The following is a 144,179-nucleotide window of genomic DNA, read 5'->3' as shown; positions in this document are numbered from 1 at the left end:
GATCAATGGAACAGAATAGAGAACCCAGAAATGGACCCACAAACATATGGTCAACTAATCTTTGACAAAGCAGGAAAGAATATCCAATGGAATAAAGACAGTCTCTTCAGCAAGTGGTGCTGGGAAAACTGGACAGCGACATGCAGAAGAATGAACCTGGACTACTTTCTTACACCATACACAAAAATAAACTCAAAATGGATGAAAGACCTCAATGCAAGACAGCAAGCCATCAAAATCCTTGAGGAGAAAGAAGGCAAAAACCTCTTTGATCTTGGCCACAGCAACTTCTTACTCAACACGTCTCCGGAGGCAAGAGAAACAAAAGCAAAAATGGACTACTGGGACCTCATCAAAATAAAAAGCTTCTGCACAGAAGGAAACAGTCCGCAAAACTAAAAGGCAACGACAGAATGGGAGAAGATATTTGCAAATGACATATCAGATAAAGGGTTGGTATCCAAAATCTATAAAGAACCGATCAAACTCAACAGCCAAAAAACAAATAATCCAGTGAAGAAATGGGCAAAAGATATGAATAGACACTTATCCAAAGAAGACATCCAGATGGCCAACCGACACATGAAAAGATGCTCAACATCACTAATCATCAGGGAAATACAAATCAAAACCACAATGAGATACCACCTCACACCTGTCAGAATGGCCAACATTAACAGCAACAGATGTTGATGAGGATGCTGAGAAAGAGGATCTCTTTTGCATTGTTGGTGGGAATGCAAGCTGGTGCAGCCACTCTGGAAAATGGTATGGAGGTTCCCCAGAAAACTAAAAATAGAACTACCCTATGACCCAGAAATTGCACTACTAGGCATTTATCCAAGGGATACATGTGTGCTGGTTCGAAGGGACACATGCACCCCTGTGTTTATAGCAGCACTCTCAACAACAGGCAAAGTATGGAAAGAGCCCAAATGTCCAGCGATGGATGAATGGATAAAGAAGATGTGGTATATATATATACAATGGAGTTTTACTTGGCAATGAAAACGAATGAAATCTTGCCATTTTCAACTACGTGGATGGAACTGGAGGGTATTATGTTAAGTGAAATTAGTCAGTCAGAGAAAGACAAAAATCATATGACTTCCCTCATATGAGGACTTTAAGAGAAAAACAGATGAACATAGGGAAGGGAAACAAAAATAATATAAAAACAGGGAGGGGGACAAAACAGAAGAGACCCATAAATATGGAGAACAAACTGAGGGTTACTGAAGGGGGTGTGGAAGGGGGATGTTCTAAATGGGTAAGGGGCACTAAGGAATCTATTCCTGAAATCATTGTTGCACTATATACTAACTAATTTGGATGTAAATTTAAAAAAAGAAAAAAAGAAAATTAAAAAAAAGAAAATAATCCCATTTACAATTGCACCGAAAATAATACAATTCTTCAGAATAAATTTAACAAAGAAGGTGAAAGACCTGTATACTGAAAACTATGACAATGATGAAAGAAACTGAACAAGACAAAAATAAACGGAAAGGTATTCCATGATAACTGATTAGAAGAATTAATATTGTCAAAACGTCTGTATTACCCAAACCAAACTACAGGTTCAATACAATATCACAATTCCAATGTCATTTTTTACAGAAATAGAACAAACTGAAAAGTTGCATAAAACCATGAGAGATACTGAATAGCCAAAGCAGTCTTAAAAAAGAACAAAGCTGGAGGCATCATGCTTCCTGGTTTTAAACTACATTACTATGTCTGGGTGGCTCAGTCAGTTAAGTGTCCAACTTCGGCTCAGGTCATGATCCCACGGTTCATGGGTTCGAGCCTGTGTCAGGCCCTGAGATGTCCACACAGAGGCTGGAGCCTACTTCAGATTTTGTATCTCCCTCTCTCTCTGCCCTTGTCTGCTTGCAATCTCTCTCTCTCAAAAATAAATAAACATTAAAAAAAATTAACTATGTTACAAAGCTATAGTAATAAAAGTAGTATCATACTGTATAAAAACAAACACATAGATCAGTGGAACAGAACAGAAAGCCCAGAAAAATTCCTACACATATATGGTATTAATTTATGACAAAGGAATAAAGACTATAAAATGGCAAAAGGACAGTGTCTTCAATGAATGCTAATAGAAAAACTGAACAGCCACATACAAAAGAATGCAACTGGAACATTATCTGACACCATACACAAAAATTACTTAAAGGGGATTAAGTGCTTGAATGTATTACCTAAAACCATAAAACTCATGGAAGAAAACATAGGTGGACATCAATCAATCTTTGTGATGATTGTTTGGATATTGGAACATTATCTGACACCATAGTCAGATGGAGCATTATCTGACACCAAGTGCTTGAATTAATACCTAAAACCATAAAACTCATAGAAGAAAACATAGATGAACATCAATCTTTGTGATGATTGTTTGGATACTGGAACATTATCTGACACCATACACAAAAATTACTTAAAGGGGATTAAGTGCTTGAATGTAATACCTAAAACCATAAAACTCATGGAAGAAAACATAGATTGACATCAATCTTTGTGATGACTGTTTGGATATCACTCCAAAGGCAAAGGCGATAAAAACAAAAATAAATAAATGGAACTACACCAAACTAAAAAGCTTCTTCATAGTAAAGGAAACCATGGACAAAATAAAAGACAAAAAAGAAGGTATTTGAAAATCATATATACATTTAGGGGTTAATATCTAAAACATAAAGAACTCCCACAACTCTTTATCAAAGGAAAAAAAGGAAACAATCCAATATAAAAATGGCAGAAGATTGGAATAGATATTTTTCTAAAGAAGACATACAGATGACCAACAGGCACATGAAAAGATGCTCAACATCACAAATACTCAAGAAAATGTAAATCAAAACCATAATGTGATATATCACCCTCACACCCATCAGAATGGTTATCATCAAAAATACAAGAAATAGCCATCTGTGAAAAGAATGTGGAGAAAAATGAACCCTCATGCACTATTGGTTGAAATCTAAATTGATGTAGCCATTACAGATAGCAGTATGGAGTTTCCTCAAAAAATTAAAGGTAGAAATACCATGTAATCCAGAAATCCCACTTTCAGGTATTCATCCAAAGAAAACAAAAACACTAATTTAAAAATAATTATGAACCCTATGTTCACCACAGCAGTGTTTATAATAAATAAGATATGGAGGCAACCATAAATGGATAATAAATTAAGTCCATAAATGGATGAATAAAGAAGATGTAGTATACATTCAGCCATAAAAAGAATGAAATCTGCTATTTGGGACAACATGGATGGACCTTAAAAGTATGATGTAAAGCGAAATAAATCAGAGAGAGAAAGACAAATACCATATATTCACTTATACATAGAATCTAAAAAAGAAAATAAGCCAACAAAACCAAATCTGTAGAAACAGAGAGAAGACTGGTGATTGCCAGAGGGGAAGGTGATGGGAGGTAGGCAAAATGGGTGGGAGGAGGGGAATCAAGAGGTACAAACTTCCAATTGTAAAATGAATGGGTCATGGAAATGCTAATTTCAGCATGGTGACTAAAATCAATAAAATTGTATTGCGTGTTTTTTTAAAGTCATGAATACATATTTTTAAAACTAGCTTGATAACTGACGTGAAGAAACACTCAAGCACACATTATTAAGTCATGCAAATATGAATGATGAAAACTAAGAAGAGTTACAAGAGAAACTCATTCTCTTACATTACCCATGGCAATGAAAATTTGAAAAATCCATAAAACAATTTGTCAATGTGTTATAAGTACCATAAAACTAAATCCCTTTAACCAAATATGGAAATAATCACAATGCAAAATAATAAATAGGGGAAGGAATACACACAAATGCACATACAAACACGTACACCTTTATAAGTCAAGTGGTTTGCACAGTATTATCCCTAATAGCAGATGATTGGAAACTACCTATGCTTTCAGGTAGAAAAGAATCTGACAAATTTTAGAACATTCACATGAAATTATATTATACCACCAATAAAATATGTTTAAATAATTAGTAACAGCATGGAAAATACTTATAATAATAGTTAAGAATCCAGGAAACAAAAATTAAATTACTTGGCACTTTCACTAAAAATTAAGTGATATTGGGGCGCCTGGGTGGCGCAGTCGGTTAAGCGTCCGACTTCAGCCAGGTCACGATCTCGCGGTCTGTGAGTTCGAGCCCCGCGTCAGGCTCTGGGCTGATGGCTCAGAGCCTGGAGCCTGTTTCCGATTCTGTGCCTCCCTCTCTCTCTGCCCCTCCCCCGTTCATGCTCTGTCTCTCTCTGTCCCAAAAATAAATAAACGTTGAAAAAAAAAAAAATTAAGTGATATTATACTTGTCTCTTTCTAGACTTTGTGTTCTGTTTTACTGAATTATTTGTCTCTCTTTACGCTGAGAACACTCTTGTCCTAGTTAATATAACTACATATTAAATCTTGAAGTGTATTAGTGTTGTGTTTTCCAATTTTATTCTTGGTTAATCTTGCTGTGATAGGCCTTTTGCATTTCCATCATAATTTAGGAGTCATCTTGTCAATTTCTATAAGAAAGATTATTGGGTTTTTATTGTGATAACATTAGATATATAAAACTATTTCAAATTAAAATCATAACAGTATTGAGTGTCCAATCTCTGAATATAGTATAACTTTCCATTTGCTTAGATCTTCTTTAATTTCTCACAGCAATGTTTCATGGTTTCCATCCAGTTTCCACTTTGCAGTAGCTTCCTACATTTTTACCATATATGGTGGTTTTTAAATATGTCCATAAATCCTTTGATATTCCTCACTTCAAGAAGTCAAGATTAAGTCCTCTGCCACTGAGTGTGGGCTGGATTTAGTGTGTTCTTTCTAATTAATAGAATATTACAGAAATGATGTTGTGTAACTTCTAAGACTAGGTAACACAAGGCATTTTACAGTATTCTTCTTGGATCTCTTGAATCCCTTGCTCTAGGGAAAGCCTCTTACTCATCTTAAAGACATTCAACCAATCCTATTAAGAAGTCTCATGGCAAGGAATAAAGGCCTACTGCCAGCAAACAGCAAGGAATTAAGGCGTCTGCCCAACAGCATATGAGGAAGCCATGTTGAAAATGTATCTTACAGTCCTAGTAAAGCCTTTAGATGACCACAGCTCTCTGGCCTATAGATTGTCTGCAACCTTATGAGAGATCCTGAGCCAGAACCAACCAGCTAAGCCACTTCTTAATTCCTGACCCCAGAACTGGGAAATAATAAAAGTCTGTGTTTTAAGCTGCTAACATTTTATGCAATAATGTGTTATATTACAATAATAACAAATACACCACATATAAAAATGTAATTTTAATGTGTGTGAGATATTTAAATATTAACAGGTATTAGTTATCTGGTTGGTGGAAATATGAACAATTTAGATATTATTTTTTATATTTCTATGTTTTAAAAAATGGAAAAATAAACTATGACACAGAGTCCAAGAATTCTATCATCATTAATCAAGGAAGTGATTGTGCAAGGAGAATAATTATAAACCACTTACTAGTCTGCAATCACTATGTTAGTGCTGTTAGTGCTGCTGAAACATTATCATTACATCAAATTTGCAACAACAAAACAACAGAATAGCTGTTTGATTTAAATTTCAATTGTCCTTACTGAACAATCTTACTTTTCTCAGCAAAAAAAGTTATAGCAAGTTTTACATTATACAGATTTTTCTTAATTTAGAGAGCAGGAAATTTTGTCTTTACTGATGCCCTAAAATCCATGATGGTATAATAAGCAAGATATGATATATACACATTCTATCTGATGTGTGAAGGTGATGCAGTGTGTAAAAATAACATGCAGTCATCTGCCTTGTGACTCTATATACTATATTCTATCTTAAGGACATACACACTTAAGTAAAACTAAAAATTGACTTTTCATATCTTATTGTATACATGTGAAAAAAAACTATTATTTTAAATCCATCCAAGCTTTGTAACACAGTAGGCATCAAAAGAAGGTAGGAAAAAGAACTGAATGAATTAGATCGAATTGTCACTATTTGTAAATAGGATGACTATATCATTTATCATCTATACCAAGACATTTTTGAGAGTGAAAGGGGATGATAGTAATAATTAAGCTAAAACAACAGGCATAAACTGGGGTTATACTAGGCAAACCAGGATGTATTTTACCCTATCTTTTATTATTTTTAAAATGTTTTTTTAATGTTTTTGGGGGAGCAGAGAAAGGGAGACACAGAACCTGAGGCAGGGTCCAGGCTCTGAGCTGTAAGAGCCAAGAGCCTGATGTGGGCTCGAACTCACCAAGCTATGAGATCATGACCTAAGGCAAAGTCTGATGCTTAACCAACTGAGCCATCCAGATAAGGGGTGCCCCCTTATCTTTGAATCTTGAGCAATATTTACCCAGAAAAGTAGGAAAATTTCATTTTTATCACCTCTCCTCTTAAAACTCCAGGTAACACATATCTAAGACCATTTCTACAAATTTGATGATAGAATTTAGCCTATCACATTTAGATTTGCCAATTGTAATATACTTTTAATGAAATTGATCTTTTTAGTGTGGTTATGAACAAGATAACTGTCATCAAAATTAAGTACAGCCCATCTTTACAAATGAAATGTCTATGATCTTTTCAGCATTTTTGAAAGCTAATATCCCTGTCAGTGAATGTAATACTTAAGATTGGTACAGCACTTGAAAAGTATAATTATAGTTGTTAAATGCCATGAAATCTGAGCTACGGAAGTGAGTAATCTTGTGAATGCAGATGCTGTAAATGTGATAGAACTCAAATGAAAAGTTAGAAAAAATGGATGGTACATCAGAAGAAAGCCAAATACGAAGGCATGAGATTCTAATAAACTCACACACACACACACACACACACACGCACACACACACACTCACATGCACACACTCACATACACATTTATCACTCAGTTTCTCATGGGAAATATTATTTAAAATGCCATCTGGTGTGGATAAAGTACAATTTCATTTCCACTATGTGAGACACTTTTTCTTCTAACACAGAAGAACTATTTAAACTGTTTAATCTAGGGGCGCCTGGGTGGCGCAGTCGGTTAAGCATCCGACTTCAGCCAGATCACGATCTTGCGGTCCGTGAGTTTGAGCCCCGCGTCAGGCTCTGGGCTGATGGCTCAGAGCCTGGAGCCTGTTTCCGATTCTGTGTCTCCCTCTCTCTCTCTGCCCCTCCCCCGTTCATGCTCTGTCTCTCTCTGTCCCAAAAATAAATAAACGTTGAAAAAATAAAAAAAATAAAAAAAAATAAACTGTTTAATCTAGTGTCTAAAGTTCAGAATGAGTTTTATCTAGTTTAATTCTATTATGAAGAGTCATGATTCTTTTCTATATTTAGAAACTTAAAACATTTTGAAATTATTTAAAAACTATTCTTAGAGGGTTGCAATAGTTTTCAACTGGCAATTGCAGTGAAATGCCTTTCAGGTATCATTCAGATTACTATTTTAGGTACCTGTCAGTCTTGAGAGGGGCAGTGCAATTTGGAAATGCAGATTAAATCTGAAAATATGATCGTGGCACAGGTAATCTTCTTTTCAGAAAAACAACTACCATCTCCTTCATCAGTGGGAGACTGATCAGGGTTAAAATGGTGACTACTGTAGGCAGGTTAGATTGTGTTCAAGGTTTTTACTTTTCTTCTTATTTCATCCAGAGTCATGCTAGCCACACAGGGTTCAATCTCAGAAAGGATCTACTTCATATTTCCTTCAAATATAAAATTCATTAAGTGACATTCCAGCCACTTAAAGTGGGTTAGTGAAGTTGTTAAAGAAATGCTCACCCTTTCTGATAGAAATGAAATAGGAAGCAGAGAGTGGGCAAGTTTCCAGAGTAGAGCTTTCCAAAGTATTTTCCACCATACTGATTGCTTAAGATGCTTTATGAAACAGTGGATGTGTACATTTTAGAAATATGTATATCTCAACTTTCTCTAAGAGATTTACATTGCAGATTTGCAGGGCATGTACCTCCAAAATTCTGCATCAAGGAAACCTTTTCCATTTTCTCTAGTTCTATGTTTAGCAAACTTATTTTACTAAGCAGGGCTGACTGTAGGTTCTATGGAGCCTAAAGTTTTTACAATTTGGGAGCCATCTTTATGAAAATAATACAAAATAAAATATAAAGTTAATGACATAGTATATATTTATTTAAACATCACTTTAAATTTCTTAGAGATTTATACCTTTTTTCTTCTGAGCTCTCTATAGGCAATATGCCAGAAATGCTCCCTTAGAAATGTTCCTGGTGGTAACCTTTCTTCTCCTTCCAGCTCGAATACCGTAACTCTCAGCAACTTCCTATATTCTCACTGGTCTTTAGAAGGGGCCTGAAGCGTAAGCTTCAATACTCTAATGGTAAATTTAACTCTGTGACAAGGTAATAGAAAACTAGGTTCCCGAACCCAATTCCAACATGTGTGTTGCGAGTGTGTTGGCAACACCAAGCATTTCCTAGACCCTAGCAGAATGTCTGAGGATTCAACTCAATTCTGACACTATCTACCAGGACACAGCATCAGATTCCACGGGTTGAATGCTCAGTCCTACAAGACACCCTCCCCCAAGTCCCCACTCCAGATGCCAATTACAAGCCCAGGCTGTTGCTTTTGACCTGTGCTTTTGACCAAGTGGATACAGACTGGAGGTTCCAATGACCCCCACCAATTCAGGATGCTAGTCTCAATCAAGTCCAAGTTGTTACCTCCACTCCAGATCAACTGGCTATAAATCAGAGGTTCCCATGACCCTTCCCTGGGGTCCATTAATTTGTTAGAGCAGCTGGCAGAACTCAGAATCTGTTAACTTACCAGATTGCTGGTTTATTATAAAAAGATAGAGGGCAAGGCAAGGAGAAAGGGGCCTAGAGCATCCGTGGTCCAAGTGTGGCACTCTCCCAGCACCTCCGTATGTTCAACAACCTGGAACTCTCTGAACCCTGTCCTTTGGGGTTTTACAGAGGATTCACTACATAGGCCTGATTGATTCAATCATTGGCACCACCGTTATTGATTCAACCTCCAGCCCCTCTACCTTCCCCTGAGGTTGTGGGGGGAGGGGGTGGACGTGAGTGGTGTTACTTAAAGTTCCAACCCTCCAATCATAAAATTGCTTCCCCTAACCTACAACCCCCAACCTTAGTTTACCTAAGGGCTTTTCCAAAGTCACCTCACTAACATAACAAAAGACACCTTTATAGTTCTTATCACAGGAAATTCCAAGGGTTTTGGAGCTCTCTGCCAGGAACAGGTCAAAGAAAGATTTTTTTATTATAAATCATATCACAATAACCCTTTTAAATCTGGCTGAAATAATGGTTTGGGGGCATGCTCTAGAAAATGCCAATATAGAGTTTGATCTAGGCTTATGCCTTAAAAGAGTTGAAACGAAACAATATTTATAATATATGAGATGGTTATAGTGCTATGAAGAAAATTAATTTAGGGAAGGGGATAGAGTGCTAAGGAGACAGCAATTTAAAAGAAAGGTGGTCAGAAAATGCCTTACTGAGAAAGTGAATTGGAACAGAAATCTGAAGAACATCAGGGAACCCTCGGGACAGTAGATGGAGCAGCATGTAGGGAGAAGAGAGCCTTTATTTAGGTATAAAAATGTGGGGAGCAAAATGGAGTCTCTCAGGTCAAGCAGGAGCCCGTGTCAAGTAGGGAACCTGTGTCAAGCAATGACGTAAACAGTTAAGGGTAGTGCAGCACGAAATATCACCAAGGCCAGCATTAGCTGATAATAAGCTGAAACAGAGGAAGTCTGTAGGGGCCCAAGACTGACTGAATCCCTTTAAAAAGGGAGGATTTTTGTAAATCGTCAGATTCTTCAGCCATGACCCCTCTATGGCCACTTAAAAAAGGCATCTGTCGCCGACGGCTCTGCCCAATTGATCTCTGAAGACAACTGAGATCCTTCACTGCTTAAACATAATAAGCAGTATATGGAGAGAGCTGACTGGACCAAGGCCTTATCTCAACTGTGCGCCCACAGACTGACTTTGGGTTTGTTTCCTTAACTTCCTACACCCTTCTGTTATCTTGTTTGTTGTGTGGTTTGTCCGAAGTCCTGCCCCGTGTGCTGTGTGAGAAGCTAAGTTTAATTCACATGGTGAAATGTCTGTCGTTGAGTTCGGAATCCTGAACGTGCATTATAATTGTGATTAACTTTGCTTTATGATTGAATAAAGCTGACAGTATGGAAAGACACAACTTATATGTGCACCTCCATAGCATGCTCATGACAAAGAAATTATGCTCATGGGATTGTTCTTGTAGCTGAGAGGACATTTATGATGCAGAAGATAGGGAGAAATTGCTGAATCTCACTGCCACTGCTTCAAAGAAGTTTGAAGGCCCAAAAATCGTCACAGTATTTTGGCTCAGTAAAATTTCTTTCTTATTTTATGTTTATTCAAAAGAATTTGTTTCCCTGTCACAAAAATTAAATAACCACACCACCACCAACAGCAGCAAAGTCTGTAGAGTTACATTCATGGTGAAGAGTTCACTGGGTAATCCCAAAGTCGCAAAGGTCATAAAGGGGAAAAAAGGGAAAAGAAAAAATACTCAAAACAAATCCAAAACCCATAATGAGCTTGAGGAGAAGCACCACATGACAGTTTCTGTCCTCTCTCATTGTCAGCTGCAGATTTATTTCAGCAGGATCAAGTACGATGTAAGTAAATCCTTCGTACCAACTCCAGCCCCTTAAATGTACCCTGTTAGCAACAATCAGCACAGTGGACCTCTTAAAACGAAATGAGAGCTTTTAAAGTGTAGAGAGGGATTTCCTGGAGGGCAGTACCAGAGAATAATGTGCTCTTCACTTCACCCCCATCTGGCAGTGGCCTGCAGGACACACTGGAAGAGCTGGCCTCAGAAGTACAGCACAGGTGGCTCAGAGGGCAGGCAGACAGATACACAGAGATGTAGAGGTAAGGGTTTGTGTTTGTGAGATTAAGAAGAAGGTTTTTCCTATTTCCCAGGAGGCAGACTGCTCTATGGACACATGGCTGGGTGAGTGAACTATGTCTGTGTGAAGAAGATGGAGCCTTTTCCTCTAACAAAACACCACTGGACACGGGAACAGGGCCTGTTGAGCAGAATGTCCATCACCACTCATACCCCCAGGTGGGTATCCTTGTGAATGCACGAGATGTCCAACCATATGCAGCGGTCCTGCCTAACTGGAAATATAAAGCTCCACTCTTTCGTTCCAACAAACATTCTGGAATAGTGCTGAGGTAAGTAGGTAAACAATGCAGGGGAAACCCTTCTGTTTCATTTTGGGGCAAATTCTTCCCATAATTAAATGAAAACAACTCTACTAAGACTGATGAATTTTTTAAAATCAAAGGAAAACAAAATAATGCAAAATTAGCACAAAAGAAAAAAAGCACAAAACAAAAATGAAGAATATACATTTGAAAGTTGAATAAAAGAACATTTGAGACAACAATTCTTTTACATTATCGAGTAAATTAAAGAAAACACACAAAATGCACTGGAAAGACAACATACTGAGAAGCGTACACTGTGACAGAAATAATCTTTAACAGCATTAACAGCACGTAGTAGAAATTACATGCAGAGAACTGAATTCATGATGAGCAGAATTTCTGAAAATTTACCAACATATAATGTATCTTGATAAAATTACTAGCTCTCCAGAAATTCAGAAAGACAACTTGGTAGGGTTACTGAACATTGTGGAGTGTCCATTTAAGGTTTGTGCTTGTGAACATAGGGTGAAAACATTCAGGAGAATTGTGTGAATTTTGTGAAGCAGTGTTTCTCTGATGGGAGCAAACTTGTCCCGTGTGTCCTTAATTTTTTGCAATTTTAATCATAACTTATAAGTCATTTTAAAATTTTGACTGAAGAATTTTCAATTAAAAATAGTATAATTATGAAATAATAGACACAAATAATATGAAAAAGAGAACCAAGAAAGGATATTTGCCCAATAGAGACTGAAGGGGAAAATAAAATATGAGGAATCACAACACCTTTGTACTCATGCATATAGCTCAAAGAAGATAAAACAAATACTAGGAGGGGCGCCTGGGTGGCGCAGTCGGTTAGGCGTCGGACTTCAGCCAGGTCACGATCTCGCGGTCCGTGAGTTCGAGCCCCGGGTCGGGCTCTGGGCTGTTGGCTCAGAGCCTGGAGCCTGTTTCCGATTCTGTGTCTCCCTCTCTCTCTGCCCCTCCCCCGTTCATGCTCTGTCTCTCTCTGTCCCAAAAATAAATAAACGTTGAAAAAAAAATTAAAAAAAAAACAAATACTAGGAAAAAACATTTATGTAGCGGAATTCAGTGATGTTCAGCCAGTGAAAAAAATGTAGTGGTGTTGTGAGAAACGACTAGCCATTTACGAGAAAAGTTGGTTGGAAAACGTCTCATTTGACATCAAAATAAATAACAAGTGAACAAAATAAATGTGAAGAAAAAAAAGCAACTCTATAATAATATGTAGGTGCATATCTTTATAATCCTGAAGTAGAAAGGACTTGCTAGGTATGAACCCAACGTCAAAACACCCTAAGTAAAAATGTTTACGAGAGTTGCCTACTTCAAAGTTTTAAGCAGCATGAACAAGGTTAAAATCAAAACAAAACAATTTTTTAAATATTTGTAATAAATTCTTTAAATCAATTTTCAAAACTTCTTACATATAAATCCTAATTATGAATAAAAGAAATATTACCCTGTATGCAAAGGTAAGAAAAGACTAAACTACAAATAGCAGGTGACAGTTATAAAAAAATTGATAGTAGTGGGTATTGGTAAGGATGAATGGACACAGGAACTATCATATATTGTGGAGTTGAGAGTTTAAGTCAATAAACATTCCTGGAAACCAACCTGGACACAGATTAAAATTTTCAAATACAGATAACTTTAGATGTAGAGTTGCGTTTTTAAAAAATTATTATAAAGAAAAAATAGATAAGTTGCATAAATGTATACAAACTAACATTGTTGTAGCACCGTTTATAATAGTGAATAATTAGAAACAATGCAAAAATCTATGAATGTGGGTATGGGATAACAAAAAATTTATACCACAGAGCAGTTATAAATGATAAGGTATATCATGTTATTTATCACCATAGAAAATGTTTATATTATTAAGGAAAATTTCAGGTTAAAATTTTTACTCCTATGCTGGTGTGTGAAAGCACATGAATACCATTATTTCCCTCAGTAATAAACTGACACTTTTATTTCTTCTTCCATCAACTATAGACACTATCTCTCATAATGATGTGCTGCCTGCCTTTCACCTTTTCCCCACTTTCCATCTCACCCCTTCTGCCACCTATACTTTTACTTTATCAGGGATGACAATATTTATGTCCTGTTTTATAACTACAATCAATTATTTTACATTTTGTGTTTACTGAGGAACAATAGTGTTTGTGTTATTATGTGCTTTGTAATTACAGACTCTGCTGTGAACAATAATTCAAACGCCGAAACTGCAAACACTGTATTATCGTTCTTCCTGGAGTAACTAATACCTTTTTAAATTGCCTTTTCCCCTACTTATCCTTCCTACTTTAGGAAGTAAAGTTAATGATTCCTTGAATTTTTTCTTTGGGTATACTTTTTCATGTATTTTTTCATTCCTTAATGATTTTGAAAGCAATTTTATTGAGAAACTGAATCTACAAATGGACAATGGCCACATCATATATAAAAATAGAACTCTGACCAACAATCTGCAGCAACCAGCCTAGGAAACCAACTTATTATCTACAGTAATCATTCCAAGAAGCCAATCTACGTGTAGGAAGTCAGATCACGATCTCCAACAAACAATAAACCCTGAAAAAATTGGCCCCGAATGGCCAAAACTTGATTAGTAACTGACGGCTTCTCTCATTTTTGTTATCCCTTTCAGTTTAGTACCAACCAGAGAAAGCCAAATATACACTCCCAACCATTTAGCCTACCTACACCTTCCCTATACCAATAGCCTCCAATCAGAGAACACCTAAAGCCTCTCCTTTTTTCCACTATAGAACTTTCCTTTGCCTGCCTTTGAGTTTCTGCCAAGATCAGGTGATAGTGGCTAACTCCCTTCTTATAAAAAGCTCTGTATAAATACTATTTGCATATTCTCATCTGGGTGGTCTTTGTTTTTTTCCACATTGTATACAGACTTCTAGAATCCAATGCTGCTAAGGGGCCTGATGAGAATATGCCTTTAAAAAAATTAGCTTTATTGGGATATAATTTGCACATAACATACAATTCATCCACCTAGAGTGTACAAGTTGATGGCTTTTAGTATAGTCACAGAGCAGTGCAAGCATCTCCATAAAACTGTAGAATATTTTCATATCCTATACCTACTAAACAGTCACTCCTCATTTTCCCCCAACCCCACATCCCTATGCAACCACTAATCTTTCTATCTCTATAGATATGCTTATTCTGGTCACATCTGGTTATATCATTTAAAAGGATTTTTTTTTCTTTTTTATATATAGAGAGAGCACACGAGCAGGAGAGAGGGACAGAGGAGAGAGAGAAAATCTAAAGCAGGCACCATGCAGTGTGGAGCCCGACACAGAGCTTGATCCCATTACTGTGAGATCATGACCTGAGGCAAAATCAAGAGTCGGGACTCTCAATTTACTGAGGCACCTAGTCACCTATTATCTAGGTGCCCCTAAAAGATCAAATATGTGATCTTCTGTGACTGACTTCTTCCACTTAGCATGCTATTGCCAAAGTTCATCCATATTGGGACATGTATCAGTCCTTCATTCCTTTTCATGGCCAGATAATATTTCATTGTATGCATATACTACATTTTATCCATTTATCAGTTGGTTTGTTTCCATTTTGGGGTTATTACGAACAGTATCATTATGAACATTTATACAAAATGTTTTGCGTAGATATTTTTTTTCATTTCTCTTGACTACATACCTAGGAGTGGAAATGTTGGGTCATATATATGATAACTCTGTTTAACCTTTTGAGAAACTATCAGACTGTTTTCTAAAGTGGTATACTATCCCACATTCCCACCAGCAACATATGAGGGTTTCAGGTCATCCATATTCTCACCAACACTTGTTATTATCTGTCTTTTTGATCACAGACATATGCTGAGCATCTTCTCATGTTCTTGTTGGTCATTTGTTTATCTTTTTGGGAGGTTTGCACAAATCCTTTGTCCATTTTTTTATTTGGGTTGTCTTATTGTTGAATTGTAAGGTAACCTTTGTTGTTTTCTTTTCTGAAACTTTAGCATCTTCTTTTTATCTTTGGTATTCTGAATTTCCACAATAACACATCTAAACAATTATCTTTTCTTCATTTTGAGGGGCACATGGAAAATCCTTCCAACATGAAGACACATAATTTGCACAGGTTGCCTCCTTTCTTATTTCTTTGATCATATATTGTCCTCTGTTTTCTCTTTCAGGAACTTCCACTATTTAGGTAGCAAACCTTGGATTGATCCTAATGTCTTTAATTTTTATTCTCATATTTTCCTTTCCTGTTTTCTATTCTTTTTATTCTATTTCCAAGAGATTTACTTGTTTTTTTTTCTTTACCCTATACAGATTTTTTTCATTGGTTACATGACGTTCCTTCTTTCATAGCATAGTGTTATTAAGTTAATAAATGTAACATCCTCTAAAATATCTCTAAAGATACTAGGAAAAAAGACAATTTTAAATTATAGTAGTTATTCTGTTACCTGGAATAACTATTCCCTCTCTGGCCATTGTTGCAAATTATTAATCTGGCTCTTTCTCTTTGACATTCCTCATTTGTCTGGTCCTCCTCAACTGTCTGCCTGAATTTAAGGTTAAGACAACAGAAGATCTAGCTGAGTACCCTGTATTGATGATCAAGTGTGCTAACTTGAAGATTTCATCTCATGTGGAGCCAGTGGCATATCAACCACTATGAATGGCTGAAGTGTTGAAGACTTCACTCTAGGATGCCAATTCCCACAGAAACTATCCTACTTTCACTGGTCTTCTTCATTTCTATAGATAAGACATCTCCTTTCTTTTTTTTACTATAGTAAATATACACACCATAAAATTTACAATTTTAACCATTTCTAACTGTACAGTTCAGCGGTATTAAGTACATTCACACTGTTGTACAACCATCACCACTATCCATCTACAAAACTTTTTCATCATCCCATACCAAAACTCTGTACCCATTAACAATAAGCTCCCATCCTCCCATCTCTCAAGCCCCTGTTAACCACTGTTTCATTTTCTGGGTCCACTTTTATTTAATTTTTACTTTTAGTTTAAAGGTAATTTTTGGCTTTGAGGTTTGTGTCCAAAGGAAAGGAAAATGTGTAAGAAGTATTATCCAGCTATAAGCTTTCCAATACAATTTACCCCCTTCTTTTCAAGGTTACACTCACTTTTGACTACTCTACCTGTAGATTACAAATTGCATACAGCCCCCAGGGTTTGTAAGGTAACCCTCTTTGGGCATTTTCTAAGCTGTGGTTTCATCTACCCTTTTGAACCAGTATCTTTCACCCATTCTCTACTTTTCATTAGATTTGATAAAACTTTCACAAACCATTGACTTTCCCTCCCTATTTCCACATTTTTATTCCTATTACTATGAGTTTTGGAGCAAAGTAGTAGATATCAGCATATATTCAACCTACCATATTAAAACATAATCCTGTACTAAAATTTCTAACCTCTTAAATATACCAGGTATACTTAACAGAAATGTAACAGTTTTATAACTGAAATCAGTACCAAAAGTCAAAGAAGTATTTTAAAAATAAGAGAAAAATTCTAAGAAGTATTAAGAATCAGTATATGAAACATATTTTAATGTAGTTTTTACAAATAAATTTAAATCCTAAATGATTATACAAGTCTTTATAGCACAGATTCAAGTTAGTTTAAAATTATCTATTTTTATGACCACCACATTTAATTCTTTAGTGATTTTTTATTATTAAGGTATCAGCAGAGTAACATCTTGTCATTAAATGGGCATTTGCTATGGATTCATGAAAGATAACGAAAAACTGGATTTCCTTGCTCATGATGATCACATATCCAGTCCAAGACAGTGATCATATAGAGCAGTGACTGGAATACAGTCTATGAAGTTCAGAAGATCCATTTTTAAGTCCAGGTTTGGGCATCTATTAACTTGAATAATTTTCTCAGCATCTCAAGCTCTTCTTCACCTACAAAATGGGTTTAAAATAGTATCTATTCTTAGGACATCTGTGAAGAATAGATGAAGCAAGTATAATTCTGGGCTCATCAGAGATGTTAAATAAAAATTAGCTGTTACTATCCAAAGTTGGACTCCAGTGTCACTCTATATGAGTCAGGATCCTGGGTCTAACACCAACTTCCTAACCTTGGCCATGCTACTCAACCTCTCTGTGCCTTGTTCCCTTATCTCGAAAATGGAGATGATAGTGAGCCTACATTGAAGGGTCACTTTAAGGATTAAATTCAACAATACAGACATAGGGTTTAAAACAGTACTCTTATTATCAGCACCTGCATCATCGTTATATAATTGCTCTCTCTAAAGCAGACTATATTATTGAACCTAATGCCTACAGAGTCACTGTGAGAAGCTGGATATAAACATCATTTTTTTTATTGTGCCACCTTTTCCTACATTCTCTTCCCTAGCTTCTCTTTTCTCCATCCCACCTCAAAATATTTGAAATCACTTTTATCTTTAGTTTTTGAACTAATATTGTATGTAGAATATTCCACACTTGAATCATCACCAATGACACACAGAATCAATAGGTAGACTTGTCATCCTTAAAAACTGCAATCTATAAAAAAAAAAAGTTTCGGGGCGCCTGGGTGGCTCGGTCGGTTAAGCGTCCGACTTCGGCTCAGGTCATGATCTCAGTCTGTGAGTTCGAGCCCCGCGTCGGGCTCTGTGCTGACAGCTCAGAGCCTGGAGCCTGTTTCAGATTCTGTGTCTCCTTCTCTCTCTGCCCCTCCCCTGTTCATGCTCTGTCTCTCTCTGTCTCAAAAGTAAATAAATGTTAAAAAAAAAAAATTAAAAAAAAAAAGTTTCAATTTTAACTTCTACTGCTTCTACATTTTACTGAATTTTAAGCATGGCTTTTCTAAATTGCTGCCATATTATTTTTTTTTTTCCTTCAGTAAGAAGTAAAGTGTTGGCGGGGCGCCTGGGTGGCGCAGTCGGTTAAGCGTCCGACTTCAGCCAGGTCACGATCTCGCGGTCCGGGAGTTCGAGCCCCGCGTCAGGCTCTGGGCTGATGGCTCAGAGCCTGGAGCCTGTTTCCGATTCTGTGTCTCCCTCTCTCTCTGCCCCTCCCCCATTCATGCTCTGTCTCTCTCTGTCCCAAAAATAAATAAAAAAACGTTGAAAAAAAAAATTTAAAAAAAAAAAAAAAGAAGTAAAGTGTTGGGGCGCCTGGGTAGCTCAGTCGGTTAAGCGTCCGACTTCAGCCAGGTCACGATCTCACGGTCCGTGAGTTCGAGCCCCGCGTCAGGCTCTGGGCTGATGGCTCAGAGCCTGGAGCCTGTTTCCGATTCTGTGTCTCCCTCTCTCTCTGCCCCTCCCCTGTTCATGCTCTGTCTCTCTCTGTCTCAAAAATAAATAAACATTAAAAAAAAAAAAAAAAAAAAGAAGTAAAGTGTTAAACTTCACTGCAATTGCCTTTAAGAGCTTTCTAACATTTAATCTTAACAACTTGATCTAAAAAAAATCTTTATTTCCACTATAGGGTTTTCTTACAAGTGGAAACACAGTTCAGTTTAACAGAAATTGAGTTATCTAGTGTAAGTTGCACTGGCTCTCAGCCAAAATGGACAAACAACTCAAATTTGACCAAGCCAGGATTTTTTTTTCAATTCGCTTGTTTGGAAAGTCAATTTTGATTATAATATAAATGCTAGCTATCATACGAGATGATACTCTTACTTTCCTTTTCAAAGTACGTGTCTTTGTACCTGTAGTTCCTTCTTCCTGGGCTGCCTTTCCCACTTCATCTACTTTAAGGCCCCCACTCATTCTCCAGATCCAGTTGCCACCTCTACTGTTTTCTCTTTAATTAACTGAATCCCACTTAGTTACACACTCCTCTTGGCTCCCTCAGAACTTCACTGTTTCCTCACCATAGTCCTTTCCACTATATGTAGCAATGGTTAAAGATTAATCCCATCTACTGGACTGAGCCTAAGATGTGGAAGTCAGCATGGGGTCCCCTCTGTATCTCCAATACTTTATGATTAATAAACATCGGTTGAAAGAAGGACATCAGCTATTTTCTTTTGCTCAGCATCACCTCCTTTGGGGGAACCATTCCCAGACTAACACATATCTTCACATACCCATAGGGTGATACAAACCTTGGTTCCAAAGTTGGATGTACGGCCCAGGAACTGACAAATTGAGCACTCCCTGTATTTCATCCCACTGGTCACTGTGATGAAATCAAGAATAGGAGTGTGACTCAGTCTGGGCCAAGGAAGGTCATCCCTAGGACTTCTTGGATGGAGAATTTAGAGAATTTAGAGAAATGCACTTTCTTTTCTCCTGGACTACAAGATGTAAGAATGATATAAGCTTAGATTTGATGCTAGCCATCTTTGCCACCACATAGGAAATGCTTACCATAATGAAGCTAATCCAGAAAAACAGAAAAAAAAATCAGAGCAAAGTGATGGTTCGAGACAAACTTCTGCTGATACCATTTGAGCCTCAGCTCCAGACATGCCTAGAGTTCATTCTTATCCTTTCCAGTTACCTGAAGTTTTGTTTTCTAGTTGAGTGTTATAATTTATGTCACTGGCTATTGTCTGTATACATATACATATAAAAGTCCTGGGAAAACACAGCTATTTCTTCACAAAAGGGCATGAATGTTTGAAATCATGGAACAAAACAACACTATTATTGACCACATAGGTATACAACTTATATCTTTGAATTAAGTAGCATGGTGTTGTGGATAATAAGCTAATCCACCACCAACTTTTTTACAGGAACAATGAAAAATTTTTTCTTCTTTCTGAAATCCTCCGGCACAGTTCTCCTATTATATTAAAATAATATGAACATATGCAAAAATGAGTATGTTATGGTTTCTCTTACAGTTAAGTTTATGAATTAAACTAAGCAATGGAGAAGACTACATCAAGAAAAGTATTTTTAAAAATGTTTCTAATGTTTATTTTATCATTGAGAAAGAGAGACACAGCATGAGCAGGGGAGGGGCAGAGAGAGAGAGAGGGAGATACAGAATCCAAAGCAGGCTCCAGACTCTGAGCTGTCAGCACAGAGCCCGATGTGGGGCTGGACCCCACGAACTGTGAGATCATGACCTGAGCCAAAATTGGACCCATCACTGACTAAATCACCCAGGCACCCCAAGTAATGTATTTTTATAACACGTATTGGCAAGGATGTGGAGAAAAAGACATGCTGTGTGCTATTTGTAGGAATGCCAGTTGGTATAGCCACTGTGGAAGACAGTATCAAGGTACATTAAAAACAGAATTACCATATGATCCAGTAATTTTATTGCTGGATATTTACCCAAAGTAAACAAAAACACTAATTTAACAAGAAATATGTACCCCTATGTTTATTGCAATATTATTCACAATTGTCAAGATAAGGAAGCAACATAACTGTCCATCAATAGATGAATGGATAAGGAAGATGTGGCATAAACACACAGACACGCACACACACACACACAGTGAAATATTATGCAGCCATAGAAAGGATGAGATCATGCCATTTGCAACAACATGGATTGAGCTTGATGGTATTATGTTAAGTAAAATAAGTCAGAGAAAGACAAATACCATATGATTTCACTCATGTGTGAAATCTAAAAAACAAAACAAATGAATAAACAAAAGGCGGAATCAGACCTATAAATACAGAGAACAAACTGATAATTGCCAGAGGTGCGGGGGAGAGGAAATGGGCAAAATGGGTAAAAGGGAGTAGGAGACACAGGCTTTCAGTTATGGAATGAACAAGTCACAGAAATAAAAGGCACAGCGTTGGGATATAGGCACTGATATTGTAACAGCATTCTATGGTGACAGATGGTAGCTTAGGCTTGTGGTGAGCATAGCATAATGTAAAGAGAATTTGAATCACTATGCTGCAAACCTGAAACTAATGTAACATTGTATGTCAACTGTACCTAAATTTTAATTTTTTTTTAAATGAAAAATTTTTAAAGAAAAAGATTGCTAGAGGATAAGTATTCTTGTCAAAGTTTTGCCCCAGGTATTGCACAAGAAGAGGAGGGTTTGTGTGTGTGTGTGTGTGTGTGTGTGTGTGTGTGTGTGTATGTGTGTGTGTGTGTGTGTGTTTGATATTTGATAGTATGAAAGTAAACCACGTTTATGTACTAAAACCTATCATGAAGATCTACTGAATACATCCTTGAACTTTAATATGCACAGGAATCACGTAAATGTGAGCCACCCAGGCACCCTAGCAATCCAAATTTTAAACAAGTACCACAGGTTAGTCTGAATTAAATGTTGCCTTGATCTCTGAGGTAAAGCAATCATAAAAGATGGTAAGCCTCAGAGCTGACTCCTTCTTTGCAAGGTAAGAAATTAAACTAGCTTTCACAAAAGGAAATATTAAAAAGAGAAAGTGTTAAAATTTAGTGCATTATTTTCTTAGGTTCCATAGAACAAAATATATTGAAGGCCTCTTTTATCCAGAAAAACACAAGGTCTCAGTTCTATTCCTTTCTTATTCCAGAACTAGTTTGTTTCTTTAGTTTTTACTAAGTGGGACATGAGAAATTGCCTAGAAATAATATGGCTTCCTGAACCTTATATCTAAAGCATAAAATCTGGTACATTCTTAAAAACATAAAATGTTAGATTTCAGAGGAACCTTACAGGTCATTTAACCCAACCATTATTAGTTGTTGGACTCTTTTCTGTACTACTCCCTAAAAGTGGTCATTCAATCTCTGCTTGAACACCTCCAATGACCTAGAACTCATTACTTCATGAAAAAGCAATTTTTTTCTCTTGTGGTAAAATTTTGTGTTTACTTGTTGGCTGGCAGCTGATTGACTGGTTTTCCCTTCCACCAAGCTAAAATCTACCTTCTCGTTTAGGATTTTCATTAATCTTAGGTCTGCCTGCTCTGTTGACACACACAAAATATATAGATGTCCTATATGAAGGTTTTATAATTTGAAAAGTTATCAAGACACCGCCTAAATCCTCTTTTCCAGATTAAACAACCAGTTTATTCAGCTATTTCTTTTCTGTCACAGTTTCTAGAGATGTTCTCTACCCAATAACTCTCTGTCCCTTCTTCTCCTACTTGTTCAATCTGGCCCCTGAATTAGAAGATTTAAAGAATGGGGTAAAAAGTTTATTTAATCAATCCATGAGGATTAAAGTTACTCATAAAGAGCGCTCTTAGTACATCATACTCTCAATAGAGAATGAAGCAAGCTCTGTTTAACTGAGAGCAATAAACAAAAGGGAAAATAATAATCCTAGTTGTTCCTCCCCTAAACTTTAGGTTTAAACTCTACTGCTGGGTGTTCTCTCATTTGAGGTGATGATGTGTGTGCTCTTACTAACTCCCCTTGACACACAATTTGTCTCCTCTTGGGCCTGACTTCCAGGAGCTTGCTTAAAAGGCAGAAGCAAGGAGGTGGAGTTGAGTGCTGACACATTCATAGTCCCATAGTCAGGGCCCATTCCTCTCGCATGCATTGTTACCCTTGCCCACCACTGCAATCTGAAGCACATTCCACCTATTCCTCATTGCTGAAGGCTCACCAAGATGATGGCTCCAGAAGTACTTACTTCCCACTAGCTTATTCAATTTCTCATTTCAGGCGGGTCTGTATCAATTCGTATCTTGCCAGGGAATATCATTTTTTTAATAATAGGAAGCGAGCATTTGCGGGATCCACAGTTGCTATCTTGAAACTAGGTTGTTTTTGTTTTGCTTTGTTTAGTACTTGTCATATGAAAGCCTATTTGACATTTTGTTATCCTTTATTCATCCCCCAAGTTACAGAACTTAGAAAGAATCCCCTGACTCAGTTATATTAACAATTCATGCCTTAAATTTGCTTTACAGGCTGCAAAGAACTTCCATGAGCCTTAGAGTAGACCCTCAGGCAAAACTGATAGCATCTAGTATATAAATATAGTTTGGCCTTTACCACCAAAAACATATACAGGATATAAAGTGATAAGTGCTACGAGAAAAATACAAAGAAAGTATTTGGGAAGTAAAAAAAAAAAAAAAAAAAAAGAATAAACTGTTTCAGAATAAAGTAATTAAGGAAATGTTTAAGGTTACAGAGAAGAAAGGGCAGGACACGCCAGGAAAAGGGGACTCAGTGAGAGGAAAATGGGGTAAGGAAACTCAGTTTTGGTGGCTTTATTCATGAATTAACAATAGAGATCAAAAAATAAAGTATCATGGGGCGCCTGGGTGGCGCAGTCGGTTAAGCGTCCGACTTCAGCCAGGTCACGATCTCGATGGTCTGTGAGTTCGAGCCCCGCGTCGGGCTCTGGGCTGATGGCTCAGAGCCTGGAGCCTGTTTCCGATTCTGTGTCTCCCTCTCTCTCTGCCCTTCCCCCGTTCATGCTCTGTCTCTCTCTGTCCCCAAAATAAATAAAAACGTTGAGAAAAAAAAATAAAAAATAAAAAAAAATAAAGTATCAGAGCTAAAATAAAATTAGTCAAGAAACAGTCCACAGATCCTGAATATTCTGTTTTCTAAAACGACTCACTAGCAATACTGTTAAAAGATGTAATTAATTATTTTCATTCTTTGTGATAAAATCAATGAAATAAGTTCATAATGCAAATGAACCTTTTTTTTTCAACTTAAGGGATCTAAAAAGAAAAATACTACTGCACTACTTTTAGGAGCCATATAATGCTACTACTAACTTGATCTTACCAAAACAGTCTGATTTTGAGTAGGCAGATAAAATGCCAAAAAAATATAAAACTACCAAGTACCTATTATATGACTCCAATAAAGTTTGCAAGCACAGGCTTATGACTTAATTACTAATATTTCTCAAATTTTATTTTACGTGAAAAATTCTTGAGAATATTATGTGTATAATCATTATCATCACTTACTACACTGCTGGCTTAGTAACCAAATATATGTCTGCACTTTTATGTACATGTACAGGTGTGAACCCATACGATATATATGTAGAATATTTGACTAACTGATAAGAGCATGATAATGCCTAGTGGAATAATTGCTAACAAACTAGACATTGGTTGTTTAAGATTTACTGGTCTAAAAATAATGATTTACTTTTTCTTACCATACCTCCATTCAAAGTTCCTTGCATTAGTTCCAATAATGGATCGAAAATCACAGACTTGTTTTTTCTTGTGCTTTTCCATCTACTCTTTTCTTTATTGTGGCCATAAAATTCACTGACTTGAAATCTAGGATTTAATATGAAATAAGATTATGGGCCACAGGTAATGGTAAGAGTTAACCTTTATTGAATACTAACTATATGCAAGGCACTGTTCAAGGTAATGTTTTTACTCATTAGTCCTCTTAATAATTTTTTTAATGTCTATTTATTTTTGGGAGACAGAGAGGCAGAGTTGGGGAGGGGCATAGAGAGAGGGAGACACAGAATCTGAAGCAAGCTCCAGGCTATGAGCTGTCAGCACAGAGCACGACGCGGGACTCGAACTCACAAAGCACAGGATCATGACCTGGGTCGAAGTCAGACGCTCAACCGACTGAGCCACCCAGGTGCCCCACTCATTAGTCCTCTTAACAGTCCTTCAAGGTAGGCATTTTTATTATCCCCATTTTGGGGGAAACTGAAATATGGAAAGTCCAGTCAATTTTCACACAGTCATGTAGCTAGTAAGTGTTAAAGAATTAGGCTATATAATAGTAACTATTATATTATGCTGCTATCAATATATGTATGTATAAAGTAATAAAATAGGTTAGGATTAGTAATTCTGATCAGTACTATGTATCTGCCATCAATAAGATCCAGAAACAAAATCATACTAAAGAGAAGACATTTTAGAATGATTTACATTTTTTTTTAAATTTTTTTTTTCAACGTTTATTTATTTTTGGGACAGAGAGAGACAGAGCATGAATGGGGGAGGGGCAGAGAGAGAGGGAGACACAGAATCGGAAACAGGCTCCAGGCTCTGAGCCATCAGCCCAGAGCCCGACGCGGGGCTCGAACTCACGGAGCGCGAGATCGTGACCTGAGCTGAAGTCGGACGCTTAACCGACTGCGCCACCCAGGCGCCCCAGAATGATTTACATTTTTGAGGGACACCACTGTTGAGTTCTTCATTACTTAGGAATTGCAAAAATAATCTTTCATCTTTTTATTGCCAACATTGAGCATAAGCATGGGCACATAGTTAGCACTCATTAAATGCACGCTGAGGGGTGCCTGGGTGACTCCGTTGGCTAAGCTTCCAACTCTTGATTTCAGCTCAGGTCATGATCTCACGGCTTGTGGGCTCCAGCCCCGCATAGGGTTCTGCAACGAGAGTAGGGAGCCTGTTTGGGATCCTCTCTCCCTTTCTGCACTCCACCCTGCTCACATACTCTGTCTGTCTCTTTGTCTCTCAAAGTAAATTTAAAAAAAATACTTTAAATATGTGTTGAATAAATGAAAGATAATGAAATCAGATCCAGAGAATACTCACTTACATTGCTGTTATCTCAAACTGGGAACACCATAGTTTATGTCCTGGCTGGAAGAAGGCCATATAATACAGCAAAAAGAGCATAGGCTATAGAATCAGACTTAAATTTGAAATCCACATACAAATACCTGAGGCAACTCATTTAAACTCTTTAAACAGCTTTATCCTTAATATTGTAATAATGACAACTGTCACAAACATGTTGTTTAGGGCATTAAATTTTGGTAAAGTATCTAGGAGATTCTGGCATACAGGAAGCAGTTTAACAAACAGTGGTTCTCATTCCCCTTGGTCACTGGCTTAACATGAAAATCATCTTAGAATTTTCCTTTTCTAATTCTATACCCTCTATTTAACTAATATCGCTATTTATGTAGCCTATTTCTGCCAGTTTTTCCATTGGTCCCCTTCTTGTCTTTCTCACTGTCACCATTCAGTTTCCTCCCATTCTCTGTTCAAAGACTGTTTGAATTGTTCATTAGACAGTCTCCCTGTCTTCACACTGTATCCTGAAAGACAATTCTTAAAGATTATTAGCCACATCCAGATCAAGTTTGAAGGGTATGAGACCTGTACAATTGCATAGGACATTTTGCTGAGAAGGGCCATATTTTGTTTAATGTTCTGCAGTCACCCTCTTGAAATTCTTAACTTATAAACAAGGAGTTACACACGTTTATTTTTCAGTGAACTCCACAAATTATGTAGACAGTCCTAACCATATGCTCCCTTGTTTGGAAAACGAACAGCACATTTTCATTTTCTATTAATCCAATGATACTCATTCTAGACCAGAATTCAGGGTTTTTTGGCCTCCACATGCTTCTCTAGACATGGCTACCGTGGCACGTTCAATAAATCTTTAAACTTTCATTTCTTCATCCATTCAACAAATCTTGATAAAATATTATGACGGCCTACATAGATATGCAGTATACTTGTATATATATGTAGTATAGTTCTGCCTGCCTCTTTAACTCTCCTAAGTCCCTGCCCTAATTGCTCCAGCCAAACAAGTCAATATTCATTTCCTATAATCTCCCTTAAAACGTTCTGCCTTGTGGCATTTACTCCTCAATTCTTTATACTGAATCACTCTCCCTCCCCTGCCCCACAGCAATTATTTGCATGGCTTGGTTTCTTATCTTATATCAAGTTAATAAATACCACTTTAGCAGAAAAACTTTTTTTTTAACTCCTGTATTTAAAGTTGACAGTCCCTATTATTATTTGTAATACACTTTGTTTACTTATTTCTTAATACTATTTTTTAAATGATCATGAAAGTAATAATGGTAGGACACCAGGTACTTTACATATATTAGCACATATAATCTACACAACAACTCTATAAGATCAGCATTATTCCTTCACAGAGCATGTGGTACAAAGTGCACTCATTTTGTGTGTTTACTCCTTTGGTGTACTTTGTGTGATAGTGAGTTCGGTAAGAGCAGTGACCATGTTATTTTGGTTCACTGTTACATCCATCAATTCTTCTACACGGTAGGGACTAAATAATTCTTTACCGAATGATTGCCTACTCTATGCAAGACACACTGATTTTTTTATGTTGTGCATTTTCCAAGTGATCAAGAAACCTGGATATCCCTCTCTTTCCTGAATACGTTCGTGGTTTACTACTGCTTTTATTTTTCCCTCAGACTGGAATACACTATCTTCTGTTAAAAACCTATCCGTCTATGTCCATCAACTGATGAACACATAAAAAAATTGTGGTTTATATACACAATGGAGTATTATGTGGCAATGAGAAAGAATGAAATATGGCCTTTTGCAGCAACACGGATGGAACTGGAGAGTGTTAGGCTAAGTGAAATATGCCATACAGAGAAAGACAGATACCATATGATTTCACTCTTATGTGGATCCTGAGAAACTTAACAGAAACCCATGGGGGAGGGGAAGAAAAAAAAAGGAGGTTAGAGTGGGAGAGAGCCAAAGCATAAGAGACTCTTAAAAACTGAGAACAAACTGAGGGCTGATAGGGGGTGGGAGGGAGGGGAGGGTGGGTGATGGGTATTGAGGAGGGCACCTTTTGGGATGAGCACTGGGCGTTGTATGGAAACCAATTTGACAATAAACTTCATATATTTAAAAAAAAACCTATCCATCTAAAAAAGCTTATTTCAAAATCTTCTCTACAAAGCCTTTCATAGATATTCTTCTATTCTCCATCCTATCCTTTGGTGACCCTTGCTTATCCCCTCCTTCTTTAATTTCCATAGCATATTATGCTTTTCTTATACTGCTTGTATCTTTTTTCCATTATGATTATTTTTATATTTATCTTTCTTTTAAAAAATGACAAAGATTATATCTTGCTCATCTTTGTACTTAGTATAGCACCTGGTATAATGTTTCACCCATAGGAAGTATTTGATACATACTGATTAATTAGAGCATCTGCAACAATATTTACATTTTGAGGGGATCTGGACAGTCATCTCGAAATCTAAAATAACTCTAAACCAGGGTGGCTCGGTTGGTTAAGCTTCTGACTCTTGACTTTGGCCGAGCTCATTTCACAGCTGTGAGATCAAGCCCTGTGTCCAGCTCTGTGCCGAGCATGGAGCCTGCTTAGGATTGTCTCCCTCCTTCTCTCTCTGCTCCTCCCCCAAGCACGCATGTGCTCTCGTGCTCTCTCTCTCAAAATAAATATTTAAAAAAATAAAAACTAAAAAAATAATTCTAAACCATAGTGATGCACCTATGCATCCAACTATATTCTAACTGTCCTTAATCTACCTGAGGAATTGAAATTTGTGTGAAGGTGATTAAGGGTTTTTGCTTGGCTTTCTCTTTTCCACTTGGAGAAATCTGTGCTGATGCAACATATATTTCTTAAAGGGTTCCCAGAGGCAAATTTAGTTACTAATATAAGAACAGCATAAGAACCTGTGAGGCAGAGTGAATGAGCATGGTATTTAGAATCAGGTACCCCTAAATTTGTAAATATCACCCAGCACTACCAGAGAAAGAAACCTGAGCAAATTATATAACCTATCCATTCCCCAGTTTCCACATCTAATATCTGAGGAAAATATTTCAGAGTTGTTCTGAGGTTTAAAGATAAAAATATAAAACAATATACTAATCGTTAAATATTAATATTAAAATCTTAAAATTTAAGTGTTTAAAAATCTAGATAGAGATTTGGGGTTCAAGATGGATGACTAAATATATATGTTTATTTCTTCTTTCCTCCCCAAAATGATAGTAAATGATTTTTTTTAAGGCTGAAACTCCCAAGAGAAAATAAGATGAGAGGGGAGTTGTCAGTTTTGAGGTTTCTAAATATAGAAAGTAAATGGAAGAAGATTGACAGAATAAGCTGAAAAGAGGAAACTATGGGCTATTTATAACACACAAAGAAGAGGATAAGGGTGGGGAGGAGGGTGGAGCCAGCTTCACCTACAGATCCTTACAGAGGGCTTAGATTCAGAGGAAAGAAATGATGAAGGGTAAAGGGGGCGGGGACAGGGTGAGCAATGGAGAGATTCTGTCCACATTTTGAGGGAGGATGCTTCTGGCTTTCAAATCCCTTTAGCTACTGAATCTATTTAGTGCAACTTAAACTAAAGACATTTTCAAATACACATGACTTCAGAATTCCTTTTGATGAAGTTCTTGAGAATGCCCTCAGGCAAAACAAGGAAGTGAAACATAAGAGGAAAATATGGGATTCAGAAAACAGAGGAGGCAAACTAGATGAGCAGCAAAGGACAGAACCAAAATGACAGCTGGCAGCACCATGGTCCAGACAAGGGCATGAAAGCAAAAGACTCTGGAGGAAGATGTGCAAAAAGGGGAAAACCAAGATTATATGGTATGAATGATAACCTGGAAACTGAAGGATATTTTAAAAGCACGAAATGCTAAGGGAAAACCTCAATTATGAGAAAACCAAACACTGAAATAAAATTACATCTGAAAGAGGCATCTGGGTGGCTCAGTCTGTTAAACATCATGACTCTTGATTTCACTCAGGTTATGATCTCACGGTGAGTTTGAGCACCGCGTCAGGCTCTCTGCTGACAGTTCAGAGCCTGGAGCCTGCTTCTGATTGTGTGTCACCTTCTCTCTCTGCCCCTCCAGAGCTCACTCTCTCTCTCTCTCTCTCAAAAATAAATAAACATTAAAAAAAATTATAAAATTACATTTGAAATATGAAGCAGCAGTTAATCCAAATTCCAAGAAAATCAATGTGTTTCAAGAATAAAATTGCCCTTTTAAGCAAGAGCCAAAATGAGCAAGAAACTGAAGGCATTAAGTTTTGGTGAACAGAACTTACACACCCAAGCCTAGGCTTCCAGGGCAAAAGGGACTGTAAAAGTAGACACAGTCCACATACTGGGTAAACTATAATGTGGAATGGTGCATGGAGTATGGAAAAGGACCCATCTGAACAATCATCTTTAAGTGAAACAGAAGTCACAATACCAGAACCATATAAGAAACAAAAGGAAACCTAGCACACCACTTGGTTTTGCAATGAGGAATATTCTCATAGTCATAATAAGATAAATGTCCGCTACCAGCTTTCAACTTTGAGAAGCAACCAACAACAAAACATGGAAATATTAATTGTGGTTCCAAAACAGCAAATGTTTTCAAACTTGTCAATTTAAAAATAAAACTAGATTGACAGGAGTGGAAAGTGGAAGGAGGAAAACAGGCCAAAGTACAGGTAAAGGCACTAATTTTCTCTTCCAACAAACTGAGGAGTCAATAGTTAATGGAACAAAAGACTGAAGTTAAGTGTATATTATATGTATTATTGATTGCACAGGTAAACAACTGAGGAACTAGCATTACAATATTAAGCAAGGTAGATAAATAAAGTTGGAGGGATTGGAAAATGAACTAAATCTAATGTATTATTATAGGAAGATGACAATGTCTACAGCTGATAAGAAAGAATGGTGTGAGTAAACTACATGGGGAACAGGGGAAATCGAGTCTTTGACTCCTTGGGAGAAGACCTAGATGGGAATGGGTGGAAATGGGTATATTCAGGAATTACTGATGTTCATAACCAACCCTTCTATGTTCTGTTAAAAAGCCTACATGTCTCACTTAGGTGCCTACGTGGCTCATTCGGTTAAGCATCTGACTTTGGCTCAGGTCATGATCTCACAGTTCATGGGTTTGAGCCCCATGTTGGGCTCTGTGCTGACAGCTCAGAGTCTGGAGCCTGCTTGGGATTCTGTGTCTCCCTCTCTCTCTGCCCCTCCCCCCACTCATGCTCTGTCTCTCTCCCTCAAAAATAAATAAACAGGTGCACCTGGGTGGCCTCTGACTTTGGCTCAGATCATGATCTTGCAGCTGGAGAGTTCGAGCCCCACATAGGGCTCTGTGCTGACAGCTCAGAGCCTGGAGCCTGCCTCTCCCCCACTCATGCTGGCATGCATGAGCTCTCTCTCTCTCAAAAATAAACATTAAAAATTTTTAAAAAAATTAAAAAGCACACCATTCATGTGCTTTTTAATTTAGAAAAAAGAATGAACATAAATAATGAAGGCAGTGAAATGTGCTATGTGGAGCCAATGTTTCTTAGGAACAAAAGTAAAATGATTTATAAAATTGTTTACATTGCTGAAAATAGCAACAAACGCACAAGCCAATGTTTTGTGCATTTCCAATTTATTTTTTAAAGCATTCTTCAAGTGTGGCTATTTCTCCCCTGGAAGTTTGGATCTGAATAAAATATAAAATGGATTTAATAGCCATAGTTGAGGTAAAGAGGTTATGTCTCAAGGGGTCCATGGTTTCTTGATTTTTTTTTAAAACTGTTCAGTCTTGGCTTAACATCAGTCTTTTTTCTGATGGGTTGTCACTGGAATAGATTCACAGAATAGCTATGCTTATAAAAGTACCTAAGGGAAGTTACCTGGTTACAAAGAAGAAAGATAACTGTTCCAAACAAGCAATGTACAGAAAAGAATGCACAAAAGTGAGATTAGGGCATTCCAAAGGGAAATTCCTGCTAGGTGTCTGGAATAAGCAAAAGCAAAGATGATTTCTGTTATCAAGCTGAACAGAGAACCACACTTAAGATTGGTTGAGCATTAAAAAAGGAGTCTTAATGCTTCTTACCTCTGATTTTTATTCTTTTTTGGCTCAAGCCACTGAAGCAAGTAGACTTTAGAAGCTTAAAATCTGTTTCACCTTAGTTACTGCACACAGATTTTCTTTAAAACACTGGACTTTCTACAAAAGCCCCTTTTCACTTCTTTCCATATTAAACCATGCTTTAAATAAAGCCATTATACTTTACAATACTCTAGTTTTATGTATATATGTACACAATGTAAGCACTGAAGCAAGTATCCAATAAACTGGCACTAAATGCCAGTATTCACACGAATTTACCTTAGTAATTTAAAAAGAAACATTGGAGGGTTCCAATTTTCAGGATATTTGAATCAATTTTTCATTTTAAATGATATATGCAATTATGCAACTAAAGTCAGAATCACAGTTGAATTTTAAAATCTATAATGATTTTCCCCGTTGGATAAAATTACCTCATTTTATCAGAGATAATTTAGTCATCTCTACAGTTATGGATTTGCTTCCCAGTCTTTCTTAACAGGAATCTCATTATGAATAAGGATCTAGCCATTTAGTTGGTGTAATTAGCAGGTAAGGTTAAGCAGGCTGGAGAAACTACTTCCTTCTACCTATACCAATGTGACCAAATATATTTGTCCTCAGTCAACTGCTCATAAAATCTGCAAACTCTCAGAATGTTCCACAATCCTTATGATTTTTGTTACATATCCTTTCTTTTTAGGATACAGCTTTTACGGTGACTGTGTGTTTATGAGAAATACTAATGCACTGAATAATACAATAATATCAGTTGTTAGAAAAATATCTCCAAATATATGTAATAGAGAAATAAATGAGAATTGACACCTGAGATAATGAACAAAAGTGGACTGGCAGAGTCTGAGCAATTATTTTTGTAAAATGGTGCCAGACTCTTATTCTTGTATGGGAATTTTCATCTCAATATTTTATAGATATCACTTTATTCAAAATTATATTATCTTTATCAGCACAGTATGAGATTCCAAATTTTCATTTTAAGCATTTTTTCATTATCGTATAGTATAGTAACCAGTTGGAAGATAATCTCCATCTCATTTTGAAGTTGTCTATTCTTTTAACTTAGTAATGGAAGCATACTTAGCTTAAATTACATACCTTTGTCCTTGGCAGAGATATTGTTAGTTCAACTTGGTTTAGCAAACATCATCCTTAGCTACTGCAAATCAGAGCTATATAAGTGTGGAAGTTTCAAACATGAAGCAAAGAAATGAAAGAAAGTTGAGAAATATTTTTCTCATCCATACTGATGGGAACTTTACATCAAAGTCTTTCAGGAGGACAAATTTGAGGTTATGTATTAAAAACCTTAATACCCTTTGATCCAGCAATTCCACAAGTCTAGCTAAGATAAGCTTGAGTTTAGCTTAATAGGAAGGGCAATGCATGCACAAAATATTCACTATATGGCACATTTTTAATTTCTCCTTTAAATGTACATATCAATATATATATTTTTTTACTTTGTTACTCTTTTCACTTTGGAGTCATACACATACCATGGCCATGAAACAAATTTACTGAGGGACAGTGTGGTTTAGAGAACTATTTGAAAGAGGCCCTCAGAAAATCACTGGGGAGAAATTCTGAAAGTCTCTATAAAGGAAAGGAAAAAGTCATAGAAGAAAAGAAGAAAATATCACTATCATTAGAAAATAAGAACAGAAGTCTTCCCCATATCCTCTACTGACAGATGAACTCTAGGGTTCACAGTATATAAGAACCACACGCATCTGAGGTAGCTATGTCTGAATTGCAACTCACAGGTCACTAAATCACATAAAATATAGCAGCTTCAGGGATTATAGTATAAACATTAAGAAGAAATGCTACTGTTTTCAACAAATCCAAAGGAAAAGGCTCCACATATTCAAGACTAATAATCAAGTTTTAAGTTCACAGCTGGGATCTTTATGTCTACCAAGGAACATTTTATTTTCATATTGAGTATAATGCTATGAAATTTGTAAGAACACCTATCCATCTACTTCAAATATTCTCAAAAGTGTTGGGTAGGGTAAGGAAGGGTAATAGGTAAGAGGAAAAAGGATGGGAATAAGACAACTCCACAAACCAAGTATGTTTGTCAAAACCCACAAAACTGTATACAAAAAGGGTGAATTTTGTAGTTCATAAGTTATACTTCAATAAACCTGACTTACAAAATAAAAGAAATAAACCGTCCAAGAAAAATTTGGTTAAAAAAATCCATCAAATTTCTTAAAATTCCGGTTGTTCAAATGACTAAGATTAAAGTTAAACTCACAGTAAGTGTGATGGAAATATTTTAAACTTTGATTTTAAAAATCCAAATTTCTAACCAAAATATTCTATTTTGGATTATGGGGTATGTTGAGCTAAAGCTCAACTTTAGCTTACATTTAGATTATAAATGTCAATTGTTAAATGTTACGAAGGCAAACTTGATCACTGGAGTCAGTCAACTAATTAAGCACTGCATAATAATTAATTTAAACAAGTACCTAGACTGAAAGGCAAAAGAAGAAGAGTTCTTCCATCCAAGAATAATGTGAAAAAATTGTATCACTAGTATTCAAGAGAAATATTAGACATAACTTTGGTGGTGGTGGTGGTTTGTTAGTTTTTTTACTCTCACAGAAGCAACATGCACTCCCCCATTCACTTTTCTTTCTTCCTCATGCAAGAGACATTAGAAGCCCATCTGGTGGGATAGAACTGAAATAGACAATACCTTTATAAACTAAAGAAGAAGTGACTGAAAGAACAATTCCTTAGCTGAAAATCCCAGTGCCATAATTGAGAGATAAGAAAATATCAGCTGCTTTGACACTTTGTGAATCTTGGTAGTCTAGGCACAAAAAATTTACAAAAGAAAATTCTATTGAATATAGTATTAAAATAGACTTCTAAAGGAGAAGTTAAAAATTTGTAAGAATAATACCTAATATTATTCTAGAGTTTATTCTAGAGTTTTATCTAGAGTTGTTTCCCTTTAAAAACGTCCATAAAGTACCAATTCCTTGAAAGACAAAATTGTTAAAACTCAAGATGAAATACATAATACAAATAGTCATATATCTATTAAAAAATTAAATATGTAGTTAAAAATCTTACATCAAATAAAACTCTAGGCTAAGATGGCTTCACTGGTGAATTCTACCACATATTTAAGGAAGAAATGGCTTCAATTCTACATTCTTTTCCGAAAACTACAAGTGGATGTAAGATTCATTTTCTGAGGTCAATATTACTCTAATACCAAAACCAGACACATTATAAGAAAAGAAAAATATAGACTACTATCCCTCAAGAGAAAAAAACATGTATCATGAACATATTCCAGAATCATTAAACATTCTTCAAAAGTTCAGTTTTAGTAACTGCATAATAATCTATTATATTAGGTATACCTTAATCCTTTTTCCCACTATTGGAGGAAACTATTGACGTCTTGTCCTAAAGATGTCACTCATTTCCTCTTCTTTTCCATTCAGAAGTCTATGTACTCCTTGTGTAGTAAGGCAGATCCCAATTTGATCCTCTCTCCAGGGAATTTGTAACTGAGAGACTAAGAAAAATAAATTACTTACCTTGGTTGCTAGGCCTTTCAGGAGCCTAGGGAGCAGCCATTTTAGAGCTCCATGTGCTGATAAGCAAAGGTGCAGAGAGAACCTGGAGAATGGATCAAAAAAGGTCTTAAGTTTTTAATGATATTACTTTGAATACACATACAGGTTTGTGGAGCAGAGTAGTAAAATTATCATTTCCTTTACAACAAATAACCTTGTGATTCTTTGTGCCTCAATTTCTTACAGCAATGCAATAGAAGCTAGACATTATCCAACACAAACATGAGGTATATATCATAGGCAAGAAAGCCAAAAAAAAATGAGTCCAAGTGTTAAAACACACTATCCCTTTCCCTTCAGTAGAAAAAAAAGACTTGCTTCTTGGGAAGGATCCTGGGTTCCCATTCTAAGGTTCTGGAATGCAAATACATTTATTTAGAGGAAAGATAAAAACCATTGTCCTCAGCTTTACAATCTAAGGATGTCTCCACATTCCAGATCTCACCTCATGCCCTGAAATCCAAATGCATATCTCTGAGGTAGGTAAATCTCTCTGAAGTTCTCACAGTTTTAAATTACCTTCTACTTTTGTAGCCAGGTCCCAGGTTACCGTCCACTTTTTTAGACAGGTCCCAGCTTTCAGTAAAATTTGTTCAGAAAAATCCTTAATTGTAGAAACACAAAAAATATTTTCGCTACAGCCCCACAAAAACCAAGCATAGACAAGAGATCATGAAGCATCAAAGACCAAAATAAAGAACATAGCTGTCCTGGATACTGATGGCTTTTTTTTTTTTTTTTTTAGTTTTCTGTTTGGGCTTTCATGGAAGCAGTTGCACTTCCTACTCTTAGGTCCATAAAATATCTGTGAATGCCTGTTCAAATCACGTTTCCCCATTTCTTCAGCTAGCTGCAGTGGGTTTAAGATGCGTGAAGCAAAATGACCCAAAATGAGAAGAGATATTTAGGTTGTTTCTAATTTTTCATTCACCTAAAAATATATGTAATATGTGTGTGTGTGTGTGTGTGTGTGTGTGTGTGTGTGTGTGTATGAGGATGGACTATACATTAAGCGTATATATTCTTTAAAGTTCTTGATATCTATTAATGAATGGATTTCCAGGAAGGTTAAAAAAATTATAACCATATATAACGTAGAAGTGCTCATTTTACCACATCATCTCTTAACATCAGTTATAAAAGTCATGCCTCATTGTATGAGTTTGTAGTTCTACAACTAAAAGTAGCTAGATATTATCGCACAGTGATTTTTTACATATGCTAGAATCTGTTCCTTGCCTATTGTGAGCCTTAAATCTGTTGATTTTTGTGCCTACACACATCATTTCTTACTGTAGTTTTATAACATACTTTCCTATATAATACTGCATCCTGCTCATTACTTTTTTCTAGCTTCAAAAAACATACTAATGAAGCTCAGAGTGTAATTACATTAAACATACAAATTAAATTGGTAGTAATTCAGTTGTGTTTTAGAACCAGCTCTTATCAACTTGGGAAAAGCCAATTATTTAATAATTTAAGAATTTTTCCAGGTGGTTTTAAACTCTTGATATCTTGAAATCAGCCATGGTGGGGTTTTTTACACCATGGAAATCAGCAAATGCTACAAATCATGGCTCCCACACTCTGACTTCACAGAAAGTCAATTTGCCAGTGTACCACTGGAATAATTTATGATATTTAGTCATGCCATCCAATATTATGTATTTTATATCTTCCTTTTTAAAAATACCAGCAGAGTTGTGTAGCTGAATTTATTTTGACCTTATATATTATTCTTAGGTAGTTTATGATTTATTAGCTTTTGGGATAGCTTTTTTCCTTCCATTAAAATTGCCAAATAACAAATTGAACTTTTTGAGTTTTTTCCTATCTGGGTAATGTATTCATCTTTCTTATTACTTCTAACAGGTTTTCCAATAATTCTCTTGGGTTTCCTAGATAGATTATTTAATCATATGAAAATTATGACAATTAAATGTTTCTTTTCCAAAAGATATACTTCTTTGTGTAATGGTTTCATTTCTTATTCAATTGCCTAGAATTTATGGAAGTGTGTAAAATAATATGAGTAGAGGCATTACTTGCCCTTCTTTTGGTGTTTCATTGCTTACCAAAATGTTCACTTTTAGGTTGAAAGAGATCCTCTTAAATATGTTAAATTTCTACTCTGAATTTTATGTTGTGGTATGTAGTGGGTGGTGGTGGGATTCATTGGTAATGGTTGTTGTTTTATGGTTTTCATAGTTGTTTTTAATCAGAAATAAGTTCTATGAATCTGTATGCCAGTGGATAAGAGCACAGTTCTAGAGTCGTATCTCCCAGGTTCATGTTCTGGCTTTGCTATTTCTTAGTTGTGCAGTCTTGGGTAAGTTATTTAAAGTATCTATGCCTTGGGGCGCCTGGGTGGCGCAGTCGGTTAAGCCTCCGACTTCAGCCAGGTCACGATCTCGCGGTCCGCGAGTTCGAGCCCCGCGTCGGGCTCTGGGCTGATGGCTCAGAGCCTGGAGCCTGTTTCCGATTCTGTGTCTCCCTCTCTCTCTGCCCCTCCCCCGTTCATGCTCTGTCTCTCTCTGTCCCAAAAATAAATAAACGTTGAAAAAAAAAATTAAAAAAAAAAAAAAAAAGTATCTATGCCTTGATTTTCTTTTTTGTCAAACTGGTAAAATGAGATAACAGTTCTTACTTTTTTGTAGGTTTGAGAATTCAGTGAGGTAAGGTGTACAGAGAACTTGGAACAGTGGCGGCAGTTTAAGCATTCAATATTTAGAAATTATTATAACTTAATAAGGCTAGTAATTATTATTAATATCTTTAAGAAACCTTTTAAAATTATAATTTTTATTTCTTTTAACATATTCAAATATACATTTTTTAGTACTTGCATTCCTGGGACAAAACATACTAAGTTGTGTCCATTTCTTTTAATAGCTAGTTGAAGTTAATTTGCTAGTAAGCTTTTAGTCTTCTTTGCAAACATAGATTATTCTATAGTTGGGGGAAGGTCTATAGGAGATATTAGTATTAGTATTCTTTTGTCTTTATAAAATGTATCTGGATAACTTATAGACTTGTTTATACTCTGAAACCATTTACATGGCATACATCTTTTTCATTCTAATATTCTATAATTTTTTATAATATCATTTAAAATTTTGTCCTTTTTCTTGATCAAACATATTAAAGTTGTATGTTATAGGATTTACTCCAAGTAAAAATATCTTTAAATTATTTATTATTTCTACTATTTTGTATTTCCCAACTTATTAATGTCTATGTTTGTTTTTGTCATCCCTTTTTTTCATCTTTCTATTGGCTTGTGTATTTCTCTATTTCTAATTTCTTTACCTGAGTGTTCAGTTCATTTATTTTCATACTTCCTTATTTAGTAACAAAGGATGATTTATTGCATCTTTAAAATGCATACTAAATGACCTGAGTCATTTTTCATTTATAATTTAAAATATTAAATACACCCAGTGATAGATAGTATATTATGGCAAGTCCTGTCATATCTTCAACTTAGCACCTATAAATGTGAATATTCACTATTAACCTTTCAAAATCAGGATACACCCAAAACTGGAAGCAACCAGGATGGCCTTCAATGGACAAATGAATAAACATACTGTGGCACATTCATACTATGGAATATTGTTACTATGGAATAAATTGTTAATCTACGTGACAACATGAATAAATGTTATATGCTCTTGCTTAAACAGATGCTGTCTAAAAGAAAGCAGGAAGTTTCAGAAAGATATATACTATATGATATCATGTCTATGAAATTCTGACAAAGACAGAAGTATGAAGGCAGAAAACATCAGTGGTTGTCATGGCTTGAGGAGGTGGGAAGTTAAACAGGTGAAGCACGGGGGACTTTTTAGGGCTACAAAACTTTTGTGTATGGTACTATAGTGAGGGATACATGACACTGTTTATCTATCAAACCTAGAACTTTACAGTGCAAAGAATAACTGTGACAAAAGGATCTAGCTGTATTAGCACTTCACTGAGCTCGAAGTTTGACACATGTATCTTTCAAATCAAACAAACATCATTCACAATCCCTATGTTATTGAGTTTCTTTGCTTCCTCTATAAAAGGGAGTGAAAGAAGGCAAAATGCAGAATATTAGAACCCCAGACACCAGAATCAGATAAACCTGCATTTGAAATCTAATTCTACTACATACTTCCTAGTTATTTAACCTCTGGCACATTACTTAAAATATCTAACACCTTTTGCTTCCATATAAAATGAGGGAAAATATTATCTGCCTCACCATTGTTGTAGGATTAAATATTAATGCATATAAAACTCTTAGCCTGGACTATAGTTGTACGATCAAAAAAGCTACATGTTGTTTTCCACAAAAACTGTGTTTTCTATTTCTCCTTTTATATATATATTTTAGACATATGCACCTTTTACTGTGCATATAAATACATGATCATGGCTTTATTATGTATTATGCTCTTCCTAAATATTATATTTTAACTATTTTGTTTGAAATTAATAGTATCACAATTGCTTTTTTGTTTGTTTGTTTGATTTTCTAATATATCTTTGCCTGTCTTTACTTTTAATCTTACAATTTTTTCTTTTTTTACTGTTTTTGAGTTTTACTCTAGGGATCATTCAACTTTTCACCAATAGGTATCCAGAAATAGTAAATAGAATAAAAGGAAAAAATAGGAAAAGGCTAAAGGAAGAGATGATAAAAGAGTTAAAGACCTGCCATCTACAAGTTTTAGACTCAAAAATCTCCAGAGCAATTAATGACCTTATATGACTAGATATGACCATATCTAGTCCTTATAACAATTTTGAACCTCAAAGATAAAGTTCTAAATGTTTTCAAGAAGGAAAAAAAAAGCTGTGACAAAGAAATGGGCATCATTTTAACATAATGTATCTCAGTAAACTGCATCTCAGAAAGCAATGGAAAAATAGTTTTCAAGTTCTGAGAGAAAATATATTGGAACCTAAAATTCAATATGCAGGTATATCCATGAAAATTAAGCGAAAAATAAAAACATCTCAAGTATTTATAAACTCCAGAATGTTAACCTTCTCCTCTAATCCCCATCCTCATCCTTTCTTAGGCAACTACTTGAAGTCTTTAGAAGCCAAGGAAGGAGTAAAGCAAAAAAAACAGTAGAAGTGCAATTCAGGAAAGAGTAAACTCAATGCTGGGAACAGCAAGTAGAAGTTCTGAACGACCAGAAGCCGGGGAACCACACAGACTGAGCATGAGATTAAAAGGCCCTGGTGAGGCGTCTGCAAAAATCAAAAGGGGAATCCTTGCAATTGCCAGTATGACTGAAATGGTTAAAAGAACTAGGGTTTAAATATACTTGAAAGTTGCTGAGTAGACACAGGCATTACCACACACAAACACAAAAGGAGTTAACTATGGGGGCACCTGGGTGGCTCAGTCAGTTAAACATCTCACTATGGACTTTGGCTCAGGTCATGATCTAACAGTTTGTCAGTTTGAGCTTGAGATTCTCTCTCTCTCCTCTCTCTGAGCCCCCACCACTTCAACATGAATCAATAAACTTAAAAAAAAGAATAAACTATGTTAATTATGTGAGGTGACAGATGTATTAATTACCTTGATCTCAGTAATCATTGTACAATATAAACAGGTATCGAAACATCTCACTATACGCTTTAAATATACAAAATTATATTCATCAATTATTACTCAGTAAAGTTTATAAAACAATGAAAAATCTAAATAAATAAAATAAAAGTCTTTGAGAATATAATGAAGGCTCATTTCACCTCCATGCTAGCAATGTTATTCTTCAAGGGTTAGGACATGAGTCACTTTAAGAAAAAAAATAGTTCTCCAGTAAACAATATTTACTGTCTACATACTGTAGTAACTGTTTACTGTTATCAGCTTTTAAAAATAAGTCTATGAGTAAAGTGTAGTAGACTTATTTTCAACATTATCTCTTTTAGATTCCTAGTGGATAGATAAAAGACTGCCTGGATCAGCCACTGTGTGATCTGTTTTGTTTCACTTTTATTGTCGCTGTCTTTTTGCTCTACTTTCTGGGAGAATTCTTCCAACCTCACTGCCCAGCCCTTCAAATGAACTGTTTTCTTTTTTAAGTTTTATTTATTTATTTTGAGAGAGAAAGTGAGAATGTGCACACAAGCAGGGGAGGAGCAGAGAGGGAGAGAGAGAGAATCCCAAGCAGGCCCTGAACTGTTTCTACTCAATTACATTTTTTCAATTCCTAAAAGACAGAGGAGAGCTCATTGACAAAGTAAAAATGTAGCTAACAAGCTGGAAGGTGAAAGTGGAGAGATAAGGTAGAGGGAAGGTTGTGACACTCAGATTCTCATCTCTTCTAAAAGGGTATGGAATATTTGCCTACATATATTGGAACAGAAAATAGAAGTACAGTAAAACCTTGGTTTGTGAGCATAATTTGTTCCAGAAACATGCTTGTAATCCAAAGCACTTGTACATCAAAGTGAATTTCCCCATAAGAAATAATGGAAACTCAGATGATTCATTCTACAACCCCAAAATATTCATATAAAAATGATTACAACACTGTAATGTAATACAAAATAATAAATAAAACACAAAAAAGAAAGAAAAGTAAACAAATGAACCTGAATTCACCTTTGAAAACCTTCATGGCTGGTATGAGGGAAACGAGGAGGGTTGTTGTGTAGATGACTTTCACTATCACTAATGGAATCACTGTGATCTACTAGCTCAATGGAATCTTTTTCTGCATGGGGGCCATTGTATACACTCACACAGATGTTGGCTACAGTACAGTATTAATAAACTCTTGTCATATACTGGATTTAATGTAATTGGCAATACAGCAGCAGAGTAAAGGGTCTATATCTGCAGGCAGCCTGACCTAGAATGAAACAAAGCATTCCTAAGCTTACTCTTGTATGGAAAAGCAAAGGACTGTCCAGAGATGCTTTGAAGTGACAAAAAATACACTAGTACCAGTTGTGGGCACCTTCTAATGTTCTGAAAAATCACTTATTTCTGCCAAACACTGCAGCCTGAGACCGAGTGTGGGAGACGATCACCCATAATCCCACAGCGAGAGACAGAAAAGAGCCATTGGCTCAGTTGTGATCATGTGACATTCAGCATCATGTATTAGTCATATTGCAAGACAGTGCAAAACTCATATTGCAATTACCAAGTTAAAACTTATTAGAAATGTTTGCTTGTCTTATGGAACACTCTCAGAAGAATTACTCACAATCCAAGGTTTTACCGTATAAGCAAATGATTTAAAATTGGGAAGTTAACAATCTGCATCTTTCACAGTATATGATCAATAAATAAAGCCTAAGGTTGATTAATCAATACGTGGACTTCAAGGCACATTATTAAGCTATAGGAAGGCAATGACCTAAGAACCTAAAAGCAAAATAGTTCAAAAACTGCCTTCTGAGCATAGAGCTGCAGGGTACATATGCAGGTTGGAGGACTGTCCCATTTCAGTATAACTTACATTGGATTCAAAATTATTCCTACAATACTCATTATTACTTTGATATAAGAGAATGAAAAATTTTACATTGGATTCAAAATTATTCCTACAATATTCATTATTACTTTGATATAAGAGAATGAAAAATTGAAAACTTTGATTCTTTCACTTACTAATATGAATTTAACATTTGTCCATGTATTCTCATGGCTTGATAGATCATTTCTTTTTAACACTAAATAATATTCCATCACCTAGATGTACCACAGTTTATACATTTGCCCATTGTAGGACAACTTGGTTGCCTCTAATTTTTAGCAATTGTGAATAAAGCTGCTATAAACATCCATGTGCAGGTGTACATTAGTTTTCAACACCTTTGGGTAAATATTAGGGAGTGCAATTGCTGAAATGGTTAATTACTATATGATTCCACTCGTAGCACAGTGAATTTTTAGGACCTGTGAAAAACTCTGCATGCTACTATAATGAGAGTTATGTGTCATTACACATTTGTCCAAAACCATAGAATGTACAACACTAAGAGTGAACCCTAATATAAACTATGGGCTTTGGAAGATTGCAATGTGTCAAAATAGGTTCATCAATTGTGACAAATGTACCACTGTGGCAGAGGATGTTCATTAAAGCCATACTTGTGAGGGCACAGAGAATATATCAGAAATCTTTGTATCTGCTTAATTTTTCTATAACCTAAAACTGCTCTAAAAACATTGTCTTTTTTTTTAATTTGAGTATAGCTGACATACAATGTTACATTAGTTTCAGGTGTACATAAAAATAAATTCTTTAAAAACCTCAGCTACATAAAGTTGTAAAGATTAAATAAAATATGTGTAAAATACCTTATCCTAACAAATGTTTAAATAATAACAACTATTAGTGTACCTTTGTTAAACTCTAAGGAAAATAGAGATGAGTTAGGAAGATTGACACTAACAAGTAATTAAAATGTGGCAATAGTAAGAGCTGTAATATAGGCATATACAACATACATCAGAAACACAAAATTGGGAGCCTTACAGAAAAGGTTATATTTCAAAAGAGTTCCCAAGAGCATGAGAAAGAAACAGCAATCCAGAAGTAGGCATGACAGATACTAAGATAAAATAAAGAGTGTAAAAGTCTTCCTATGCCTTAATGATAATTTAATACCAGCAAAAATTAAGCTATTATATATCTATTTCATAGTAATGCTGAACCTCTATGGTACAGTTAAAATGCATAATTCTATATTTTATGAGACACAGATACACTTACATGTATATCCTCAAAAATAAAAAGCTTTTGACTTCTGGGGAAGATGGCAGAGTAGGAGGATCCTAGGTTCACTGCATCTCATAGATACACCTAGATAACACCCGTATCAGTGTAAAAAAAACTCAGAACATGACACAAAGACTTGCATAAGAGACTCTCCAGAGCTAATAGTACAGAAGAGGCCACATCAAAGAGGGTAGGAAGGGTAGAGACACAGTCGGGAGGCAAATAGACCCCAAGACTGTCATACGAATGAAGGACACTGCAGGTGAGAAGAGGAAGAAAAGCAGACCCCATACCAGTTACCCCAGGCATGGAGGAACCCACACTGGGAAGATGAATCCCTGTAACATTTGGTTTGAAAACCAGAGGGCCTAACTTTGTGAGTTCTTACAATCAGTAGGGCTAAACACCTAGAAATTTAAAAATCAGCTTTGGCTCTGGGAGAACTGAAGGGCAATAGAAAACCGAGTCCCTGCCCCTAAAGAAAAAACCCCAATGAGAAACAGAAGGAGCAGTTTCAAAACCACCTGGAGTGTATGGAAAGATCTATTTACTAATCTCAGTACATGTGCTTGAGGGGCAAGTATCTTTGGGAGACTTCTCCCAGACCAGAAGAGATAAATGGTACCATTTCCCTCCCCTGCCTCCCAACATAGATACATAGACACCTATTGGAACCAGCACAGCACCAACACTCTCCATCTAGCTTGCTACCCATGTGCCCTTCTGCAGAGCTCGCACTCCACCTGATACTCAGCAAGAGTGTTCCACCTCGCTTGTGAACATCTCATACCTCACCCAGGCATTGTCCCACTAAACCCACTACCTCCAACCTGGCCTTCACAGGAGTTAAGCCAAAGTGGCAGTCACAAGTTTGGCAGTGTTCAAGTAGCTCTGACGGAGGTCAGCACCACTCCAAAGCGTCTCTGGCCTCTGGGAAAAGAAAATCACACACACCCATCCAATTGTGGCCCCAGCAGTGGGCTGAGGGCATAAATCTGGTCTGACCGTAGGTCCCATACAACAACGAAAGCTTTTCAGAGGAGAACACAAGGAAAGAACTCTATAAGTTGGTGCTACCACAGCTGTGGCAAATTCCTGGTCTGGCCGAATACAAGCCAAAAGTGGTCCAAGACTAGCTCACCAACAAGACAGGAACCAAAAACTCTGGCCACAGCAGGCAAAGGAGCCATTGCAGATGACAGGACTGAAGGTAAATGTGGCTCAGTGACAACAGCAGGGTGCATGCAACACACATAGGAGACATTCCTGAAGCACCAGGTTTTGATGAACAGGGGACACTGCACTGCAGGTTATTATAGGACCTCTTCTTCATAAGGCCACTACTTTTCAGAGCAGGAGTCATAGCTGACTTTCCTAACACATACAAACAGACACAGATTGGGCGGGGGGGGGGGGGGAAGAGTCTCTTATGTTTGGCCCCCTCCCTGTTTTTATATTATTTTTGCTTCCCTTCCCCTCTTTTCATCTGTTTTGTATCTTAAATTCCACATATGAGTGAAGTCATGATATTTATCTTTCTCTGACTAATTTCACTTAGCATAATTCCCTCTAATTCCATCCATGTTGTTTTGCAAATGGCTACATATTCTTTCCAAGTGCACATGGAAAATTCTCCAGAACAGATCATGTTAGGTCACAAAACAAGTCTCAACTAATTAAAAAAGACTGAAGTCATACCATGCGTCTTTTCCAACTACGATGCTATGAAAGTAGAAATCAAATAAAAAATCTGGAAAGACCACAAATAAATGGAGTTTAAATATATGCTACTAAACAATGAATGAGTCAATGAAGAAATCAAAGACGAAATGAAAAAATACACAGAGACCAATGAAAATGAAAACACAACAAACCAAAATTTTCAGGATGCAGCAAAAACTGTTCTAAGAGGGAAGTTTATAGCAATGCAGGCTTACCTCAAGAAGCAAGAAACATCTTCAAAAACCACCTAAACTTAAACCTAGAGGAGTTGGAAAGAGAACAAATGAAACCCAAAAGCAGTAGAAGGAAGAAAATAATAAAGATAAGAATAGAAATAAATGAAATAGAATCTAAAAGAAACAACAGAACAGATCAATGAAACCAGGAGCTGGTTCTTTGAAAAGATCAACCAAACTGATGACACTTTAGCCAGATCATCAATAAAGAGACAGAGAGAGAGAGAGGGACACATACAGAGAAAAAGAGAAAGAATGAGGACTCAAATAAAATTAGAAATGAAAGAGAATAAATCACAACCACACCACAGAAATATAAAGGATCATAAGGGAATACTATGAAAAATTATATGCCAACAAACTGGACAATGACATTTAATCAATAATCAAAAATTTCCCAAGAAGCAAAAGTCCATGACCAGATGGATTCACAGGTAAATTCTACCAAACATTTAAAGAATTAAGACCTATGCTTATCAAACTATTCCAAAAAATAGAAGAGGAAGGAATACTTCCAAATTTATTCTATAAGTTCAGTAGTTTTAATGTAGTTTAATGATGAAAACTGAGAGCTTTTCCCCAAAGGTCAGGAATAAGACAAGGATTTCCACTCTCACCAATTTCATTCAACATACTACTAGAAGTCCTAACCACAGCTATCAGACAACAAAAAGAAAGAAAGGGCATCCAAATTGGTCAGGAAGAAGTAAAACTCTCACCATTTGTAGTCGACATGATACTATATATAAAAAAACCTAAAGGCTCCACCAAAAAAGTATTAGAACTGATAAATGAATTCAGTAAGGTCGCAGGATACATTTAGGATGTAATCCACTACTGGATACATACATACATACGTACATACATACATACATACGCAAGCTTCACTTTGGCATTATAAGAAAGCCCAAATATCTTCTACCATCTTTCGCAAATCCACTTTCCCTACTGTTGTATGATTCTTATATGTAAACAGCCAAGACACTCACCCGTTTCTTCCAAAATACATCTCATATTTTTCCTACAAATAAAAATTTTCTTCGTCATTCTCCCACACGTTTAGAGACTTCGTTTTATTTTCAATGAAGTCTACATATCCTTTTAATTTTGTTTTAATCTGTTTCCTACAAAATCTCCTCCATCCAAGATCTACATAATCTCAAAAAAAATGTGTTCTTTTTAATTACTCAGTGGATAATCAGAGACTTGATCATTTGAACATATTGCTATTCAAATTGCTACTTTACCTTTGTATTTGTAACTTACTATGCATTTAATAACACGGATTACATTTGTTTTTCATGGCTTCAATAACAAATCATTATAAACTATACAGCTTAAAACAACACAAATTTATTATTTTATAGTCCTATTATTCAGAAGTATTACACAGGTCTCATAAGGCAAAAATCAAAGTGTTACCAGGGATGCATTCTCTTGTGTACAGTATAGAGAAGAACCTATTTCCTCGTTCATTAAGTTGGTTGACAGAATTCATTTCCTCATGGTTGTGGGACTGAAATCCTTGCTATCTTTCAGGTGAAGCCCATTCTCCATTTCTAGAGGCCACCTACATTCCTTGACTCAGCCTCCTTACTCCATCTTCAAACCAGCCATGATGAGTTGAATCTCTCTCATGCTTCAAACTCTCCTTCTATCTCATCTCTCTGATCCAACCACATAAGTTTTCTCCTTTTAAGTACAGATTTAATTAGATTGGGCCCACCCAAATAATTTGGGATAGCTCCCCATCTCAAATTTCATACTCTTAATCACATCTACAAAGTCCCTTTTGCAATGTAAGGTAATATATTCCTACGTTCTAGGAATTAGAGTTTTAATTTACTATAGTGAGGACATGGGTGTTATCATTCTATCACATAAAACATACTATATTTATAGATGAGAGTATACCATAGACTCAAGCCATCCAGTAATCCATGGGTCTCATACTTTGTGCAAAACCTATTACATCATACATTGCATACAGACTATACCGTAGAGTATACTATTCTCTACTATAGACTCTTTGAGGTCCATGTAGTTATTAACACAGAGTCAAAAACGTTGTGAACGTTAACATTTATCTATTATTTAGCATGTTATCATGAAAAAAATTCTTCATCATCTTTTTAGGTCAAATATTCCCCATTGTTTTTCTCATCGTCTCTGGCAAAAATACTATTGACATTAGAGAAAATGTAAATAGTCCTGTAATTGTTACAGCACTTGTCAATCTGATATTGTCACAACTCCTCTAACCCTCTATAGTTTGCCATTTAAAAATCACTTCTTCTTGTTTTCTACTTTTTCTGCTTGGAGCAATATTTGCAGTCTCTTCTTCAGTTTCTTTTTCTAATAAAATTATTATCCTTGTCATTCATCCTCCTCATTACCCTTTAGAACTTATCCTTTATAAGAGATCTCAATTCCTTGTAGAAAAATCATACGGATTGCAAGGAGTTAAAAATGGAGTACCATTTGCTGTATCACTTTCATCAGAAATGCGAGGATAATGTTCCCAGCTGTGGCATCTGGCTCCTTGGCAATTTCATCAGACAGTGCCAGCCATTATTGTAGAGTTCTGGGCTTGTCACAAGGATTAAGCTGCTGTGCAGCTGTTTCTGCTATCTCAGTGCTATATAGTACAAGTTGTCTTTCAATTTTTCCTCTGAGTAATTCCTGTTTTCTCTGTATTCATATTTTGCTTAAATACCTAGGAGATTTGTGTCTAGATAGTCTGCATTCCAATGCATGCCTTCAGAGATGGTATACAAGTACCATATTCACATTCAATAGAATTTCAATATGACTTCAACATAATTTCTTCTGCAGGTAAAAGTAAAATTTAAAATTTTTAGTGCTTTTGTTCTAAGCATTTTTGTTTATGTGCAAGCATAGCTTTTTAATAATAGCAAGGAAATGAAATCTATAATCAGTGCATTCCTCTGTTAAATAACTTTTTTTAAATACACGAGTTACTTCCTTAAGTAACTTTTCTAATCTATTGTTACTGTCAGCACATAAAACAGAAAGTGTTTCTTAATAGAGTGTATTTGGTGAATGTTCTCTTTATCTTTTTCACGAATTCATTTGCTAACTATGGTTGTTAAATTGCTAACTAACCATCAGTGTCAAATGGATTGATCTAGAGTGCTCATTTTCAACTTAATTCTAATGTTCTCTGAGCAGCTTCATTCCTTTTTGACAGTATTATGGCTCAGAATAAGAAATACCATAGAATCACAGATTTTACAATTGTGATGGAACTTAGAAACTACATGGTACTTCCATTCATTTTACAGATGACAAAATGGAAAACCAGTAAAGTTAAAAGATATACCTAAAGTCATATAAATAATTTGTCACAAGACCAAGCCCAGAACTAGGTCCTTGGGTCCCAGCCCAGTGCACCTTCTGAAATCCTACAGTGTTCACCCTAGTACAAGTCTATAGTCCATGATTCTAGCTTCTACTCTTGTGTCTGAAACTGACCTTTTATCTGTGGCCCACTCCCACCTCCAATCCTCTACCTCCCCAAGCCACCTTCTTTACCAAGACTTGCACTTCCTCTATCCTATTTCTGTCTGTTAGCCTTCAGTTCCCCTACCTGACTCTACGAGAACTCTACAGACACACTGGAGAGTGCTCTCCTGTCATTGGGGAGCTGAAACAAGTAACAGATGTCCACCTACTAATAATGAGAAAAAAAGCCCTTATAGGTCCCAGAAAGTTCAGGAATTATGATAAAATTTAGTGTTTTAGACCATTGCATCTTGAGACACAGGCTCTCTTAAAACAAAGAAAGGATGCAATATATATAGAATTTCTCATCCCTTTCTGCATCCCACACAGGAAAAGCTGTATATGAAAAACTTCTCACACTATTCTCCATTCCACCCTGATGATTCAAGTCCAGACTTTACTCTGAATGCCAGCTTGATTCCTCTCTTTGAAACATTATTATCACCAATGCCTACGCAATGAGTTTGACTACATCTATACCTCACTCACTTTCCTACTCAGGATATAGCACCCATAACTTCTATTTCTTCAGCCTTGTTAATTGAAAGTTTTGCATTTGATTGGAAAGGTGATTAAATGTTTCATTAGGTAGCTGCACTCAAAGAAAAAGAACAAAAATATTTCTCTGAAAATTGGTCGTCACTGAAGAAATCAGAACAAACTTCATCAAAGTGTGGCACAGCCCTACAAACGGGATATACACACTGATAAACTTCTTATGTTATGAAATTTCAGGGCAACGGTATTCATATTCTTCAATTCTCTCAGGCACTGAGTTGTAAGGTAAGGACTGTGCACTTCTGAAGGAGAGGAATGGTATTTCTTGAGATGACTGTAAACAAAGCAGCTAACAACCAAAAGGCAACCTGAGAGAGAATTCTGCTGAAGAAAATGAAGCAGTGTCCTTGCTACTGGAGAAAATATTTGTCTTTGCCTAAGAATGAAAAAAGAGAGGGCAAATACTGATAAAATCAGAATTCTCCAAAAATTAAGTGCAAGAAAAAATGTTTTCCTATTGAATCCTACTTGTTTCCTATTATACATAATCTGATATATTAAGGAAATTAAAAAGAAAATAATGTATCTGAGTAAACAAAATTATGTTAATGGGTAAAAATAGTCAACATATATTAAGGTTTAATCACATGGCACTTGACAAAAGTTAACCACACCTTACACCACCCTTGCTTGCAAAGTGTTTATGATCTAAAATAATAGCGCCAAAGGCATAAACTTTAAAAAGTCTGATTTTTGCAAGGGAGATTTTTTTGTAATAGTTTTGTTAGTTTACTATTTGGGAATATTTTCAAGTCACAATACAGTGCTATTGAATGCCCTTAGGGAAAGAGAGTGTAAAGGAGAGGACAATTGGGAATAACAAGTTATACACTGATAAGATTCCAAAAAAAGAAAAGGACAGAAAGTCAATCATGACACTGTATCTTTCTTAGAGTTAAGGCCTAACAATATAAGGCAAATACATCCAAGAATGCAGGCCTTGAGGCCAATTCAAAACTTTCTCCCTCCTGAACCTGTATCATACTCTTAGAACTGAGGCTAAAATGTGAGGCCAGTATAAAATCCCCATGTGTCCCACGAGGCATAAACCAGAAGAGGTCTAACAGCCCAAACTGGTCCATATATTCTCAGACTCCCAAATATCTCACAAATATGGACTCCTTCTGGGCCAGATCTGCTCTCTGTAATTTAAACCAAAATCAGTCTAATTTTCTGGAGGCCAAGGACAGAGCAATTTTTACCTTACAATAAGGTTTCTCTATAAATTTCTACAGAGGGACTTGTTTTATCCATATTTTAGTATCAAGAAAGAATAAAAGACAATGAAATTTTGTAGCCTGAATATAAACATATACTTAATTGCTTTTTATTAAATCAAACTTTACTAGGATTTTAAAAATTATGGTGAACCTCTCGTTCCAGTCAATACATCTGCATCTATCAGGCAGCACTAAACTGTGATGATCAGATAACTGGGCCCTCACCTGTCAGCATACAGGCTGCATTTCATAAAAGTCTACTTTTATATGAAAACAAATAAGAACACAATGTTAGGAAGGCTGACCTAGAAATTGTTAAATAAATGCAAGAAACCTAAAACTGAAAAGAAAATGGAAAAAAATGGAAACTCCTCTACTGAAAAGGACAAAATTTAAGCCAAGATATATCAATGTCCTCTTTTTTCTTCCTGTATAAAGTATTAAAGAAAATAAAATACCACTTTTGCTTTGTTACTTGTGGCTGAAGAATGAACTTTTTTTTATGAAAGACCTTTTAACAAATATACAAGCCACCCTTAGGTTTTTATTTTCTTTCTAGCAAATCCAATCCTTTTTTTTTCCTTTTTACAAATGCAAGGTATTTAAATTGTACATTGTAATGATTTGATACATACATACATGTAAAAGAATTCCCACTATTTGGTTGATTAACATCCTCTACCTCACATATTTTATCTTTTATTTTTGTGAAACAGAATTTAAGTTGTATTCTTTAAGCAAATTTCAATTATACAACACAGTGTTAACTGCATTTTACATTAAATCTTCAGACCTTATTCATTTTAGAGCTGAATATTACCAATATCTTTACCAACCTCTCTCTTACCCACTCACCCCCAGTCTCCAGCAGCCACTTTTCTACTCTGTTTCTACTGAACATTGTTTTTCAGATTCCACATATAATTGATACCATGCAGTATTTGTTTTTCTCTGACTCATTTCACTTAGCATAATGCCCTCCAGGTCCATTCATGTTGTTTAAAATGGCAGGATTTCCTTCTTTGTCATGGCTAAATAATATTCCTGTGTGTGTGTGTGTGTGTGTGTGTGTGTGTGTGTGTGTGTATCACATCTTCTTTATCCATTCATCTACTGATGAACACTTAGGTTGTTTTTATAGTTTGGCTACTATGAATAATGCTACAATGAACATGGGAGTGCAGAATTCCTTCAAAATCCCCTTTTCATTTCCTTTAGATATATCCCCAGAAGTAAGACTGCTGAATAATATAGTAGTTCTAGTTTTAATTTTTTGAGAAACCTCCATACTCTTTTCCATAATGGATGCACCAATTTCTGTTGCCCCTGATGGTACACACAAGGCTTCCCTCTCCATATCCTCGTAACACTTGTTGTCTCTCGTCTTTTTGATGATAGCTGTTCTAACAGGTATGAGGTGATTATCTCATTGTGGTTTTGATTTGCATTTCTCTGATGAGTAGTAATATTGCATATCTTTTCATGTACCAGTTAGCCATTTGTACAACTTCTTTGGAAAAGTGTCTATTCAGATCCTCTGTCCATTTTTTAACTGGATTGTTTCTGTTTGTTTGTTTGTTTGTTTGTTTGTTTGTTTTGGGTGTGTGTGTGTGTTACGGAATTATAGCAGTTCTCTATATATTTTGGATATTAACCCCTTATGAGACAAATGATTTGTAAATATTTTCTGCTATTCAGTTAGGGTGCCTTTTCATTTCATCAGTTGTTTCCTTTGCTGTGCAGAAGGTTTTTAGTTTGATGTAGTCCCATTTGTTTATATTTGTTTTTGTTGCTTTGCTTTTAAGGTCACTCCAAAAAAAATCACCACCAAGATCAATATCAATGAGCTTACTACTCAAGTTTTCTTCTAGGAATTTTAAGGTTTCAGGTCTTATGCTAAAGTCTTTAATCCATTTGGAGTTGTGTTTTGTGCAAGGTGTTAGGTAGTGGTCTGGTTTCATTCTTTTGTGTGTGGTTGTCCAGTTTTCCCAACATTCTTTTTTGAAGAGACTATCCCTTCCCTATTGTATATGTTTGGTTCTTTTGTTATAAATTAATTAGGTTTACTTACGGGCATTCTATTCTCTTCTATTGATCTGTATGTCTGTTTTTATGCAGATACTAGCTGATTTAACTACTATAGCTTTGTAGTAGACTTTGAAATCAGGAAGCATGATGCCTCCAGCTTTGTTTTTTCTTAAGATTGCTTTGGCTACTTGGGGTCTTTTGTGGTTCCATACAAATTTTAGAATTGTTTATTCTATTTCTGTGAAAAATGCTGTTGGAAGTTCTAAAGGGATTGCACTGAATCTGTAAACTTCTTTGGGTAGAATGGACATTTTAACAACGGTAATTCTTCCAATCCATGGGTATGAAATGTTTCCATTTTTTGACTCTTCCATTTCTTTTGACAACGTCTTATAGTTTTAAGTGTAGAGGTCTTCTATCTCTTTGGTTAAATTTATTCCTAAATATTTTATTCTTTTTGATGTAATTATAAATGAGTTTTTATTAATTTCTATTTCTGCTGCTTCATTATTGGTGTATAGAAATTCAACTGACCTTGGTACATTAATTTTGTATCCTGCAACTTTACTGAATTTATTAGTTCTAACAGTGTTTTGGCAGAGTTTGTAGGGTTTTCTATATATAATACCATATCATCTGCAGACAGAACATTTTCACTTCTTTCTTTCCAATTTGGATGTCTTTTATTCTTTTTCTTGCCTAATTGTTCTGGCTAGGACTTCCAGTTCTATGTTGAGTAACAGTGGTGAGAATGGGCATTTGTGTCTTATAAATCCAATCCTTCTTAAACTGAATATCCATCCCACTTTAACTCATCTGATAGGCCTACTCCCTGAATATGAAATACTCTCAGAATATGAAAATACACACAGTATTTGAGTAATGGACAGTCTAGACAGCAACTAACAACAGATCCTCTGAGTAACACAAACAAATGCTTATGAGACCAAAACAGAAATATACCATAACTTCTAGTGGGTCCTAGGGAGTTATGTACATTCTCTACTTAGTGTTTTTCAAGAGTCACAACACTACAAAAATACATCCTTGCAATATGAACTTCATAAAATGAATTATTTTTGGGCGAAGAGTCAAAGCCATTTGCTTAGGTTGAGCAAAACTATTTCATGAGCCAAGAGACAGTTTGTCCAACCATTTTCAGAAGCACATTTAAATGCCCTAATGTCCCTATGGATTTTTTTCCCCTCCAGTGAATTAGATCCAAGTTAATGGGAACCATTAAATCTACTTTAGTCAAATCTCTTAACTGAGTTTCTTCAAGCTGTTTCTTTTTCAGATGTCTTTTGAGATTTTTTTTTGTTCCACCAGAGTCACTTTGAATTAAAACCTTTGCTGCCCTATGAATGTGTGATAAACCAAAAACACTTAACAATATTTAGAGATTAAATGGATATGATCTGTGGGCTGACCATGTACAGCATTGTATGAAAATACAGCTTGATGCAATGTCTAATCTGCTGTGACATTCAAGTTTTAAGTGATGCTCAAGGAGATGGAAGGATTGGCTCTACACATATCCCAATGTACACTGGTCTTCTGTCTGTTAACTTGCTAATGAACCATGATTGAGTAAAGTAATGAAGAGTTTACAGAGAGCCCCAGGAAACCAATTTCCAATTTTGCAACCAGCAGGCTTTAACTTCACTGCAGCCTTTGCTAATTCTGTCTAGAAGTGGACTTGGATACTAAATGCCATCTCTGCCTTGTGATTCAAGCAGACTTTTCTAATCCCCATATACTTGCTTATTAATGATTGTTTCTTCATTAGATTCATTTTATTTCTCTCATTGATTATTATAAATAGGTTGAGTAGTTAAAAATTATTACACTGAAATATGAAATTTTAACCACTTTGAGATTTAGAAACACTGAAAAGAACTGATCTCCTGTCTGGTCTATGTAAGGCAAGAAAACAAATGTAAGAGAATTATCTCAAATTAATTTATGACAAAATTAAGCAAAAACTGTAAAACAATTATGTAGTGTTTGTTTCTATTTTTATTTTTTTTTTTAATTTTTTTTCAACGTTTTTTATTTATTTTTGGGACAGAGAGAGACAGAGCATGAACGGGGGAGGAGCAGAGAGAGAGGGAGACACAGAATCGGAAACAGGCTCCAGGCTCTGAGCCATCAGCCCAGAGCCTGATGCGGGGCTCGAACTCACGGACCGCGAGATCGTGACCTGGCTGAAGTCGGACGCTTAACCGACTGCGCCACCCAGGCACCCCTGTTTCTATTTTTAAAGGAGATTATTTTAAATTTCTTTTAACGTGTACCAATTCACTCATTATAATTTTTTACTTGTAGTAAGCAACAATCTAATATGTTAAAAAAATACACTTTATGAGGTTAGAGTGGGAGAGAGCCAAAGCACAAGAGACTCTTAAAAACTGAGAACAAGCTGAGGGTTGATGGGGGGGTGGGAGCGAGGGAAGGGTAGGTGATGGGCATTGAAGAGGGCATCTTTTGGGATGAGCACTGGGTGTTGTATGGAAACCAATTTGACAATAAATTTCATATATTAAAAAAATACATTTTATATATTCATCAAGTCTTCTGATAAATATGCATGAAAATTTGTACAAATCGGAGCTGCTGACAGGCAAAATTGTGTAACTGATAGTAATGCCTTCACACAGTGACACAGACAGGAGTACCTGGCCATGATTTCAGATAAAGTGGATATGCTTATAGGTCACTGACTAGTATTAATCTATTTAAGAATCATTTGGTTCCATATAAATATTGGTAAATGTGAGCACATCTCTCTTTAATTCCAAGCACACTGTCCCATTTTTTTTCTTTTGGTTATTAGAGAAACACCAAAGTACAATTTATTTCTACACACACTCCTCAAAATCGACTATGCTCTTATTTAAAGTAGAGTGGGAGAAAACCCTTTTAGATCTGACTTTAATGACTCAAAGAAGGAAGTATTCTCAAGATAAAGAAAAAACAGGACACGTTAATGCTGGTGTGGTAAAGATGTAAGTCAGTATTCATCGATAATCACCAGGCAGGTGAATGAGGCAGGTTTCCTTCCGACAAGACTAAAAATCTTTTAACTGGAAGACACAGTAAAGAATAGGAATAATTTCTCCCTTTATTCTCACTTCCATTATCTCCTGCCTTTAAAAGTACCTGTAAATGATCGCTCATCATCAAGAGCTCCTTCTGGTTAAATATATCAGAGAAATTGGAGTCTGTCAATAGCTTTTCAAGATGTGAGCTATGCTACTCAGTTACAAAAAAAAAAAAAAAAAGAAAGAAAGAAAGAAAAAAAAAGAATGAGGCTCTTTTTTCTATTTTAAAGATGTAGAAGGTAAAATGCATCATCCAGATGAAAATGACTCTAGACATTCTAGCTATAACATTGTTATCTCAGAGATCCTTTTCCACTTGTTCCAGCTGAGTGAAGACTGCAGACCTCTTGGGGATAAAAATCTAAATGCTTCAATGACACTAAAAGATCCAGACGTTCATCAGCATTAGCAAAGCTGGACATTTCTTTTGCATTTTCCTTGTTTGGGTACAGATGCCTATTTTAAATTATAATATACAAGAAGGCAAGGAATGTAAATCTAAAACCTATATAGTTTCAATAACCTTTCTCAAATTTTAAATTCTTTTTTGCTTTCACAGTTCCATGCTTGTCCAGAGTCTAGCCTAATAAATGCTGACACTCTTGGCTCAGTTTAATTAACAATGAGCAAGCTTTGTGAAAACACAGTGGGAGCACTGAAGCAGGGCCATGTAGTGCTCCAAGCATGCTACTGCCAATCAAGGATCTGAGTCCAGCTTTCAAAGAAGCCCTGGGTAAAGATATTCTGGCAAAGTCCCTGCTGGCATGACATTTTCATTGAAAGTGCTTTTCATTTGCTCCGTAGTAATACCTGCCTACATATTTTATAATAATTCCAACATTTTAAATTTAGGAGCCTCTCTAGAGTTTACAAATGCTTTCATGAATTATCTCACACAAGTTGCCTATTTTTGACATAAGGAGAAATTGAGGCTCAAGAAAGAAAATGAGATTAATCAAAACTATAAAACCATAAAGTCAAAGCCTAGATTTGAACTCAAGTTTCCTAGCTCCAAGCCTACATCTCCTCCTCATTAACAAGAACTGCCTAGAAAGTTCAAGCACAGGTACACATGATTGTGACCATGTACATGAAGGTGGTAGCCACAGGGCACACTTAAACTTTGGCAGCTCTAGCCATGGTTTTATCATCTTACACAAAACTTAAGCAGCACAAAGAAATGTTATAGTAAGTTTTTACTGAATGAACTAAAGTATATGAATACAGCAAACTGTCTTGATATTATATAACATTCTTTCTCACATCATGCAACATGAAACTACAAATAGATGTCAATGAAAACATTTCTATTCTTAACTGTTCTCTAACTTGCCCACATATAACCATAAATGCATTGTGTACAACTTAGTTTTCCTAAAGGAGGCTGACTGGGTGCTAACAGTCAATATTGCTTATTACAAAACATTATTGCAGTCCAAAAAAAATAAAGGAATGATCTCTAAATGAAAAGTGACCCCAAAATAGAACAATATACTAAGAGTGATGATGTTAATTCAGCGATATTTCCTGCTGAGGACAAATTCAACCCCCAATAAGAATGCCATAGCTTTTTCCATCAATTCCATAAGACTGTATCTCCATCTCTCATTCCACAAAACATGGATAAGTAAGGAAGAGATGTTGATCTAGTTCAGTAATAAAAATGGCAGTAGAATCAGGGGGATTCTTACACTTTTACTAGCAACAACAACATGCACACTGTGTGGCTGGTGCTCTTTTAGAATTTCTTGCATGAAGACAAGCAAAGAGAGTTGAATTCAAAACTTTTTCCTTTTTGCTGCTAAACTTGTAGGAGCAATAATAACTTAAATGTGGTGTTCAAAACACATTTAACAAGCATTGACAAGCACATTCCCTATGCCAGCCAGGAGGGGAGAATGAAGATTCATGAAGAATGACTATAAACACCTGAAGACACTATCTTATATGATTTCCAAAGTTAAGCATAGTTGTATTCATGGCAAAATAGGGAGTGAAAGAAATATACGGTGAATGAAAACATGATCCTTTGTCCTGTCTTTCTGCAACACTGATACAGAAGTTCAGTGTCAGGTTGAAATAGTGGCATCTTGAGTTATAGCCCTCCTCCACATATCCATGGAATGTATATGCTTAGGGCAAGTATTAAAAGTCTTTTCACTTTTACTCAATTAAAGCACCAAAAATACAAGTTCTTGCAAGAGGTCACATGATGATTCAGTCATGGAGAGGGAATACAGCCATGGTTTCTTTCTTAACTCTGAGTGAAGAATTACTTTAAAAAATTATTATGCTAATACAGGATTAGGAAAATCATTTCAATCAATGCTCTCAGATATTTGCATATAAAATATGTTTAACTCATTGGTAAAATTAACAGAAATTACTTTTAAAATGTATCCTATGGTAAGCGAAAGGTCAAGTAACTGAGAGGTACAGTGCATTTCTATGTAAACACAAAATATTATAAGAAAGTGAAGTTTGTAATAGCAAGTTGACACAACCATTTGGCCCACTAAACTTGAACAAAAATACAAATATTCATGATTTTAGGCTTTCATTTTTTTCATATGATGGTTTATTTTTTATGTAATTTTTAAAAGAGCATGTTTTGTACACAAATCCTCTGCTACTAATTGAAAATGTATTTTGAAGGAAATGCATCAGTGAAACACTTTATTCATTTTCAGTAACACATTCAATGACATTTGTAGAAATAGTTCTCCATTATCTACATTGTATTACTTGGTAAATTTAGCAGAAAGAAGGGGACAGAAAAATATGAAAACACGAAATGTGAAAATAATGAAACTTTAATGTAGCACAAAAACTGTGACAGATGTAAAGCCACAAAGAGTCATTAAATTCTTCCCAGTCCATCTCTTTTTATCTCCCTCATCCCTTCACTATCAATTATTCTTAATGTTTTTCCTTTTTGCTGCTAAACTTGTAGGAGCAATAATAACTTAAGCAACTTGCTTGTTATCTCTCCACCTAAACCAATCTCTGGCACTATAAGTATAACCCCAAAATCACATGGCATGGGATTTCTCTAAGTGAAGAAAATTACAGTAATTCTATCAGAGATCTTTTTAGTCATTATAGGAGCTATAGTGTTTATTGTTACATTCATCACAAAAAAGGGCTAATGTATTTTGCTATAGTTAGGTAACTGACTCATCATAAATTTGTCTATTGTTTCTCAGACTCACAACATATTGCAGTAAGAGCTGTATTGGTCTTTTTAGCATGGATCAATGCATATGAAAAGAGCCTTAAGCTATACTCATTTGTCACTGTCAACTATAGATAGCCACCTAAACACACTTAAAATAAAATTATACTAGAATCATCTGATGCTATCAGCTTTATTTAAAGTAATAAGAACTATTGGGTCTTTAGGGCCCAATTTTAAATTGTGATAGCTGACAGAGGTGGTCATTCACCTACAGTAATACTTAAAGCCATTACTTAGTATATAAAGAAGCAAATATCTTCCAGTGGAGGCCTATTTTCTTTGGAAGATTCTCCATGCCAATATCCTGCATTATAAGATCTCAAATATGACTCCTAATCCTACAAAATCACAAGAAAAGTCCAGGCAGGGGCAGTAAAGATGGGTTATTGGTGGGTGCATGCTACTAAATAATAGTAATATCCAAGCATTTTAACCTCTCTTGTGGGCTTGGGCCTGAAAATGAGCAGAGCTAGGTAGAAGATGAACATCTAGAAGGAGTAAGGGATGTAGATAAGGAGTATGATTTTGTTTTGTACATCTCACTAGTTGCAAAATGTACTTCCTGGAAGAGTTAAGCTTGCCACCTCTGAATTTTAGCATCACCTCAGGAAGCAGAACAGCAGAGTAGCTGAGAACATTTGTCTTGGAACTGATCTCAGTTCTGACATACATCTACTATGACTTTAGGAGAATTACTAAATTTTCTCTGATAATACACACAGTGGACGGAGTAAGAGTATAAATCAGAGGCAAAAATTCCTGACTGTAAAAATTACTCTTGGAAATCCCTGGGTAGTTTTCGAATCATGCTTTATAAATTATTCCTCAAAGATGCTGAAGAAGCATTCCTGGCCTAGGAAGTAATCATGTTTTACTTTTTGTCATTGGATAAGAATTCCTAAAATTACACATGCTTTTCATATCTTATGCTGCTGATGATTTTCAATGCTTTAACAAGGTGTATATATTCAGACTTGTACAATTTCATAGGAAAAGAATTCCACCACCATGACCATCACTTTTTTCCCTTACACAAGGCCACAGATTGGAATTACCCCCTTAGTAGAGTAGAGGTTCTTTGGTTGCAAATAACAAAAGCTCACACAAACTACTTCAACAAAGTAAAAATTTTTATAAGGACACAAGAAAATCTTATGAAACTCCTTGATAAGTGGTTCTCATGAGGGTCTGGAACTAGCAACTGAAAAGTATTAGAAAACAAAATTACTCTCTGATTTATAGGGACATCATGAACTTGAGCTTGCTTCTCTCTGCATAATCTGTCCACTGTTTCTCTCTCTCTGAGAAATGTCTCTTTTTAAGGATGTTATAGACCAGTGCTTCCCCAAAATGAAACACTCAGCCAATGAAGACTGCAACTGGCTATTGGCTCAGAAACTCAAATAATTGGAAAGAGAATCTTATTAGCGGAACCTTGATTCAGAGGGTGGGATCATGTGATTAAAAATGGCTGTTAAGTGTTCAATCACATAGAGGAGGAAGATTTTTCAAAGAAAAAATTGTGGGTGAGGCATGTGGCCCCTATAACTATACAATGGTTCTTTCAATATACCATCAATAGCAGATACTTGTATATGGAATACATAGGAATACTTAGAGGAACTTCTCTAGGATTCATTGGCAAAGAGAAGGTAAACCAGATGATCACAAGGGGCACACTGTGAGGTTCTTACAAATTAAGGGATTAAGATTTAGCTTTGAGATTCTTTTAAAAATAATAACCCAAGGGCAATTAAACTTTATATGTAGAATATCAGAGCATCAGAGAAAAAAATACATTTTAAATTACTTAAATGACTTCTTGAGAAACTTCTTCTGAGGTGCTGTTCAAATATGGCTTGATTTTTGTTTTTGCTTATGTAACCTGGTATGCTTCTTTGCTAATGACAATATTGGTTTTAAAACCCAAAGCAGTCAGTCAGAAATAATAGTCTTTTGGAAAACATAATATGAATCTTTAAAATCCCCAAATGTATAATAATAAGTTGCTTATTGTGCCTACAGAAAAATATTTCATTTTGATAAATAGTCACAAAAATGTAAAATTGCATTTTTGGGGGGATTTATGACAACAGTTTTTTACCCTGATGATGGGCTGCTGAATGTCTAGAAATTACATTTTCATATAAATTGCACTTTTCAAAAAAATTACATGATTTCTCCCATTTGAACGAATCAAGGAAATACTAGGATATTCTATTTAATGTATGCATTAGTTCTATTCCCTCTAGTCACTAGCTTTTGCTGAATTTGCCTAAACAGTTAATATTTTCCCAGGAATAAACTATATCTGAATATAAGAAAAGGTCATACAATATGCCATTAACACTTCTCCATCCATGGCTATCATAGTGGGGAGAATACTGAAAATATTTTAATAGGGCGGATAATCTTTCATTGAAGTTTATAATGATGCTTTAGTGGTGAATTTCAAAATAATGTTTTCCCTAAAATTGTCTATCTCTGAGAATCTGTTAGTTTGCAGAACATTCACTATATTTGTAAAATTGGCATAATACTCTACAAAAATTTTTCATTCTTTTGTTTCTGTCTGTGATGAAAACTAAATAAAGATCATAAATAATCTGAAAAGCCTCCTAATAAGAGCAGTTGCTACAACTTTTTATTTATTATGTGCCACTCACTGTACCAGGTCCTTTATATTTATGAGATCATTTCTTCCCCTCAATAATTGTATGACATAAATAGTATTATTACCCCCTTTTTATTTTTTTATTTTTTTAAGAATTTTTTTAATGTTTTATTTTTTTATTTTTTATTTTTTTTAATATATGAAATTTATTGTCAAATTGGTTTCCATACAACACCCAGTGCTCATCCCAAAAGGTGCCCTCTTCAATGCCCATCACCTACCCACCCTCCCTCCCACCCCCCATCAACCCTCAGTTTGTTCTCAGTTTTTAAGAGTCTCTTATGCTTTGGCTTTCTCTCACTCTAACCTCTTTTTTTTTTTCCTTCCCCTCCCCCACGGTTTTCTGTTAAGTTTCTCAGGATCCACATAAGAGTGAAAACATATGGTATCTGTCTTTCTCTGTATGGCTTATTTCACTTAGCATCACACTCTCCAGTTCCATCCACGTTGCTACAAAGGGCCATATTTCATTCTTTCTCATTGCCACGTAGTACTCCATTGTGTATATAAACTGCAATTTCTTTATCCATTCATCAGTTGATGGACATGTAGGCTTTTTCCACAATTTGGCTATTGTAGAGGTGCTACTATAAACATTGGGGTACAAGTGCCCCTATGCATCAGTACTCCTGTATCCCTTGGGTAATTTCCTAGCAGTGCTACTGATGGGTCATAGGGTAGGTCTATTTTTATTTTTTGAGGAACCTCCACACTGTTTTCCAGAGTGGCTGCACCAGTTTGCTTTCCCACCAACAGTGCAAGAGGGTTCTACTTTCTCCACATCCTCTCCAGCATCTATAGTCTCCTGATTTGTTCATTTTGGCCACTATGACTGCTGTGAGGTGATATCTGAGTGTGGTTTTGATTTATATTTCCCTGATGAGGAGCGATGTTGAGCATCTTTTCATGTGCCTGTTGGCCATCTGGATGTTTTCTTTAGAGAAGTGTCTATTTGTGTTTTCCACCCATTTCTTCACTGGATTATTTGTTTTTTGGGTGTGGAGTTTGGTGAGCTCTTTATAGATTTTGGATACTAGCCCTTTGTCTGACATGTCATTTGCAATTATCTTTTCCCATTCCGTTGGTTGCCTTTTAGTTTTGTTGATTGTTTCCTTTACCGTGCATAAGCTTTTTATCTTCATGAGGTCCCAATAGTTCATTTTTGCTTTTAGTTCCCTTGCCTTTGGGGATGTGTCGAGTAAGAAATTGCTGTGGCTGAGGTCAGAGAGGTCTTTTCCTGCTTTCTCCTCTAGGGTTTTGATGGTTTCCTGTCTCACGTTCAGGTCCTTTATCCATTTTGAGTTTATTTTTGTGAATGGTGTGAGAAAGTGGTCTAGTTTCATTCTTCTGCATGTTGCTATCCAGTTCTCCCAGCACCATTTGTTAAAGAGACTGTCTTTTTTCCATTGGATATTCTTTCCTGCTTTGTCAAAGATGAGTTGGCCATACGTTTGTGGGTCTAGTTCTGGGGTTTCTATTCTATTCCATTGGTCTATGTGTCTGTTTTTGTGCCAATACCATGCTGTCTTGATGATTACACCTTTGTAGTAGAAGCTAAAGCTGGAATTGTGATGCCTCCTGCTTTGGTCTAATTCAAAATTACTTTGGCTATTCGGGGCCTTTTGTGGTTCCATATGAATTTTAGGATTGCTTGTTCTAGCTTCGAGAAGAATGCTCGTGCAATTTTGATTGGGATTGCAACGAATGTGTAGTTAGCTTTGGGTAGTATTGACATTTTAACAATATTTATTCTTCCAACCCATGAGCACAGATTGTTTTTCCATTTCTTTATATCTTCTTCAATTTCCTTCATAAACTTTCTGTAGTTTCGAGCATACAGATCTTTTACATCTTTGGTTAGATTTATTCCTAGGTATTTTATGCTTCTTGGTGCAATTGTGAATGGGATCAGTTTCTTTATTTGTCTTTCTGTTGCTTCATTATTAGTGTATAAGAATGCAACTGATTTCTGTACATTGATTTTGTATCCTGTGACATTGCTGAATTCATGTATCAGTTCTAGCAGACTTTTGGTGGAGTCTATCGGATTTCCCATGTATAATATCATGTCATCTGCAAAAAGTGAAAGCTTGACTTCATCTTTGCCAATTTTGATGCCTTTGATTTCCTTTTGTTGTCTGATAGCTGATGCTAGCACTTCCAACACTATGTTAAACAACAGCGGTGAGAGTGGACATCCCTGTCGTGTTCCTGATCTCAGCGGGAAAGTTTTTCCCCATTGAGGATGATATTAGCTGTGGGCCTCTAATAAATGGCTTTTATGATGTTTAAGTATGTTCCTTCTATCCCGACTTTCTCAAGGGTTTTTATTAAGAAAGGATGCTGAATTTTGTCAAATGCTTTTTCTGCATCGATTCATAGGGTCATATGGTTCTTATCTTTCATTAATGTGATGTATCACGTTAATTGATTTGTGAATGTTGAACCAGCCCTGCATCCCAGGAATGAATCCCACTTGATCATGGTGAATCATTCTTTTTATATGCCGTTGAATTCGATTTGCTAGCATCTTATTGAGAACTTTTGCATCTATATTCATCAGGGAAATTGGCCTGTAGTTCTCTTTTCTTACTGGGTCTCTGTCTGGTTTAGGAATCAAAGTAAAACTTCATAGAATGAGTCTGGAAGTTTTCCTTCCCTTTCTATTTCTTGGAATAGCTTGAGAAGGATAGGTATTTATCTCTGCTTTAAATGTCTGGTAGAATTCCCCAGAGAAGCCATCTGGTCCTGGACTCTTATTTGTTGGGAGATTTTTGATACTGATTCAATTTCTTCACTGCTGATGGGTCTATTCAAGCTTTCTATTTCCTCCTGATTGAGTTTTGGAAGTGTGTAGGTGTTAGGAATTTGTCCATTTCTTCCAGGTTGTCCAGTTTGTTGGCATATAAGTTTTCATAGTATTCCCTGATAATTGCTTGTATTTCTGAGGGATTGTTGTAATAATTCCATTTCATTCATGATTTTATCTATTTGGGCCATCTCCCTTTTCTTTTTGAGAAGCATGGCTAGAGGTTTATCAATTTTGTTTATTTTTTTCAAAAAACCAACTCTTGGTTTCACTGATCTGCTCTACAGTTTTTTTAGATTCTATATTGTTTATTTCTGCTCTGATCTTTATTATTTCTCTTCTTCTGCTGGGTTTGGGGTGTCTTTGATGCTCTGCTTCTATTTCCTTTAGGTGTGCTGTTAGATTTTGTATTTGGGATTTTTCTTGTTTCTTGAGATAGGCCTGGATTGCAATGTATTTTCCTCTCAGGACTGCCTTCGCTGCATCCCAAAGCGTTTGGATTGTTGTATTGTCTTTTTCGTTTGTTTCCATATATTTTTTAATTTCTTCTCTAATTGCCTGGTTGACCCATTCATGCTTTAGTAGGGTGTTCTTTAACCTCCATGCTTTTGGAGGTTTTCAGACTTTTTCCTGTGGTTGATTTCAAGCTTCATAGCATTGTGGTCCGAAAGTATGCATGGTATGATCTCAATTCTTGTATATTTAGGAAAGGCTGTTTTGTGTCCCAGTATGTGATCTATCTTGGAGAATGTTCCATGTGCAGTCAAGAAGAAAGTATATTCTGTTGCTTTGGGATGCAAAGGTCTAAATATATCTGTCAAGTCCATCTGATCCAATGTATCATTCAGGGCCCTTGTTTCCTTATTGATCCTGTGTCTGGATGATCTATCCATTGTTGTAAGTGGGGTATTAAAGTCCCCTGCAACTACCACATCTTGTCAATAAGGTTTCTTATGTTTGTGAGTAATTGTTTTATATATTTGGGAGCTCCCGTATTTGGCACATACACATTTATAATTGTTAGTTCTTCTTGATGGATAGACCCTGTAATTATTATATAACGCCCTTCTTCATCTCTTGTTACAACCTTTAATTTAAAGTCTAGTTTGTCTGATATAAGTATGGCTACTCCAGCTTTCTTTTGGCTTCCAGTAGCATGATAAATAGTTCTCCATCCCCTCATTTCAATCTGAAAGTGTCTTCAGGTCTAAAATGAGTCTTTTGTGGACAGCAAATAGATGGGTCTTGTTTTTTTATCCATTCTGATACCCTATGTCTTTTGGTTGGCGCATTTAGTCCATTTACATTCAGTGTTATTATAGAAAGATATGGGTTTAGAGTCACTGTGATGTCTGTAGGTTTCATGCTTGTGGTCATGTCTCTGGTACTTTGTCTCACAGGATCCCCCTTAGGATCTCTTGTAGCGCTGGTTTAGTGGTGATGGATTCCTTCATTTTTTGCTTGTTTGGGAAGACCTTTATCTCTCCTTACATTCTAAATGACAGATTTGCTGGATAGAGGATTGTCGGCTGCATATTTTTTTGTTCATCACATTGAAGATCTCCTGCCATTCCTTTCTGGCCTGCCAAGGTTCAGTAGAGAGATCCGTCACTAGTCTTATTGGTCTCCCTTTATATGTTAGAGCAAGCATGTTTATCCCTAGCTGCTTTCAGAATTTTCTCTTTATCCCTGTATTTTGCTAGTTTCACTATGATATGTCGTGCAGAAGATCGATTCAAGTTATGTCTGAAGGGAGTTCTCTGTGCCTCTTGGATTTCAGTGCCTTTTTCCTTTCCCAGATCAGGGAAGTTCTCAGCTATGATTTCTTCAAGTACCCCTTCAGCACCTTTCCCTCTCTCTTCCTCCTCTGGAATACCAATTATGCATAGATTATTTCTTTTTAGTGTGTCACTTAGTTCTCTAATTTTCTCCCTCATACTCCTCTATTTTTTAATCTCTCTTTTTCTCAGCTTCTTCTTTTTCCATAATTTTATCTTCTAGTTCACCTGTTCTCTCCTCTGCCTCTTCAATCTGAGCTGTGGTCGTCTCCATTTTATTTTGCAGCTCATTAATAGCATTTTTTAAGCTCCTCCTGGCTGTTCCTTAGTCCCTTGATCTCTGTAGCAATAGATTCTCTGCTGTCCTTTATACTGTTTTCAAGCCCAGGGATTAATTTTATGACTATTATTCTAAATTCACTTTCTGTTATATTGTTTAAATCATTTTTGATCAGTTCGTTAGCTGTTGTTATTTCCTGGAGGTTTTTTTGAGGGGAATTCTTCCGTTTTGTCATTTTGGATAGTCCCTGGAGTGGCGTGGAACTACAGGGTGCTTCCCCTGTGCTGTCTTGAATAACTCGCATTGGTGGGTGGGGCCGCAGTCAGACCTGATGTCTGCCCCCAGCGCACTGCTGGGGCCACAGTCAGACCTTCTCTTCCCCTCTCCTAGGGGCAGGATTCACTGTGGGTGGTGTGGCCTGTCTGGACTACTTGCACACTGCCAGGCTTGTGGTGCTGGGTATCTGGTGTATTAGCTGGGGTGGATTGGCAAGGTGCACAGGGGTGGGAGGGGCAGGCTCAGCTCACTTTTCCTTTGGAGATCCATTTCAGGAGGGGCCCTGCGGCACTGGGAGGGAGTCAGACGCGCTGGAGGGATGGATCCGCAGAAGCACAGCCTTGGGTGTTTGCGCAGTGCAAGCAAGTTCCCTGATAGGAACTGGTTCCCTTTGGGATTTTGACTGGGAGATGGGCGAGGGAGATGGCGCTGGCGAGTGTCTTTGTTTCCCGCCAAGCTGCACCCTGTTGTCTGGGGCTTAAAAACTCCCTCCCGTTGTCCTCCAGCCCTCCTGTTCTCCAAGCAGATCTGTTAACTTATAACATTCCAGATGTTAAGTCACACTTGCTGTCCAAACACACTCCGTCTGACCCCTCCGTTTTTGCAAGCCAGACTCAGGGGCTCTGCTTTGCTGGTGGGCTGCCCCTCCGTCCCGGCTCCCTCCCGCCAATCCGTGTAGCACGCACCACCTCTCCGCCCTTCCTACCCTCTTCCGTGGACCTCTTGTCTACGCTTGGCTCCGGAGACTCCGTTCTGCTAGTCTTCTGGCAATTTTCTGGGTTATTTAGGCAGGTGTGGGTGGAATCTAAGTGATCCACAGGACGTGGTGAGCCCAGCATCCTCCTACCCCATCTTCCCCTTTCTCTCCCCCCCCCCTTTTTAGAGATAAGAAAATACACGCCTAGACAAGTTAAGTACTTTGACCAAGGTCTCATGGCAAATAACTGGTAGAGCCAGGATCTGACCCATATGTGTAGGACTCTAAAACATGTATATTAATCTATGACATTACAATTTTGTGGGTCCTACAAATGGGTTTTAGTAAGAGGAATAATTATTCTTGAATAACTGGACCCCAGAAATAATGCCCTGGGTATTATTTGCCAGGTTATCTCCTTTCTCAACAAGGTTAGAGGAATTCCACTGTGAAGCACAGAATTTGTACTGGGTCTGAGGCAAAGCGGCTCTTTAATCAATAAAAATCTGTGTCATCAGATTACCCTTTCACTTCAGGTTATGCTTTTTTGGGGGGGTGGTTCTTATTTTATTTTTTTTTTTATTTGATCATTTTCCTAATTTAAATACAAGTTAGTTAACATAGTGTAATAATGGTTTCAGGACTTTAGGACTAGAATTTAGTGATTCATCACTTATATATAACACCCGGCGCTCATCCCAACAAGTGCCCTCCTTAATGCCCTTCACCCATTTAGCCCATCCCCCCACCTACCAGCCCTCCAAAAACCCTCAGTTTGTTCTCTGTATTTAAAAGTCGCTTATGGTTTGCCTCTCTCTGTGTTTTTATCTTATTTTCCCTTCCCTTCCCCTATGTTTTTCTGCTCACCAAATGGTGCTGGGAAAACTGGACAGCAACATGCAGAAGAATGAAAACAGACCAGTTTCTTACACCATACACAAAAATGAATGATCAAAGACCTAACACTAAGACTAAAACCCAAGATTAGGATGAAACACCTAAATGTAAGACAGGAAACCATCAGGGGCACCTGGATGGCTCAGTAGGTTAAGTGTCCAACTTCGGTTCAGGTCATGATCTCACAGTTCGCAGTTGGAGCCCCGCCTCGGGCTCTGTGCTGACAGCTCAGAGCCTGGAGCCTGCTTCGGATTCTGTCTCTCCCTCACTCTCTGCCCCTCCCCGACTCATCTCTCTCCCTCTCTTTGTCTCTCTCTCAAGAATTAATAAACGTTAAAAAAAATTAAAACAAAAAGATAGGAAACCATCAAAATCCTAGAGAAGAATACAGGAAGCAACCACTTTGACCTCAGCCAGAGCAACTTCTTACTAGATATGTCTCTGGAGGCAAGGGAAATAAAAGCAAAAATCAACTATTGGAACCTCAATAAGACAAAAAAGCTTCTCTGCACAGTGAACAAAACAATTAACAAAGATAAAAGGCAACTGACATAATGGGAGAAGATATTTGCAAATGACATACTGGATTAAGGAGTTATTATCCAAAATTTATAAAGAACTTATCAAGCTCAACACCCAAAAAACAAATATTCCAGTGAAGAAATGGGCAGAAGACATGAACAGAGACTTTTCCAAAGAAGACATCCAGATGGCTAACAGACACATGAAAAGATGCTCAAAATCACTCATGAATAGGGAAATACAAGTCAAAACCACAATGAAATACCACCTCACACCTGTCAGAATGGCTCAAATGAATAACTCAGGAAACAACAGATGTTGACAAGGATGTGGAGAAAGGGGAATACTTTTGCACTGTTGGTGGGAATGCAAACTGGTGCAGCTGCTCTGGAAAACCGTATGGAGATTCCTCAAAAGATTAAAAATAGAGTTACCCTACAACCCAGCAATTGCACTACTTGGTATTTATCCAAAGTATACAAAAATGCTAATTCAAAGGGGCTCATGCACTCCAATGTTTATAGCAGCACTATCAACAATAGCCAAATTATGTAAAAAGCCCACATGACTGTCGACTGATAAATGGATAGAGAAGATGTGGTGTGTGTGTGTGTGTGTGTGTGTGTATGTATGTGTGTGTGTATATATATATACATATATATATATATATATATATATATATATACACATATGTATATGTATATATATATATAATATTATTTGGTGATCAAAGAATGAAATCTTGCCATTTACAAGGATGTGGATGGAACTAGAATGTATTACGCTAGGTGAAATAAAGCAGTCAAAGAAAGACAAGTATCATATGATTTCACTCATATGTGGAATTTAAGAAACAAATGTTGTGTTTTTAATCTTTTATTTAGAACCTAAAATCTACTTCTCCAGGTAAATAAACTTAGGCTCTGTATCTGATTTCTGAAAATAATTTTTTTTTGAAAGAGAAAAATACTAGTCTCCTGTAGAAGCCAATTAATGCAGGCCCTTGCTGTGCTGATGCAATATATTTGGCCTTCATTGAGAGGGGATACACTAGGGCTTTTGACTGAGACACCCAGACCTCATTAAGCCCAACTCATGAAATCAACTGAGAACATTTTCAAAGTCTCAATGCCTTAACTTTATTTTAACTCATAATATTTTAAATACTTTTGGTGTAAATTTGAGAGAATTTACAGCAGAAATATTTACTTCACATTATTGTGGCTATTAGTTCAACTCCTGGATGGACATCAGGCACTTGCAATTTAGAATGTCTCTTTGTAATTCCTGGATTTCTTTTTCTAAAGCCTGACATATTTAGAATATCTTCATTTTAATAGAATATTTGAGTCTTAATGAAGCAGTTAGAATGACCTCTTCTTATAAGCTCAGACAAAATATTCACACCATATTGTCAAGTGACCTAGTTATCATCTTCTTATCCTTCAAAGACTAATTTCCTGCCAATTTGGATTAAATTTCTATTGCATAATTACCAAGAACCTCAGGAATCTCAATACCCTTTGCAGTCTTAATCAGACCTTTAATTTTGCTTAATAACTTTCTGGTCCACAAGGATTAAAATATGGGATGTCTGCCCTATATCCCTAGAACTCCTCTAACTTCTTTCCCTAATGCACAAATGAATGATTTGTTATATTTAGAACATTTTGATCTCTGTATTTTCATGATGCTATAAAACTTTCAAGTTTTTCAAATTGAGCGTGTGAATCAGTGATAAACAACAAACAAACAGCATAGCGTCTTTGAGTTTTTCTCCTACACCAAGCCATAGCTGAATTTATTCGTTCATAAATCTTTTACTGTTCTTTAAGCAAATATATAGTGATCCAAGCACAATGCTGAAAAACAGAAAAGGACAAAATCAAAGAATATGGAAGAAGAGAATGACTCATTTTCATCTCTATTTTTACAGTAGTCTTCTCACATCCATTCTTACTTTCCTATAAACTCATCTCTACACAGTATAGTATCCTTTTTAAAACATAAACCTGATCACATATACTTTTGCTTAGAGTATCCAATAATTTCCTATAATTTTCTGGCAAGATTAAATCTCTAACATGCCTAAAACACATCATCTGATTCTGACCTATCCTACCAATAGTACTGCACACAACATGACTTCCTATTTCAACTTCATTGGTCTTACTTAAATCCCTTCAACATGCCATACTCCCCCTTACCATAGGACATATGCACATGTGCTTTTGCATAGAATGTTCTCTCCTCATCGCCACCATCCCATGCTGCTAATTTCCCATTCATTCCTCAATACCCATAAAAAATATTGCTAGTTGGTAGAAACCTTCTTTGAGTGCCTCCCTTCAACTAGGTTGAGTAACTAGTTACATGCTCTAACTTTTCCTAGAATAGGTCTTTTATCATTCAAAATTGTAATTTGCATTTTTATGATTATTTGATTTAGTCACTCCCCCCACCCAATATAATGAAAGCCCCAAGAAGACACAAAGCAAGTCTGTTTTTCTCATTTTTATCACTGTGACCTACCAAAGGTGACTTGTTTTTCACAGTCAGCATGTTGAGTATTTCTTGCCACTCCTTTCTGGCCTACCAAGTTTCTGTAGACAGATCTGCTGTGAACCTAATCTGCCTTACCTTGTAAGTTAAGGACTTTTTCCCTTTGTAAAGTTCCCCTTCTGCCTTGTAAGTTAAGGACTTTTTCCCTTTTTCAGGATTCTTTCCTTATCTGTTTATTTTGTGATTTAACTATGATATGTCTTGGAGATGGCTAGTTTTTGTTGAAGTTGATGGGAGTTCTCTGTGCTTCTTGGATTTTGAGGTCTCTGTATCTTTCCCCAAATTAGGGGAGTTTTTAGCTATAATTTGGTTACATAAACCTTCTTCCCCTTTTTCTCTTCATCTTCTGGGACTCCTATGATATGAATGTCATTATGTTTTAATAAGTCACTGAGTTCTCTAAATCTGCCTTCATGATCCATGACCTGTGATTCCCTCTTCTTTTCAGCTTCATTATTTTCCATGATTTTATTTTCTATATCCCTAATTGGCTCCTCTGTCTCCTCCATCCTTGTTTTCATGGCCTCCATTTCAGTTTCCATCTTGGTTATAGCATTTTTAAATTCAGTCTGACTGGATTTTAGTTCTTTTACCTCTGCAGAAAGGGATTCTGTTGTGTCTTCTATGCTTTTTTCAAGCCTAGCTAGTATCCTTATAATCACTGTTTTAAATTCTGGTTCAGACATCTTACTTATATCTGTATTGATTAAATCTTTGGTTGTCATTTCTTCTTGTTCTTTCTTTTGAGATGAATTCCTCTGTCTTGTCATTTTGGAGGAAGAACAAAATAATAATAATAATAATAGTAATAATAATAATAATAATAATAATAATAAAATGAAATAAAAATTAAAAATAAAAAAAAATCAGGGGCACCTGGGTGGCTCAGTTGGTTAAGCATCCGACTTTAGCTCAGGTCTTAAGCTCACAGTTCATGAGTTCAAGCCCTGCGTCAGACTCTGTGCTGACAGCTCAGAGACTGGATCCTGCTTCGAATTCTGTGACTCCCTCTCTCTCTGTCCCTCCCCTGCTCATGCACTCTCTCTCTCAAAAATAAATAGACATTAAAAAAATTTTGTTTTTAAAATAAATAAAAATCAAAAAAGGATTATAGGTGTGTTTTGGTCTACTTGTTAAGAGAAAGTTGACAGAATAAAGGGAAAAGAAAAAAATTAAAAACTAAAAATAAATAAAATAAAAATTTTTGCTTTTTCTGTAGCCAAGAAACAAAACAACAACAAAAATTAGAAGTGAAAGAAAACAAACAAATAAACAAAAAAACACCTAAATGAAGCTAGAGTCAGTTTCTCCTAGAACTGAAACTTTGCACCACTCTATGATCAGTAGACTAAGTGAGTGGAAGGGATTCATGCTGCTCCTCTGTGAGAAGGGCTTGCTGCTGTGATTTTCAAGCCAACTTGCCCTGGTGGAGACGTGTCTGGAGGGCCCAGGTAGGGGGGCTTGGTGTAACAGCTCTATTCTCCACTTGGTGGCACTTTTTAGCTCACTGAGGCCAATCAGTGTTGAGCTAATGGTGAAAATGGCTTCACCCTGCACTGTAGTCTCAGGAGTTTGAAGTTTGCACACTCACAGATGTATGATCAGTCACCCCTCCTGTGTCTCCCACTTCAGTCAGCTCCCCCATCTTCCCCAAGTCTGAGCTGTCTACCTTCCAGGCACCACCTCCCTCCAGAGTTTTATCTCAGGTGGGGCTGTGTTTCAAAGCCTCACACTTCAGAAATCCCTGAAGCTTAGACCCATACTGATCCTCTGGGTTAGGGTCTTAACTCAGTGTGGCTGGTGCCAATTTGTCCTAGAAAGTGGTTGTGTGACCAGCCGGTGGCAGTGGATCAGAGTATGGTAAATCTCAATACACAGCTAGTGCCAGGGTTGCTGCCCTTAGCCAGCATCTTTGTCCTGTATGGATGGAACCTGGTGGCTTGATGGTGTCCAGCGGGTCTTCTCCTTGGCAGAGTCTGTGTTGGATCTACCAAATGCACTCTATGCAGGGGAACCACTTCTCCCGTGTGACCCAGGGAGTCCTCAGACCATGCTGGTCACTCCCTGGGGCTTCACCCTGCATCCTTGCTGGAGCACTGCCAGCCAATGAGCTCTGAAACTTCGGATTCTGTACGCCACTATTTATACAAAATTGGTATTGAAATCTTCTCCTTTTTCTCTGTCAGTGGTTTTAGACAACAGTTTTCTTGTGCAGTCCCCTGCACATGTGTTCACTCTTTTTCTCTAGCTGCTTTCAGGAGGTAGTGCTTTCTTGTGCAAACCATACACACTGCTTAATCTTTGTCTCTTTCTCCTCTCTGTGAAAACAGCTCCCTTTCCTCTGTGGCACTGTGGCTCTTCTCCCCCAGTTCACCTCTCTGCACTGTGTACCTGCTGCATTCTCTCCCTCAAATTATGCAGATTGTTCTGTTAATCCTCAGATCAATTTCGCAGGTGTTCAAAATGGTTTGATGTTGATCTAGCTATTTTCAAGGGATGAGACAAACCCAGGGTCCTCTTACTGTTCTGCCATCTTAACTCCTCCCTGCATGTTTCATTTCTAATTGTGTTTTGATACTCTGGTTCATAAGCTAAGTTGTTCCCATATTTGCCCCTTTAAATTCTCTATATTCTTAGAGAAAAATAATGCTAATTCCTGAAAACCATTGTTAGTAATTTATATCATGTTATTTATGTATTACATATTAAATATCCTGGTAACACTTAAGTGACAGGCTGAATAATGGATTCCCAAAAGACATCTGCATTTTAATCCTTAGAACCTGTGTTATATGACAAAAAAAGGGGGGGGTCTGAAAATGTGAACAAGTTAAAGATCTTGAGATGGGGAAATTATCTTGGATTATTAGAGTGGGTCATAAATGCAATAATTATATTCTTATGAGAGAGAAGCAAAGAGAGATTTTACTAAACGCAGAAGAGAAGGCAGTGGGACCAAAGAGGTAGAGATGGGAATGATGCAGCCACAAACCAAGGAAAGCCAGCAGCTACCAGAAATTGGATTCCAAGGCAAGATATAGACTCTCCCCTGGAGCCTCATGAGGAAGTACAGCCCTGATTTGACCATATGAAACTCATCTCAGACTTCTGCCCTTCAGTAATATGAGGGAATAAATTTATGTTGTTTTAAATCACAAATTTGTGTTGATTTTTATAGCAACAACAGGAAGCTACTGCAACTTATTAAAGTTGTACTATAATTCCCCATGAGGCAAGAATCACCCAGTTGCATTTAGGCCACCAGTTTTTTAAATACAAAGGAAAGCATCCTCTCTTTTAGGCAATGAGTCAACTTCCTCAGAAACCTAGGTCAGGACACCTAAGAAATCTTTGTATGTTTATTCATACTTTTGTATTAAGTTTCATTAAACAATAATAACAATTATTTGAGAGGTCAAACCATCCTTTCAAAAAAGTATTTATATACTATGATTTAAAGCAAACTATTGCCCAAATTGTCTAATAGTATATTGTAATACAGCATGCTCATTCATCAGAGTACCTGAGAAACCATGACTATAAAAAATATAAAGGGATTTTAAGTTTTCCACAAACATTTCATAAACAGATATTAGGATCAAAAAGGCCAATTAAAGATAAGTCCCCTGCTCTCACATTAATAGAAGTGAATGGGAAACAATAGGCCTGTGAGGCACTAGCCCTACTGAGGTAAATGGCACCTGTGGGGAGACATAATGAAAGGCTTGAACACTCTTCACAGACTGATGCTGCTGGTGTTGTGTTACATATATCTTGTACTTGATGTATGTATGACTTGATGACTTGAAATTCAATCCTATTCCTATCCTCAGGATGGAAGTGATGATCCATAGTCTTGAAAATCATTGTCACTAAAAGTTAGATCCATCAGAATAAATAAAACCTACATTGAAAGGCATCTTCCCTGGACCCACAGTTGAAAAGGGGAATCAGCAAATTGGTATCACCTCATTCACTGATTTTTACAAGACAAATAGGCCTTGTCTTCTTTAAAGTGCCTAATATAAAGCTTGTTCCATTTAATTTCAAAGTAATGGTTTACTAAGAACAACTAAGTTGATCCAGAAACCAATCTGTGACATCAAAATATCTTACCACCTAAGGTATCCTGGTTGCTTCCAGGACTGGAAGCTGTAATATCACATCCTTCTCTTCATTATTTTCACTTTGACAGCCTATTGTTCAAAGTAATACTTACCACAGATCTGTCCACAGAAACTTGGCAGGCCAGAAAGAAATGGTAGAAAATACTCAACATGCTGAATGGGAAAAATATGCAGCTAAGAACACCGTATCCAGCAAGGCTTTCATTCAAAACAGAAGGAGAGATAAAGAGTTTCCCAGACAAATAAAAATTAAAGGAGTTTGTGACCACTAAACCAGACCTACAAGAAATTTGAATGGGGGGGAAAAAAGACCAAAAGCAACAAAGAGTAGAAAGAACCAGAGAGCATCACCAGAAACACCAACTCTACAGGTAACACAATGGCACTAAATTCATGTCTTTCAATAATCACTCTGAAGGTAAATGGACTAAATGCTCCACTCAAAACACACAGGGTATCAGAATACATTAAAAAACAAGATCCATCTATGCTGCCTACAAGAGACTCTTTAGACCTAAAGACACTTGCAAATTGAAAGTGAGAAGAGAGAACCATCTATCATGCTAATGGACATCAAAGAAAGCCAGAATAGCCATACTTTTACCATACAAACTAGATTTTAAAACAAAGACTGTAAAAAGAGATGCAGAAAGGCATTATATCATAGTGAAGGGGTCTATCCACACAGAAGATCTAGCCATTGTAAATATTTATGCTCCCAACCCATAAATCATTTAACAAAAAACATAAAGAAACTTATTGATAATAATACAATAATGATAGTAGGGACTTTAACACTCCACAACCAATGGACAAATCATTTAAGCAGAAAATCAACAAGGAAATAATAGCTTTGAATGACACATTGGGCCAGATGGATAGACTTAACAGATATATTCATAACATTTCATTCTAAAGCAGCAGAGCAGACATTCTTTTCAAGTGCACATGGAACATTCTCCAGAATAAATCACACACTGGTTCACAAATCAGCTCTCAGCTAGTACAAAAAGATCAACATCATACCATGCATATTTTCAGATCACAATGCTATGAAACTTGAGGTCAACCACAAAACAAAATTTGGAAAGCCCTCAAATACATGGAGATGAGGGAATATCCTACTAAAGAATGAATGGCTTAACCAAGAAATTAAAAAGCAAATAAAAAAAAATACATGGAAGCCAATGAAAATGAAAACATGACATTCCAAAGCCTTTGGAATACAGCAACGGCAATCCTAAGAGGGAAATACACTGCAATCCAGGCCTATCTCAAGAAGAAAGAAAGGTCTCAAATACACAACCTTGTACCTAAAGGAGCAAGAAAAATAACAGCAAGTAAAGCCTAAAGCCAGCAGAATAAGGAAAATAATAAGGATTAGAGCAGAAATAAACTAGACAGAAACAAAAGAAACAAACAAAAACCCAGTAGAACAGATCAAGTGCAACTAAGAGCTGGTCCTTTGAAAGAATAAACAAAATTGATAACTCCCTAGTCAGACTTATCAACAAGAAAAGAGAAAGGATCCATATAGATAAAATCACGAATGAAAGAGGAGAGATCACAACCAACATCACAGAAGTACATTTATAACAGAATACTATGAAAAATTATATGCCATCAAACTGAGCAATATGGAAGAAATGGACAAATTCTTAGAAACACACAAACCACCAAAACTGAAACAGGAAGAAATAGAAAATTTGAACAGACCCATAACAAGGAAAGGAAGTGAATCAGTAATCAAAAATCTCCCAACAAATAAGAGGCCTGGGCTGGATGGCTTCCCAGGGGAATTCTACCAGACATTTAAAGAAGAGCTAATACCTATTCTTCTCAAACTGTTAAAAAAATAGAAATGGAAGGAAAGCTTCCAAACTCATTCTATGAACCAGCATTACCTTGATTCCAAAACCAAAGACCCCACTAAAATGGAGAATTACAGGACACTATTCCTGATGAAACTATATGTAAAAACTCTCAACAAGATATTAGCAAATCAAATTCAACAGTACACTGAAAGAATTATTCACATGATTGAGTGGGATTTATTCCTGGGATGCAGGGCTGGTTCAATATTTGCAAATCAATCAACATGATACAACATAATCACAAAAGAAAGGATAGGAACCATATGATCTTGTCAATAGATGCAGAAAAAGCATCTGACAAAATAACAGCATCCATTCTTTATCAAAACCCTCAACAAAGTAGGGATAGAGGGAACATACCTCAATATCATAAAGGTCATATACAAAAGATCCACAGCTAATACCATCATCAATGGGGAAAAAAAAAAACAGAGGCTTTCCTTATGGTCAGGAACAAGACAAGAATGTCTGCTCTCACCATTACAATTTAACATAGTACTGGAAATCTCAGCCTCAGCAGTCAGACAACAAAAAGAAAATAAAAGGCACCCAAATTGTCAAGGAAGAAGTCATACTTTCACTGTTTGCAGATGATATGATACCCTATCTAGAAAACCCAAAGACCCCCACCAAAAAATTTGTAGAACTAATACATGAATTCAGCAAAGTCACGGGATATAAAGTCAATGTGCAGAAATCTGTTGCATTTCAATACACCCATAATGAAGCAGCAGAAACAGAAATCAAGGAATTGATGTCACTTGCAATTACACCAAAGACAATAAGATAACTAGGAATAAACCTAACTAAAGAGGTGATGGTCTGTACTCTGAAAACTACAGAACACTTATGAAAGAAATTGAGGAGAACACAAAGAAATGGAAAATCATTCCACGCTCATGGATTCAAAGAACAAATATTATTAGAATGTTGATACTACCCAAAACAATCTACACATTTAATGCAATCCCTATCAAAATACTGCCAACACTTTTTCACAGAGCTAGAACAAAAAATCCTAAAATTTGTATAGAACCACAACAGACTCTGGATAGCCGAAGCAATCCTAAAAAAGTAAAACAAAACTGGAGGCATCATGATTCCGGATTTCAAGCTGTATTACAAAGCTGTAGTCACCAAGATAATCTGGTACTGGCAAGAACACAGACACATAGATCAATGGAACAGGATAGAAACCAGAAATGGAATCACAATTATAGCGTCAACTAATCTTTGACAAAGCAGGAAAGAATATCCAATGGAAAAATACAGTCTCTTCAATAAATGGTGTTGGGAAAACTGGATGCGACATGCAGAAGAATGAAACTGGACCACTTATACACAAAAATAAATTCATAATGGATGAAAGACCTAAATGTGGGGCAGGAAACCATCAAAATTCTAGAGGAGAACACAGGAAGCAACCTCTTTGACCTCAACTGGATCAGCTTTACGAGACACATCACTGAAGGCAAGGGGGAATAAAGCAAACCTGAATTATTGGGACTTCATCAAGATAAAAAACTTCTGCACAGTGAAGGAAACAATCAACAAAAGTAAAAGGCAGCCTACAGTATGGGAGAAGATATTTGCAAATGACATATCAGATAAAAGGTTAGTATCCAAAATCCATAAAGAGCTTATCAAACTCAACACCAAGAACACAAGCAACCCAGTTAAGAAATGGGCAGAATATATGAATAAATACTTTTCCAAAGAAGGTATCCAGATGGCTAACAGACACATGAAAAGATGGTCAACATCACTCAACATCAGGGAAATACAAATCAAAACCACCTCACGCCTATCAAAATGGCTAAAATCAACAACACAGGGAACCACAGGTGTTGGCGAGGATGCAGAGAAAGGAGAACACTCTCACACTGTTGGTGGGAATGCAAACTGGTACAGTCACTCTGGATAACAGTATGGAGGTTCCCCAAAAATCTAAAAATAGAACTACCCTATCATCCAGCAATTGCACTATTAGGTATTTACCCAAAGGATAAAAATACAGATTCAAAAGGGTACATGCATCCCAATGTTTATAAACAGAACTATCAACAATAGCCAAATTATGGAGAGAGCCTAAACGTCCATCAACTGGTGAATGGATAAAGAAGATGTGATAGATACACACACACACACACACACACACACACGGAATATATATACACACACACACACACACACACACACACACACAAATAATGGAATATTACTTGGCTCATCAAAAGAATGAAATCTTGCCATTTGAAATGACGTGGATGGAGCTAGAATATATTATGCTAAGCAAAATAAATCAGTTGGAGAAAGACATATACCATATGATTTCATTCATATGTGAAATTTAAGAAACAAAACAGATGAACATATGGGAAGCAGGGAGGAAGAGGAGAAAATGAAACAAACCACAAGAGACTCAACAATAAAGAATAAACTGAGGGTTGACAGAGGGCAGTGAGTGGGAGATGGGCTATATAGGTGATGGCTATTCAGAAGGGCACTTGTGATGAGCACTGGGTGTTGTACATAAGTGATGAATCACTAAATTCTACTCCTGAAAACAATATTACACTGTATGTTAACTAAAATTTAAATTAAAAACACAAAGTAATGCTTACCATGAAGCATCTTTTCGAAATTCCTACCATAGCTAACACATTCCTCAACTCAACAGACAAGGCAGTGACTATTAAGGTAACTGATATCCAATACCTACTTTTCACCAGTAGAAGTAAGTTCAAAAAAGGCTTAGAAAGGCAAGGACAATGTATGTCTGGGAGAGTTGAAGCCCTAATACCCAACACAGTTCTTCCTTGTATATAATTACTTCAGATCAAACACAGTATAATTAACAGCAAAATCACTTCTTCTTGGTCCCTTTTGCTTCCCCTCCAAATAGCTGCATCTAGTTATTCTGATAGATGACTCATCAATTGTTTCATTTTTTTCTCCTTCTTGCTAAAGTGATAGCAAGAACCAGTGGAAATTACAACTTGAATTACTTACAAGCTATCAGCAGGAAAAAATATCCTTCAAAGCAGCTGAAAACTCTTCTTCAAAGTTTATTAGCACTAGGGCAAGGACATTTTACTGGTTCCCTATTCATCCAAATATTCAACTTGTTTCAAAAGGCAATAATAAAACAATTCTTGAACATGAGAAATGTTTCCAAGGAGAAATACCATAGCTGACTATTAATCTTACTTATCAAGAACATAAAACACATGAGAATTTATTTATACACCTATTACTAGCATCTCTGTGTTATAGTCTATATTCAGGTTTAGGCCTAACAAGGAAATTATTTTAAATTTAATTGTTATAGATACAATGGCTGTGGAACTGCAAAATCTAGTTTGGCTATTTCATTAGTAGGTTAAAGGCTTCATTCACATACTCTTGTCCAATGAAGGTCCTCCTCTGTGACAAAAGACCATCCTTCTTTGAGTGAACTGTTTCAAGTAAGACACGAATGGTATGAAGAAGAAAAATACCTACCCCAACAATCAGGTTAGTAGAAAGAATGGAATCTGGAGCCCTGTGAGGTGATATATGTCAGTAGCATTTTAGCACTTGTAAACATGGCGAGCATCACAGTTATAATGATAATTCTAGTTACCATTTATTTTGTTTAAAATGTATCAGGGCCTAGTGGATCCAAAGCATCAAAGGGAAACACACCTTTGAATATAAACTACTAATAATTGAAGTCTGGAGCACTGATGACAGACCAGGGAAGGTGGATCTTCCTACTGATTGAAGAGTTCTGCTGTGGCAAAGGCAAGAGAAATTGAAACTCCTTAATTAGAGCTGGTATTAGAGACAGATAACAACAAAAGAAAACTACAAAACGAACTGAGGTGATGGTTAACAATTAAACTGGCTGAGGACACCTGAGTGGCTCAGTCAGTGAAGCAACATTTCAGCTCAGGTCACGATCCCATAGTTTTTGGGTTCGAGCCCAGAATCAGACTCTGTGCTGATGGTATAGAGCCTGCTTGGGATTCTCTCTCTCCCTCTCTCTCTGCACCTCCCCTGCTTGTACTCTGTCTCTCTCCAAATAAATAAATGAATATTTAAAAAAAAGAATTAAACTGCCTGAGAGAAGGTTCTAGCTAAGGGAATACCCATTTACAGCAGTTCTGTCTCTGTGTCAAACATTACTTGTATAAGAAGCAGTTGTACAGTGTTGTGAAAGCAGGTCTTGGGGAAATTGTTAAAACAGAAGAATCAGGACAACTATTTTGGTTCAGATACTTATGGCTTATATAACAGTGAAGAGATCTCTGTAAACCAAAAGACCAGGTATATAAAAGCTCTTATGGTCTGCGGCCAAGATCAGCTTCACCACACCCCACCCCCCTACCCATACATACATATTTTGCAGCAGAATAAGAAGCCTGGACAGAGGCTCAAATACTAACAAAGGGAAGAATGACAGAATATATGTTTGTATTAGAAAGAAAGCCTATTAAAAGTTCTGCTTCATTCATTGTCTTTTGCTTCTCATGACCACACTATGAGATTATTATAATGCTCATTTTACAAAGTAAAAACCACAAATGACGTGCCCAAGATCACCTACGCAATGATCTGCTACTAGGCTCTGAATCTAGGTCTAGGCTACTGCATGTGACTCCTCAGCAAGGACACACTATGATTTAGCTTGCCATATTTTTTGACATCACTGCCATATTTAGTTTACACAGTTAATGGTAAATGGGTTCCACAAAACCTATTTCTGGGTTAGAATAGCTCTAACCTGTCTCTGTCCTAGAATAGCTGAATGCTGGCATAGGATTTCTCACTCTTAATTTGCTAAGAAGATTTAAATTTAAAATATCAAGACCCTATTATCAATTATCAGGCTGAAAATTAAAAGAATTGTATTAGTGAGAATTTTTTACTTTCACGTGATAAACAACTCAATACAGCTTACGCCTAAACAGAATATCTGCAGGGTACAAAGACAAGGAGTGGATCTGGCTTCATGCAGTGGCTCCAAGGACCGAAATTCCATTCAGATGTTCTATCTTCCTCTATAAATTTCATCTCTGCTTCTCTTGGGACCAGCTGTCACCAGGGGACCAAGAAGTATGACTGAAGGCAGCTCTAAGCTAACATCTTACTGCTATTGATAAGGGAAATTTAAAAATAAAACTAAAAGTTATTTCTCATGTTTGCAAAGTTCCCAGGCAAGAATGATCTGATTTGGATGTTATCACTACCTCTTGGATAGTATAATTACTTGTGGGCCATGAGGATGCACTGTGATTGGCCTAAGTTGATTAACTGTAGCCAGGAGTAGAGTCTATAACCTGAACAAAACAGCAGCATATTCATGACCACCTGGGAAGTTACCATAAGCAAGGCAACCAAAATAAGTTGGGTCTACCACAAAGACATTTAATAATAGCATTATTTTGGAAATGCATACCAGATATGCTAATGGGGGTTCAGAGACCAGGGCTCAGTAAATAAATATGGATGTATTTGGAAGAAGAGCAAGTATGATGACTTTTAAAAAATAAATAACTCAAAAGTAGTCCATGAAAGAACTGGTTGGAGGATGTCTTTTTTTTTAAATATTTTTTAAAGTTTATTTATTTATTTTAAGAGAGAACATGAGCAGGGTAGGATCAGAGAGAGAATCCCAAGCAGGCTCCACACCATCAACACAGAGCCTGTGAGATCATTAGCAGAGCCAAAATCAAGAGCTGATGCCTAACTGACTAAGCCACTCAGGTGCTCCTGGAGGATGTCTCTTGTAAAGCTACTTTGGTGAAAATAAAAGATGAGTGTACTTGTGAGAGTATTTGAGACACTTTGCATTTGAAAGTCAGAAGAAAAGAATTGCTGGACAACTGAAAATCCAGCCTGTGCGCTTGTCTCCACTTTTATCTCTTAACAAAAATAGGATCAACAAAATAACTGAAACACAAAACACATCTGCACAACGTCATCAAATTAAGAATCCACTGGTAGTAAGTTCTCTGAAAGGTCAAGTAATTCACTGGAACCAATAAATCCAGAAAACAGCTATCATACACCAGATTGTGAAAAGAGTAAGAAAATACTGCAGTAAATAGCCGTCGAAAATGTTTGCAATAATACCTAAGGGGATATTAAACAACTATATTTTGAAGTTAAGTGAAATCATAAAGGAAAATTATTAAGCTTGAATATAATTAATAGCCATCATTATTCCACAAACTGTGCTAAATGCTGTCCATATACTTTCTTACTTAATCCTCAAAATTACCTTCTGAGGTTGATGCTGTTATTATTCCCCACTGTAGAGGCAATATTTAGAGGGGCTTCAGACTACAACGAGGCTACTCTGTTCAAGGTCACACTGTAAGTAAGGGGCACAGACAGGAATTGAAACTAGGCTGCCTAAGTCTATACTTTCAACACTATCCTACAGAGAAGTATAATTAATTAAAATTTTAAAGAGACAGTAGGGGCACCTGGGAGGCTGTGCAAAGTCGGTTAAGCAACTGACTTTGTCTCAGGTCATGATCTCATGGCTTGTGGGTTCAAGCCCCGTGTCAGGCTCTGTGCTGACAGCTCAGAGCCTGGAGCCAGCTTCAGATTCTGTCTCCCTCTCTCTCTGCTCCTCCCCTGCTCATGATGTCTCTGTCTCTCAAAATAAATAAACATTAAATTTTTTTTTAATTTAAGGATATAGTAAAATGATCAAAAACGTATTACTCTTCACTTTCCACAGAATGTGTCTACCACTCACCCTTGATTCTGAAAAGACTAAAACCCTGTTGAATCTGATATTCTAAGTGATTTCTTTTAGCTTGAACTAGCACATGCTGGAAGTCTAGCCAACCTAATAAAGAAGTCAGATCACATATTTCTCTCTTCCCTGAGATAACTCCCAACATGAAGTTAGAACCACAGTTCTAACAACAGCTCCCTAAACCAACCACAGGATATGCTGGGATCATCCATTCTGGATGGCCTGGCTACCCCAGAATTCCCCCCACAGTAATGCTTCCTTCCTTACTGAAGATGTATTCTTCCTCAAACAGGCCAGAATCTTCAAGCTTTGTACACCTTCTCATCATTAAAACTTGCTCTCCTGAAAGTACAGACCAACTCATACTAACACGCAATGGAATAATAGGCTTAAGTTTTTAGTAAAAAAATTCTAGTTAAATAAATGATTGCAAGGCAACAAAATAATCACACTCATGAGCTGCCAAGAGAAGTGTTTAGAGACTGGTGAAGAGAAGGAAAAATGAGGGTGGGGCAGGAAGGAAGTCAGAGACCTTTATAATACTCCTAATATCTATCTAATTGCTGTGAATGTGTGGTTCACTCCAGTGATACAGCTACATAGAAGGACTTAGGCAAAGAATTAGGACTGAAATAACATTTGTACAGACTTCCAAAAAGCACGTAAAAAGCCAAGGATTGAAATATTTGAATACAAACCTAGCAGTATATATGGCATTAGAAGAGACTTATATTTAGGCAAGTGTTCAAGCATATTTGTTGAGTAGAAGAATGAAGACAAATTAAATCTTAGAGGTATAATACTGCTGAGGACATTGCTAAATGGCAAGGAGCTGAAGGGGGATAACTGGTGGTCACAATTTCCCAAGCTTTCCTGACAGAGTTGCAGCAAATAAAAACTGACCCCTCTGTAGAGGGTACAGTGCATCCCTGGCAAGGACTCATTGAGGTGGAATTCACAGAAGCTCTGATAGATATGGAGCCATTTCACTTCGTGTGCATGTATCAACAGAATTAAAAGCTCTGTAATCACCTTCTGTAAGTATGGGTGCTCTCTACTGGGCTCTTGCACTAGTGATACACACACACACACACACACACACACACGAATACATACATATATCTCACTCGTGTATACTAGGAATCTACTCTGCCTGGGAAAAAATAACAAGAAATACAGTGGAGCTTGCATACAAACCTACACAGAGCAACAAATAATGATGCACTAATTTTGAGAACTACCAATAAAAAGCCATTAGAACTTAACAACAAGGCCAACGTGTTTTGAGAGAGGAATGATAAAAATGTGATTCTGAGGTTGCCTATAAAAACAGAAGTAGAGAAAAATCTAATCTTTTAGATGAGCTGTATTTTCCACATGTAAGAGAAGCAGAGAGCAAATGGATGGAAAGCAGGTATCTCAGAAGTCTGTGAGACATGACAGCTATCTCAACATTAAAGTTGGAGTAAAGGCTATGATTTCAGGGGATGCTGAAGAACTGTGGAGTTGTGAGAGAATTTATAAAAATGTTAATACAACTGAATTTAGAAGCCTATGTGAATTTCAGAGGAAAAATATATTTGGATACTAACTTTTCACACAAATCCCTCATGATTCACCTATGATTGCTTTGAACTATACTACAAGTAGGACTTTCTGATATTTTTCAAACTTGAGATCTTTGAAGTATTCCTTTGATTCTCCTAAGCTGAAGCAGGGTGAGGTGTTTTGAGACCTTTAAACTCTCAGCAAGAAGTCCCAACATACTTCAAAATTTTGGAATGGAATTTGCATTATTATAACAAAGGGAATTTTAAGAACAACTAATGTTTTTCAGTTATTAATGGTCTTTAAGTATCCTGTATCATTCAACTGAGTGTGTGTGGTGGGGGCTGTACTCAAATTGCTGATTGACACAGAAATCAAAGCCAGTTTTCCCAAGAACCTTAATACTTAATGAAGCAGAAGATTTGTAGAAGAGCACTGTATTAAGAGTTAGGAAGTAAGGTTCAAACCTCATCTCTTCAAATAACCAGCTGTAAAATTTGTATAGATTTACATAGCAATCACAGCTCTCTGGGCTGCAACCCTCTCCATAAAAAGGGGCTAGACACGGGGCACCCGGGTGGCTCAGTTGGTTAAGCATCTGATTTTGGCTCAGGTCATGATCTCGCAGTTCATGAGTTTGAGCCCCACACCGGGCTCTGTGCTGACAGCTCAGAGTCTGGAGCCCCCATTGAGTTCTGTGTCTCCCTCTCTCTCTCTGCCTCTCCCGCATTCACACTCTGTCTCTCTCTCTCCGCCCCCCTCAAAAATAAACAAACATTTAAAAAAGGGAGGGCTAGACTGAACAACTGAGTCATGGTTCTCAAACAGAGGCAACACTTCTCCTAGAGTACATCTGGAAAACTTATGGGGGGTGTTTCAGTTGACATCATGATTGTCAAGTATTACTGCCATTTGGACAAGCAGGGATACTAGATAGCCCACAATGCTCAGAACAGTTCTACATGATAAGCAGTATTTCCACATCCTACAAGATTTTCAAATGCCCACCAGGAATTCACATAGGTGTAAAACCTGTTTGCTTGTGATTATGTTTATTGAATCCTAGAAATTGTTTCATATAATAGTAATAATACATATATACATGGGTGTGTGTGTGTGTGTGTGTGTGTGTGTGTGTGTTGGGCATAGTTCTCTGGTAAAGTTCTACATCTTTTCTTCTATTTTCTTGATTTAATTATTTTATTTTAAAATGTGTGTCTAATATCTGTATCACTTATAAGTATGTTTCCATTGTTTATTTTTTCTTTTGGTCCCATTTGTCAGTATGCCAGGTAATTTTTTATTGAATGTTGGACATTAGGTTGAAAGTTTATAGAAACTCAGAATATTATTTTTCTTCAGAGAGAATTTATTTTAGCATTTGGCTGGGATTTAAATTAGGTATTCAGTTACTTCAAAGCTGAGTTTCACTTCTTTATAAGATCTGGTGCATTTCTGTTATTTCTCTCCAATAGTGTTTCAGGGTCTCAGCTGAGGGCCTGCGGAACTCCAATTTTTGTCCCTCAATTACCATAAGAATCCCCAAAATCCTGCTTAGTTCCCCAAATCCCCAAAATCCTACCTCAGCCTGTTGGTAGCCAGTTTGTGCTCAGCTTTGTAGCCTCTCACTCTTCTCTGCTCATGAGTTAACCAGTAATATCTTAAGGGGGAAGATGGTGCAGAGTGTGTTCTCTTCTCTCCAGGATCTTGGCTCCTTCGGTTCTGGCTCCCTTGGTGACTTCTGAGATGGTTTTGAACAGTTTTTTTCTCATTATCTGGCTTTTGGTAGGAGATGTCAACTGCCACAATTCAATCAACCATAGCTGGAAGTAAAAATCCGACATGGTTTTGAAATGTACCTAATTTTCTAGGAATGCAACTCTTATGTAAATGAAGGATCACCACACTTTGTTTTGTTCAGAAATTTATTAAAATAGAAAAATCATATTACTGATGACATCAGCAGTACTGGAGTCACCACTACAAAACCTTTTTGCATCAGTCTGCATTTACTACTTGTGTATTTGTAATGATTCTGTGTGTACGTGTATAAATACTTAATCAGTGTTCATTTCTAAATGCTAAATAGAAAGAAAATTTTCCTCCCTTAAATCCAAAGTCATCCACTGTAAATAGGTGTCAGTATCTAAACACATTGTTTTATATTCTAGCATATTAGTGCCTGAGCCACTGTGAATTCAAAAGGAGATGACATCCTAAACCCCTTCTTCCCACCCTCTCTGCCCCCAGCTCATGTGCTTATTCAGATATAAAAACTCAGAGGTTCATATAATATTAGTACTGAATCTGAATATTAAGCAGAATTCTCTTGAGACCTTCACCTACATTTTCTCACCTAAAAAAAAGCAGGGCAACTCTAATTGTGATAGCAAATATTAAAGACAGAGCTAGAGCAGCATACACTCCACGTCCAAGATTAGGATGCAAGGACAAAGGTTGTGAGTTTCCTTTGTGGCTGAGAGAAACTATCTGTGCTTCAGACTTTTGAATACTACTAGGCTCAGGGAAACCACCTACCAGGACAAGGATGTACAGAGTATACAAGGAGCAAGAATTGAGGGGTGTATGTTCACTCAGGACAGCCAGAACATATGCCATCCACCTCAGAGAGAACTACAGAGCTGAGGTCCCAGGAGAAGGTTGGGGGAGGGTGGTGGGAGGGATTCCATAAAGTCCACCAAAGCATCCTTTAAGAAGAATCAGTGTTCAAATATCTGCCACAGTAAGGGCCTCGATGTCAGATTCTAATGGTAATAATCAATTAGGATCTTGCCCTTTTTTTCTAGCTCCTCCCCACTGCCCACCCACAGAACCAGAAGCAAGAGTTAATAAGTGGAGAGAAAAGTAGAACAAACTCAGTGATGAAACAGGCTATGCCTTGCCCCCTACTCCCACTGCTGCAGGCTATAGAACCTGGGTTATACTTGAACTGGGGTTGGTGGGTACCAGAGTGAACACAAGGGGAGAAGACTTAAACTGTAAACAAAATGAATTTTTTAAAATTTGGATTACATAGGATTACTTAGTATCAAAAAAAGAGATTATTCTGTATTTCGAACTGACTGAAAAGCTAAGAAATGCACCAGAGTATCACTTAGGGCCTTGAAAGGGAGACACAACCATGTGGATCTAAAGACAGCAGTAGGAAAAATAAAGCTATTTCCCATTGCATACTACTGAGTAGAGCCCCAACACAACAGCTAGAATTTGCCTGATTATTTTGAAAAGTAACATTTGTTAGCAACATGAGTTCCCCATGTTATTCATTATATGAGATGAGATCAATGGGCTTGGGAATTGAGAGGATCTTGAACATACACATTTTTTTAAAATAATTGACATAAGATAAACGTAATATTCTAAGAATTAAAGTTTAAGCAGTTGGTTAAATATTTATTCTCTCCCCTATGTATTAAAAATATGTAAGATGCTTATATATGCTTAAGAAATTATAATAAATTACACAAATTACAAGAATGGCACAATAGCCTTAAAATTTTAACTATAAGAGAATCATTCTTATAATGCAAAGCAAAGCAAATAAGCAATTATAAGGTGAACGTTGAATTATTCCAACCTCTGAAGGAATTGGAATTGTCAATGACAATATTTTCATGATAAGACATAAAAATTTCCTATACATGGAGAGTCATGGATACATAAGTATCAACTCATGTGATAAATATCTCAAAATACCAGTTTTGCTACAAGCACACTACAGAAATTCCTATTGTCTCTCTCAAGTAATACAAGATAAACATTGGAATGACCTTGCTTGTTCATTATGTAATAAAACTTTTAAATTCGAACATTCAATGAAATGCCAAGTGAAATGTAACTTTCACACTAAGTCAAGAGCTCAAATGCATGTATGTTTTTAACTGAATGATGACTCTGACATCCCATCATAACATTCTGTAAAAATACTAGGGTGTTTGGATGGCTCATTAGGTTAAACATCCGACTCCTGATTTCAGCTCAGGTCATGATCTTAAAGTTTGTGAGTTTGAGCCCAGGGACCAGATCTGTGCTGACAGCATGGAGCGTGCTTGGGATTCTCTCTCTCCCCCTCCTCTCTCTACCCCTACCCAGCTCACACACACACTCACTCGCTCTCAAAAATAAAAATAAATATTTTTTTAAAAATACAATAAATGCCATTAGAGAGTAGCTTGCTATTCCATAGATTCAGTTTTTTCTCCAGATCTCATCACATCCCTTATGTGCTCAAGGATACAGAGGGCATCACAGTCACCATAAACACAGAAAACTCTGTGAGGTATCATCACCACTATTGGACCCCAGCAACAGTGGTGAACTAGTTCACCCCTGCAGGAGACTGGACATAGCTGGTAATAAACAGTGAAAATACAGAATGAAAAAAGTAAAAGATATTTAAAAAGGAAAAGAGTCACTAACAATAATCCCCTAATCTAAAATTAAAATTAAAATAAATACATAAGCTCCAAACTTCTTACCAAATAGCAACAGCCCAAAACTTTGGGAAAATCTGCCAGAGCAGGAAAACCTTGGTACAAAAGATTCTATCAGTGACTGAAAATCCCACTATATATTTGTTTATATAAGAACAGTTTTTTTTTTATTAATTAAATTCTGAACAATAATGGCATTTGTGCTTAATATGCTAGTATTAGCAGGGAATTAAACATAATGGAATTGTGAAGTTGGGGAAACTGATACGGTAATTATATTCAAAGAGCTTTTTGTATTTATTTCCACTATGCTGTAGTTTCTCTTTATACGGTGACATGGAATGATTTAGAATCATAAACTTTATAAGCTTGAAGGAAACATAAAAATAAGTTGGGGAATTTCCTCCGATCTTATTATTTTTTAAATAAGAAACTTAAGCTCCAAATGCGACTTTCTGGGTCACACAATTAATGGCATTTATTCATTAGTTTATTTATTCATCACATATCTGAGTGCCTACTAAGTTTAAGGTAATACCTTAAAGAGTCCAGAGAACACCAAAATGATAAAAACACAGCCCAATCTTCTAAGACTTAGGTACAAAAAGCAGAGATAAGACATTTGCCCACATAGCTATAATAACAATTTTTGTATTAGAAGATCAACTAGAATGTGTACAGTACCTCAAAGGAGTTTACAGCTATGGAAAAATCAGAAACAGGGGTAAAAGTTTCGGAAAAGTCAAACATATAGTTGGGTGGTAAAGGCTAGGAGGGCTAGGAGAGAAAAAAAGACCATAAGCAGTGGGTAGAGCAGATTAATCTGCCTTGGTTTGGTTGCATCGACAAGGTACTAACAAAACTGGGAGTTAAGCTGAGAGCCTATCATGAAAAGTCTAGTGCATCCTGCAAAGATTGATTTTATTTTGTCAAAACTGAGGACCCAGTGAAGACTGTCAAGCACAGGAGAAACAGTTTCATAAGGAACAGTGCTTTAAGAAAATTATTCTAGCAGCAGAATATCAGATGGTTTAGAAAGTCAAAATCTGGAATGGAAGGTTACTGCAAAAGCCCATGTGAAATAATAGTGCACGATGAGGGTCCTCATGAGGCACTTTAGCTCCACCTGGCTAGGGCTCAATTCAGGAAATGAGAGGAAAGTCACAGTTGGTACTTCTGACTGAAAGAAGGTCCATGAGAGAAAAAGTGAATCTGTGGGAGAAGAGGAGGACTCCAATCTGGAATATACCCATAGCGGAGTCCCTATCTGAACTGATCTCTAAAGCTCAGTTCTCTTTCCTCTGTATCACACTGTCTTTCCTAAAAGTTAATTGGGAACTAATCCATTGTCTAACAGTTAACCACAACTAATTCATTCTCTAGTTCTCTTAGAAATTTGGGGTGCCTGGGTGGCTCAGTCGGTTGAGCGGCCGACTTCGGCTCAGGTCATGATCTCGCAGTCCTGAGTTCAAGCCCCGCATTGGGCTCTGTGCCGACAGCTCGGAGCCTGCAGCCTGCTTCGGATTCTGTGTCTCCCTCTCTCTGGCCCTCCCCCGTTCATGCTATGTCTCTCTCTGTCTCAAAAATAAACATTAAAAAAAAAAAAAAAAAAGAAATTAGACCTTGCCTATTTTTCATGGTCTTTAGTAACAGTAAACCTTTATATTTTTATTTAATAAAAATTCATTCATTTTATAAACAAGAGTAATTTTACTATTTTTATACAAGAACAAGCATTTATACAGTGTTTATAATGTCCCACATATCGTTCTAGGTACAATTTTCATAGAAATCTAGTATTATTCCCACTAGTATTATTCCCACTTTACAGACCAGTAAACTGAGGCCCAGGAAGATTAAATACTCTATCTAAGGACATACAGCTAGCACTTGAGAGTTGGGTTCATGACCTGATGCAGTCTGGATAGAAACTCCATGCTTTCCACCACTGCATATACTGCCTCTCAGAGCCATATACAGCCCCTTTACTCCCGGCTCTAGTCCAACCTCTCCTATCTTTTCTTTTCTTTTCTTTTTTTTTTTTTTATTTTTATTTATTTATTTTTTTTACGTTTATTTATTGTTGGGACAGAGAGAGACGGAGCATGAACTGGGCAGGGGCGGAGAGAGAGGGAGACACAGAATCGGAAGCAGGCTCCAGGCTCTGAGCCATCAGCCCAGAGCCTGACGCGGGGCTCGAACTCACGGACCGTGAGATCGTGACCTGAGCTGAAGTCGGACGCCCAACCAACTGAGCCACCCAGGGGCCCCTCTCCTATCTTTTCTAATAGCCTAAGGAGGTTGTGGTGTTGCTCTCTTTACTCTAGCAAAGTGGCAGAAAGTTAATTAGACTTTAATTCTCTCTCCCTCCCTCCCTCTTCTATTCCCATTGCCCCCTTTCCTCTTCCCTCTCCTTTCTTCTCTCCTTCTCCAATTCCCTCTCCCTCTCCAGAGTCCATCTCTTCTTTTTTTTTTAACGTTTATTTATTTTTGTGAGAGAGACATAACACAAGCAGACGAGGGGCAGAGAGAGAGGAAGACAGAATCCAAAGCAAGCTCCAGGCTCTTAGGTGTCAGCACAGAGCCCTACGTAGAGCTCGAACCCACCAACCATGAGATCACGACCTGAGCTGAAGCGGAACGCTTAACCGACTGAGCCACCCAGGTGCCCCAAGAGTCCATCTCTTCTAATGCTTCACACAGAATCAGAGCTTTCCTCAGGCTTGGGCCAGCACAAACATACAAAGTCATTTTTCACTGGCTTAATCATCACTGGCTTACCCACCCCTTTCCCCCCCCGTCAAATTGTACACGGCAAAGAGGTAGTGTAATAAAGGGCTAAAGGAATATGGTGAAGTTTCTATGCTCTACATCATACTTTTAATTTCATCATCCTCTCTCCTACCAGTATTCAACAGATCTTTACTTAAAAGTAATACTGTCAAGTGCTTTTTATTAATTCCATACCAACTTTGGAATGAGTGCTATGGATTTAAATTTCACCATGTTCCTTTGTGGTTTGCATAGCAGGGGTGGGGCTGCTAAACACAGCAAGCTTATTAACAAAGATATATTATTTAAAATCTATTGAAAACCATACTGACATGATTGACTATGGATTATTCAATTTTACATACTGTATACGTCAGATAGCTTCTTAAATCATCTCTAGAGCTAGTCTTAATTCCTTAATGGAGAAGAGCCTGATCCTCCAGGGACAGGAGTAATTGCTTTTCTCCCTTTCAAATATCCATGCTACAACAGGAGATTAAATTGAACTTTTGGAACAAGTAGCCCAAACAGACTTATCAGTGGTTGAGCCCTATTCCCAGGTTTTTTTTCCTACATGGCACAAGCTCATACTTCTTATGTTGGTATGGTGACACATGATTAATAGTGTGAGCAATTTGCTATCTGGTATTTCTAATCTCCCTTTTTCTCCTGAAAAGGTTTCCTTAGCTATCTTGCCCTGTTTTTCTTAGGTACCAAAGTTTAAGAAGTCACAATGGTAGATTACATTTGTAAATGCTGTAAAGTACTAAAACCCATCCATGATATAATTATAAATACTCATGGGGGAGTGGAGATAAATGAGAGAACATCATCCCGAACCTCTTGCCTCATGATAGATTCACTGACTGCAGATCATCTGCAAAGGAAACCCACAAAGCATAATAATTAGAAGTTTAAAGCACTTTAGATTCACTAATTATTTAATCCAATCACCTCCCTATGGAGAATATTTAATAACTTGCTGACCTTAACATAAGAAGATTGTCCTGCTGAGCCCTATCCGCCTCCCCCAGGTGTATGCCATGAGTTGCTTTGTTAATAACAGAAAATAAGTTGAGCATCTCTTTTTCACCCAAGCCCCCTGTGACAAACAACAGCATCCTCATTGGTTGATAAACCAGAGGACTACAGACACAGGCCTTGGCTAGAGATAAGGCCAGGACAATGGACAGTCTTAGGAAGGGAGACAATGCTATTGATTTCATTAGTTCTGTGCACTAATCTGCTTAGCTAATACCACAAAAGACAAATGTGGATGCTCTTCTGTAATAAGTAAAGCTATAAAATTAGTATTACACACTTAAAAAATCTGGTTAAGAGTCACGTGCCTGCTAATCTCACCTTCTCAAACTTTTCTAGCATTGATTGAATATGACAAATTATAACTGGCATTAATTAATAGACACGGAAGAAACCAATCCTGTGGCAGCCTACTAAAGTTCACAGACATTGATTAAATGAGTAGGTACATGCAGGAGGAGAAAGAAGGAAAGAAAGTACACAATCACAAACAGAAGAAGAGATAAGAGCAACAAACTCAAAGAAGAGTGGAGACAAAACTACAAGTGTGATGAGAAATATCCACATTCACCTGGAGAGGAAAACGAGAAGATTATTTTGAGCTAGATATTGGAAAAAATAGCTTAAATCTGGCAAACTCCTGTACAGATAGAATGTTCATATCACCTAGACTTTTGCAAGAAAAAGGAGACACAATTAATAGGACCACATTAATAGGAATCTATTAACCTGGGTAACTAAGACGAATGTTCTTTCTACATGTAGCTATGAGAAATGGCTGAACACAGAAATGAAGAAACATTACTCATATATAGAAACACTACTTATGATGGTTAATTTTATGTGTCAGTTTGACTGAGCCACAGGGTGCCCAGATATTTAACCAATCATTATCTTGAGTGTTTCTGTGAGGGTGTTGTTGGATGAGATTAACATTTAAATTGGTTGACTGAGTAAAGCAGACTGCCTTCCTTAATGTATGTGGGCTTCATTCAATTGGTTGAAGACCTGCATAGAAGAAAATGGGAACTCCTCCTGCCTGGCTGCCTTGAGCAGGAAATCACTCTTTTCCAATCTTTGGACTCAAACTGAGACATCAGCTCTTCCTGGGTTTCAAGCCTGCCAGCCTTTGAACTGGAACTTAGAACATTGGCTCTCCTGATTCACAGGTCTTCAGACTCAGACTGGAACTAAACCATCAGCTCTCCTGAGTTTCTAGCTTGTTTAACTCACCCTGCAGATCTTAGGCTTGCCAGCCTCCAAAATCACATGAGCTAATTCCTTATAAGCAATCTCTTTACAAAAAGAGATTGTATATATAAAGTCATGTACATATACAGTCTATTGGTTCCATTTCTCTGGAGAACCCTAATACATCAGTAAATAATGTCTGAAGTCATTTTTATAAGGTTACTCTTTCTATAGAAGACTCTTTTTTTCCTCCTGTGCTGGAAGAAACCTTCATTAAAGGTTATTGTGAATTGTCCAATGTAACCAAAGCCTCAGATTTGCTGAAAAACATAGAGAAAAACAAATAAAGACAGATTCCCAAGTTATAAATTCTTATATATCATACTTCCCCCTTGGATACTGAAGTGTTGAATTTCATCAATAAGAACAAACAACTAATGCAAAAGCGTCTTCTATACCCTCAGTTTCACCCTCAGAATTTCTGAAGTCTCAGAAGTCAGGTGAGAGGGGGTAATTAAACCAGAGGGGCACAATTAAACCAAGGGGCATGGGTTACCCCAGGTGAGTAATAACCTAAGAGAATGAAAAGAAATAGGGAATGTGGAGGAATCAAAATCATAACAATGAAGGCTTGCTGCAAATTTAAAGGAAGGCCAAGGCTGAGGTAAAGTCAGCATGAATGGCCATAAGGTAGCATGCAAAGCAGCTCCTTAAGGCCTGGGCTAGAATGGCTCTCATGTGCAGGCAAATTGTTAGTTGTAGAGTATAAGTGTGTGGGAGACTAGGAACTCTTCCTTGTCTTCCTAACAAGGAATTTCCTGCAATCTAGCTGCCAGAGATTGGGAGTGCTCAACAGCTTGGGAGTTAACAGGAGGTGGGTACAAATTCTGGTTCTGCAACTTTCTGTGTGATCTCCAATAAGTGGTTTATTCTCCATCAAGCTCAATTTCCTAATATGCAAAATGGGTTTACTGCTATTAGTTGTTGTTTGTCTCTTTTGAGGAAAGCATTGCCTGCTCTTTTAAAAGGCCAGTATCCCTGGAATGGATGAGGAGGAATGGATGCCACTTAGAGTCACCAACTCCTTAAGTCAGCTCTAGTGTTCTATTAATTCCATTATAGGAGAGAGCAGAGAAGATGAGAGTACTTGTGTGTATGCGTATGGGGGAAGAAGGATGAATTAAAAAGGAGGAAAAAGATAAAACTATTGAGAGGGGCATACTAATTTCAACTATTACTAACAAGCAATTTTCCTTGGATCCAGCCCTATTTGCCAAACACTCTGTGGGCAATAAACATTGACCAATTGACTTGTACAAACTTTTTGTGAACAAGAAGTCCTTTCTGGAGTCAAGAACAATGTATCTGATGGAAGAAATAAACCTAATGGTGAACTGCTGACCCTTCACCTTCATGCCTGGGTCTCCTCACAGAGTCCTACAACTAAAACAACCCATCACTTTAATGCACTAGACCATCCTCACGAAAGGCATAGAGCCATGTTTTCTTGCCTGCAGGACTATAGTTCTGTATTGCTTCAGGATATCCTTCTTCCTAAAGAGTATTTTCATATTATCATTTTTGTATTTTATCATGTGCCAGCAAGGACAACAGCCTTTAAAATCAATTTGCACTCTTTAGCTCTTAATAAAGATTTTTATTTACAGTAATACCCTTCAAAATTTTGGCACACTTACCCCTTCATTGAAAGGCCAATCTGAATCTATTATTTTATGACTATAAGTGGTTTCATTTCCCTGAAGTAGAATGACGCTTGCTTTAAATGTACAGTTGAACATGTGAGGCACTTAGAAAATTTAATTTAAAAGCCTTAGGTAAATGGTCTCTGGAATGAGCTATTTGTATCCTGAACTGTCATTAAAGACAACCTGTCATAAGTTCATCCCATATTTCATTTTATAACATAAGTTCTATTAAATTTTCATAACAAACTGATAAGCACTGCTAATATCACTTCCCTTTCAAAAGTGTACCTAAGCCACAAGCAGTTTTCTTCTTAAGAAGCCTTACTCAAAAGTAGATTTTCTATCAGTGTCCATCATAGAAGCCAGGCCTGTTTATGAACCTAAATGCAAAAGTAACAGAAGAATTATCCTACCAGGTAAGGACCTTGGTCCATCCTATTTCATATTCAGTCACTGATAATGGAGCCAAACAATGAGTAATTCAGAAAGGCCTGACCTACCTAACCTAACAATGCTTACCAGAGACATGAGCTCAATAAATTACTCACTAGGTAAATTTTTTATGTCATTTTATTGGTCCTACACTTTCCTTGAGTTTCAAGGATTTCCGGTAGTACCAACATGCAATTTGGCAAATGAGTCTACGTCAACCCATCCAATCCTTAGTCATACTCTCTATCTATCCCTGCCTACCATGGTTATATTTTTTTCTTTTTAATTTTATTTAAATTCATGCTAGTTAACATATAGTAATATACTTTCTGGAGTAGAATTTAGTGATTCATCACTAACATATAACACCAAGTGGTCATCCCAACAAGTTCCCTCGTTAATGCCCATTGCTCATTTAGTCTATTGCCCTACCCAACATCCCTCCACCAAACCTCAGTTTTTTCTCTGTATTTGAGAGTCTCTTATGGATTGCCTCCCTCTCTGTTTTTATCTTATTTTTGTTTCCCTTCCCCCATGTTCATCTATTTTGTATCTTAAATTCCTCATATGAGTGAAGTCATATGATATTTATCTTTCTCTGACTTATTTCACTTAGCATAATACACTCTAGTCCCATCCACGTCGTTACAAATGGCAAGATTTCATTCTTTTCAATCACCAAGAATACCCATTGTGTATATATATACCACATCTTCTTTATCCATTCGTTGATGGACATTTGGACTCCTTCCATAATTTGGCTATTGTTGATAGTGCTGCTATAAAGTTGGGGTGCATGTGTCCTTTTGAATCATCATTTTTGTATCCTTTGGATAAATACCTAGTAGTGCAATTTCTGGGTAATAGAGCAGTTCTATTTTTAAGTTTTTGAGGAACCTCCATATCGTTTTCCAGAATGGCTGCACCAGTTTGCATTCCCACCAGCAGTGGAAAAGTGTTCCCCCTTCTCTGCATTCTCACCAATATCTGTTGTTTCCTGAGTTGTTTCTTGTTTTAATTTTTTTAATGTTTATTTATTTTTGAGAGAGAAAGGAGGGGGGGGAATGCAGAGAGAGAGGTAGACACAGAATCCAAAGCAGGCTCCAGGCTCTGAGCTATCAGCACAGAGCTTGATGTAGGACTCAAACTCGCAAACCACGAGATCATGACCTGAGCCAAAGTCGGACACTTAACGGACTGAGCCACCCATGCAACCCCTGAGTTGTTAATTTTAGCCATTATGACCTGTGTGAGGTGGTATTTCATTGTAGTTTTGATTTGTATTTCCCTGATGATGTATGATGTTGACCATCTTTTCATGTGTCTGGTAGCCATCTGGATGTCTTCTTTGGGAAAGTGTCTATTCATGTCTTCTGCCTATTTCTTCACTGTATTATTTGTTTTTTGTGTGTTGAGACTGATAAATTCTTTACAGATTGTGGAGACTAATCCTTTATCCAATATGTCATTAGAAAATATCTTCTCCCATTCCACTGGTTGCCTTTTAGTTTGGTTGATTATTTTGTTTGCTGTGCAGAAGCTTTTCATCTTGATGAAGTCCAAATAGTTCATTTTTGCTTTTGTTTGCCTTGCCTCCAGAGACATGTCTAGTAAGAAGTCACTGTGGCCAAAATCAAAGAGGTTGTTGCCTGTATTCTCCTCTAGGATTTTGATGGTTTCCTGTTTTACATTTAGGTCTTTCATCCATTTTGAGTTTATATTTTAAAGTGAAATTATAACAAAATAAGCTGTTGATTAAAATTAATTATTACTTATATAATAAGCCACCATACTAATTTAAACTTTTAAAATATAAGGAAAATAATCCAAAGAAGGTACATACTCTGTTTTCATATAATTCCTATACAAACCTCCTTTAGAACCTGAAAAAAATACAGTATTTTCATTATCTCTGTCAGTAGTCTAGATGTTAGAGCATATCAAATCCAGTCATCCATTTGGGTTCAAAAAAAGCTCAAAGCTATGTAGGATTAAACAAAATAACCTCTCTAGCCATATTTCGACATATGGACTCAATGAAAGGGCTCATTGTTCATGGTAATGGGAAAGCATACAAGTTTGATAAAGACCAAGATTTCCTTGGAAATCTATATCCATAAGCAGTCTACCTACTTGGAAGCTGGCATGTGGATTCTATGTACTTTTTAATAAAAATCTAAACTAGAGAACTTGCAATGTCTATCATGAGTAAAGTACTACTTGGCTCACAGTGACAGATGTTCCCAAGTACATAAGAAGCCTAACCTGGGCTCTTTGTGGTAGCTATATATTTAAATAAATACAGTAAAATATAAAGTATTTTTTTACCTAAAATTCAGATGAGATGGAAATTATTTCATTTTCTTAGATTAATTTTGACTGCATTTTTTAAATTTCTGACTTGGAAATTATGTCAATAAGGGAAAGGGGAAATTTGAAGACGAAAAAAAGAATGAACTAAATGGGAAAAAGTTCAAAGAAAATATCAAAGAAAGAAAATAGTAAGAGGGGCACCTAGGTGGCTCAGTTGGTCGAGCACCCAACTTCAGCTCAGGTCATGATCTCGTGGTTCATGAGTTCGAGCCCCACGTTGGGCTCTGTGCTGACAACTCAAAGCCTGGAGCCTGCTTCAGAGTCTGTGTCTCCCTCTCTCTCTGCCCACCCCCCCCTCCACTTGTACTCTGTCTCTCTCCCTCTCAAAAATAAATATACATTAAAATTTTTTTAAAAAAGAAAATAGTATGTAAGAACATTGGTAGAAGAGGTAAATACTACTATAGACTATGGAAAATGCCCTGCATTCTCTTTCAGAAGACTTGGTACTGCTTTCACCTTGAGAACAGTGGTTAAATGGCAACAAATTATATTACTGTCAGTCACAAAATGTAGGCTTTGAATCAGATCAACTTCCAAAGGTAAAAATAACTGTGTATGAATGTGTGTGTGTATGTGTGTGTGTGTGTGTCTGTGTGTATGAAGTGTGTGTATAAATACATATGTTATATACATTAAAATGTTTTAAAACATTATTATTGCTGGCTTTCTATTTTGAAACTTCAGAAAAATTTATGTAAATGATAAAGAAAAGACTATATAAAACAGATCATACAGTTTCTCACTCAAAAAAGAATTTTATGATTTCAATAATCACCAACTTTTCTCCATACCAACATGTAAGTGAAAACAAAAGAGACACTAAGAAGGATCTAAATGTCACATAGAATTTAATATTTTTGATCTGTATTTGTAGCAATGCCACCTGTCAGGATTTACAGGATGCCTTTCAAAGCACTTTCATTTACTTTCTCATTTTTCTTTCCAACATTCCTGTGATAATTTTAGAAGATAAGATTAAAAACGTGTTTTTATTTTATAATTGGAGAAATAAGACAGAGTTTTAAGGATTTATCCAGTCATAACCAGCTAGTGCAAGATAAGAGTTAGATTTGGCTTCCAATTTGTAGTACAGTGCTCTATTTTATAAATGGTAATAAAAACTTAGTATTTCTCTATGGATTATCATGCAATTAACTCTATACAATTCTTACAGCATTAGTTGAAATGTTTATCTGAAGTGCCTGGAACAAGTTCACACAACCATTAAGTGGATGAGATAAGATCTAAACAGATATCTTCTCATTTTAAGACTAATGCTCAATTATTCCAGAAAGTATTTTATCTCTATGGTTGAATTAGGCCCAATATACTACTTTTTGTCTTTTGCCTTTATTAAATATATCTCTTCCAAATGAGACAGATTATTTTATATAAAGGGATGGAATACTCCATATTAGTTAAAAATGTGGGCTCTAGAACCAGATGGCATCACTTACTAGCAATGTATGCCTGGTTTAATAATTTAACTTATTTGTACCTTGGTTTTCTCATCTGCAAGTGGGGATAATTTTACTACCTACCTCATAGTGTTGTTAATGTAAATAAATTGCTAAGAACAACTTCTTGCATATATAAAGTTCTTGATAAGTGAGTTACATCAAATCCATTACCGGTGTATAAACACTAGAAGGCAATAACAATGCATGCCACATACACCCACTGCTTATGACGAACCTGTCCATTTCAGGTACTGTGGTAAATCTAGCTGTAGATTACCCTCAAGAAGCAGTTCACTTCTCCCTTTCTTGCTACTTAATGAAATCATGAATAGCTCAGCTTTTAGAGAAGATTCCCAACATTCCCTGAAGATAAACTATATTAACAGTAACTAATAAAATGTACACAATTTAGAAGTATACTATATCCACATTTCTCCTGAGTTAGAGCAAGAATTTTTTAATGTTTATTTATTTATTTTGAGAGAGAGAGAGAGAGAGTGCACAAGCAGGGGAGGGGGAAAGAGAGAGAGGGAGAGAGAGAATCCCAAGCAGGCTCCATGCTCAGTGCCAAGCCCAATGTGGGGCTTGATCTCACAAACCATGAGATCATGACCTGATCCGAAATCAAGAATTAGATGTTTAACTGACTGAGCTATGCAGGCACCCCAGAGCAAGAATTTTGACAACCCACCATAGAGATATTGGTGAAGCATTACTTAGGGTAAAAAATTTGCATTCTGCCAGGTGTCATGGATGATAAGAATTCCAGACTGGCATCAAATACTAAAGGCTTAAATCATTTGAGTGCCTTGGTGCTTCTTTTCCCTTAACCACAGGAGATACAGAAGATAAGAATATTTAAGAAGCATTATGTTAATAATAGCAAAAAATGGTTATAATCAAATACTGAATTGACTGAGTAGTGTTTAGGTTGCATATGTGCACAGTTATAGCTATATCTTTGTTACTGAAATGTACTACTGGAAATCTGAAACTGAAACTACAGTTTATAAATGCAACCTTCTACATACTTGCCCCTATTAATTATGTAATTTATTATTTCACAAGTTTTCCTAAAAATGTAATTATCAGAAAGAAAAGAAATAACAAAAGTTGGTAAGAATGTGGAGAAAAGGAACCCTCATACACTGTTGGTGAAAATATAAATTGGTACAAACACTGTGGAACACAATATGAAGGTTCCTCAAAGGATTAAAAATAGAAACACTATATGATCCAATCATTCCACTACTGGGTATTTACACAAAGAAAACAAAAACACTAATTCGAAAAGATATGTTCACCCCCATGTTTATTGTAGCATTATCTATAATAGCCAAGATATGGAAGCAAACTTAATGTCCACTGATAGATAGTATTTATCCATATCTTGGCAATTATACAGATAATGCTATGATATACATGGGGGTGCACATATCTTTCCGAATTAGTGTTTTTGTTTTCCTTGTGTAAATACCCAGTAATGGAATGACTGTATCATATATACATATACATGATACATATATACATACACACATACATATACATATATACATGCAACAGAACATTATGCAGCCATAAGAAGGAGGAGGTCTTGCTATTTGTGATAACATGGAAGGCCTTGGAGGGTATTATGCAAAGTGAAATAAATTAGACTGAGAAAGACAAACACCATATGGTTTCACCTATATGTGGAATGTAAAAAAATAAACAAAAAACAGAATCAGACTTATAAATACAGAGAACAAACTGCTGGTTGCCAGAGGGTAGGGATATGAGGGGATGGGCAAAATGATAAACAAATGGCAAAAATGTCTAGAGTATTTCTACAAGAACTTGATTTGTTGTAGAAGAAAGAATGAAAGAAAAGAGAGACAGAGAGAGGGAAGGAAAGGGAAGGAATAAGAGAAAAGAAAGAGACAGGGAGAGAAAGAGGGAGGAAAAAAGGAGAAAAAAATATCAGATCCCATATTTTATTTTCTAATACTGGTATATTTAATATCTAGCTATTAATTAATTATATCTACTCTTAAAATACAGACAGTAGAAAAGTAACTTAAATTATAGTAAGCCCATAAAATGGAACATTAACATTAATATAATGGTTTTGGAGTATATTTAATGAATATCTGTTTTTAATTTATTTTTAACTTTAGTACGGTTGACATATATTAGTATCATGTGTATGACAAAGAGAATCAACAATTATATACATTACACCATGCTCACCATGATAAATGTAGTTACCATCTGTATCCATACAAAGTTATTATAATATTATTGACGATATTCCCTCTGCTATACTTTTCATCCATATGACTTATTTTATAACTGGAAGTTTGTACCTTTTAATCCCCTTCACCCATTTTGTTTATCCTCCACATCCTTCCCCTCTGGCAACCACCAGTTTGGTCTCTGCATTTATGAGTCTGTTTCCATTTTTTTGTTTATTTCTTCATTTGTTTTATTTTTTAGATTCCACATAAGTGAAATTATGCTTTTGGCTTTCTCTATCTGATTTATTTCACTTAGCATCATATCCTCCAGGTCCATCCCTATTGTCACGGATGGCAAGATCTCATTCTTTTTATGGTTGAGTAGTATGCCATTGTGTATATACACCACATCTTCTTTATCCATCTATCTATTGATGGACACTTGGGTTGCTTCCATATCTTGGCTATTGCAAATAATTCCTCAATAAACATAGGGGTGCTTATCTTTTCAAATTAGTATATTTATTTTCTTTGAGTAAATACCTAGAAGTGGAATGACTGGATGATATGGTATCTCTATTTTTAAATTTTTGAGGAACCTCCATACTGTTTTCCATAGCAGATGCACCAGTTAACATTCTCACCAACAGTGCGTGAGGGTTACCTTTTCTCCATATCCCCTCCAACACCTGTTACTTGTTATCTTTTTAATATTAGCCATTCTGACTGGTGTGAGGTAGTATGTATTTGTGGTTTTGATATGCAATTCCATGATGATGAGTGATGTTGAGCATCTTTTCATTATCTCTGGCCATCTGTATATCTTTGCAAAAATGTCTATTCAGGTCCTCTGCCCATTTATTAAATCAGATTTTTTTGGTGTTGAGTTGTAGAAGTTCTTTATAGATTTTGGACATTGACCTTTTGTCAGAGTATTTGCAAAAATCTTCTCCCATTTAACAGGTTGCCTTTTCATTCTACTGACAGCTTCCTTTGCTGTGCAACATCTTTTTATTTTGATGTAGTCCCAAATATTTATTTTTGCTTTTGTTGCCCTTTCCTAAACAGATCCAGAAACATATTGGTAAGGTCAATGTCCAAGAGATTACTGCCTATGTTTTCTTTCAGAATTTGTATGGTTTCATGTCTTACATTTAGCTCTTTAATCCATTTTCAGTTTATTTTTATATATGATGTAAGAAAATGGTATAGTTTCATTCTTTTGCATGTAGCTATCCAATTTTCCCACCAAAATTTATTTGAGAGATTGTCTTTTTCCATGGTATATTCTTGCCTCCTTTGCTGTAGATTAATTGACCATGTAAGTATGAATTCATTTCTGGGCTATTATGTTCCATTGATCTATGTGTCTATTTTTGTGCAAGTACCACACTGTTTTGATTACTATAATGTTGTAATAAAGATTGAATTCTGGGATTATGATACCTCTCCAGCTTTGTTCTTGTCAAGATTATTTTGGGTATTCAGGTTTTTTTGTGGTTGCACACAATTTTAGGATTATGTGTTCTAGTTCTGTGAAAAATACTATTGGCATTTTGAAAGGCATTGCACTGAATCTGTAGGTTGCATTAGGTAGTATGGACATTTTAGCAATATTAATTCTTCCAATCCATAAATATGTTATATCATTCTGTTTTTGTGTCATCTTTAATTACTTTCATTAATGTCATAGTTTTTAGAGTACAGGTATTTTACCTCCTTGGTTAAATTTGTTCCTAGGTATTTTATTCTTTTTGATGTAGTTACAAATGGGATTGTTTCCTTACTTCTCTTTCTGATAGTTCATTATTAGTATGTAAATTGCAACAAACTTCTGTATATTGATTTTGTATCCTATGACTCTATTGAATTCATTTATTAGTTCTAACAGTATTTTGGTGGGGTCTTTAGGGTTTTCTCTATATAGTATTGTCATCTGTAAATAGTAAGTTTTATATCTTCCTTGTATTTATTTTTCCTATCTGATTGCTGTGGCTAGACTTCCAATACTGTGTTGAATAAAAGTAGGGAGAATGGTCATCTTGTCTTGTTCCTGGTTTTAGAGAAAAACTTTCAGCCTTTCACAACTCAGTATGATGTTTGCTGTGTGTCTGTCATATATGGCCTTTATTACATTAAGATATGTTCACTTGATATCCACTTTGTTAATGGCTTGTTATGAATGGATGCTCAATTTTGTCAAATGCTTTTTCTGCATCCATTGACATGATGATGTAACTTTTGTCCTTCAACTAATTAATGTAGTGTATCATATAGACTGATTTATAGATATTGAACCATCCTTATATCCCTGAAATAAATCCCACTTGGTCATGGTGAATGACATTTTTCATGTATTGTTGAATTCAGTTTGCTAATATTTTGTTGAGGTTTTTGCATCTATATTCATCAGGAATATTGATATACAATTTTCTTTTTTTATATTGCCTATGTCTGGTTTTGTTATCAGGGTAATGCTGGTCCTATAGAGTCAATTTGAAAGTTTTCTTTCATCTGTTTTTCAGAATAGTTTGAAAGACTGTGTATTAATTTTCTTTAAATTTTTGATTAAGTTCACCTGTGAATCCATCTGGTTATGGATTTTGTTTGCTTGGAGTTTTTTGGATTACCAATTCAATTTCATTACTAATAATCAGTCTGCTAGAATTTTATATTTCTTTTTTATTCCATCTTGGAGGATTGCATGTTTCTAGGAATTTATCCATTTCCTGTAGGTTGTCCAATTCATTATTGTATAATTTTCTGTAGTAGTCTCACAATCCTTTGTATTTCTGTGGTGTCAATTGTAACTTCTCTTTCATTTCTGACTTTGAGTCCTCTTTTCTTCTTGATGGGTTTAGTTATAGGTGTGTTTATTTTGTTGATTTCTTCCAAGAATCAGCTGTTAATTTCATTGTTCTTTCCTATTGATTTTTAAAATTTTTTTTTTTCTTGGGGCGCCTGGGTGGCTCAGTCGGTTGGGCGGCGGACTTCGGCTCAGGTCATGATCTCGCGGTCCGTGAGTTCGAGCCCCGCGTCGGGCTCTGGGCTGATGGCTCAGAGCCTGGAGCCTGTTTCCGATTCTGTGTCTCCCTCTCGCTCTGCCCCTCCCCCGTTTATTTTTGGGACAGAGAGAGACAGAGCATGAACGGGGGAGGGGCAGAGCGAGAGGGAGACACAGAATCGGAAACAGGCTCCAGGCTCTGAGCCATCAGCCCAGAGCCCGACGTGGGGCTCGAACTCACGGACCGCGAGATCGTGACCTGAGCCGAAGTCCGCCGCCCAACCGACTGAGCCACCCAGGCGCCCCTTTCCTATTGATTTTTAATCTCTGTTTCATTTATTTATACTCTGATATTTATTATTTCCATCCTTCTACTAACTTAGGGCATTGTTCTTTTTCCAGTTCCTTTAGGTGTAAGGTTAGATTATTTGTTTGAGATTTTTTTTGTTTCTTGAGTTAAACCTGCATTACTGAGCTTTGTCTTAGAGCTGCTTTTCCTGTATCCTAAAGATTTTAAACTGTTGTTTTCATTTTCATTTATCTCAAGGGTTTTTTTATTTCCTCTTTGATTAAAATCAAGTTTACCCATTGGTCTTTAGTAGCATGTTGTTTAGCCTCGATGTGTTTGTGTTTTTTCTTTGTATTTGGCTTCTAGTTTCCTATCTTTGTGGTCAGAACAGATGCTTAGTATATTTTTAATCTTCTTAAATTTATTGAGACTGGTTTTATGGCCTAGCATTTGTTTTATCTTGGAGAATGTTCTATGTGCACTTGAAAAAAATGTGTATTCTGCTGTTTTTGTATGGAATGTTCTCTCTCTCTCTCTCCCTATATATATATATATATATATATATATATATATACACACACACACACACACACACATACACACACACATACACACACACATACACACATATATATACACACACATATATATGTGTGTGTATATATATATATATACACACACACACACACACACAAGCTAAGTACATCTGGTCTAATGCATCATTCAAAGTCACTATTTCCTTATAGATTTCTGTCTGGATGATCTACCCATTAGGTAAATGGGGTGTTAAATTCCCTTACTATTATTTTATTATCATCAATTTCTTCATTTATACCTGGTAATGTTTGTTTTATATATTTATGTGGTTCTATGTTGGGTGCATAGATATTTAAAATAATCATATCCTCCTGGTGGATGGATCCGTTTATCATTAGGCAATGATACATTTTTTTCCTTGTTACAGTCTTTGGTTTAAGTTTATTTTGCCCTGATATAAATATTGTCATCCAGCTTTTTTTTTTTTTTTTACTTCCATTTGATGGTATATCTTTTTCCACCCCTTCACTTTGTCTGCATGTGTCTTTAGGTCTGAAATGAGTCTCTTGTAGACAGCATAGAAAGGGATCTTATTTTTTTTATCCATTCACTCCCCCTGTGTCTTTGGATTAGAGCATTTAGTCCATTTACATTTAAAGTAAATATTGATAGTTATGTATAGCTGCTATCTTGCTAATTGTTTCCTGGTTGTTTTTGTAGTTCTCTGTTCCTTTCTTCTGCTTTTGCTCTTACCCTTAGGATTTGATGACTTTTAGTGTTATCTTGAATTACTTTCTCTTTATTTATGTGTATATGTAACAGGTTTTTAACTTGTGGTTACTATTGGGCCCAACATCTTATGTGTATAGCAGTCTATATTAAGTTGATGGTGACTTAAGTTCTAATACATTCTAAAAGCACTAAATTTTTACTCCTCCTCCACCATATATGTGTATATTCATATTTAACATATTTTGTGTATCCCTTGATATGTTTGTAGATATAAGTGATTTTACTGCTTTTATGTTTTAGCCTCTATACTGGCTTTATAAGTAATTAATGTACTATATTTACTATGTATTTGCTTTTACCTATGATATTTATTCCTTTCATAACTTTCTTACTTATGGCCCTTTCTTTCCACTTAAAAAAGTCCCTTAAACATTTATTGTAAGGCTGCTTTAGGGGTAATAAACTCCTTTAGCTTTTATTTGTTTGGAAAAGTCTTTATCCTTTTCTGAATGATAACCTTATGGGTAGAGTATTTTTGGTTGCAGGTTTTTTTCTTGTAGCACTCTAATATGTCCTGTCACCCCTTTCTGGCCTACAAAGTTTCTGCTAAAAAATTGGCTGATAGCCTTATAGGGTTTCCTTTGTATGTAACTGTTTTCTTTTCTCTTGTTGCTTTCAAAATTATGTATCATAACTTTTCACCTTTTTAATTATTATGTATTATGGTGTGGACTTCTTTGGGTTCATCTTGTTAGGGGCTCTCTCTACTTCCCAAACCTTGATGTCTATCTCCTTCTAGATTGGGAAGTTTTCAGCTCTTATTTCTTCACATAAGCTTTCTTCCCCCTTCTCTCACTCTTCTCCTTCTGGGATCCCTATAATTTGAATGTTTTTATGCTTGATGATAATGCAGAATTCCCTTAATTTTTTTTTTCTTTTTTGCTGTCCAGCTTGGTTGTTTTCCACAACACTGTCTTCCATATTACTGATCCCTTCCACATCCTCTGATTTGCTGCTGATTCCCTCTAGTGTTTTTTTCATTTGGTTATTATATTTTTTCATATCTGGTTCTTTTTTATAATTTCTATCTCTTTGTTGAAGTTCTCACAGATTTCATCCACTCTTCTCTCAAGTCCAATGAGTATCTTTATAACGATTACTTTGAACTCCTTATTGGCAGATTTCTTATCTCTATTTCATTTAATTTTTTTCTGAGTTTTTTTTTTCTTTTGAAACATATTCCTCTGTCTCCTCACTTTGTCTGATCCTGTGTTTGTTTCTATATATTAGGGAGGTCAGCTACATGGCCTGGCCTTGAAAGTAGCTGCCTTATGTAGAAGGTGTTCTGTGGGGCTCAGTAGTACAATATCCTCCAGTTACCAGAACCAGGTGTTCCAAGGGTGTTCCCTTGTGGGCTGCATGCAACCTTCTGTTATGACTAGACTGCAAACGCTGCAGGTAAGCTGGTGGGTGGGACTGGCCCTGAGCCCATAATGCAGGACTGGTGTGCCGGACTGGCTCCCAGTGCAGCTGACTGAAAGGCCCCACTGTAGCTACTGACAGCTTGCTGGTGGGTAGGCCTTGCTCCTGGTGCAGCTGGCTGGGAGGCCAGGTGGTAACTACTGCAGGCACGCTGGTGGGTAGGATTAGCCCCAGCATAACTGGCTGAGAGGCCCAGCCACAACTGCTGTAGGTGTGCTGTTGGGTATAGCAGGTTTCCTCCTCTTCAGGGCTGGAGTCACTTGGAAGGAACACCATTCTTAGCCACTGCTGCCCACCAGGTGTGGCGGGACAGTAGCTGCTCTGGAGAGATGCCAGTCCTGACTTAAGGTTGCCTACCACGTGTGGCAGATGGGAGCCACTTTGGAGCCAGGATGGGAAGATATGCAGCAGAATGTCAGGCAGAGTGAATGGTGCTAGCAAGGTAAATGAAGAGTGTCAGAACTAGTGTCAGTGAAGCTAGAGTGAGGAGGAAAAACGGTATCTAACTAGCACTTCCATTCCTGGAGAAAGTTCCTACAGGTACTTGATCCTCTAGCACATAACCTAAAATTAGTCAATATTCTCCTTTACATTTAACCCAGGTGCTTTTTAAACTGCTGCTTCAGTAGTAGATCTAGGACCCAGTGATATACCATGCTGCCCCTTTAATAGAGTCTGTTTCCCATAGTGCTCCAGCTCTTCTGCAATTAAACCGTTCTGATTTTGAAAGCCAGAAATTGTGGGGGCTGGTCTCCCCAGTGCAGATCTCCCAGGTCAGGGGTGCCTGATGTGGAGTCTTATCCTTTCACTCAGGGAGGATCTCTGTGCCTGTGATATCCCTTGCATCTGTGGGTTACCACATCAGAGATTTGATTCCCAACTTCATCTCTGACCCTTCTACTCTTCTTGATATGGCCTTCTTTTTATGTTTAAAATGTGTCGGGGCGCCTGGGTGGCGCAGTCGGTTAAGCGTCTGACTTCAGCCAGGTCACGATCTCGCGGTCCGTGAGTTCGAGCCCCGCGTCAGGCTCTGGGCTGATGGCTCAGAGCCTGGAGCCTGTTTCTGATTCTGTGTCTCCCTCTCTCTCTGCCCCTCCCCCGTTCATGCTCTGTCTCTCTCTGTCCCAAAAATAAATAAACGTTGAAAAAAAAATAAATAAATAAAAATAAATAAATAAATAAAAATAAAAATGTGGAAGATCTATTCTGGTCATCTTTTATATTTTTTTTTCAGAGTAAGCATTATATGTAAATATATATATATTTTTTTTCAGAGTAAGCATTATATGTAAATATATATATCTGTAACATATATATCTGTAAAAGCATATATACATCTGTAAATATATATATATCTGTAAATATATATATATCTGTAAAAACATATATATCTGTAAATATATATATATATCTGTAAAAACATATATATATCTGTAAAAACAGATATATGTTCCTTTTGATTTTATATATTATAAGCTCATATATATAGTTCATATATATATGAAATTAAGTGCCAGCATCTGAGAAATGGAAATGCATTTGAACACTAGCACTACATTGACTCTGTGGGGCTAAAGCAAACTATAGTGTCTATAAATTCCTATGAGGGTGGGGGCAAAAGATAAGGGAATTTCAAGGATTTTATACTCTATATTTCACATCATACAAAAGCAAGCAAAGACCAATAATTGAAGAAAGGGCCTTTGGGAACTTCTTTGGCTTTGCATGTTATTCTTAACGTGTGCTGCTCCTTTATTCTTTCCACCAAGAGGTTTAATTTTTCAATTTGTGGCACTATTGGTATAAAGCATGCCTCATTAGCTTGTGGGTGGTAGCTAGTCTTCATTAATTCAGTTCTCACATCATTTGCTTTGCACACAGTCATAATTAGCTTCCAAATAACTTAGGTAACTTCCATAGATTTATGACTACAATTTTACTCTATATGTGCTTTTTTTTTTTTTTACTACATTCTTCCTTTTTTTTGATATTGTATAGAAATTAAAGTTTAAAAGGACAAATCTACTTTGGGGAGTGACCTCATGTTAAAATTTTTGTTATTCAATTGTCTTATATGATCAATGCACAGTGATTTTGGTATTTTAGTAATTTTCATACCCTAAAGAATCTGACAAAAAGGCGAGCAATTGATTTAAACAAACAAACAAGCAAACAAACAATGTGTTGGGGCACCTGGGTGGTTCAGTCAGTTAAGTGTCCAACTCTTGATTTCAGCTCAGGTCATGATCTCACAGTTCATGAGTTCAAGCCCAGATCGGGCTCTGTGCTGACAGTGTGGAGACTGCTTGGGATTGATTCTCTGTCTCCCTCTCTCTCTGCCCCTCCCCCCCCAAAAAATAAATAAATAAACTTTAAAAAGAACCTACTGAAAAATACTTTAAACTATAAATTCAAAGAAGATATCCAAGCCTCATGCCATTTCAGATCCTGTATGTATGTCTTCAATCTATGTTTAAAACATATTAATGTCATATTTTGAAAATATGGTTTTCACATGGGGCTTATACCACACCAACAAAACAAAGTCATGTGTTGATACTGACATCGTGGTAGAGTGAAAGCAAAAAAATTATCATAGTAAGTTGCAGCTCCTTCCATGTAGTGATAGAATCTAGTTCTCTTTCCTCTGAATCTGGGCTTAGCCATGTGACTTCTCTGGCCAAAAACCCTTAGCAAATATGAGACAGACATGAAGAAAGCTTGCACACTGGAGCCTGCCCTTTCCTGTTGCTTTTGGAACCCTGAGAAGAAATCTGGACTAGCCTGCTAGAGGGTAGATATGTGACCCAGTAACTTTGGTACCCAACCCACATGCTACACTTGTGAGTAAAGTCATCTGGAACCAATCAGATCTGGGCCTACCTAGCAGTTGACTACACCCAAGGGATGAACTCAGGTGAAAGCACCAGAAAAACTGCCCAGTTGAGCCTATTCCAAATTGCCAACCCATAAAAACATCAGTGAATGAGCTAATGAGCTAATGATGTCTTTTTAAACCTCTAAGTTTTATGATTATCTGTAACACAGTGAAGCCTATTGATAAATTGAGATTTATTTTAAAGCATCATAAATTTCAAGGCCTTTCCTTAAATAATGACCATAATTTTAGAATCAATTAATCAATGAAAAAAATGGTTAAAATCACCATGGAAACTGTCCTGTGATACAACCTGAATGAACCAACCACAAAGCAACTAAAATCCATTCATTAGATAACTACTGACTATTCAATATGATAGAGTAATAGAGAGTAAATAAACAACCAAATATAGCTGCTACACTTGAGAAGCTTACCCTGCAAAATCTCACTTCTAGAGAAAAAGAAAAAGAAGATATCTTACCTAGCCCCATCAACAAGAAACAAAAGTAAGCTATATGTTTGACATTGTGAATTCTATACAATAAAGTTTCTTCTCTTTACCCATAGATGAGTCTCTTAGGCCTTCATGAGAAACTATTTAGTCTAAATTTATGCACAATTGCAAAAAATTGAATCATCTAGTTTCCAAGAGAAAAATCAGAGTAAGACATCAAGTTAAAAAAAAAAAGCTGCATATAGATAGGCATGCTGACACCAAAGAGAACAGCTGTTATAAACAAAGGAATTGGTAGAAAACATAAACAACATTTCCAATAACTTAATAAGCTAGGCATCTGGGCCACTGGAAAGCCCTATCCTCCTCAACGGTTTCACAGTGCATCATACACTCAGAGCATTAGTCATGTTCCCTGTGATGACTTAAGTCTTCATAAATCTTTTAAATTTTTTTTAATATATGCTGTTTAAAAGGCCCTCATCAATAAATAATAATAATAATCCAATTCAAAACCAAAGGACGTGAATTTCTCCAAAGAAGATATAAAAATGGCCAAACATAATTGACTTCACAATCATTAGGGAAATATAAATCAAAACCACAATGAGATACCACTTCGAACCCGTTAGGCTGGCTATTATCCAAAAAACCCAGAAAATAACAAGTGTTGGCAAGAATTTCGAGAAACTGGAACTCTTGTATATTGATGCTGGGAGTGTAAAATGGAACAACCACCAGAGAAGACAGAATGATAATTACTCAATAAATTAAGCATAGAATGATCCACAGTACCACTATTGGATAGTCACAAAAAAGAACTGAAAGCAAGGACTCAAACAGATGTCTGAATACCAATGTTTATGGATGCATTATTCACAACAGCCAAAATGTAGAAACAAGCTAGTTGTCTATAAAAAGATAAAGAGAGGATCTCAGGAAGATGGCGGCGTAGGAGGACGCTGGGCTCACCGCGCGTCCTGCTGATCACTTAGATTCCACCTACACCTGCCTAAATAACCCAGAAAACCACCAGAGGATTAGCAGAACGGAGTCGCCGGAGCCAAGCGCAGACGAGAGGCCCACGGAAGAGGGTAGGAAGGGCGGTGAGGCGGTGCGCGCTCCACGGACTGGCGGGAGGGAGCCGGGGCGGAGGGGCGGCTCGCCGGCCAAGCAGAGCCCCCGAGTCTGGCTTGCAAAAAGCGGAGGGGCCTGACGGACTATGTTCCGACAGCAAGCGCGACTTAGCGTCTGGGAGGTCATAAGCTAACAGCTCTGCTCAGAAAGCGGGAAGGCTGGAGGACAAAGGGAAGGAGAGCTGCTGAGCCCCCGGACGACAGAGCTCAGTTTGGTGGGGAACAAAGGCGCTCGCCAGCGCCATCTTCCCTGCCCATCCCCCAGCCAAAATCCCAAAGAGAACCAGTTCCTGCCAGGGAACTTGCTGGCTCCGTGCGCAAACACCCAACTCTGCGCTTCTGTGGAGCCAAACCTCCGGCAGCGGATCTGACTCCCTCCTGCTGCCACAGGGCCCCTCCTGAAGTGGATCACCTAAGGAGAAGCAAGCTAAGCCTGCCCCTCCTGCCCCTGTGCACCTTGCCTACCCACCCCAGCTAAGACGCCAGATTCCCAGCATCACAAGCCTGGCAGTGTGCAAGTAGCCCAGACAGACCACCCCACCCCACAGTGAATCCCGCCCCTAGGAGAGGGGAAGAGAAGGCACGCACCAGTCTGACTGTGGCCCCAGCGGTGGGCTTGGGGCAGACATCAGGTCTGACTGCGGCTCCGCCCACCAACTCCAGTTATACACCACAGCACAGGGGAAGTGCCCTGCAGGTCCTCACCACGCCAGGGACTATCCAAAATGACCAAGCGGAAGAATTCCCCTCAGAAGAATCTCCAGGAAATAACAACAGCTAATGAGCTGATCAAAAAGGATTTAAATAATATAACAGAAAGTGAATTTAGAATAATAATCATAAAATTAATCGCTGGGCTTGAAAACAGTATAGCTGACAGCAGAGAATCTCTTGCTATAGAGATCAAGGGACTAAGGAACAGTCACGAGGAGCTGAAAAACGCTTTAAACGAAATGCATAACAAAATGGAAACCACCACGGCTCGGATTGAAGAGGCAGAGGAGAGAATAGGTGAACTAGAAGATAAAGTTATGGAAAAAGAGGAAGCTGAGAAAAAGAGGGATAAAAAAATCCAGGAATATGAGGGGAAAATTAGAGAACTAAGTGATACACTAAAAAGAAATAATATACGCATCATTGGTATCCCAGAGGAGGAAGAGAGAGGGAAAGGTGCTGAAGGGGTACTTGAAGAAATAATAGCTGAGAACTTCCCTGAACTGGGGAAGGAAAAAGGCATTGAAATCCAAGAGGCACAGAGAACTCCCTTCAGACGTAACTTGAATCGATCTTCTGCACGACATATCATAGTGAAACTGGCAAAATACAAGGATAAAGAGAAAATTCTGAAAGCAGCAAGGGGTAAACGTGCCCTCACATATAAAGGGAGACCTATAAGACTCGTGACTGATCTCTCTTTTGAAACTTGGCAGGCCAGAAAGAATTGGCACGAGATTTTCAGTGTGCTAGACAGAAAAAATATGCAGCCGAGAATCCTTTATCCAGCAAGTCTGTCATTTAGAATAGAAGGAGAGATAAAGGTCTTCCCAAACAAACAAAAACTGAAGGAATTTGTCACCACTAAACCAGCCCTCCAAGAGATCCTAAGGGGGACCCTGTGAGACAAAGTACCAGAGACATCACTACAAGCATAAAACATACAGACATCACAATGACTCTAAACCCATATCTTTCTATAATAACACTGAATGTAAATGGATTAAATGCGCCAACCAAAAGACATAGGGTATCAGAATGGATAAAAAAACAAGACCCATCTATTTGCTGTCTACAAGAGACTCATTTTAGACCTGAGGACACCTTTAGATTGAGAGTGAGGGGATGGAGAACTATTTATCATGCTACTGGAAGCCAAAAGAAAGCTGGAGTAGCCATACTTATATCAGACAAACTAGACTTTAAATTAAAAGCTGTAACAAGAGATGAAGAAGGACATTATATAATAGTGACAGGGTCTATCCATCAGGAAGAGCTAACAATTATAAATGTCTATGCGCCGAATACCGGAGCGCCCAAATATATAAAACAATTACTCATAAACACAAGCAACCTTATTGATAAGAATGTGGTAATTGCAGGGGACTTTAACACCCCACTTACAGAAATGGATAGATCATCTAGACACACGATCAATAAAGAAACAAGGGCCCTGAATGAGACATTGGATCAGATGGACTTGACAGATATATTTAGAACTCTGCATCCCAAAGCAACAGAATATACTTTCTTCTCGAGTGCACATGGAACATTCTCCAAGATAGATCATATACTGGGTCACAAAACAGCCCTTCATAAGTTTACAAGAATTGAAATCATACCATGCATACTTTCAGACCACAATGCTATGAAGCTTGAAATCAACCACAGAAAAAAGTCTGGAAAACCTCCAAAAGCATGGAGGTTAAAGAACACCCTACTAACGAATGAGTGGGTCAACCAGGCAATTAGAGAAGAAATTAAAAAATATATGGAAACAAACGAAAATGAAAATACAACAATCCAAACGCTTTGGGACGCAGCGAAGGCAGTCCTGAGAGGAAAATACATTGCAATCCAGGCCTATCTCAAGAAACAAGAAAAATCCCAAATACAAAATCTAACAGCACACCTAAAGGAAATAGAAGCAGAACAACAAAGGCAGCCTAAACCCAGCAGAAGAAGAGAAATAATAAAGATCAGAGCAGAAATAAACAATATAGAATCTAAAAAAACTGTAGAGCAGATCAATGAAACCAAGAGTTGGTTTTTTGAAAAAATAAACAAAATTGACAAACCTCTAGCCAGGCTTCTCAAAAAGAAAAGGGAGATGACCCAAATAGATAAAATCATGAATGAAAATGGAATTATTACAACCAATCCCTCAGAGATACAAACAATTATCAGGGAATACTATGAAAAATTATATGCCAACAAATTGGACAACCTGGAAGAAATGGACAAATTCCTGAACACCCACACTCTTCCAAAACTCAATCAGGAGGAAACAGAAAGCTTGAACAGACCCATAACCAGCGAAGAAATTGAATCGGTTATCAAAAATCTCCCAACAAATAAGAGTCCAGGACCAGATGGCTTCCCAGGAGAGTTCTACCAGACGTTTAAAGCAGAGATAATACCTATCCTTCTCAAGCTATTCCAAGAAATAGAAAGGGAAGGAAAACTTCCAGACTCATTCTATGAAGCCAGTATTACTTTGATTCCTAAACCAGACAGAGACCCAGTAAAAAAAGAGAACTACAGGCCAATATCCCTGATGAATATGGATGCAAAAATTCTCAATAAGATACTAGCAAATCGAATTCAACGGCATATAAAAAGAATTATTCACCATGATCAAGTGGGATTCATTCCTGGGATGCAGGGCTGGTTCAACATTCGCAAATCAATCAACGTGATACATCACATTAACAAAAAAAAAGAGAAGAACCATATGATCCTGTCAATCGATGCAGAAAAGGCCTTTGACAAAATCCAGCACCCTTTCTTAATAACTCTTGAGAAAGTCGGGATAGAAGGAACATACTTAAAGATCATAAAAGCCATTTATGAAAAGCCCACAGCTAACATCATCCTCAACAGGGAAAAACTGAGAGCTTTTTCCCTGAGATCAGGAACACGACAGGGATGCCCACTGTCACCGCTGTTGTTTAACATAGTGCTGGAAGTTCTAGCATCAGCAATCAGACAACAAAAGGAAATCAAAGGCGTCAAAATTGGCAAAGATGAAGTCAAGCTTTCGCTCTTTGCAGATGACATGATATTATACATGGAAAATCCGATAGACTCCACCAAAAGTCTGCTAGAACTGATCCATGAATTCAGCAAAGTTGCAGGATACAAAATCAATGTACAGAAATCAGTTGCATTCTTATACACTAACAATGAAGCAACAGAAAGACAAATAAAGAAACTGATCCCATTCACAATTGCACCAAGAAGCATAAAATACCTAGGAATCAATCTAACCAAAGATGTAAAGGATCTGTATGCTGAAAACTATAGAAAGCTTATGAAGGTAATTGAAGAAGATTTAAAGAAATGGAAAGACATTCCCTGCTCATGGATTGGAAGAATAAATATTGTCAAAATGTCAATACTACCCAAAGCTATCTACACATTCAATGCAATCCCAATCAAAATTGCACCAGCATTCTTCTCGAAACTAGAACAAGCAATCCTAAAATTCATATGGAACCACAAAAGGCCCCGAATAGCCAAAGTAATTTTGAAGAAGAAGACCAAAGCAGGAGGCATCACAATCCCAGACTTTAGCCTCTACTACAAAGCTGTCATCATCAAGACAGCATGGTATTGGCACAAAAACAGACACATAGACCAATGGAATAGAATAGAAACCCCAGAACTAGACCCACAAACGTATGGCCAACTCATCTTTGACAAAGCAGGAAAGAACATCCAATGGAAAAAAGACAGTCTCTTTAACAAATGGTGCTGGGAGAACTGGACAGCAACATGCAGAAGGTTGAAACTAGACCACTTTCTCACACCATTCACAAAAATAAACTCAAAATGGATAAAGGACCTGAATGTGAGACAGGAAACCATCAAAACCTTAGAGGAGAAAGCAGGAAAAGACCTCTCTGACCTCAGCCGTAGCAATCTCTTACTCGACACATCCCCAAAGGCAAGGGAATTAAAAGCAAAAGTGAATTACTGGGACCTTATGAAGATAAAAAGCTTCTGCACAGCAAAGGAAACAACCAACAAAACTAAAAGGCAACCAACGGAATGGGAAAAGATATTTGCAAATGACATATCGGACAAAGGGCTAGTATCCAAAATCTATAAAGAGCTCACCAAACTCCACACCTGAAAAGCAAATAACCCAGTGAAGAAATGGGCAGAAAACATGAATAGACACTTCTCTAAAGAAGACATCCGGATGGCCAACAGGCACATGAAAAGATGTTCAGCGTCGCTCCTTATCAGGGAAATACAAATCAAAACCACACTCAGATATCACCTCACGCCAGTCAGAGTGGCCAAAATGAACAAATCAGGAGACTATAGATGCTGGAGAGGATGTGGAGAAACGGGAACCCTCTTGCACTGTTGGTGGGAATGCAAATTGGTGCAGCCGCTCTGGAAAGCAGTGTGGAGGTTCCTCAGAAAATTAAAAATAGACCTACCCTATGACCCAGCAATAGCACTGCTAGGAATTTATCCAAGGGACACAGGAGTACTGATGCATAGGGGCACTTGTACCCCAATGTTCATAGCAGCACTCTCAACAATAGCCAAATTATGGAAAGAGCCTAAATGTCCATCAACTGATGAATGGATAAAGAAATTGTGGTTTATATACACAATGGAATACTACGTGGCAATGAGAAAAAATGAAATATGGCCTTTTGTAGCAACGTGGATGGAACTGGAGAGTGTGATGCTAAGTGAAATAAGCCATACAGAGAAAGACAGATACCATATGGTTTCACTCTTATGTGGATCCTGAGAAACTTAAGAGAAACCCATGGGGGAGGGGAACAAAAAAAAAAAAAAAAAGAGGTTAGAGTGGGAGAGAGCCAAAGCATAAGAGACTGTTGAGAACTGAGAACAAACTAAGGGTTGATGGGGGGTGGGAGGGAGGAGAGGGTGGGTGATGGGTACCGAGGAGGGCACCTTTTGGGATGAGCACTGGGTGTTGTATGGAAACCAATTTGACAATAAATTTCATATATAAATAAAAAAAAAAATAAATAAAAATAAAACTGGTTTTATGGCGAGGAAAAAAAAAAAAAGTTAAAGAGATCAACAAAATGCAGTCTATGCATACAATGGAGTACTATTCAGCCTTAAAAAGGAATGAAATTCTATACATGCTACAACATGAACAAACTTTGAATATCTTATGCTGAGAGAAATGAGCCACTCCCCAAAATACAAGTATTGCATAATTCCACTTAAATGTGGTACCTAGAGTAGTCAAATTCATAAAGAAAAAAGTAGAATGGTAGTCACCAGGGACTGAGGGAGAAAGCAGTAAGGAGTTATTGCTTGATAGGTACAGAGTTTCAGTTCAGGATAATGAAAACTTTCTGGACATGGACAGTGGTGATGGCTGCATAATAATATGAATGTACCTATTGCCACTGAAATGTACACTTAAAAATCATAACTGGTAAATTTTATCTTAGGTATGTTTTACCAAAATATTAAAAAAGTTCAAGGGCCAGTTAGTTGTATGTATAAAAATCACTGGTAAAGAAGTCCAAGAGACATAATTATTTGGCAAGTTATCATAGGACTTGGATTGAAAGCTTCAAGGACAAAGAAAAACCTGAAAGATCCCTGAAGGATGGGTGAAGAAGGAGAGAAGGATGAAGGATAAGATGAGTGGTGTAAACAAAACAAAGGCAGAGAGGCCCAAATAAACCACCACAAGAAAAAAATCCTCTTTCCAGGAATAAAGGGAATATGCAAAGAGGGCTACTAGGATTGGGGAGGGGATGTTCTTATAAAAAGCCATCGGGGCACCTGGGTGGCTCAGTCGGTTAAGCGTCTGACTTCAGCTCAGGTCATGATCTCATGGTTCATGGGTTCAAGCCCCGCATCAGGCTCTGTGCTGACAGCTCAGAGCCTGGAGCCTGCTTCAGATTCTGTGTCTCCCTTGCTCTCTGCCCCTCCCCCACTCACGCCCTGTCTCTCTCTCTCTCTCTCTCTCTCTCTCTCTCTCTCTCTTTCTCTCTCTCTTTCTCTCTGTCAAAAATAAACTTTAAAAAAAAATTTTTAAAAGCCATCAAAGCTAAGAAAGAAATTGGACATGATATACTTTAAATATTTATCAACCTGCTAACATTTTATTTTGTTCATGAGGGGAATAGTACAATTTTTAAGAAAAGTAACTCTAGTAATATAATTCACATCATATGAAGGGGGGTAAATCTGCTGTGAGAGACACCTGCCAGGTGTTGCTCAGTAATCCTTGCAGGAAGTGATTAGGATCCAAACTAGAAATGTGCTGTTAGAAAGGTAAGAGAAATGAAAAATGTAAAACACATTTCAAAGGAAATAATGGATTTGGAGATTTACCGAAATTAAAAATAAATAGGGGTGCATGGGTGGCTCAGTCCATTTAGCAAATGACTCTTGATTTCAGCTCAGGTCATGATCCCAGAGTCACAGGATCAAGCCCACAATGGGCTCCACACTGAGCGTGGAGCCTGCTTAAGATTCTCTCTCTCTCTCTCTCTCTCTCTCTCTCTCTCTCTCTCTCTGTCTTTCTTCCTCTGCCCTTCCCCACTCACACTCTCACTCTCTCTCTAAAATAAAATAAAAAATGAAGAAACAAAAACTAAAAATATACTTTGCCATATTATTAACAGTGGCAAGTCTAAGTATACAGAAGTATGATGTGAAGACAACAGAATTACAAGCCTAGAACGCTGGGTAGAAAAAAGACTACAAGCTGGAATTTGAGACCAAGACTTGGCTGTTTATAAGAAGTGCATTGCAAGAAGGAAGGAAAATGCCCAACAACCAGATGCTGGGATGCACCATACTTCAGTTCCTGAACACATCATTATTAGGGCTTCTTTTATCCACCCTTTTCAGGGTAAGACAAAACTGAGACAAAAAGAAAATAAATTACTTGTTGAGTATCGTTCAGTCAATAAGTAGAAGAGCATGCTGTTGCTTCAGCAGTGAAAGAATGCAAATAAAATAAATAGCTCTTTAACAATTTTTGGACAACAATGGAAATTTTTCTCAGCTACACAGCCCAAATCATTACAAAATAAGCAGAAGCATGAAACAAAAATAAATAAATGTACTAATATTGAATCACAACATCACATAGTACAGCAATAGTATTCCCCAATCTGAAGCTTTTTGAACTTCTAGAGTGAAATAATTTAGCATAGGGTATGTTAAAAACCAATCAGTGTCTAGCTAACACATCTCCATTTTTCTAGCATAGCATACTAAAATAAAGTATGCTTTAGTTTAATGCCATGTTCTTTTTTTAGAAGTTTATTTATTTATTTTGAAAGAGAGAGAAAGTATGAGTAGGAGAGGGGCAGAGAGAGAGGGAGAGACAATCCCAAGCATGCTCCACACTCAATACGGACATGAAGCTCAAACCCATGAACCGTGAGATCATGACCTGAGCCAAAATCAAGAGCCAGATGCTGAACTGACTGAACCACCCAAGCACCCTTTTAATGCTATGTTCTAACACTAAATAAATAGAATTGTAATCTTAATTTTACTATCAAATAAGTTAGCTGATATTTAGTATGTAATTCTTAAATTCTCAAACTGAGAATACAATCTTTTCAACAAATATAGACACAATTTACAGATTGTATTTTAATAACGTTGACTAAGTGCTTCTGAACATGTTCTCCCTCATTCCTCATCTAATTATTAAATTCATCAATATGCACAAAGACAATTGAGAAGTTTTGTAATAACTCAAAAAACTCAGACTGTAGAAGCAAAACTATGTTAGTGAATATCAGTCAGGTGTTGTGGAGTTTTTTTATTTGTTTAGTTGTAATTAAATATACCTTTCATTTAAATATGATACATAAAAAAGATACATTTTTCATTAAAAACAATAATCACAGAAATTTTGAAATACCATGAAGACAATGTGGATGTCTCCAGCAGATACTGGTACATTAGCAGTAGAAGACATCTAAAATTCACTGGGTCAATATCACTACTGACTCATGCAGGAAAGACTCCAGTCCCTGGAAGGATCCCCTGCCCAGTATTTCTGGGAGTCCCTAGAAGGCAAAGAATAAATCTGCCATTATATGTCCCAACTTCTCCTTCTGGAGGTTCCTGTCCAGCATGAAAATTGCTATTCACTTCCATTGTTTCATGTCCCCTGTGAAATATCTGTGCCCAAGCCAAAGTGCCCATTACTGAGGTTGGGAAAAGTTCCTCTCACATACTCTATCACTGTCCTTGGAGCAGGCTAGACCCTCTCACAAATATCATGCAAGTATCATGGCATTTCTCATGAAAGCAGCTCCTTCAGCTTTTTCCTCTACCACACTCAGGGCTCAAAACTCCAAATGGGCTGTAGCCATTTTGCTTCCTCCATTGTTGATATTTCTCCCATCTCAGCCTGAGATGCCCCCGCAATTAAAAAAAAAATTCTTTCTGCTTTTACCTAAAATAATTTTTTTAGGCATATCAATGTATGCTAATAGATGTCCTTACAGGTCACCAGCACACTGGCTCAGCAAACAGTAAGATGCTTATTGTCAATTTAAGCTCAGCTAGTATCCACTTTAAATGGTTAGGGACTGAAATTATTTTTATAATTTAAATGTAACAAAACAAATACTTGAACCGTAAATAGAAGCATAGTTATACAACATGGTGGTACATGCCAGCATCTAGAGATTAAATATTAGCTAGAATACTTCTTTCTCTATTTATTTATTCTTATTAACTAAAAGAAAATGAACCACTGTTTGGAATCACCTAAAGGAGGGCCACTGGCTATTTCAAAAGCAAAGTCTCGAAGTGATGAGCTGACATATTTTAATAAACCTTTTTATTCTGTGAATTTGGAAATTCACTCCCTGCTTGGTTAGTTGGTCTCTTATAAATCCTCTTTGGATTTACTTTCTGAGTAAATGCTTCCTACTTTGTGTGAGAATCCTAAAGCTTTTGGATGAGCTTTGAGGACAAAATACAATTAAAAAAATCATATTTTCCTGATATCCTTTCTTAAAAGACCAAGGTAATTTGTTTAAAACAGAAAGAGGTATTTTACTATGAGGCAAATTATGAAATTATTAAAGTGAGTTGTACTGTAAACATGCATATCTGGCTGTATGGAAACAACCAAAGTCTAAAATATAAACTTTTCAAAAAATGTTAGTAACTTCACGTGTGTGTGTATGTGTGTGTGTGCGTGTGTCTAACACACTGAAGGAAACTAGTGTTTTCTTACCCCTTATGGATTATAATGTATGTACATATATATTCAAATTCACCAGGGATAAGAGGAGGTTTTCTTCAGTGTGTCTTTTTCAATAGTACAGTTTACATATAATTCCAAAATTAAAGACAGTCCCTTTTTTTCTCATTTGGATTAATGGACTCCCCTTTAATACATTCAAAATGCAACATTTCTCACTAATTGGGGCCATTCAATATGTAAATATGCATTTGCTACACAGGTTTAATAATCTATCCTCCAAATGAAAACAGTTGCAAAAGAAAGATATCTTAGAAAGTAACTAAATAATTTCCTGGGGAAAAAAACCAGGAAGGATTATTTTTATTTATTTTGTATTTTTTTAAGTAGACTCCATGTCCAGTATGGAGCCCAAAGTGGGGCTTGAACTCACAACCCTAATACCAAGACCTGAGCTGAGATCAAGTGTCAGACCTTAAACAACTGAGATACCCAGACACCCCAGAGAAGGTTAGTTTTAAGCAAAAAAATTAGTAAGATTCAAGATATTCATAATATAACAAAAGCAGACTGTGGGCCTATTTTATCTAAGATAAGTTTCAAGGAACTGGGAAATATTATTATGATTTGTAAAGTCCAAAGTTCTAGAAACAAAAAGAAATGGAGCTTGTGGTCATGTTGCATCAAAATGCTATATCTAAAAAATAAGATGACAGTATTCAATGAACCATTTTTCAGGGAATTTATTATCAGAGGTAGAAGTCGATAAAACTGTTTAGGACATGTGAATGACATTCACATAAGACAGCAAAATCTGTTGTCAAGAAAGTATTAAACATTAAAGAAATTTTAAGTGTGTGTTAAAAATACACATCATCCTAAAAATCCTAAACCAAAAAACAAACAGAAAATGTTTAGGGCAAGTGACAGAAATATCCCACCTGTCCTTTCCCAGAAAAGAGTGATAATCCATTGCAGGGCCACACCAGGACAGAGTTGATAAGTAGGTATAGGTCCCACTATCGCCAACAAATTCTAGAAGATGGCACAAATAATTATTCACATTCTACTTGGAAAAATTAATTTAGGCATGTCCAACAAACAAAAGTGTATTAAAAGCATGCCAATCTCTATTCTGTCTCCTGAGAAAAGGCCAAAGGATAACATACTTTACTAATGAACAGCAAACCTCTGTGTTAATCCTCTCACCATCATTGCCCCCACCTATACCCTTCCAATGCACAGTTCTCACTTCTTGAAACAATCAACAAAACTAAAAGGCAACCTATGGGATGAGAGAAGATATTTACAAATGACATATCTGATAAAGGGTTAGTATCCAAAATACATAAGAATCTATAAAACTTAACACTCCAAAACCCAAATAATCCAATGGGCTGACAACATGAACAGAATTTCTCCCAAGAAGACATATAGATGGCCAATAGACAGATGAAAAGATGCTCATCATCACTTATCATTAGGGATATGAAAATCAAAACTACAATGAGATATCACCTCACACCTGTCAGAATGGCTAAAATCAACAACATAAAAGACAACAGGTGTTGGCAAGGATGCAGAGAAAGGGGAACCTTCTTACACTGCTTGTGGAAATGCAAACTGGTGCAGACACTATGGAAACCAGTACAGAGGTTCCCCAAAATTAAAAATAGAATGACCAGGGTGCCTATGTGGCTCATTCAGTTGAGCGTCCGACTTTGGCTCAGCTCATGATCTCACAGCTTGCGAGTTAGAGCCCCACATCAGGCTCTCCACTGTCATCTGTCAGCATGAAGCCCACTTTGGATCCTCTGTCCCCCTCTCTCTACCCCTCCCCTGCTCAGTCTCTCTGTTTCTCTCAAAATAAATACCCTTAAAAAAATTTTTTTTAAATAGAATGACCATACAATCCAACATTCACACTACTGGGTATTTATCCAAAGAATACAAAAACACTAATTCAAAGGGATACAAGCACCCCTATGTTTATAGCAGAATTATTTACAAGAGCCAAGATATGGAAGCAGTCCAAGTGTCCATCAATTGATGGATGGATACATTAGATCCATGGTATATATACAACGGAATATTATTCAGCTATTAAAAAAAGAAAGAAACCTTGCAACTTGCAAGGACATGGATGGAGCTAGAGAGTACAATGCTAAGCAAAGTCAGTCAGTGACAGAAAGACACATACCATATGATTTCACTCACATGTGGAATTTAAGAAACAAAACAAATGAGGAAAGGGAAAAAAGAGAGAGAGAGACAAACTAAGAAACAGACTCATAACTATATAGAGAGTAAACTGATGGTTACTGGAGGGAGGTGAATGGGGGGATGGGTAAAATAGGTGATGAGAATTAAGCAGCGCACTTGGCATGATGAGCATCAGGTGATTAAAATAAAAGCTTAAAAAATCTTAAAACCATTATCTCAATATTTTTATAGAGAATAATTTTTAAATGAGTCAAGACAGATAGGAATATTTAGCCTATAAGTACACTGGCTTTTTAGGGACTGTCATTTGCTGAACATCCATTCTCCACAATTCAGCTGGTTTAACAATGCAGCCTCTTGATGTGCCTGCAGCCAGGTGTCTCTCTCAGCCATTGTTTGTGAGACAAGTCTTTGCTGCCTGGGATGCCTTGATTTGTAGAAGCCACTTATTCTCTTTTAAATGTGAGGAGCTCAGCAGGTTGAAACATAAACATTTTTTTTCAACCAAGTTCAAAGAACATGAACAATCTACAAAGGACATAATCAAATGTCATCCAAATTGCAAAGCCATAGGTTCCAGACCTTGCCAGATTGCGGTTTTGTGAATATTTCATCAACCATTTGAACAAGAGAGAGCAGCTGACCTACCTGCCTTAGTTATCAAAGGGATCTGTTGTTATCCTGTAATGACAAAAGTAGGTCTGCATGACAATTTAACAGCAAAAGCCATTTCTTTCAATTTTATCCTTTAAAAAACTGCCAGGTAATTAACTTCACAGCAGTTTTGTTGGCAAAGTAATACTACAGATAAAATGAAACTTTCATTAATAATCGACCGTGAAAACTGTAGTTAAATGCTGTTGAGCTAATGTAATCACTAACAGAAGTAGATAGAGCAGAATGGTTGTGAGCGGCTGGGCAGAAGCAATCAAGGGTTTTCCAGCTCCGAAGGGCTAACTAATGAAAGAAAACGGGAGATCAAAAACAAGAGGTAAACTATTATTTCCAATACCTGTATTTTCACATATTTATGGGCTAACCAATTGATTACAGTGTTCAAAGTCCAACTTGAATTCCCCTTTCAAAGATACTTACCCAGAGGTCTTTCTTTCATTTGTATGAAGACTCAGATAAGTGAGAATACACAAACATGATAAATAACCTACAGCCCATCACAGCACATGATGAAATACCCAATTAAGCTACTGATAACTGTTCATCAAAGCAAGCACTTTATTACCACTTTAAGGCCCATGTTTTGTCCATTTTACTGTCCTCTAGCTAAGTGCTATTGACAATGACTACTTTTCACTTACAGTGTGACTGTTTTTCCCCATACACAACCTTCTGAGCAACTTCAGCAAGAAAGTTTGAGTTCAAAGGAATCCTTAGATAAATAAAACCTTTCATCTACAAAATATCTGCAATTCCTTTTATGCAGAAAATGAAACAAAAGGCAAAGGAAATAATTTCCTTTCCCTCAAAGGGATGTATATCTCAGCTTCAGTATCTAGGTTACCCATGCAATTTGAGCAAAATCATCAAGAGTAGGGAGGCTAACCTTACACTAAAGATAATTTCTTAGCTTTTATACTTGTGTGCTGTTAAAATGATGGGTGTTTATACTGCTTTGATCAGAAGATTGCTAAATAGCATCAAATCTTTCCTACTAATAATTAAGTACCTTTAAGAATAAGGAATAAACTTTTTTTTTTTTTTTTTTTTTTTTTTTTTTTTGTAACGGTGAGACCCGGATACTGAACTTACTACTAAATTGCTATGGGCAAAGATCAGAAATAAAAATATAATTTTCCACTTTTGTTAACCTGTTCTAAGCAGCAGACCAAATTATACCCTAGGGATTTATTTTTAATAAATTGTTAAAAAGGAAAAAAGCAATGATGTTCAGAAAAGGGATACAGGGCATGGATACAGTCATAAACAAAAATCTCTATTACAAAGGACTTTTGTTGCACCTATAGTAACATTAGAATATCAACATTAGAATATCAACAATCTGTTTTGAACTGGCCCATAATTTTTGGTGCAATTCAGAAATAATTGCTAATGTGCTTCTTAACTTGCAATTTTCAGAGTCATAAACCTTAAAATTCACTCTGGAAATACTGGGGCTCTTTATTTTAAAATTTGAGAAAGGAAATGCCTGATGTCTTTTCTGAATATTCTTATTCAAAGACAAGCAGCTCTCTGGATCTATAACAGAGAGGTATGATTTGGTCCATTACACAAAGAACCAAGGGAGTTCTTTGTGTAAGGGGGGGAGGAGGTAAATCGAGACAAGTGCTTAGCTGCCACTGATCAAATTAATAAACAAAAAACTATGCTTTTCTGATTCAAATATTTTAATCACTCAATTTTTAAATAACATGAGCATGATTTAAATCAAATATAGCCCAGTTATTTGACTCTAAAGTAAGAAAGGTCATCTTATTCTTTAAGCCAAAACACTATTTATAAAGAAAGATTTCAGATGGATACCTTAATGCCCAAATCCTGGAAAATATTATGGATAGTTTGTGAGATTTCTTTTAAAGAACTCTAACAAAATACATTATTGAACATTCTTTTTTCCCATTTAACAATCTTGAAGTCCTTTTTACAAATCTAAAGTGATTTTGGCTATGATTATGCAGTTACATACAAAGTGTGGAAAATCATACTAATTAAATTTAAAATAAATTTCTAGGGGCACCTGGGTAGCTCAGTCAGTTAAACGTCCAACTTCGGCTCAGGTCATGATCTTACGGTCCATGAGTTCAAGCTCCACGTCGGGCTCTGTGCTGACAGCTCGGAACCTGGAGCCTGTTTCAGATTCTGTGTCTCCCTCTCTCTCTCTGACCCTCCCCCATTCATGCTCTGTCTCTCTCTGTCTCAAAAATAAACATTTTAAAAAAATTTTTTTAATAAAATTTTAAAATAAATACTGAAAGTAAAATATTTTTCAAATCCATTTCCAGTCTAATCATCTATCTTCTCTTCCAATGGACTGAACAAGCACACTGCTAAATCATCCCTCAACCACAATTACAAACCACTTACCTCCCTGGGGATTCAAGGCTCCATCTACTCTGAGCTCCTTCAAACTCTAGGTTGGCTGATGGCTGACAGTACTGGAAAATGACATTCTCACTTCCCATCTTCATGCTACAGCTACACATGGGAACATAGGAAGCATCTATACAAGAATACCCCAATTATAACGACTCTTTAATCTGAGACATCTTCCTCCAAACATACATACACATACCACACACACAAGATCCATGTTGTTTTGTCCCTGTAAATGGCTCAAGAACACTTCCTGCCTCTCCTGTTATGAGCATTTCCTATCAGAGTAAAGGATCTGGGCTTTTTGACCACATACCTTTAGTTAAATACAAACCCCCAAAAGGCAGGGGTCTCCCTGATGAGTCTGACCCTGCCTCACTATCCATTAGCAGCAAGATCTACCTCAAAATAGGCTCCCTGACAGGTTTGTGTCTAAATAGATACTTACATGTAGGAACGTTCATGGACATGTCTATTGTCTTGTGTAGACCAGAAGACAAAGGTCTCCAGCTTTATCATTTTTATAATGTAAAAATCTTTACAAGTATTTACATTAGTTTATAAATGATTTTCTTGAAAGATCCCTAAATATTGCTTTACTTTGGGTCATTTATCTACTCAGATTCATCAAGGCTGAATAATATCACTATTTAACAAAGATTATCCATACTACTCTGTTCCTAAAATTATTTAATAAGGCCCTTAACTTCAGCTAAGTATTATTTCAGATTATGGGTGCACCCTTCAAATTAGTATACGTGTAGAAAATCTGTTAAGGCATGTTAGTGATTTGAAAATCTAGCTTTTGCTATTGGGACACCTGGTCATGATCTCATGGTTTGTAAGTTCAAGCCCTGCATGGGGCACTGTGCTGATGGCTCAGAGCCTGGAGCCTGCTTCAGATTCTGTGTCTCCCTCCCTCCCTCTCTCTCTCTGTCTCTCTCTCTCTCCTGCTCACGTTCTGTCTCTCTCTCTCTCTCAAGAATAAATAACATTAAGAAAGTAAAAAATTTAGCTTTTGCTCTAAACCTATACAATAAACTCAAATATTGTCTCTTTGAATCATTTAGGTAACTCAGCTGAATTACAGGTTATGCACTGATTTCTTAAAAACTAGCTTACAGGGGCACCTGGGTGGCTCAGTCGGTTAAGCATCCGACTTCGGCTCAGGTCATGATCTCACAGTCCATGAGTTTGAGCCCCGCGCCGGGCTCTGTGTTGACAGCTCAGAGCCTGGAGCCTGTTTCAGATTCTGTGTCTCCCTCTCTCTCTGCCCCTTCCCTATTCATGATCTGTCTCTCTCTGTCTCAAAAATAAATAAACGTTAAAAAAAATTTAAAAAAAACTAGCTTACAAAAGAGGATACATTTCTTGAAAGTTTTCATGTGATTTAAATAATTTATAAAAAAAGATTTTTCTATTCCATTGAATTAAAGTTTGAGATATATTCTACATCAAATAATTGAAATAAATCAATTATAAGTTATTAGTGGATTCAAGTGGCCAAGATCCTCAGTTAGTGTATTTTTTTCCCACTATAATATGCTGTCCAATAGGTTACAAATGCTTTTTATATTTTTAAGTTTATTTATTTATTTTGAGAGAGACAGAGAAAGCATGTGCACAAGGGGGAGGGGCAGAGAGAGAGAGAGAGAGAGGGAGAGAATCCCAAGCAGGCTCCACACTGTCATCACAGAACCCGAGATGGGGCTCTATCTAATAACCCATGAGATCATGACCTGAGCTGAAATCAAGAGGTGGACGCTTAACTGACTAAGCCACCCAAGCACCCCTACAAATGCTTTTTAAATTAGATATTCTATGAAACAGAGAAAGGGCAAATGACTATTTTTAAGACCTTGTGACAGTTTGGTTTGCTCTTTTGTGCTCCAATAAAATTTTATTTACAAAATTAGGTGCTGAGCTGGATTTGGCCATTAAATGTAGTTTGCCCACCCCTGCTGTATAAGACTGTTTTACCTGGAATATCTGGGAGCTTATTCTCAATTAGGAATTGCAAATGCATACTTTAAAACAGTTGTTACATGCCAAAGTGTATTACAACTAAGGATTTTCGCAACACGGAAAGATCATCAATGATCCTGCAATCATGCCTGGAGATTATTATTTAAGAATTCTTTTTTATGTTTTTATTTGAGTATAGTCCACACACAATATTACATTATTTTCAGGTGTAAAACAAAGTTATTCCATGACTCTACATTTTATACTATGATCACCACAAGTGTAGCTACCAACTGTCACCATACAATACTATTATGATACCAAAAACTGTATTCCCTATACTGTACCTTTTATTCCTGAGATTTATTCATTCCATAACTGGAAGCCTGTATCTCTCACTCCGCTTCACCCATTTTTCCCATCCCCCTAACCACCTCCCCTCTGTATTTGTTCTCTGTATTTATAGGTCTAATTCTGCATTTTTATTCATTTTATCTTTTAGATTCCACATATAAGTGAAATCATACCGTATTTTGTCTCTCTCTTAGTTCACTTAGAAAAACACCCTCTAGGTACACTCATGTCATTAAAAATGGCAGATTTCATCCTTTGTGTGGCTGCTTAATATTCCATTGTGTGTGTATGTATATGTATATATATGTATGTGTGTGTATATGTGTATATGTGTGTGTGTGTGTGTGTGTGTGTGTGTGTGTGTGTGTTGCATCTTCCTTATCAATTCATCTACCAGTGGACACATAGGTTGCTTCCATATCTTGGCTATTACAAATAATGCTGTAATATTAATGTAAAGGTGCATATATTTTTTTGAATTAGTGTTTTCACTGCATAAACACCTAGTGAAACACCTAGTAATGGAATTATTGGATCACACGGTAGTTCTTTCTTTAATTTTATGAGGACCCTCCATACAGTTTTCCATAGTGGCTGTACCAATTTACACTCTTACCAATAGTGCATAGAGGTTCCTTTTTCTCCACATCCTCACCAACACTTGTTATATCTTGTCTTTTTGATTTTAGTCACTCTGACAGGTATTAGGTGATATCTCATTGTGGTCTTGATTTGCATTTTCCTGATGCTTAGTGATGTTGAGCATCTGGTCATGTGTCCGTTGGCCATCTCTGTGTCTTCTTTGGAGAAATGTATATTCATGTCTTCTGCCCATTTTTAATTAGATTATTTGGGTTTCTGGTATTGAGTTGTAGTTCTTTATATATTTTGGAGGTATATATATGTATAACTTATATAAAATATATCTTTTTATATGTTATATTTTATATAAATACACATTTTATACATATGTGACACCTCTTATTGAATATATAATTTGCAAGTATCTTCTCCCATTCAGTGGGTTGCCTTTTTGTTTTGTTTAATGGGTTTCCTTCACTGTGCAAAAGTTTTTTTTATTATTAGATAGTCCCAATAGCTTATTTTTGCTTTTGTTTTCCTTGCCTCAGGAGACATTTCTAGAAAATGCTGCTATGGCCAATGGTAATAAAGTTATTGCCCATGTTCTAGAAGTTTTATGGTTTCAAGTCTCACATTTAGGTCTTTAATCCATTTTGAGTTTATGTTTGTGTATGATGTAAGGTGATCCAGTTTCATTCTTTTACATATAGGTGTCCAGTTTTCCCAACACCATTTGTTGAAGAGATTAGCTTTTCCCAATCATATACTCCTGTCTCCTTCATCATAGATTAGTTAACCATATATGCAGGAGTTTATTACTGGGATCTCTATTCTGTTTTATTTATCTATGTGTCTGTTCTTGTACCTGTACCATACTGTTTTTATTACTATGAGCTTTGTAGTATATTTTGAAATCTAGAACTGTGATACCTCCAGCTTTGCTCTTGTTTCTCAAAAGCACTTTGGCTATTTGGGATCTTCTGTGGTTCCACCCAAATTACAGTATTATGTGCTCTAAAGTGTATGAAAAATACTGCTGGTATTTTGAAAGGGATTGCATTGCATCTGTAGATAGTTTGGGGTAGTAGGGATTGTTAACAATATTAATTCTTCCAATCTATGAGAATAAAATATCTTTCCATTTATTTGTGTCATCTTTAATTATTTTTATCAATGTTCTACAGTTTTCAGAATACAGGTCTTTCATCTCCTTGGTTGTTTATTCCTATGTATTTTATTCTATTTGGTCCAAATGTAAACGGAATCGCTTTCTTAATTTGTCTTTCTACTAGTTTGTTTTTAGGGTATAGAAACTCTACCAGTTTCTGGGTATTCATTCTGTACCCTGCAACTTTGCTACATTTATCAATTACTTTTAATAGTTTTTTTGTGTGGTCTTTAGGGGTTTCTATGAATAGTATCATGCCACCTGCAAGTAGTGACAGTTTAATTTCTTCCTTACCAGTATAGATTCCTATTATTTATTTTTCTTGTCTAATTTCTGTGACTGGGACTTCTAGTACTCTGTTGAATAAAAGTGGTCAGAGTGAACATCCTTGTCTTATTCCTGATCTTAGAGGAAAAGGTCTCAATTTTTCACCACTGAGTGTAATGTTAGCTGTGGGTTTATTGTATAAGGCTTTATAACATTGAAGCATGTTCATTCCCTCTAAACTCACTTTGAGACTTTTTGTCATGAACATATGTTAAATTTTGTCATGAACATATGTTAAATTTTGTCAAATTCTCTTCCTGCATCTACTGAGATGATCACATGATTTTATCTTTATTTTGTTAATAGGTATATCATGGTAATTGATTTGGAAATATTGAACCGTCCTTGCATCCTCAGAATAAATCCAACTTGATCAACTGAATGATCCTTTTGGGCCTTAGGATATTTTTTAACTTGCTAGGGAAACAGGCAACTGACTTTTATGGCCTAGCCAAGATAAAATGATAAATAGAAAAAAGAATTCCTATTTCCACACCTGTACAGAGTTCTGTATAATTTACCTACACATAGCCCAACTATAAAATCATGTTACCTCTGTAAAGGTTTAATGAAAATTAGAGTTTTATCTGATACTTACAGTCTAAAAATAATGTGACCTAGTAAGTAAACCAAATATTTTAATCAGAGTTATATGCTGTGGGTTTACAAACAAATTATATATGCATGGTAGGACAACACTATATTTATTTCTGTATCCCCGAAGCCTACAATGTTTATGATATATGAAGTTACTCAATGAATATACACTGAATTGATATTAAACACATATAAGATAGCAGGAGGAAGAAAAAGAATGAGAGGAGAGAAAGAGGCCCTTGTTGGCCAGTTATGTGTACTCACGCACCAAGTAGTAATAATATACATACAGAAACATATTTTTAGGTATAAAAAGTGAAAACTGTTCTTAAAGTTTCCAATAAGCCAAAAATACATATTTTTTCAAACATTCACATGGAAAGCCTGTTTTAGGTAATAAATACAGCCTGATCATCCTCAGGAAGGAATGTATAATGAAAGGATGACAGAACCTAGGGTGCTGATTTACTGCTTTCTTGGGTGCCTTTCCTTGATGATTTATTGAGGTACCATGAAAATTTCCTTGGAAGAAGCCTGTACCCTTTTTCAGGGAAGAGTTATTCCTCTGACACTCAGCCATGAAGCACAGAGAGCAAAATATAGAAATTAAGATGAAGAAATTTAATTTTGAAGTAATTATGTATTTTTCTTCATGCCCCATTAGTTTTTACAAATCATTAATATTTGAACAACAGCAGGTTATATGGAATTATGTATAAACTTTCACTACCAAAAATAGCACCTGTCAGTGTTGGTAAAGTCATTAGATTCTGACCTTATTCCAAATAAATTTTAGGTGACAAAATACTGCAAAAATAGTCCCAGTAAAGAGGAGAAGAAAATCATTAATTGCTCCTACTTTTTCGTTCTTGTTAAGTAAGAAACATAGATTTTTTTCTTATTAATAAGTGGTCTGTTGGGGGCGCCTGGGTGGCGCAGTCGGTTAAGCGTCCGACTTCAGCCAGGTCACGATCTCGCGGTCTGTGAGTTCGAGCCCCGCGTCAGGCTCTGGGCTGATGGCTCAGAGCCTGGAGCCTGTTTCCGATTCTGTGTTTCCCTCTCTCTCTGCCCCTCCCCCGTTCATGCTCTGTCTCTCTCTGTCCCCCAAAAAATAAATAAACGTTGAAAAAAAAAAATTTTTTTTAAAAATAAGTGGTCTGTGATTCCTAACATAAAATCTACAATACTTATACTGGCAATAACAAACAGAAACGTCCAGTGCTAGGACTGTATGAAATTCTAGGAAGGTGGAAGTTCCTGTTTCCCTCTCCTCCTGAGTGAGGCCAATACAACTACTAACTTTAGCCCCTAGTGGAGCTGGTGCACTTTCCTCCTCACTACCTCCCCATTGCCCATAACACATGCCAGCAGCCAGAGAAAGACCAAAGACACATGCACCACCTTGTGAAACAGTACTGCCAGAGGAAAAGATGACTACTGAACCAAAAAACAACAAGCAGACATAAGAAGATTGAAATACAGCATGATAAAATACACAATAATTTAAAATTCAGTACATGAATTTCATAAAAAGACGGACTTTTTTTTTTTTAATCTCTTGAGCCACTAATTAGGTTTCCAAAAGGATGAGTCTCTAAAAACAAATATCTTATCTTCAGGGAAATGTTAAGGGACTTCAGGTGCAGATCACAAAGGACAGGTGGTTCAGAAAAGCAAAAATGAAATGTGATAATGATACAGATAATAGATAAAATTTCTCTAAGCTGAAGAAAAACCTGAGTCTCCTACTTAAAAGAGCTCACCAAATTCCATAAATTATGACATACATTTAACCACATCCTGGTACAATTATCAATTATCTTTTTATGAATGATTCAAATTTTCAAAAATGAAGGAAAAAACTCTTACAACCTCCTAGGCAGAGAGTAGATGACAACTTATCATACAAAGTAAGACACCCAAATCAGAATAGATACTTCAAGGGGCGCCTGGGTGGCGCAGTCGGTTAAGCGTCCGACTTCAGCCAGGTCACGATCTCACGGTCCGCGAGTTCGAGCCCCGCGTCGGGCTCTGGGCTGACGGCTCAGAGCCTGGAGCCTGTTTCCGATTCTGTGTCTCCCTCTCTCTCTCTGCCCCTCCCCCGTTCATGCTCTGTCTCTCTCTGTCCCCAAAATAAATAAATGTTGAAAAAAAAATTTAAAAAAAAAAAAAAAAAAAAAAAAGAATAGATACTTCAAGGGAGCAGAAGATGAAGAGCACAGGAAACAATAGTGAGGGTAGGGGAACATATACATATATAATATATAACAATATAATAATAGCTATTATTATATGTATACAATATAATTATTAAATTGAGAGACAAATAGTAGTAAGACACTAAAAATAATAAGTAATCTCATTAAAACTTAGAAGTTAGGTCTTATATGTGCAAGTATATCCCTTTCTAAAATACATGGAATTGTAGTGCTGAGTTTACACCACATGCATGGACTTACCATAATACTGGTACAATGTTATCCTTCATCCGGTGTTGAGATCTGTACATTCTGAACCATTTTGAAGGTACTGATTCCATGCCAGGATATGCTAAAATGGAGAGTCAACGAAAGAAAGACAAACCTCAGTTTCTCTATATTCTCTGACACTTAGATTAAGTACATCTCTTTGTTGGTATGAAATTGAGATATCGCTGTTATACACATTGTATTATTATTGAACATTTAGAGCATCTGCCGGCCCTGGATATACCTCACCTTTTTAAAGATGGGGAAAGAGGGGAGTAAATAAAAATGTTTGGTAATATAAAATGAAAAGATAAGCATATCATAGAACAGAAGCATATGTCTTCTTCATGACCTCAATTTTTTTAAATTGTAAATGACTGCAAAAAGAGAGGAGACCAAAGATTAATTGATTAGAAAAAAAAAAAAAAAGTCCAAACTGAAAGTCCAAACTGCTGACAGGCAGAAGAGCTAGATGAGATAAAGATTTTAAAAACACAAAATCAGTCATTAAATTTAAACTGAATGTCTTAAAAGCGCTGAAGATCATAATCAACACTGCAGAAAATGTATTTAGAAAAAAGCTTTAGAATTTTACCTATATGCAGAAAGAATTAAGAGATAAAAAAAATCATAAAGAGAAAATAGTAGATATATGTAGGAAAGTGACTCACCAGTACATATAATCAGAGCTACTGATGAAGGGAAAAGAAGAAATGGAAGCAAAATAGTACAAAAAGTTGTAATACAAGAAAACTTTCCTAAACTTATAGAAAACATATATAAATCTACATATTTGAAATAACTCATCATGATTAAAACAAAAACAATGAATATAGGCCAACATCTGAACACACCTTGATAAACTTTTCACTTTTAAGAATAAATAATGATTCATATATACCCAATGAGAAAAAAAGAATAGATTTGATGTGAAAAACAAAAAAGGGAAAATCAGGCCATCTTCATTAAAGAGTAAGACACAATGAAGCAATGCCTACAGAATTTTGGATGAAAAAGATGAACCCAGAGGTCTTTACTTAATCCTGCTAGCATTCATTCATACATGAAGTCAACAGAAATGTATGCTTTAGTCATACCATGGACTCAAGAAATATTCTTGTACATACACCACAATGAATTTCCAGTATATTAAAAAATAAAATGTACAACAATGAAATAAAAAAGTACTACAAGAAAATATTAGTTACAATGATTCTGATCTCATGATAAGAAAGACTTTTTAAAGCATAAATACAAAGGCAGAAAACATAATTAAAGAAGATAATAGATTTTGCTTGCAAAAAGTAACTTGCACACATAAATATCAAAAGCCAAAAAAGCATATAAACTGAAAACATTAAGGCCAAGACAGCTAGAGGGCTATTCTCCTTCTTTATTTATTTATTTTTGAGAGAGAGAGAGAGAAAGAGAGAGCACACATGCAAGCACAGGAGGACCTAGAGAGAGAGACAGAGAGGGAGGGAGGGAGGGAGGGAGGGAGAGAGAATCCCAAGCAGGTTCAGCACTGTCAGCACAGAGCCTGACTTGGGGCTTGAACTCACAAACCATGAGATCACGACCTGAGCTGAAATCAAGGATCAGTCACTTAACTGACTGAGCCACCCAGGCACCTTTGGAAGGCTATTATTATTCTTAATATTACAGGAAATTTCACACAGTATGGTGAAGAATAAGTCAATAAAAAAATAGGTAAAAAATATGATCAAGTAAATCACTGAAAGAAAATTTTAAATGCATTAAACATGAAAAAATAAAAATGATCAACCCTGTTTTTACACACACACACACACACACACACACACACACACACACACGGGCAAATTTTTTTTTAATTGACAATGTTGACTAGAGTAATGGGAAATGGATACTTTCATACACCATTTCATACAATATAACTTAATACAACTTTCCAGGAGAGCTTTCTGGCAACATATGTGATTACCTTGAAAATATGTGTACACCTTAACAGTTAAGAAGAATTCCAATTTCAGAAAATCACTCAGCAACATTCATGGTGGCCCAAAGTACGATCACTGAAAATAACCAACAGTACTTAATGATTTCACCACGCTTCCAGAAAATGGAATACCACATAGCTACTAAAAATGTGGTAGAAGAATATCTAAACCCCTGATGACTTTTTTTTTTAAATTTTTTAATGTTTATTTTTGAGACGGAGAGAGACAGAGCATGAACGGGGGAGGGTCAGAGAGAGAGGGAGATACAGAATCTGAAGCAGGCTTCAGGCTCTGAGCTGTGTCAGCACAGAGCCCGACGCGGGTCCCGAACTCACGGACCCTGAGATCATGACCTGAGCCAAAGTCGGACGCTCAACTGACTGAGCCACCCAGGCAGCCCCCATGATGACTTTTAATAAATATTTAGTAAACTAATGAATAAATGATTAATTGCTTCAGTGAAAAACAGAATATAGCATATCACATTACTAATTTCATTTCAATTATTAATATATGTATAGAATATATATTGAAAAAGTAATGAAAAGATCTATGCTAAAATATTTATCATGACTATCTTTGAGTAATGGAGCTATTGGTGATTTTGTGGTCTCCAATATACTTGGACGAAAATTTCCAGAATTATTACAATAAGTTTGATATACTACATATATCATGTCTCTATACATATCATATTAGAGTCAGTATGATATACTATACATATCATATAACTGATATAATAGAAAAAAGTACAAAAATTTTATGCAAAGTACTGAGCACAGAGTAAGAAATGAATAAATTATAGGTATTTTTAAGCATTAAATAATCATTTCTTTCTTTAATGAAAAGCAGCTCATCAATCTAAAGGACAACTAGTAACACAAAAAATATTTACTGAGAACCTACTTTTAAATTAAAACATAATATTATTTTAGAATCCTTTCCCTCTTGTATAGAATTATCACATTATATATGAGAATTGTTAGTGTCTAGTATTTAAAATCACCATTCTAGAGTTTCTCAAGAGCTTAGATGCCAGTTCATTCATGGGGTATCTCCAGGGCATAGTTACAGGACCTCTGGTTCATAATATATAGAGGCGATTAATAAATGTTATTTTAACAGAATTAATCTAAATTCATCACAGTCATATGATAGCACAGGAACTGACTTTTATATAAACTATCACCTTAAACCAAAAGCAGTGAAGTTTTTATTATAGAAAGTTTTTTAAGCTATGAGCCAGAGATTAGGAGAGAACTTCCCAGCTTTCCATGAATAGCTGAATACCTTTAAAACTCATGCTTTCTGTGGGCTATGATCATTTCTTCTCTATGTAGACACTATTTTCTAAGGGTAAGCCTGCAATTGTACCATTCATGCGTGTTCTGTGGGTTGTAATCCAACATCCTAGGCAGAACTGGTATAAAAATAATTAGTTTACAGAGCAAGGAAGATCTACTACTAAAATTATGTGGTGGCAATAATAGTAATCACAGTGATCACAAAAGCAAGCACGCATCAGACCCAAAATAAAACATAAAGTCATCCCCACCTTGACATAATTATTTAAGCTTCACAGACAAGACAAATGAAAAGGAAAAGTAAGGAAAAATTATAAGTAGGAACTGAATATCCATCACAGAAAAAATTCTAGAAATAGGTATACACGGTTAAAATAAATAGATAATGAACTTTCAGTACCACAAAACATCCCTTATCTTCTTATTCATGAACTCATACCATTACATCAAAACTGATACAATCTGTGTTCTCCCATCCAAGGTTGAAGTCTCTATATACTATACTGCTAGCCTGGAGACATTGCAGGTACTGCGGGGAGGGGAAGGGATGTCAGACAAGATGAATGTGTCTGTCAAGAAAGAAAGAAAAAATCCCAGTTTATCCCCATCTCTTGAGCTTTAAAGTAAGTGGATTTCTTCATTCAACTGTGTTTGAGACATCATTACTATATGTACTGCATTATATCCTATAACGTGTATATTTACAGATAAACACTTAACCCAGCATACAACCTGTGACCTGAAACAGTGACATATAAACATAAAATTTTTAAAGTAACAATCAAAATGTCAATCTGTATAAGCACATCATACAAAAGTCGAGAATATTTATACTCATTTCTCTGCTATAAATTATGAATCGTGATCCTTTTACAAAAATATTAAAGCTTACAAAAAGTATATTTTAAAATAAATTCAAGATACTTTAAAGTACTTTTGTAGTATTTAAGCAATGTGATTTTAAGTATGAGGTAGGTGTTACTATCAATAATTATCTCTCAATTTTAGATGAAAATGTAATATCACTGTAATATGCCACCCCTTTTCTGTGTACCCTAAGTGAGCTACTATTTTCCAAATTAGATAACTTTGGATAACACAAGAAGTCTTGTATTTGTAAGAAATTTTTTTGCAATTTTAAAAATTAAATCAATCTCCAAATGCTAAAAACATTCAAATTTCAACAATATATAAAAATAAAATAAGTATGCATTCAATAAAAAGCAGAAAAGAAATATCCCCCCAACTCTAATTGTTAATACGTAAGAGTAATGGAATTATAGTTGGTTTGTTCTGCTTTCCAAAGTTAATTTGCTGTCATTTTACTGTTTTCTGAGTAGCATTAACAATGATAATAATAATAATTCAGGTAATTTTGAACATTTTGTAAGGAGAGATAAAATGGGTAGAGGCCTCATAAAGACAGTTGAAAAGAATCCCAAAATTCATCTGCCTCAGAACAAGGAAGATAAAATTTGATGCAATGTAGCATGCAAATATTTTAACGAATACAACAGCATCAGAAATATAAGTGAGTGGTATATTTATTGGAAAAATAACTCCTTATTTTAATTGTTTCAAAAGTTCCAGCCAAAACAACAAAGCTGGAAACTCTTCACTTTTGAAAAAGACAAAATGACCACTATTTTTAAATTTTTGCTATTCTATCCAGATAGTATATGAAAATTAACTGGAAGATTACTGGAATTCATAAATTATTAAATACAAATACTTGAATTGTAATAGTTTTCGTATATTATTACAATAACTAAATTAGAAAGCAAGATAGAAAAAGATCCCACTAACAGAAAGATATATAAAACTAATAAGAAATCCCCAGAACTTATATAAAGAACACTACAAAACTTTATTGGGAGAGATAGATAAATTGAACAAATGGACAGACACAACCATGTTCTTGAATGAAAAAGAAAACATTATGAAGATTTCATATCTCCCTAAATTAATGTACAAACTTAGAACTTCACAAAATGATTTTGAAGCTTAGCTTAAAGATTATAAATGACCCAGAAAAAAAAACAGCCAAGACCAATTTGAACACAAAAATGATCAAAAGCAAATTAATGAAATATCCTAAAAGGTTCTCAATTTCCTATCACTGGAAGTATTCAACTAAGAGCTGTAATAGAAAGGGTACATAGAATCTTATTGGGCCATAAGCTTCTCTACATCATTTTTTTAAGCTTATTTATTTATTTATTTATTTATTTATTTATTTATTTTTTAAATTTTTTTTCCAACGTTTATTTATTTTTGGGACAGAGAGAGACAGAGCATGAACGGGGGAAGGGCAGAGAGAGAGGGAGACACAGAATCGGAAACAGGCTCCAGGCTCTGAGCCATCAGCCCAGAGCCTGACGTGGGGCTCGAACTCACGCACCGCGAGATCGTGACCTGGCTGAAGTCGGACGCTTAACCGACTGCGCCACCCAGGCGCCCCAAGCTTATTTATTTTTAAGAGAGAGAGCACATGCACGAGCAGGGGAGGGACAGAGAGAGAGGAAGAGAGAGAATCCCAAGCAGGCTCTGCACTGATAGCACAGACAACACAGGTCTTGATTTCAAGAACCAGAAGATCATGACCTGAGCCAAAATAAAGAGTCCGACCCGTAACAGACTGAGTCACCCAGGCACCCCTGTTCTACATCATTTCTAAGTTTCTTTCAATTCTAGAATTCTGTGCCTCGATGCATTAACAATGATACATCAGATATCTCTGAAATATATATTGTTTTGTAGTGTGAATTTCATGGTTTACTTTGAATCACAGTAAGTACACACCTGCTGAGTCTGCCTGCTTATAACCAGGGTGCCCCAGCATAGCACAAAATGCAACCTACACATCCCCAGATGGTGACCCACCTAGTAACAGAAGGAGGTCCAGAAGCCCAGTCTGTCCCTCCCTCATTCTCATCACCTCTCTATTAGAGCCCAGGGGTCCCTTATTGTTCACAAATATCTTGGTAAGAAGGTAGGAGTCAGGCCTCGCAAGTTTAATCCAGTTCCTTTCTGACTGAATGCTCTGAGTGTTTGGAAAGAGCTTAGCAAACCCTGTCTGAAGCTTAGAATCTGGACAAAGTCTTGAGCTCATGTGGCAGGAATAGGTGCTGAGATGCTGCCCATCCTCACAGTCAAGCATCTTTGAGGGTAGCGCCCAAGCCCCTCTGTTACAGTTCATTCCGTTCTGTCACCTAACACGTATGAGCAAGCAACAACAGGGACTGCCCTAAAAGATATAAGCTCCACGGAGGTGAGATCCTACCACACCATAAAGCCGTTACTGAAGACTGAGTCCAGTACAAA

Source organism: Puma concolor, chromosome B2 (genome assembly GCF_028749965.1).
Source record: "Puma concolor isolate L17-30 chromosome B2, mPumCon1.1.hap2, whole genome shotgun sequence".
Classification (NCBI taxonomy): domain Eukaryota; kingdom Metazoa; phylum Chordata; class Mammalia; order Carnivora; family Felidae; genus Puma; species Puma concolor.
Note: the sequence above shows the minus strand (reverse complement) of the source record.